At 49.4% G+C, this 106,405-nt stretch overlaps 2 protein-coding genes across 3 annotated transcripts; one reads left to right on the top strand and one right to left on the bottom strand.

Annotated features, from left to right (window-relative positions):
- The first annotated feature begins 20,038 nt into the window (after positions 1-20,038).
- SCYL1 (SCY1 like pseudokinase 1) lies at positions 20,039-40,731 on the top strand. Of its 2 annotated transcripts, XM_074957979.1 has the most exons (18): positions 20,039-20,235; positions 21,850-21,990; positions 23,295-23,417; positions 23,791-24,011; positions 24,927-25,017; positions 26,330-26,485; positions 27,273-27,431; positions 28,391-28,498; positions 29,106-29,219; positions 32,521-32,676; positions 33,203-33,391; positions 33,624-33,699; positions 33,797-33,979; positions 36,564-36,703; positions 37,275-37,376; positions 39,537-39,839; positions 40,187-40,253; positions 40,336-40,731. In XM_074957979.1, exons 1-18 carry the CDS (start codon positions 20,119-20,121, stop codon positions 40,458-40,460), a joined length of 2,571 nt encoding a protein of 856 aa, XP_074814080.1. In that variant the 5' UTR covers positions 20,039-20,118; the 3' UTR covers positions 40,461-40,731. The 2 variants fall into 2 exon arrangements, with proteins under 2 accessions (XP_074814080.1, XP_074814081.1); XM_074957980.1 differs by lacking the exons at positions 20,039-20,235; positions 23,791-24,011 and having other exon boundaries at positions 21,854-21,990; positions 40,336-40,730.
- Positions 40,732-42,210: 1,479 nt separating this feature from the next.
- On the bottom strand, positions 42,211-104,841 carry CDC42BPG (CDC42 binding protein kinase gamma). The gene is made up of 36 exons (XM_074957978.1): positions 104,674-104,841; positions 74,275-74,366; positions 73,738-73,821; positions 73,275-73,370; positions 72,657-72,805; positions 72,391-72,484; positions 71,877-72,077; positions 70,529-70,777; positions 70,152-70,231; positions 69,542-69,657; positions 68,690-68,811; positions 68,310-68,552; positions 66,454-66,564; positions 65,750-65,949; positions 64,455-64,548; positions 62,318-62,442; positions 61,689-61,803; positions 61,295-61,443; positions 60,797-60,885; positions 59,700-59,752; positions 59,059-59,163; positions 58,614-58,682; positions 56,923-57,028; positions 56,439-56,572; positions 55,987-56,126; positions 52,285-52,366; positions 51,513-51,729; positions 51,040-51,102; positions 49,161-49,748; positions 48,598-48,695; positions 48,072-48,156; positions 46,967-47,087; positions 46,048-46,165; positions 45,465-45,579; positions 44,899-44,984; positions 42,211-43,275 (listed from the first exon to the last, which is right to left on the bottom strand). The coding sequence occupies exons 1-36, from the start codon at positions 104,828-104,830 to the stop codon at positions 43,210-43,212; spliced, it is 4,812 nt and encodes a 1,603-aa protein (XP_074814079.1). The 5' UTR covers positions 104,831-104,841; the 3' UTR covers positions 42,211-43,209.
- Positions 104,842-106,405: the final 1,564 nt, after the last annotated feature.

Below are 106,405 nucleotides of genomic sequence, written 5' to 3'. Positions count from 1 at the left end.
CAAGCAACCCGTGCCTCCTCATGCTAGATATCCCTCCGCCACTCAGTCTCCCTCCCCCCCATGTCATTAGAGCGAGACTGAGTGTAAACACAGCGCACAGACCATAATCCCGAACTAAATGTCCACATTTCTGCGGCGGGGGGCTCAGGTCCAGGTCCCCATCAAATTTATATTAGGAATAGGCTCAGTATTAGAGCGGGGGGAGGATGTATTACCTCAGAAAAGACTCCTAAATTTCTCGTTGTTTGGTTCATTTTGAACTGATATAATTTTGTTGTGAAGAGGACTGAATTACCTTTAAGGGGCCTGGGCATTTAAAAATGGCAACTATCCTTATGGAAACCATGGAGTAAATTTTATCTCAAAACTAACTCTAAAACTCTAACTTTTCATTTATTTTTTGTGGGTGAGACTCCGGCTTATTGTCAGGCATGTTAAAAAGTTTGAGGAAAATTAACTCCTTAATTACTCAAAACCTCTGATTTTGAGGAGGTTTATTTTTGGCTGATGGAAGTTTTTTTGTGTGAAAGATTTTACAGAAAACAAATGTTTGCAGAGGGAGAAAATGCTTTTACTTAATGGGAATCAAGAATTTGAGGAACCTTGTCCTTTTTTTTAAGTGACAAATGAGATTCAAATTGGAGATTTTTCCTCAGAAATAAGTCTGAAACCATTAAATTTTGGAGTTGATTTTGAGGATTTTGTGAGAGTTGTAATAAATTGCTGTCTTAGGTGCCCTTGAATGTTGAAATGATCACCCACAAGCAACTGGAAAAGAATATTTTGCCCCGCAATGATTTTAAAACAATCCCATAAAGCCCTTGGATTTATTTTGTGATAATTACAAGCAACTTATCTAGAAATATATATATCTATTAGGGTCATTTCACTAATTTGTAAGTGCTTGAAAAAGATGTACAAACAGGATTCAAACCAGAGAGAGAATTCACACACACACAAAATTTGCTTTTTGCTCAGAGGAAATCAGCATCAGACATAAGGGTTTACGAACGTTTATACAAATGTTGAGTTTTCCATACCATATTGTTTTCCAGCTATTATAATGCTGATCAGCCTTAATTTAAATGTAATACATTTTCCAGAAAAAAATATTTAAAAAAGAACTCCGAATTTGAATGAATAGACCACACCTCATCCCTTTGAAAGTCTGACCAGAATTTAAAACAACTGGAATTTTTTTTTATTAAGCTGCAGAAATTATTTAAACTTTTTTTGTTTTGTTATTAACGAATTTGATGGGTTTTCAAGATTTTTACAAATGACATCTACAAGTCAGTATTTAAAAGTCTCTTTGGGTGTATTCCTTTTCCTCCATCAGCAGCCAAAATGTTTCTCGCTTAAAAATAGTAATGGAAAGACGGTATCACCGATATTAACAACAAATACGAAGAATTAGTTTCCTCACTTAACAAATTCCTTATAAACATAATCAAAGCTACTAAAGCTACATAGTAAGACTTTTAATTTACCTTTTAAGTTTTCAAAAGCATCAGTTTTTTCACAAAGCAACAAAAGAAGTTAATGAAATTTTTAAAATTGAACCAGTGAGGTTTTAAAAAAAAAATTTCTCCATTTGTTTGAGATGTATCTATTTTGAATAACGTGGACAAAAGTCCTTGCAACACACATACTTAGTAATTTAAATATTGTAAATCAGGCCTTATAGTGGATAGTACAGCAAAATGCTTTAGAACACAAACTTAATGGAGAACTTTTCTGCTTAAATATCAGTGGCATTGTAAGGACTCAGTGGGACTGTGAATTTTTATTAAAACTCATAGAACTTAGATTTATTTGACCAAATGCCAAAGTCTCATACTGGCTATTGCAAGCGGTAAACAAGGAGAACTATTCAGGCACACAAGTAGGTAGGCTGGAAGTAAAATTATTTTCAAATGTAAGCTACATAACATTAGTTGGAATCTGAAATATACACCTTTGATTGAAACCTTTATCTAAAGGATTGTATTTGGTATTGTAGATCTTGTTTTTTACAAGAAAAAATGTAAGCTCTCTATATAGGCCAAAATTTACTGTCATAGACACCATTTTGCTGCATAAGAAAGATATGTTCAGACTAAAGCTAGGTATGGTTTTATTTTTAAAAATGATAAAAATAACTGAGAAGCTATTTTTATGCCTGGCTTTGTACAGAGGATTTATTCCACTCACCTTAAAAAAGGATTCAGTAAAATGGTTTAGGATCTTGTTAAAAATTCATTAGGGTGGATCAGTCTAATAAACCCATTTACAGAGAAAAGAAACTAAATTTCTCCAGTGAACTAATTCCTTTCTTCCTTTCTAATTAAAAACGAATAAATCCACTATACTAGTTTCAGAGAATGGACATTGAAAAACTTTTTAGAATTTTCAGGGATTATTTTTTTGTGTTGATGTTCAGGCAGTGCTTTCCCCTCCCCCTTAGCAGAGGAGGGGCGGAAGGAGATTCTATGCTGCAGTTAGTGAGTCTGTCACCAGTCTATAAAATATCCTGCTGCGCACTTACTGTTAGAGTTGCAGGCAGGAGAGCTAGGGAGAAAGGGCAGGTGGAGAGGGAAATAAAACAGGGAAAGGGGAAACAGCCTGGGAATAGCTTTAAAAAAAAAAGAAAAAGTTAACTAGATTAATAATCTATTGGAAACTATAGCTAATATTTTTTAAAGTAAATCAGTAAAGAGGGTTTTACTCTTAAAATATTAATTATAGTTTGATAATTAAAAAGATATGGTTAACTAATGTGCCACTGGTTTTTAAACCACTTAATGCTCTTAAAAACAGGAAATACGAAGATTTTTAATATGAAAGGCAATTGGAAGAGGAGAGAAGAATCAAAGACTAAGAAGTATTCAATAAGTGCAGGAGGGTGATCAGAGGTTTGGGTAAATGGTTGAAAGAAAATGGGCATTTTAAATGCCTCCAAAATAAAATTATTAACCAAGAAAATCTTGAAGATAAATTTAAGAAAAAACAAGAAAAAAAATTGAAGATTTAAAAAAGAAAATGCTAAATTTTGAAATATAGATCTTGCATTTTAAAAAAAGGCAAAAGAAGAATTTAAAATTTGAAGATAATTGGGAAAGAAAAATTTAAAATTTGAAGATAAGAAAAAACAAGATTTTAAAAAAATGAAGATTAATTTAGAAGCAAAACAAGACCAAAATAAAATTGAAGATAAACTGAAACCCAAAACATGCTTTAAGCCAGTTTGGGGTGAAAAGAAAAATTAAAAATGCTGGCTGTTTTAAAAACGCCAGATTAAGTCTGCTTCAAGCAGAAGAAAATATGAAGAAACAAGGAGTTTTATTTAAAAAGACAAAGTGATTTTTAGAAAAGAAAATATTAGAAACACAAGGTTTGGGAAGATTTTCAAGACAGGAGACTGAGAAGAGAGACGGTTGTGGTTTGTTTGTTTTTTGGTAATATTAGAAGGCAGAAGGTACCTTAGAAGAGGACCCAGGAAAAGAGAAGAGAGAAGGGGAGTTGCATTTTAAAGATGAGCAAAAGATCTATCTATATAGTAGATTAGTTTGAAAATGTGAAGTCAGGAGGGTGAAAGACTTAAATTGATACTTGTAAAATCTAAGGCGTAATATTTGCTGAAGAATTTAATCTTTTAATGCAAACTAGCTCAGTTTTTGTCGTAAAATCAAACTTACAAATTCATAGCATACTATAACTATTAATTCAAAGGACTTGGTGTATGAAAATTATTTCAAGATCAAGAATAATCTTTAAAAGGTCTATTTTTGTGTGTGTTGGACTTAGAGGAAAAAATCTGTCTTGAGCTAAAACGTTTAAAAAAATTAGCTGATAAAGGACTAGAATAAAACCAACCATTTTACATCTGATGCATTGACCAAGGCGGAATGTGGCTTCAGTGAAGCTAGAAAGACAGGATTTCAAGGAGCCAGTGCAAATTGGTGAAGTTAGAGGGGAAAAAAGAGCCAGACCAAATTGGTGAAACTAGAGGAAAAAAGAATCATGGAAAACAAGATCAAGCAAGAAATTTTTGAAAGAATAGATTAGAGACTTCTAGATCAAGATACCTTTGCGAAAGGCCAGAAGGGGGAAAAATGAGTGAAGACAGCAATAATTTAATCTGTATAGTTGGTAACCTACTTTCTCCTTGATTTCTTTAAAACACTATTTTCTTTGCTATACTCTTTATTAATAGTAATTTGTAAAGGTACTTATTGTTATGAGAGGGGTTTGTTGGAGTGGGTCAAGTCGTGGTGTGTCGTAGGTTTTTCTCTTTGCAGGCTTATTTACTCATTGCATCTTGTCTGGAAACTAATGGGCAATCTGCCAAGGCCTGGAGAGTGTGGTCATCTTCCTGAGTGTTTAGAAAACTGCTGGAATTTTCCTTTCGGCTTTAGGAGTGGTAGCTAGCGTCTATATTGCTGTAACCCTACCCAAATTGGGGAAGTCGTGAGCCTGGTGGAGCGACAACCATCTATGGTGGCAGTGAAGTGTAAGCAAATCACATAATATTTTTTTAAAAGATTATTGCCCAACAGAACAACAAACTTGTTCGTTCAAATCTTAAAATATTGTAGGTAATGTATATTATCTCCCATGTGTCTTGCTTTTCCTAGCAAGAGAAAATAAATGTATTTTTCTCACCAATTCTAGTGGGAAGGGAAAAGGCTTTTTTTTTGTTAGTCTTGCTCAAAGTATTTTTTTTTTTCCTTGAAGGGAGGGGAAGGGGACCAGAAACTTCTTCAGTTTTTTTCCCCCCAGGTGTGTCTAGATCCTAGAGCGAGACGACTGGAGAGGTGACAATGTAAAGGATAAAAGAGAACCAGTAATCAGGATAAAACCTCTATTGTATTGATGATGGCAGTGGTTTAGAAATGTGATCCACCTGTATTGCAGCTATAGATATCAATTGAAGTGTGTGGAGAAACTGGCCAGACAGAGGGAAATGCAAGTTAATTATATTCTATTTTTATAAGTTTGGATTCTTCATAAAGTAATTTACTTTTTTTTTTATTATCAAAGTATAAAGGTACCATTTTTGGGGAGAGGGAAACATTTTTGTGTATGTTGAAAAGGGTGGTGGTGGGTAGGGATAAAACAAGCTTGTTTCTAGACTCTTTGCAGATACTATAGTTCCTATTGGCTTGGTTAGCAGTGTGGTTCTATCCACTGTGCTGTTGCGAGAACATTCCCCAGAGTTGGAGCAGCTTTTACCTTGGAAGAAAGGACAGTTTACCTAAAATGGAGTTGGAAAGTTGGATTGGAGCTTGTATTCAGGATTCATGGTCGTTCAGTCATCCTCTAAGGAGAATTTAAGAAGAGCTTGGCTAGTCCAGAACTTGAAAGTTAAGTTTTCTCTAGTAAACAAACAAAACAGACATACTTTGATACAGTATATTGTGCGTGTGTTGTGGGTGGAATTTTAGGTGCTGTTTTATATGGCTTGACCTATTCGTGGGGGTGGGGCAACATAATTGTCTGTATGTTCTTCAGATTCTCTTCCTAAACTACAGAAACATCCATAACTTTAGAACTGAAAAAAAGAATGTTCAGCTTCAATCCTGGCAAGTAATTCTCATAATGTAGCTTTAAATTGTTCTTGTGGCAGTGCCCCATTGAGTAACTGGGAATGTTCACACAGAGCCCATAGCCCACATATGTGTGTGTATATACTTAAAGCACAGGCAGTGCTAGAAAGAGAATAGACAAAGTTAAAACTGTAATCCAGACTAATACAGAGTAGCTTGTTTAATTTTTTTCCTGTAGCATAAAATTTACCAAAAATACTCTCTCAGAAGTGGAAAGCTTTCCACTAGTCCAAATTAACATGGACTACAGATAAAACAACACCCTCATATCCTTTTGTAACTATTAGGGTTGTGGTGTCTAGATGCATATTCTGGTGCATATCTGTAATTCTGGGAATCCGTTTGAAACCTTGGACGTGGTGGTGTGTGGCTTTCTTTTTTTTGGCATTTTTTTTCCAGGTGCTTAATGTAACTTAATGCTACTGTAGAGACTTCAGAGAGAAAGAAGTTGCTTAATGACCCTGGTGTGTGATTCCTTCTGATGGTAGCTTGTGTATTTATCAAGTAAGATTCTGCTTTCAGTTGTCTGTAACCTAGAAATGTGGGTTTGTTTGAGTGTAGGAATTATACGTCTTTATTTAGATTTTTTTTGTATTAAAAAATGCAACACAGTATGTTAAACCATACTTAAAATCCTGTAAAATGAGTGCACTTACTGTCAGGGTAAAAATAAATAAACCAAAAGACCCAAGAGCAGATCAGTTACCAATGTAAACACAGTAATTTTTAAATTAAAACACACTAATTAAAAAAAGTAAGAAACATAGTTGTAATGCGTTTAGTTTGAATGTGTCTTTCTTTTTGGGGGTGGGGCATGGTGTGGGGAACAACTTTTGTCTTGTAGACATTTTTCAGATCCGCCTTCAGAATCATAGCCCCAACGAGCCTGAGAAAATATGTCCTCATAAATGCAGAGGGAACAGCTTCTTGGCGAATGATAAGTAAAGGCAGAAAAGATTCTAATATTCCTTCCTACTTGATGAAAAAGGATCCCAGATGTTAACAAGTGAAAATCCAATGTGTCTACCGGGAGGAAAAAAAAAAGCTATAAGCAATGAAACTGACAAATTTGAAGTATAAGCATTGACTATCCATATCTTATCAGAATATTTGCTCTAAGAAATCTCAATTATATGCAGTAAAGAGCAAATGTCCTTGAAATACATAATTTCATTAAAGCAGTGAAAACTACTTCCACAGCATTGCAAATTGAAAGAAAATACGACAGAAAAAATGCATATGCAAATGCATATGGCTTCTACCAAACTATTTGGTATGAATATTACTACCTAAATCTTACGGATTTGAAGAAAGAATATGAATTTTATTTTGAAACCACAATCTAATTTGGGATCAACTTTCACTACTGTTGGATTTGAGAGGAGGCTTGTGCTGTGCTCCACTGTTTACATGAGACAGGTTTTCTGCACTGTTAATGAGGAGTTTTGCTTCATTTCATCTGGGAGCTGAAAAAACAAGCAGGCATCTATTACAGATAAGTTTATCAGTTATATCTGCAGATATTGCATGTTAGGGAAATGTACTTTTTAAATGCTCTGAAGCAGTAGACGCCGTAAACATCTGAACTGGCATTTCCCATTTCCAGCCTTTAGCAGTGTGCGGAATGGGTATGAGGGACTTAACCTACCCCTGTGCCTATTTGGGGCTGCACTTCCACTCTCTAAATTCCTTTCTCCTCTGTGCACAGACCACAGTTGGATTGTGCCCATCACCTAAAGGCAGACAAGCATAGCAGCTATGCTGTGGTGCTTATGAACAAACATGATGATGTATATCTTCCCTTGGAGGCTGAGCCTACTCAGGGCCTACCCTTTGAGAGCCTGAAATGCTATACCAAACAGCACATTATGCTGCTAAAAAACACACCTTAATTTTTCTGCTATTTTGTAGGATTAAAATATTTGCAGAAAACATGGGATATTAAAAAAAAAAAAAAAAAAGCTATAAAGGCACCTTTTAATAAAGTTACTGATGTGCTCTAAGAATAGACAGTTTGTCTTCATTTTTATTAATAAAAATGTGCTGTCAATGTTCTTTGTGTGTGGTTAGCTCTGGGGCAGTGTGTGTGTGGGGGATTCTTCTTTAATCTTTCAGAATCTTTCTCCAAGAACACCTGATCTTAATTGGACGGGAGCAGAAATTGAACAGAAGACCGAAATTCTTTTTTATTCAGGCAGGAAAGTCTTTGCAGAATCTTTTCCTTCCCTCCCTCTCCACCCTCTCTTCATCGAGACAAATGTAGATCAAGGTACTTGGCAATAGAGGTCCTGTAATTAAGGAAAGTATCTGCCCAAGGAATGATTTCTAAAATGCTTTAAACTAGACCAGTGGAGGCAAACTTACCAATCAGAGTAAGTTCATGACAAAGTAAAATTTTGGCAATAAGACTTGCTCTGTCTCCAGAGCTAAAGTCCTGTTAAAATTAAAACCGACTGACTTATTTATAGTTGGGGAAAACTTTTAACTGCACAATTATTTTTTAAATTTAACACTAGTCAGTTTGCATATTTAGAAATTTGCATGCTAACAATGCTTGCAACCATTTCCTTCAGTGCTAGTGACGTCTCATTTTCTAAGTCTCATTTTCTACTTCCAATTAACGTTAGGGGGGGAATGGGCAAATTTTTTTTTTTAAAGTATCTTTCTTTGTAGAAGCTTCATTTCATAATGTATAGACCCTGATGCATCCCTTCACGAAGCTGTTCAGGATGATTTTGCTTGACATGCCTTGGCACTTTCTTCTGTTCCTCACACCTTTTGTGTGTGTATGTGAAGGCCCCCTACAGTGAGTTAAACCTCCGTATCTTCAAACATTAACAGCATTATTATTATTATTATTATTTTATTTTTATTTTTTTAAAATATCTGGACTGTGGCTGGGGTAGGGTGGGAGGGGCTCACAACTTGTTCCAGCTTTTCTTTTTACAGACTTCGCAGAGAATGCAGTGTCTGAAGCAGGTCTGGTCTGTTGGCAAGTAATGTGCAGTATGCTTGATCTGCTTGGGTAGAGCATTTGAATCGACTGAAATATGTCCCAAAGCTTTTGTCCATGTATGGAGTAGTGATTGTTTGAAAGAAAAAAATACAGCTGAATGACAAAAGTGCCTGTTTATTGAAAGGAGCTCTTTACCCTTCGAGTAAAATCCCCACAGCTTTAAACAGTCGGTGTATGAGATCCAAGTTCCTTTGGCTGTGCTGCTTTATTTAGGTAACTGCTTTTTGTTGTTCCCTTTCTGAAGTGGGTGGGGGAGGGTGTACTGAAGCCTTTAGTCTCTTCCAGATACATCTAAAACATCTCATTGACAAGAAATAAAAGCTTCCAAACAAGCAACAATCTTCCAGGAAACTAACTGGCAAGTGACATTTTAAATTCCACCAGTTTAGTGACCATTTTCAGTACCTTGCTTTTGTATGGGTCTCTTCCTTTATTGGTTTTTTAACAGTTCTTTTCAAGAAAATACCAAAACAAGCCAGTTCCTCTTGATGGGCCACAGAAGCCAACCCAGTAAGAATAGTTCTTATTTACTTTAAAACAAAAAAATTAATTGATTTTTCATGGAGTTTACTGGGAATTTGGGAGGGAGGGGAGGGCGCAACCTAGTTTTAAGATTACTTTTCACAGACCTGTAGAAGGAGCAGCCAGACACACAGAATTGAAAATACCACAGTGGACAAAAAGCAAACAGGTGAATAAACTTTTCTGTATTTACCATAAAGATAAAAAGATTAAAAAAAAATTGGAATCTCCTCTGCTCCCCACCCCACCCACGATTAAAAAAAAATGGGGAAATTAACTTCTGTCCAGCTTCATGCTGCAATTTCACCAATTTAAAATGAGAGACTGTATCTTTGAATCTTTTTAGGGATGTGGGTGGGGGAAAATGGGTTGAGACCTCTTTTGCTTAAGACTTTTGCAGGTGTCCCCATTTAAAGACAGAAAAGGCTTTAAAAAGTAGGAGAACCATGGACCTTTACAGACATCTTGTGACAAAACTGACATGACGACAAAGCAGTTACATAAAGGTCACTCTTAAAATTACATGAATTTATTGAAGGCGGTGGGGTTGCACTTGTAATATAATCTTGCATATACTGAGGATATGTGCTTCAAAGGATGCTCAATATATAGTTAATGCAAAGAGCAAGTTAATACATTACTTTAAAAGTAATGTTGAGTACCTTCTGTGTACTTATAGCCATGTTATCAGTTCATGTAAACCCCTATTTAAAAACACTAACTTTCAGATCATGGCTTATACTTTTAAAATAAAATGATGTAAATACTTAAGGGAGGGGGAGGAGGGGATAAACCACAACCAGTTTTCGCTAGACTTTTTTCCAGAAACCTGCTATTCAGTACCTAGTTCAGACTACACACAGCGCTTTTCCTCTTGCTTCAGCTGGTAGCATGGATCCTTGTCACTGGTATGCGGTTTTCTCTTAAGGTAAAATTTTAAAATGTAAGTCTACAAAACATTGGGATAACGTACTTTGCCTGGAACTCTCCTAACTTTGGAAGCTAACGTCACATTTAAAAAATGTAATGATGCTTAATTATAAACTATTACTAAAATAGTTTTACCTTCAAATAACACTCAGAATAATATTGACAGGCAAAACTGTCCCAAAACTAAATAGTAAATCTAGACATAACAGATGGCAAAATACAATAAAAACAAAACCAATAACTTAATGGTGCTTAGGAGGAATGTTAGGGGGTGGGTGCCTGCCAATACTGGCTGTAAATAAACATTAGAAAGTAAATTTCAACTGTCTTCATTGTGAGGTGGCTTTTGGGAGGGCTCTTGCAACTCTCTGCTAAGACTTTTTCAGGTGTCCTAACAAACTCGAAATAAGTGATTTGTCAGAAGTAGAAGCTTAGATGAAGCAGATTTCTTCAGTGCTCTTTCAAGGTTTTTCTTTTCCTGAGAGAACAATCTGTTCTGTCAGGTTTTGCTTTTCACCTTTATTATATTAACTAAAAAAAAAAGCAAAAGATGCTGGTGGTTGGCACTCCTGGTTACCAGGATGGGGTTCAAATCCCTACAGTGTCTTTGCTTTTCTTGTACCATAGAGGTGTAAATGCAGACCACTTCACTTAAAATGTGGGGTTTTATAGGTGAGAGTAACTTCTTCATTGGGAAATAGAGCTGTTTGCCTGGACAGACTGTACTTGGGTAATATTTTGCACTTAACATTTTATCTGTAGGTCACAGAGCAGTTCACAATGGTGGGTGTAACTCTTCACATTTTACAAAAAGGGAAACAACTGATGCAGAGAGGGCAGTTAACAGCCAGTCAGTGACAGAGCTGTGACTTGAACTCAGGAATCCTAACTAACAATCCTCTGACTAGGGCAGTGTTTTTCAACCTTTTTCCATTTGCTGACCCCTAAAAAAAATTTCCCTTTTGGAATCTTGGACCACAGGTTGAAAACCAAAGATCTAATGGACATAGTATCCTGCTGTGAAAACTATCGTAGTCTTTTACTGTCCCTGGCCAGTCACCCTGAACAACAACTTGTTCATGCAGAAACCAGTTTCTTGGTGACAGCATTAAATAATTTGCCGTGCTTCTAAACCAGCTTCTTACTGACAGGTGTTTGGCAACCCAGGCATGGTAATGAACAACTGCAGAAACTCACTGAAATTTTAGCAAGTGTAGCAATAGATGTCTGCCTACCTTCTAAAAAGTTTTAATTTAACTACATCTATGGCTAACTATTCTAATCAGATTGCTTTCAACAGCTGTTACTTAACTTCATTGCAATGTGTTAGAAGTTATGAGAGTTTTAGCTTGTCATGGCGATGTACAGGCAGCAGGAGATTCCAACTTATTTGTACTTCAACCATTTCATTATATGGGGATTTAAAAAATAAATCCGGAATGCAAAATTATGTTGTCTGGTGTCTTTCTTGAGGTGCTTTGCTGATTTATTATTGCTCAACTCTTACATAACAATACAGATAATAAACCCCCTAGCTCATATGAGCTAGGGGTGTGTGTGTATATTAGTGCTTTTTCATCAGTGGCTCTCAAATGCTTTTATCAAGGAGGTAAGCATTATCCCCATTTTACATATAGGGAAACTGAAGCACAGGAAGATGAAGCAATTTGCCCAAGATGAACCATCAGGCCAGTGGCTGAGCTGGGAATAGAACCCAGATATCCCGAGTCTCAGTCCAGTTCTTTATCCATTGGCAACCCTGCCTCTCCTAAAGTGTATCTAGTTCTGTAGAAAATGAGTTTCAAATTAAGGTTATTCATAACAAAAGTCTCAAACCCTGAACTTCCAAAATGTGTTTTGCAGTGCAAAATGAGTGCAGCTTTCACTTGTGCCTTCTCCCCCCCCCGATTTTTTTTCTTTTTTCTTTTTTTTTTACTGTGTAGTGTAGTGTGCCTTTTATTTATGTGGTGTTCAAGAAACTTGCACGAAAAGTTCACTGCTGTGTTGAAGAGCATATGGTGTGAATTCAGTGCTGTACAGCTTGTATTACAGAGTTGGATGGTGATCAGTCATTTCTTTATTAGCATACATACCATCTCCCATTCAAAAATAAGTGCTTAAAAATATTAAGATGCTCTCTAATTTTTGAAATGTAGGGTAGTATTCTTCATTAGATTGGTAACTGAAGTAGACCAAGGTAGTGATTTGATTCCCTGTTGTAAGAGAGAGTTGGAACAGAGATTTTAGTCCTATGCTTTAAGACACAAGATTACTTCAGGTTTCAGAGTAGCAGCCGCGTTAGTCTGTATTCGCAAAAAGGAAAGGAGTACTTAATGGCACTTTAGAGACTAACAAATTTATTTGCGCATAAGCTTTCGTGAGTTCCAGCTCACTTCATCGGATGTATCACGAAAGCTTATGCTCAGATAAATTTGTTAGTCTCTAAGGTGCCACAAGTACTCCTTTTTCTTTTTAAGATTACTTCAGTTAGTCTTGGGGCTGATTGATTGGTAAATAAAAGCCTGCATCTAGGCAGACAAATATTGCATCGGTCAATAGGGAAATCTTAAACCAGTGCACTCTAGGTATCCTCAAATATGGCTCATAGCACACGATTGCCCATTGTTTAAAATTAATTAGCCATTGTAAATTTTACCAGCCCTCAGGGTGGTGAAGATGGGGTTCTCCTTCAGAACTGGGAGCCTTCATTGTATGCATTAACCAGTGTCAGATGGCTGCACCACAAATATCAAGCTCTGGTCATGAAAGGATTAAGGCACAAGACTAGAAAAGCCATTTTGGGGCCAAATCTTGCTCTAACTCATGAGAATAGTCCCCATGTCTGCAGTGGAACTACTTGGTGAGTAAGATGAAGTAGGATTTGGCCTCTCGGTAAGATGGATGCCTGGATCTGTTAATCAACGTTTACATAGTGTTCCTTGTTTTTAGATTTCCAAATACAGGGAGGAAAGCATTAAGTGGATGTCAGGGGTGGTGGAAACAGGTAAGTAGCAGTGAAAAAATAACAGAATTAGCCTCTGGTCTGCACTAGACTGCACTGCCTCAAAATGTACTCTCTTCTCCCTGTGGGTGCTTTAAGTACAAGACCTACTGGCATTGAAGAATCTTAAAAGCTTGAACAGACAGAACTTTTTAGAACAGCCGTGTGCTTTCCTTAAGGAAAAAATATTCACCCTCAGTACACGGTTTTAAAACTAATGTAACTCACTAAAATAGGGGAGGAGTTATTGGATGGTAAATTGTAAAGGAACATTGATGCTATGTGTTTATGCTTATTACATTTGTTAAAAAGCCAATGAGAGGCATTAGTGATCTCTCAAGAATTATGACAGACAAAATATGTAAAAGCTAGAGATCATGACTGATAATACCAAGTTGTTCAAAACAACGATCTTTTCAATGTTAAACACTTACGAAATTAGGCAAAAATGTGTCTGCTTTTGTCAATAATGAGGAAACCTGGTTCAGGAACATACAGTGGAGGATCTTGTAGTCTTGACACTACTTTAACTCCATTTAGTGTCATTTACCTGATCAACCAGTGCCCTAAACATTAGATGGGGCCCAAAATTGTCAAACTTGGGTGCTGAACGTTGAACACTTAAGTCAATCTTTAGACACCTACATATAACTGTTTGATTTTTCACAGATGGTGTGTTACTTCCCACATTAATTTGGATCTGTGGGTGCCTACCACCTCTGAAAATCAGGCCAATTTATTTAGGTGACTAACTTTAGACATTCATGTTTGAAAATATTGGCTTTTTCCCCTTTTGCTAATTTGCTAATTCTGTTATAGTTTATTTCCATACATGAGGAAGAATAAGCTATACTGTCATAACTGTTTGAATCAGTTAACTCTTTCAGTACAAAAGTCACACCCCTGAGAGCAGGTCTTACCTAGTGAGTCATTTCAGAAATAGGGTATATGAAAAGCCACTCAATGTCTCAGTGTAAACTAGATTGCACACACCACGGGTTCCTTACATTTCCACCATTTCACCCCCACAAGTTTCCTGTGTGCCATCCTTCCATCTACCTCTATTTCAGGGATTCCTTGCAACTTCCTCCTACCCCAATGCCTAGGGCTCTGTGTCCCTCATTCAGATGTATGCCAGGGTCCCCAAGTCTCCCCACACTAGGGATTCTGTGTGCCCGCTACCCCCCATTCCAGCCCTGTAATAAGGTCAGCAAATAATGAAGTAATGCATTTTGCAATTTACTATCGTACTTTAGGTTTCAGAGTAGTTTGCAATTTTTTGGCATCCGATGAAGTGAGCTGTAGCTCACGAAAGCTTATGCTCAAATAAATTTGTTAGTCTCTAAGGTGCCACAAATACTCCTTTTCTTCTATCATACTTTGTAATTCTTCCCTGCCTGATCTCAGGGTACTTCACACTCATGAACTTGGCGTCCTAACAGTTTACCTCTGATACTACTTTGAGATTTCAGTCCCATTGAGCTAGGTGTTGTGTACACATACATAATGAAAAGACAGTCTCTGTCCCAGACATTAAGAGGAGAGAAAGTAAATTGATACAACAAAGGTAAGAATGCAATGTCACAGGGAAACTATTATGATTAGAGGCTAATAAGCAATGGCTGCAGCACACCAACTACCTAAGCATTCTAATGTGATTTATAGAGAGCATGTCAGAGGTGAGAAGAAATTTGGAGGAGGATAATGTGTTGCCTTTGCAGGATTTTATGGGAAACTCTGCCTGTGCATAGGAGAAAGTGCAAAGATACATGCATACACAGCAGGCATGTGTGTTTTTTGTACACCTGTGCTTGTGTATATACTTGTGTGTTTGTGTACCTGTGTCTACTTTTATATGTTTGCATACCCTGTGTGTGTGAATATATGTGTGTTTGTGTGCCTTTGTGTGTGTGTGTGTGCATGCACATTTGTGGACACGTTACATACCTGTGTGCTTAGGTGCATGTGTATATTTACATTATATGTATGTGTGCATATGTGTTTGTGTGTCTACTTGTGTCCTTATGTGAGGCCTGGTTTATGCACAGATTTTATACTGTTGGGGAGAGGGGTTTTTTACCCAAATAATTATGCCAGTATAATACCTAGTTTGGATTCAGTTACACTGATATAAAGGTGCCTTAGGCCAAATCTACAACAGGAGCGCTCTGACTGTATAGCTATACTGGTATACTATACCAGCAAAACATTCCTAGTATGGACACAACTTATACCAGCAAAACGCTAGAGGCTTCTTCCTGCACAGCTGCATCAGTCAGAGATCAGGCCCCTGACTGGCATAGCTATGCCAGTAGAAGTTTGTAGTAGCTTAATCCCCTTCCGATATATGAACAGCTATATCATAATAAAGCACCTTTATACCAGTATAACTGCATCCACACTAGTTGTACAGCTCTAACTATACTGGCATAGTTAGAGGCATTTGTGTGTGTCAACAAGCTTTGAGAGAAGAGGAAATTGAGGCACAGAAAAGATCTTGCACCCTTTACTCGTGTGTGAAATAATCCCATTCCCTTTAGTGGGATTTTCTGTGTGAGTAAAGATTACTCAAGTAAACCATGCAGAATTAGCCCTCCAGGATCACACAGGAATTATGTGGCCATCTCCTGAGTACTCTGGCTCTGAGCGCCCTGTTTCAACCACAAGGTTATCTGGCCCCTTAGATGCAAGTGTGCAATTCCCCTGGCTTCCTTGCGTCTCAGAGTTAAATCAGCGAGAGAATGTCACTGTTCGGACCTTTGATACGGTCCACAAAGCTGCAGAGCCAGATGATACTTTAAAACATGGCTTCTGGCTATCGGAGGGGTAGCCGTGTTTGTCTGTATCCACAAAAACACCGAGGAGTCCGGTGGCAACTTGAAGACAAACAGATTTATTTGGGCATAAGCTTTGGTGGGTAAAAAACCCCACTTCTTCAGATGTATGGAGTGAAAATTACAGATACAGGCATAAATATACTGGCACATGAAGAGAAGGGAGTTACCTTACAAGTGGAGAACCAACATTGACAAGGGCAAATCAGTCAGGGTGGATGTGGTCAACTCCCAATAATTGATGAGGAGGTGTCAATACCAAGAGAGGGAAAATTGCTTTTGTAGTGAGCCAGCCACTCCCAGTCCCTATTCAAGCCCAAATTAACGGTGTTAAGTTTGCAAATGAATTGTAGCTCTACAGGTTTCAGAGTAGCAACGGAGTACTTGCGGCACCTTAGGGACGAACCAATTTATTTGAGCATAAGCTTTTGTGAGCTACAGCTCACTTCATCGGAGTTTCTCTTTGAAGTCTGTTTTTGAAGATTTTTTGTTGAAGGATGGCTACTTTTAAATCTGTTCTTGAATGTCCAGGGAGATTGAAATGTTCTCTTACTGGCTTTTGTATGTTACCATTCCTGATGTCTGATTTGTGTCCATTTATTCTTTTATGTAGAGACTGTTTAAAAGTGACATTCTAGAATAAAAAGTCATACAATCATTTTCTATTTTCATTACATTGGTATCTCCGGTTGAAACCAGAATTTTCTGGAATCATTGCTCTGTGTGTGAGATGCTTCCTCTTGCTTGGACAGCTCAGATTTAGGAAGGAATAGAAATCATCTGCATACCTTTAGCTCCTTCTAGCGATCAAAGTCAGAATTGCAATGCATGATTCAGAATGCTGCTTCCTCTCACTGTGCATGTAGTTCCCGTAGCTCAACACTTTTAGACCACAGTGTACAGTGAGGTTCCTGGGACTTCTGAAGAAGGAGGAGCAGTTGGGTGGGCTGTCAGAGAAATAGCCTGGGTTTCAATTAAATAAAGTTGGTAGTTAGAAAGCCTGGACACAAAACCAATTAGTTGTATTTATTGTGTATACTGCAATAGCACTTAGGAGCCTCAGTCATGGACCAGGACCCCATTTTGCTAGGCACAGTACAAACAAGACGGTCGCTGCCCCAAAGAGCTCGCAATCTAAGAATAAAACAAGGGCCAACAGGTGTACAAGGAAACAATGAGACAATATCAGACAATCTCAGTACCACAGGCACCGACTTTCCAAAATGCCGGGAGGTGTTTGACCCCTAGCTCTGCCCCAGGCCCTGCCCCCAATCACCCCTTCCCCCAAGGCCCCCCCCACCCCACCTCTTCCCACCCCTGCTCTGCCCCCACCCCACCTCTTCCCGCCCCGCTCTGTCTCTTCCCGACCAGTTTTGTCCCCCTCTTCTGAGCGTGCTGTGTCCTCACTCCTCCAGAGCCTCATCCCACATGCCATGAAACAACTGATTGTGGTGGATGGAAGGCAGGGAGGCGCTGGGGGAGGGTTAGTGGGAGCTGATAAGGAGGGCTGCTGGTGGGTGCTCCAGCCCCGGAGCACCCACAGTGTCGGCACCTATGCTCGATACCACCAATAACCTAACCATTGTAACGTTTTTTGTAGGCATCACAACAAAAGAGAGATTTGAAGGAGGAAGATGAAGTAGTTTTGTGGATGTTTACAGGAGAATACACTAAGGTGTTTACAAATTTAACAAGTGGGTAATGGAAGCACAAGCACCATGGAGGCAGGAATCAACCTCTTGATAGTGAATGAGAGATGATAGGTCAGGTGGGATAGGGCAGTAGTTCCCAAACTTTTTTGGTCACGCCACCCCTTTACCTGGTTTGTGGCCCGCTGGGGCTGGGACAAAAGCCATGGCTGGGGCTGGGGCTGGTGGCTGAGGCCAGGGCTGGAGAGGAGCTGGGGGCAGAGCGGGGCTGGGTGGCGCTCCCTCCCCGCCCCCTGTGGAGGCTGGCTCCAGGCCCCTTCGTACCCTGCCCGGACATTCTTTCATTCCCCCCTAGCGGAGACCTGCCCCACAGTTTGGGGTCTACTGGCATAAGACATGCAGGACTTGGAAAGTGAGGACAAATAGCTTATGTTTGATGCAATAAAGAAAGGGGAGCCAATGGAGAGAGGCAAGGAGGGGTGACCTGGTCAAAGTGAGAGGCTAGAAAATGATCTTTGCAGCAGCTTTTTGAATAGATATGAGTGGGGGAAAGATTACATTTGTCGAGAGACAACGTGGATGCAGACAGACAGATAGGGGAGCACAAGGAAACAATAGACTGTTGGGCAGCATGATAGATCTTAAAAGAGGCTGAAAGGAATTGATTAAATAAAAATATACAAGTGAAAGGTAAAGGGATTTAACTTTTGAAACTTTGATATCTTGGGGAAACTGAATAACACAGGATAATATTTATTATTTGTATTATGACAGTGCCTAGGTCCAGCTTTTAAAAAGTATTTAGGCATTGCTGCACTCAGTGTTTCAGCGCCTAACTCATTTAGGAGACATGGCCTAAATCTAATTTTCAAAAGAGATTTAGGTCCTTTGGAGCCTAAATCCATAGGCTTTTGGGACCTAAGTGCCTAAATCCCTTTTGAAAATTAGATTTAGGATACTAAATCAGTTAGGCATTGCAACCCTGAGTGTAGCAACACCTAAATACCTCAAAGTCGGGGGTCAAAATGCCAGCAGCCAAAGCCCTATTGCAGGGGTGGGGAACCTACAGCCCGTGGGCCGGATCCAGCCCGTTGCTTACTTTCATCTGGCCGGTGCATGGGCGGCGGGTACCATACATTGAAGGAGGCTGTGCCTCCCCAAACAGCCAGGCGTGGACCTGCCCACGCTTTGCCCTGCCCAGGTCTCCCCCCACTCCTATTTACCGCCATGCAGCATGCAGCTCCTCCAGTCCCCCTGTGCTCCAGCCGGGGCTGGGCAGGCTGTGGCAGTGCCGCCCACCCACCCTCCTAGCGTTCCGGGACTGGGGAAGCTGTGGTCGTGTGCTGCGAATCTTCCCATGCTCTGGGGCTGGGGCCACACGCTGCCCACCTTCCTGGCACGCTGGGGCTGGGGAGGCTGGGGCCACATGCCTCCCGGCACTCCTCTGGGGCTGGGGAGCTAGCCTGGGGTGGGGTGGGGGGCTTTGGATCAGACCCTTGCTTTTTACTTGTGTGTGGCCCGCAATTGATTTTTTTCTGTGAGTCAATGGCCCGGGATAAAAAAAAGGTTCCCCACCCCTGCCCTATTGTGTTAAGCATAGATTCATAGATTTTAAGACCAGGAGGGATCTTTATAGTCATCTAGTCTGACCTCCTGTATAACACAGGCCAGAAGAACCTCACACAGTAAGTAATTTCTGCATCAAGTTAATAATCTCTGTTTGCCCTTGAACAGATTGTTTAGAAAAACATCTAACCTTGATTAAAAAACTCCAAGTGATGGAAAATCCACCACAGCTCAAGGCCAACTATTCTAGTAGTTAATCATCTTCCCTGTTAAAAATTTGCACTGTATTTCTAGTCTAGTCAAGCTTCACAATAATACCTAGCTCTTAGCATCTCTAGATCTGAAAGTGCTTGACAAGGGAGGTTGGTATCATTATACCCATTTTACAGAGGGGAAAACTGATGCACAGAGAGGTGAAATGTCTTGTCCAAGGTCACCCAGCATAGCTAGGAATAGAACTCATCTAATTTCTCAGTTATACTAGAAAAATAAAAAACAGTCCCCCACAAAAAATGTTGGGGGGAGGTGGTGACTTCAGGGTTAGAACAGATACTGGGAGACAGAGTTTTATTCCTGACTCAGGGAGGAGAGTCTGGGTTAGTAGCTGGAGCAGAGACTGGGAGGCAGGACTCCTGGGTCCCATTCCCAGGCTGTCACTCACTTGCTGTGGGACGTTGTGGACAATCAGGTCACCTCTTTGTGCCTGGACAGCTCCACCGGCAAAGCTAAGGCGGCAGCTGGCAGGAGCGGTGGGGTCCGCCAGCGGCCGAGGAGGCCCTTCTGCACCCTACCAGAATCTGCGGCTGCTGGGGGGCGGCCGGGGCAGCCGCCGGGATTAGCTCTGCGCCAGGCCTCCCCACCCCCGCATCATTGCTCCCCTGCTCTGCCCCCAGCCCCGCCCAGCCTCCTCCCCCGCCCCCAGCGCCGTGCTCTCTGCTGCCCTCTGGCGGCCTGTCCGCTCCGCGCAGCCCGGAGGAGCCGGATCCCGGTCCCGGAGCGGCCCGGCCGGACGATGTGGTTCTTCTCCCGGGACCCGGTCCGGGATTTCCCTTATGAGTTCGGCGCGGAGGCGGGCGCGGAGCGGGGAGAGCCCGCGGGGCCCTGGCAGCTGCACCGGGGCAGGAGGAAGGTGAATCCCCCAGTTGGGCCCGGCCCGGCCTTTGCTCGCCTGACGTGGCGGGGCCTCCCTAGCCTGGAGCGGCCGCCACCGGGACCGCCAGCCCGGGGCACAGGGGGAGGTTTCCAGGCCTCCCCCTCCCCAGCTCGGGGTACGGGGGGGGTGGTTTGCAGGCTCCCCAGCCAGGGGTACGGGGGGGGGGAGGTAGGTTTCCAGGCCTCCCCCTCTCCAGCCCGGTCCCCAACCCAGGATACGGGGGGAGGTTTCCAGCCCCCCCACCCCCCCCGAAGTCCGGGGTTCGGGAGTGGGTTTCCAGGCCCTCATCCCTAGGCCGGGGTGTAGAGGGTATCCAGGCTTCTCTTCCCCAGCCTGAGCTAGAGGTGAGGTATGGCTGGGGGGGTTCAAGCCCTCCTCTGGGTGTAAAAGGGGAGTTTCAAAGAGCTTTTGGACGAAGGCAGGGTTTCCAGGACCCCCTAGAACAGAAGAGGTGTTTAATGATCCCCAGAGTTTTGCTTCTTCCCTGGTTTATGGGAGGGTGTGTCCAAGCCCCCACTCAGATACCGTTATCAAGGATAGAGGGGGTTCCGGGGCCCCCACTAAGATGGAAGGACGTTTCAGACGGCCCTCTAGGCTCTTCCTCCCCTGATAACAAGGATTTTCAGGGTCCCTCCAAGCTCTCCCCATTCCTGAGCATCCCCAAAAATAAAGGGCCCAGGGAACCCCAATTGAGGGCTTCTCTAGTTCTTCCTTAGTTTCAAGGGTCTCCCCCCCACCCCCACCCCACTTTCCAAAGCAGCTGGGGGACATCCAAGGATCTAGTACTACTTGTAGTCCCCTAGGGTCAGGGAACAAACAGCAGCATGAAAATGGGAGGGTTTGGCCCGCTTCCAAAGTGGCTGCTGTGTTCCACCCAGAGGCAGACACAGTTACCCTCATTATAGGGTCCATATAATAATAATAGTAATAATTATTTAATACCTAGCTCTGATATGGAGCTTTTCATCAGTAGATCACAAAACCCGTTTTCAAAGCAAGTTGGTATCATTATCCCCATTTTACATGTGGGGAAACTGAGGCACAGAGCGGGGATGGAACTTGCCAAATGTCATCTAGCAAGCCAGTAGCTGAGCCTGGAATAGAACCCAAGTCTTGTGAGTGCAATGCTCTGTCCACTAGACTACATTGCCTCCCCCAAACAGACTGTCCTTGACTCCCCATCCCCGGCCATCCCCACAAGGGAGGAAGGATGAGCCAGCAATTTGGATGCCAGCATGGGACACAGGAGACCTCGGTTCAATTCCACAGACTCCCCATGTGACCTTGGGCAAGTAAGAACATAAGAACGGCCATACTGGCTCAGACCAAAGGTCCAGCTAGCCCAGTATCCTATCATCTGACAGTGGCCAATGCCAGGTGCTTCAGAGGGAATAAACAGAACAGGGCAATCATCAAGTGATCCATCCATCCATCCCGTCACCCATTCCCAACTTCTTGCAAGCTTCACATCCTTTTACTGTGCCTCCGTTTCACCATCTGTACATTGGGGAAAATAGCTCTGCTCAGATACTATAGGATCATAGACACCCTTAAATAAATAGCACATAACACTTTTTTGTTTTTCTTCAGACCACAGGGGATCTGGTATCTGTTTTCGTCTATGAAGTTAAACCTAATTCGGATGAACAGACACAGGTCGCCAAGGCAGCTTTCAAACGCTTAAAAACCCTCCGGCACCCCAATATTCTGTCCTACATCGACGGATTGGAGGTACTGTTTATGATTTTTATTTGTGGCGGTACCTACCGTCCATTATATTTGTGATTTCATATTGTGGCTATGTCTGCAGTCTTTGAGGATTATGATTTTTTATTGCGGTGATGTCTGAGGCCCTGAACAGTTCAGGGCTGGATTTGTATCACATCTGACACAGAGTAAAGGGTGATCTGTGCCCCAGAATGGCACAGAGTAAAGGGCGCAGAGTAAAGAGTGATTTCTGCCCCAGAGTGTGTTTCCTAGCCTGAAAAACACCAATGCTTAGGATACTGGATTGATACTGTATGGAATTATGTTATTTATCCACTGCCTTTATGAAACTGCAGCAAATCCTGAATCTGGATAAAGGAGTGTCACCCGACATGTCCAGCTTGCAGTGGGACAGCCCAGTGTATTACACTTTTGTCTTCCTATAGTGGATGCATTTATTTATTATCTGTTTACTTGTATTATGGTAGGCCCCAGCAGCCCTGAACAAGATTGGAGATCCTCGCTAGGGCACCGCATGGATCCTGACAGAGATCTGGGCCTTTTGCTATGCCAGGGGCTGCATGCTGGACCCCCTAATGGGGATGGGGCAGTGGTGTCTGTGCAGTGGCTGGCACTAAGCGTCCCTTGATCTCATTTGTGGGGGGATCTGTGTGGAGCCTGGCACAATGGGGGTCCCTGATCTTGTTGGGAGGTGGTGTCTGTGCAGTGCCTGGGATGGAGGCAGTCCCCTATTTTGGTTGGGAGATTCTGCACAGTGACTGGCACTAAGGGGTCCTTGATCTCAATTAATGGGGGAAAGGAGAGCATTGTGCAGTGCCTGGGACAACAGGGGCCCCAGTCTCAGTTGGTGGGGTGAGTTGTGCAGTGCCTGGCACAATGGGGGCCCCAGTCTCAGTTGGAGGGGGTTTTGCAGTGCCTGGCACAAGAGGGGCCCCAATCTTAGTTAGAAGGGGGTTGTGCAGTGCCTGGTACAACAGAGCCCCAATCTCAGTTGGATGGGGATTGTGCAGTGCCTGATACAACAGGGGTCTCCAATCTCAGGTGGGGGTGGGCTGTTCAGTGCCTCTCTGATCTCAGTTGCGGGGGTCTCTGTGGCGTCCTACCCAACAGGACCCCAATCTCATTTGTGGGGGTGGTCTGTGCAACGCCAGGTCCAACAGGACCTTTCGATCTTGGTTGGGGCTACAGTGCTACCGTAATACTACTACTAATGTGCCCAGCACAAAGGGGCTCCGATCTCACTTGAAGCCTCTGGGTGCTTCTGTAACAAAAAGAAACATGGTGTTTTTTTTTGCGGGGGGGGATAGACAGAGAAATGTTTACACGTCGTGACAGAGCCTGTGACATCTCTGAGTACTTACCTGAAGGCGAAAGCAGACTCTGGAGGGTTAAATGAACAGGAGATATCCTGGGGCCTCCATCAGATTGTGGTAAGATACAGTGATCTCAAGCAGATGGGTTGTGCCTGTATAGAAAATCGTAAACCACCAACTCCTTTGCCCACAGCCCCTAGTCTTGGTTGCCCCTCAGTTTTAATTAAACGTGGCAGAATTAGATTTTTATTGTTTTTAATTTTGACAGATAATATTGATCTTTATTTTTAACCTGTTTTTCAATTTTTATTGATTTTAAATTTTCACAGTTGCTGGAAATTATGGGAGTGGGGTTAGACAATAGGGGTCTCAGGCTAATTATTTAATGGCAGTATCCCACCCCTCAACTAGACCATTCTGTCTCTAAGATTCCCCTCACAGGGCTCCCAGCTGACTGCTCCTCTCACTTGTCCTTCCCTTGCCTTTCCAGAAAGCGCTCAGCTTCCTGGTGAATGACTGCAACCTCATCCACAATAATGTGTGCATGGCTGCTGTTTTTGTTGACCGCGCTGGTGAATGGAAGCTGGGTGGCCTGGATTACATGTACTCGACCCAGGGTGACAACACCCCGCCTCGGAAAGGGATCCCTGAGCTGGAGAGATATGACCCACCAGAGAAAACAGATAACAGCAAAATCCCTGGGGAGAAATGGTGAGAGGGAGATGGGGCGGGGCCCTTTAATCTCCTCCCACCTTTTTATCTAGTTAGATTGTAAGCTCTTTGTGGGCGGAGACTCGCTCATTGTGTGACTGTGCAGTGCTGAGCACGATGGGCCCCCTGATCTCAGCTGAGTGAGGTCTGCAGCTCAGCCGGCACTACAGAGGCCTCCCAATCTCTGTCGGGGCCTCTCTAGACATGACCATAATACAGATAGATTTGTAGATGTTAAGACCAGAAGGGACCATTATGTCTGACCTCTTGTTTTAAACTGGCCAGAGAATTTCTCTCTGTGATTCCTGCACTGAGCCCAATAACTAACAAAGCCCAGGTTCTAGAAGGGAGAGGCTTTGAGCTCTGCTTATTGTTCTGTACATGCATTGCTGGGGTTTTATTGTTATGTCAGGGACCAGTTCCATATTACCCTCATTGTTAACTCACTCTGCGGTCTTTCTCCAGTCACCCTCCATGACCTGGTCTTTCTTTCTCCACAGTGTCCCGCTGTGTGCATGTGCAAGAACCTTCTCCTCTGCAGCCCCTTGCCCTCAGGAATCCTCCTCCCTGCATCTCTCTCTGCTCTCCTCTCAGTGCACCTGGCACCTGCCTCTTCTCTGTGTGTGCAAGACACCTGTCTCCGAACAGAATTGCTGTATCCCTCTCTACTCCCTGTTCTGCGTATCCAGTCCCTGCTATCTCTTGACAGTGTGTGTGCACACGCATGCAAGAGCCTCTGTCTCATTTCAAGCTCCTCTATTGTTTGTTTTCCTGCATAGCCCTTCTGCCTAACCCTAAAGTGTCTTGGGGGTGTAGTTTGTATGGATCATGTTATGCAAAATACAGCTGGGTTGCACTTTCCTTCCCCATGGGGAAATCGCTGGGAAAGTTACATTGGTTCTTCTGCTGTGCCAGGTCTGCGGACATGTGGCGTCTTGGCTGCCTCATCTGGGAGGTTTTCAATGGCATCCTGCCCCGTCCATCCTCCTTGCGATCCCTCGGCAAGGTAATGTGGTCAGTCCCCTTCCCACCCGCTCTGTTGATAGGGCCTGGCAAAGTAATTAATCAGCAGATCCGCCTGGCTCCAATCCCTCTACTTGTAATATTACACCTCTGGGTGTGTTGTTGGCAACAGGAATCAAACCCGGAATCAGGAGCCTCTGTGACGTGTGCTAAAAGAGCCAGGCTATAGCAGACTCATCAACCTCTGTCTGTGGCCCAGCCATGGCTAGAGGGGGACAGAGCACCACATGGAGTGGATCTGGGTTACACCCGGAAGGGCAGGGAAAGTTGATTGCTGGTGGGTTTCGCAATACGCTGTGGGGGGAGAATGTGTCTTTCAGGCCCCATTGACTTCAGTAATAATAGACCCTAGCTCTTATGTAGCACTTTTCATCAGTAGATCATAGAAGCTTTACAGAGGAGGTTAGACTCATTATTCCCATTTTACAGATGGGGAAACCGAGGCACAAAGGGGGCAAGATGTTACCCAGCAGGCCAATGGTAGAGCCAGGAATAGAACCGAAGTCTCCTTTGTCCCAGTTTGCTAGGCCACACGCCCCAGAGCTAACCATCAGCTTCACCCTGTTAATGTGAGGGTGAGTCAATGCAGTTTTCTATAGAGGTGCATTTTTGGGGAACTGGTAGCATATTGCCCTGTGTCTGTCCATCCTGTGGCTAAATAGTGGCCCTTCTGTTTTGTTTATTGGCCAAACTTATAGGAGCATGACAAGGATTGCAGATCACTCTCTGCTTTAGGCAGCCTCTGTGCAGCTACTATTCCTTAAGCAGTCCCTTACGGAGCTGTGCAATTTCAAATGGGTTGGTAAAGAGTTTTGTGGTTGTGCTGTAGAATAGCAGTAGGGTGCAATAGATAGGGCACAGGACTGGGAACTCTAGGGGGAGTGGGGTCTAGGGGTTAGAGCAGGAGGGGCTGGGAGTCAGGGCTCCTGGGTTCTACTCCCAGTTCTGGGAGGGAAAGGGTGGAAAGTCTAGTGATTAGTGTGGGGGAGGGGAAGCAGCCAGGATTCCTGGATTCTATCCCCAGCTTTGGGAGGGGTGGGAACATGAGTCAGGATTCCTGGGTTCTCTTCCCAGTTCTGCCATGGAGTTGCTGTGTCACCTTGGGCAGCTCAGCCTGTTTCCCTGTGCCCCAGTTTCCTCATTCCTAAAGCAGGGATAATGAGATCCATTGGCTGTTGTCAACTGTTTTGCTATCCAAGCTGAAAAGATCTCAAACTAATTAGTACCCATAGCGAATGCTTAACACACAAGGGACACCTCTTCCTGATTGTAGAATCTGTGTATCCTCTCTCCAGATCCCCAAGTCGCTGGTCCCCCACTACTGCGAACTGGTGGGGGCCAACCCCAAAATCCGCCCCAACCCTGCCAAGTTCCTCCAGAACTGCCGGGGCCCCAATGGCTTCATGAAGAACAGCTTTGTAGAGACCAACCTTTTCCTGGAAGAGATCCAGGTGAGAGCGATGCTGGTAGCCTTGTCGCCCCTATTCTGGAGGGGTGGAAAGTACAGTATTAGAACTCCCCTGTGTAGGCCAGAGGTGCCCAAGAGAGTGTCCAATCAATTGCTGGGGCTTGAGGACCCCCTGCATTGGTTTATGGACCCATTGAACTTGCCTTGGGCAGTACTGCCCTTTGTCTCGGCTCCGTTATATGCTCGTTTGGTGGGGAAAAGTGACTTCTGGAGCACAGTTAATTCTGGGGGGAGGTTGAGAGGGAACTGGCTGGGGTGGGGAATGGGATATGAGGCCCTTCCCCTCCAGAGGGCACCAGCTCTGAGGGGAAGACTGGCTGGATCAGGGAGGTGGGGAATGGGATTTGAGGCCTTTCCTCTCTAGGGAGTACCGGCATCAATCCTGCTGCAGGGTAGGAGGACTGGTTGGCGTAGGGGGCAGGGAAAGGGGTAAGGTGTCTTTTCATTCCACAAAGCATTAGCTCTGATGTGGCCCGAAGTTGTGGGAGGGACTGGCTGGTTCAGGGTGAAATAGGATAAAGACCACTTCAGCTTTAAGTCACTGGTTCAACTCCAGCCCATGTTAGCAGATCTGGAAATTCATGCCCCTGTATGGTAGAACAAGAACTTGCTGTATTTCCAACCATTTCCTAGTGAGAGAGGAGACTGCGCCATCCAAACCACCATTGCATTGGTTGTCTTGTTGGCAGCCCCAAAGGGCAGAATGGAGCCACAAGGAGCAGGCTAGTCTGACCCAGTGACCCCATTTCCCTTTCCTCCTGCCCCGGCAGATTAAGGAACCAGCAGCACGGCAGAAGTTCTTCCAGGAGCTGAGCAACAACCTAGACACCTTCCCCGAAGATTTCTGCCGGCACAAGATCCTCCCACAGCTGCTGACGGCCTTTGAGTTTGGTAGTGCTGGTGCCGTCATCCTAACCCCACTCTTCAAGGTGAGCTGATGTTCTAATGGTGGCATTCCGCTGTTTACATCTTGTGACGGGATGGGGCTACCGGCCTGTTTCCCGTCTCTGGGCATTCTGAGGATTGTAGTTCCCAGAGTGAGCAAGGACTGCTGGCAAGCGGACTTTGCTTGTGGGGAGGGGAGAGCAGTTGGCGCTGGAGATCTCCTGCGACTGAGCAGGACCTGTGGAAGGGACAGGGAGGAGACAGGCAAACACAAAGTAACCCTATGGGGCCAGTTCAAAGTGGGAACCGACTGTTGCTCTGTTGGCTAGAGCCCTAGAGGGACCAGTTTGAGCCTGTGACTCAGTGAAGTTGGTGTGCTTGGGGGAGAGAGGCATTTTAGGACTAAACTGCCCTATTAAGGGGTCGCGCGCTTCGTAGCTTCTGTAGGCTGCACACGTTGCATACACATGGGGTCCTTGCATCGCTCCATTTCCCCCACAAGTGCCCTGTGAACCACCCTCTCATTCGACTCTCTCCAACGCCCACCTCTCATGGCGGGCTGGATGTGCTACATTCACTTCACCTATATCAGAGTCCTTGATTCTCCCTCCATGCGAGGGCTCTGTGTGCTCTCTCATTCCCCCCCGCCTCCCCTACTTTACCGCACCTCATGTCAGGAAAAGGGAAACTGAGGCCAGAGAGGTGTGCCATTACTACACATTCCTCATCAACTGACACATGACCTTGCAGGGTGTGTGTGTGGAAATATGGGGACTCCATTCCCAAGATACATGGACCATGGAGGAGATGATGCCAAGAGCTGACATCAGTACTCCAGGAACATCTACAGATGAATTTCTTGGTGTGGCCCAGCTAGGAGTATCTTATCTCTGGAAGGCTCATGGGCCCACCTCACCACTTTCTGTCTCCACACTAAAGCTTTGCATGCCCCTCATCTCCTTCAGGATCAAAGCCTCCTCTTTAACTTCCAGTGTTGTTGCAGGTGGGGAAGTTCCTGAACACTGAAGAGTATCGGCAGAAGATCATTCCTGTCATCGTCAAAATGTTCTCCTCCACCGACCGAGCCATGAGGATACGGCTGCTGCAGCAGGTCAGTGATCAGCCTCGCTTCACATCTGTGCACTTGGGCGGATCCAGGGCTCAGACAGGTTAGCAGGAGCAGTATTTTTCTGTTCTTGTTAGAACAGGGAGGGGACGGGTTGTCTGAACTTTTGGGTTCTGTTCCTGGCTCTGGGAGGGGAATGGTGCCTGTCTAGTGGTTAGAACCAAGGAGAATGGAAGTTGGGACTCCTTGGTTCTACTCTCAGCTCTGAAAGGGGAGTGGTTTTGTGGCTAGATCAAAGAATTAGGAGACTGGATTTTTGGGTTCTGCTTTGGGAGAGAGTATCACTTCACTTAGTTGTTAGGACAAGGGGACTGAGAATTAGAACGCCTGGGTTCTGTGCCAAGCTGTGGGAAGAAGCGTGCTGCAGGGGTGGCTCGGAGCCAGGATTTCTCGATCTTTTCCTGGCTGTGGAAAGGTGTGATGTCAAGGGCTTAGAACAGGAGATTGGGAATCAGGACATCTGGGTTCTCCTCTTGACTCTCCCCAGATGGTGTGGAGCCCTGCTAATTTTGACTGTGCATTGATCTTGCTCAGCACTACACCAAACGTTAAGTCCTGACTGGCAGCACATGCGTGTGTGTGTGTGTTGCAGATGGAAAACTTCATCCAATACCTCAACGAACCCACCGTCAACACCCAGATCTTTCCCCATGTTGTGCATGGCTTCCTGGACACCAACCCGGCCATTCGTGAGCAGACCGTGAAGGTAGAACGACCGAGGGCTAATGTGATCTTGGATGTATAAATGTGGGATCTCGAGTAGGAAGGTTCTGTTACCTCAGTATCTGGCACTGGTGCAACCACTGCTGGAATATTGTGTCCAGTTCTGATGTCCATACTTCCAAGAAGGATGTGGATAAAGTAGAGAGGGTTCAGAGAAGAGCCAGGAGAATGATTAAAGGGTTGGAAAACCTGCCTGATAGTGAGAGACTGCAGGAGCTCAATCCATTTAGCTTATCAAAGAGAAGGTTAATGGGTGGCTTGGTCACAGTCTGTAAGTACATACATGGGCAACAAAATCTTTTTTAATGGGCTCTTCGGTCTAGCAGAGAAAGGTCTAACAAGATCTACAAAAAGAAAAGGAGTACCTGTGGCACCTTAGAGACTAACAAATTTATCTGAGCATAAGCTTATGCTCAAATAAATTTGTTAGTCTCTAAGATGCCACAAGTACTCCTTTTCTTTTTGCGGATACAGACTAACACGGCTGCTATTCTGAAACCTAACAAGATCTAGTGGCTGGAAGTTGAAGCTAGAAAAAGTTGAAGCCAGACTGGAAATAAGGTGCACATTTTTAACAGTGAGGATAAATAACCATTGGAACAACTTGCCAAGGGATGTGGTGGATTCTCCATCACTGATAATTTTTAAATCAAGCTGGGATGTTTTTCTAACCGGTCTGCTCTGGTTCAAATAGGAATTAACATAGAGAAGTCTGTGACCTGTGTTATACAGGTCACACTAGATGATCACAAAAAGAAAAGGAGTATTTGTGGCACCTTAGAGACTAACCAATTTAATAAATTGGTTAGTCTCTAAGGTGCCACAAGTACTCCTTTTCTTTTTGCGAATACAGACTAACACGGCTGTTACTCTGATAGATGATCACAGTGATCCCTTCTGACTTTATAATCTGGGAATCAATTTCAGGGTTGCTCTGTTCCTCCTTCTTGAAGGATGCTGATGGGGTGGAGTTAAGGGGGAGGATGATGCTACTCTGGACTATTGATCTTGTCTGACCCTGTTGCTAATTCTTACCTCTGCATGGGGAGGAGGTTTTATGTGATACTGGTTTGCATGATCCGGACAGTCTTTCCCATAAAGAACCTCAGACAAGTCTGTCCTGAGTCCTGTCAGTTTCAGAGGGTGCACTTTCTGCTGTGTACACTGGCTGGATAGATAGGCAATATGGTCTGTGGATAGTGCTTTGGACCAAGGATTCAGGAGACCTGGGCCAGGATTTGTCAAAAGTGACTAGTGATTTTGGTTGTCTGATTTGAGATGCCTTTTAGAAAGAGACCTGATTTGCAGAAAGTACTGAGCACCCACCCTCTGAAAACTAGACCCCTTTCCAATGTCTGTATTTGAGTCCTCTTTTCCCCCTCCCTCCCCCCTTGGGCCTGGATTCTGTTCCCAGCTTTGCCACTTACCTTGGGCAAGTCACCCACCTGTCTGTTTCCCCCATCCGAAAAATGCAGATAGTGATAGTGGTTCTCCTTTGTAAACTGCTCTGAGATATATGAATGTTAAGAGCTGGATGTTACCCCTTTTTGACCCAAGTGGTTAGCCAAAATTTGGGGTCCTGCAGGCTGTTTGGTTAGGAGGAGAAATTGATGATCGCATCAGGTTTTCTTTGATGCAATCCTGTTTATTTACAAAGAATGTACAAAGTGCTGTTTCTCTGAACACAGCAGGAATCAAACAACAGGACATCTCTTTGTTTGAAGTTTCTTTGCTCCCAGCTGCTTCAGCCAGCACTCTGCTCAAAAGCTCTTTCTTGGCATTTTCTCAAGGCCCTCTCTCAGTGCTTCTCTGTGTGGTGCTTCCTGTCTGTTTTCTCTTCTCACCCCTCTACTAAAACAATACCCAGGGTAGTCCCTCTACCCCCTGAATTCAAATGCCTGAGTGGCCTCACATGTGCCAAAACACACGTTTTGTTTGCAGGCCCCCTAATGTTTCAGCTCTGAGTCCATAAAGAAGCTTGAATAGCTTCTTACAACTACCTTTAATCAAGGTTTTAATGAGGTTTAACCCAACCCTTGCCACTATCCTAAGGGGTTCATTGACAGACAAAGGACAGTAGAAATGTCTGTCACTGCAGGACATAATGTCAGATCCAAACCCCAAGGGATGTCACTCTGTTGCCTGATTTTTGGGACAGATACTACCATTGTTCTCCGTTTGTACAGTACCTGAAACAATGGGGTCCAGACTCGTTGTTAAGCTCTCTGGGGGCAGGGAGTGCTTTGTGATTAGAGTTGGCTGGGAAATGGAATTTCTGTTCTGTGGCAAATTATGACATTTCAAAAATGATTTTTGTTCTCATTCCTAAATTTTCCACAGACTTGTTGTTAAGCTCTGAAAAATTTTGATTTGGAGCCATTGAAACGTTTTGTTTTGGTAATATCAAATTGTTTCATTTTAATAAGGTAAAAGCATTTAGTTTATGTCCAAACAATATATAAATTATACTATGAATTAAAAATTAATATAATATAAAAGTTAGCGAAATAAAATGAAACTGTGAATCATTTAGCCTCTCATTTTGTATCAATAATGCTGAAATAGTTTGGTTTGTCTAAACACTATAAAATATTAAATGTAAGTCAATACAATATATATAATCTAATATTAAAATTATATATATATATATATATATAATATAGAAGTAGAAACTAAATAAAATTAAAAGATACGATTGAAACAGTCTAAACAAATCGCTTTGACTTTCTTCCATTGAGAATTTTATCAAAAACCATGTTCCCTCACATTGTTTCAGTTTCCACCAGACTCTGTTTTTCTGTTTTGTCAAAAAGGTTTCGTCCAGCTATAATTATTCTGTTTGTACAGTGCCTGACACAATGGGGCCCAAATCCTCTAAGTTCTATTGCAATATAAATGTTGCATAATACTAGTGTCCTACAGAGTATAAAAGCCCTACAATAGCTGTACAACAAGGGGTGCTTCAGGAGTTACTCCCTGTTATTAGCCACACTATCAACATATCCTACAAGCTAGGGAGGCACCATGGCCTAATGGATTGGTATTAGACTGGGACTCAGGAGACCTGGGTTAAATTCCTGTCTCTCCCACTTGCCTGCTGGGTGACCTTGGGCAAATCACTTTAACAGCCCCGTGCCTCAGTTTCCCCATGTATACAATGGGGATAATGGTACCAACCTCCTTTGTAAGGCACTTTGAGAGCTACTGATGACAAGTGCTATGTAAGAGCTAGATATTATTAGACCTGAACTACCCCATGACCAGCCTTTTTCCTCCCTTCACAGTCGATGCTGCTGCTGGCCCCCAAGCTGAACGAGAACAATCTCAATATGGAGCTGATGAAGCACTTTGCCCGTCTGCAGGCCAAGGATGACCAGGGGCCCATTCGTTGCAACACCACCGTGTGCCTTGGAAAGATCGGTCCTTACCTCAATGCCAGCGTGAGTAGTGAGACCGTTTCCTGCACTCCAGAGGGACCCGATGCCTGGCAGGATGGGGAAAATAGGGATACAGACCCTGGTTTCTTTCCCAGGATGATTTCCCTTTAAAATGCCTATTTCCCACCAAGGCTTCATATGATGCAGAGGAAGATTGTGGCCATCTTTAAGTGAGGAATTGTGGATTGTAGATCCCAGTAATGCTCTAGCATTCAGGAGGAGGGGACAGGAGGGTTTTGTGGTTAAAGTACCAGGCCAGAGCCTGGAAGGCCTGGCTTTCATTCCTGGCTCTGTTACAAAGTCAGTGTAACCTTGGGCAAAACACTTCGTTGTTCTTTGGCTGTAAAACAGGGATAATCTTCCTTTCTACCACTCTGTGTCTGTCTAGTCTATTTACATTGAAAGCTCTTCAGGGCAGGGACTGTTTTTTTATGTGTTTGTGCATATGGCTAGCACAATGGATCTGTGACTGGGGCTCCCAGGTGCTACCATAATACACATAATAAGTTGCCCATTCTCTTATTTCCAGACTAGACAAAGAGTTTTGATCTCTGCCTTCAGCCGTGCCACAAAAGACCCATTTGCTCCCTCCCGAGCAGCGGGCATCTTGGGATTCGCTGCCACTCACAACTTCTACTCTATGAATGACTGCGCATTCAAAATCCTGCCGGTTCTCTGTGCGCTGACAGTTGACCCTGAAAAGACAGTCAGGGATCAGGTGAGTTGGATCTGCAGTGAAATTTGCAGAGCTGCCAACTCCAAGGCTCCAGTTCTGATGCCCAGCACAACGGGGGCCTCCAACCTTGGACGAGTCCATTCTAGCGTCTAGTGTGATGGTGGCACCCAATCTCAGTTGGGTGTCTGTGCAGTCACTGGTGCAACAAGGGCTCCCACTGTTTGGAGAGGGTGTCTCTACAGCGTATAATAATAAAATAACTTCAATCTCCTAGACTTTCAAGGCCATTCGAAGCTTCGTGACTAAGCTAGAAACCGTCTCTGAAGACCCATCTCAGCTCTCTGAACTGGGTGAGAGATCCTAATACTGTGCTGAAGTTTTCAGGCATTTAAACACCAAACAGAACTAATGGACGTTTTTCCCCTTTTCTTTCTGCTCCCTTTGCAGAGAAGGATGTTCACGCAGCATCAACGAGCCCTGGGATGGGAGCAGCTGCCAGCTGGGCAGGCTGGGCCGTGACAGGGGTCTCATCGCTTACGTCGAAGCTAATCCGAACAAATGCCGGGACCACGGTAGAACAAACAGCTGTGGAAACCCTTACTGGAGGTGCACTGGAGCCACCCAGTATCGGTCAGTCTTTGCACAGCTGTAATCGCAAAGCTTGCATTGGGCTTTATTCACCCTGGGGTGCTGGCATCAAAGAATTGAGTAGCCATATGGCAAATGGCACTGAAGCCAGCAGCACCATCTCAAGCGATAGAAGGAAATACGTGTTTGCGTGACACGCAGTTAACCTACAGAAGACTAGCCAGAGTGTAATAATAAGGATGGTTGCCCCTTTGGCTCAAGCAGTTGGTCAGTATTTGAGACTTTGCAGGGTAGTTTCCAGAAAAGGGGAAATCAGTGACGCAAGTCAGGTATATTTTTAGTTAGAGCTGAGCGAATATGTGATTTTTTTTTTTTTGACGGGGGTGAGGGTGGTGGTTGCTGAAATGAAAAAAACTTTGTTTCAGCTCAAAAAAACACCTGAAGCAAAATGACAAACACAAAACACTTTCTGTTTGTTTATTTTTTAATCAATCTAGCTACATTTGTAAATGAAACTTTTCTAAACAAAAAGTCGAAAGTGTCAAAACTCTTAGTTTTGACATTTTTGGGGGGGAAAGAAATCCATTTTTTTTAACTGAAACTATTTGCAAGCTAAGGTTGAATATGGCATATAATTTTAGTGCCCCTCAAAATACAGTTTTAGCTAATTTACCGTTTGCTGAATTTTTGTTTTGCCCAACTTTAATCTTGGTGTAATCTTGTTTGTTTATAACGAATGCACACAAAGTCCCGTTTCCCTGACCACAGGAGAACCCAACAACAGCAGGCCATTTTCCTGCTCAGAAATCCTCAAATCTGCCCTGCTAGCGAGCTTTTCACAGATGTTTGAGGCCAGAAAGGGACCTTGCGATCATCTGGTCTGACCTCTGCTGGAACACAGGCCATAGGATTTCTTTGTGTTAATTCCTATTTGAAATAGAGCAGGTCTTTTAGAAAAACATCCCATCTTGATTTAAAAATTGACTGATGGAAAATCACTACAATCCTTGGTAACTTGTTCTATTACCCTCACTGTCATGGTAGATAAAAATGAATGATTTAAATTAAAATAATCGAAGAAATCAGATTTTTTTAATTTAAATTAATTAAAAAGTAAACCTACTTAAAATTAAATTTGAAATCTTGATAAACTGTGTTAAGGCCTAAAAATACTAGAGTCAAGCATTTAAATTAAATGAGAAAAAGAATATTAAGCAGTATATACGTGGTGCCAAAGTTTTAAAGAAAATCAAGCCACTTAACTGGTGGAAATCACCGCCTAAGCACCTGGAGCCAGAGTTTGTTGAAGTACTGAGCCAGCTTTTGACAGCAGTAGCTCTTCTGGAGATGCAGAGAGAATATCTTCTTCTTTTCACTTTATTCAAGAAGTTCAGTTCAACGACTAGTTCATTTGAAGTTAAGAAACTGATTGGGAGTTGAAAAAGCAGGAAAGCTTGTTTTTCCTTTTCCAGTCTATGAATAATAAATCAATTAGTTTTAAATACAAAATAGGTTTTTAATAAACTTTCATTTTCCAGCACTTTTAATGTAGTTTTATTTAGCTAGTACAAAAATTAAAAAGCTGGTTTTGCTCATTTCTAATTGAATTTCATAGATCACAGTTAATTGCCTAATAAATAAGAAATTTGTTATTCGCCATTTCTAAAATAATAAAAAGTAAGAATTAAGAATCTGAATAAATGTATGTTAAGCTATATAATTGCTTAAATAAATGTGTAGTGCATCCACCTGGTTAGCAAAAAATAGCATCACATTTAATGTAAAGGCAATATTTAGTTGCAAATCAGCATGTTTTAATGATTACAATCAGTGAAAATAACTTTTGGTTAGGCAAATAATTTAAAAGTACAAATGTAAAACAAGTTTAACAACTGATGATTTAAATCCAAGTTTTCTGCTTGTTGATTTAACTCAATTCTCTCTGCACCCTCTTAAAAATGTGTGCTTTATATCCTGTCTGAATTTTTCTAGTTTCCACTTCCAGCCATTGGATCTTGTTAGGTCTTTGTGTGTTACACTGACAAATTTTTGTTCCCCATGTGGGGACTTAGACAGGGATCAGGTTACCTCCAAACCTTCTGTGTTACGCTAAATAGATGGAGCTCCTTGAGTCTATCACTCTGTGCCCAAGCAGCTCTGTCCCTCGCTTCCTCTCTCATCTACTTGGTGCTTCCCTGGGCTTCTTGCCTCCCAACACGCACAGGCTGCAACTGATCTCCTAGTCCCTGCGGTCTTGGCTCTGACCTGCTGTATGCATTGGTTGATCCCTCCAGTCTTTGTAGCTGTCTCTACTACATAAAGTGGCTTAATTGCTCCTTCCGTTGAGTCTGCTTGGTGCACCCATTGGCTGTAACTAGGGCTGATCCAAGACTCAGGTGATGGCAGCAATTAGCATCTTTCAACATAAAAGTACTAAATGAACAAGGGATTTGGAAAGGATGCCCTGGGGAAATTGGCCAGTATAGCCATAGCAGTCCCTGTGTTGACAAGCCCTAGCTGTAATAGGAGTTATGAGAAAACTTGGGCACAGTTCCTCTGAAGCGCTCAGTGCTGGCCACTGTCAGAAAAAGGACACCTTCTAATGCTGTGGACTTTTGTCTTTAAGGAGCCAGCAACATCCCTTCCCCGGCGACGTTGCCAGCAGCTCCCATTCCATCCAGCCGGTGGGATCTGGAGGGGGATGTGACCGAGGAAGAAGAGAACTCCACAGATAGATGGGACGATGAGGACTGGGGGAGCCTGGAGGTGAGCAGCACACTTCCGTCTGCAATAGAGTTTGTTTGAGGATGACAGGTGGGCTGCCTCAGTGATTGGAGTAAGGACTTGTAATCCCCTCTGCTGAGTTGAGCAGATTTGGGAGCTTCTAGTCTGGTGGGGAAATTAGTAGAGTGGGGGCAATTTTTTAGTGTAACTTATTTATTTACACTGCATGCGCAGTCCTGGGACAGGGGTGGTCACAAACAGCATGCAGGGCAATCCAATTTCAGATTTCTCAGCCTAGATGCCAGTGCCCCATGCCCAGTTTACCAGAAGCAATTCTGCCCCAAGAACCTGCTGTAGTTAAAAAGATTAAGGGCAGGCAGCAAATACCCCTGCGCTGCTTACAATAGCTCCCCTGAAAAGAATACATACATGCATCACCAAGCTAACAGCGTTGCATGTTTTCCAAGACTGGCCACTGCTCATATGCAGATAAGTATGCACCACAGCGCCATCCAGTGACTTCTGCGATATTAGCTGCAGGCTCTGTTGCTGCCTGGTTTGAGATTCTGCTTCCTCATGTGCTGTGCCTCATTTTCTGTGCTTTTGCTTGTAGCAAGAGGCTGAGCAATCCAAAGGGCAGGCGAGCCCAGATGACTGGAACACCCCGGAGTGGTCAGAACCAGCCTTGGCGTTGAAGAAGCCTGGGACCAGGATGGTAGGTGGCTTTCCGCACATGCTATCACTCTGATGCCACACCATATGCTGTCTTAAGTGCAGGTATCCCTTTCTGGTGCATTTGGTCTCCATGATCTCTGGGAGGGAGCAAGTAACCCTCAAGCTAATACCAACTGGGAAAGTTGTAGGGGCAATAGTGTGGCCTCGTGGATAGGGCACTAGACAGGGACTTAAGAGTCCTCGGTTCTATTCCTGGATCCCACAGTATTCTTGCCAGCAAGTTAAAGAATATGGGCTGGATGAATGGACTATAAAGTGGCTAGAAAGCTGGCTAGATCGTCTGGCTCAACGGGTAATGATCAGTGGCTCCATGTCTAGTTGGCAGCCGGTATCAAGTGGAGTGCCCCAAGGGTCGGTCCTGGGGCCGGTTTTGTTCAGTATCTTCATTAATGATCTGGAGGGTGGCGTGGACTGCACCTTCAGCATGTTTGCAAATGACACTAAACTGGGAGGAGTGGTAGATACGCTGGAGGGTAGGGATAGGATACAGAGGGACCTAGACAAATTCGAGGATTGGGCCAAAAGAAATCTGATGAAGTTCAACAAGGACAGGTGCAGCGTTCTGCACTTAGGACGGAAGAATCCAATGCACCGCTACAGACTAGGAACCAAATGGGTAGGCAGCAGTTCTGCAGAAAAGGACCTAGGGGTTACAGTGGATGAGAAGCTGGATATGAGTCAACAGTGTGGCCTTGTTGCCAAGAAGGCTAACGGCATTTTGGGATGTATAAGTAGGGGCATAGCGAGCAGATCGAGGGACGTGATCGTTCCCCTCTATTCGACATTTGGTGAGGTCTCATCTGGAGTACTGTGTCCAGTTTTGGGCCCCACACTACAAGAAGGATGTGGAAAAATTGGAAAGAGTCCAGCGGAGGGCAACAAAAATGATTAGGGGACTGGAACACATGACTTATGAGGAGAGGCTGAGGGAACTGGGGTTGTTTAGTCCGCAGAAGAGAAGAATGAGGGGGGATTTGATAGCTGCTTTCAACTACCTGAAAGGGGGTTCCAAAGAGGATGGATTTTGACTGTTCTCAGTGGTAGCAGATGGCAGAACAAGGAGCAATGGTCTCAAGTTGCAGTGGGGGAGGTTTAGGTTGGATATTAGGAAATACTTTTTCACTAGGAGGGTGGTGAAGCACTGGAATGCGTTAACCTAGGGAGGTGGTGGAATCTCCTTCCTTTGAGGTTTTCAAGGTCAAGCTTGACAAAGCCCTGGCTGGGATGATTTAGTTGGGGGTTGAACTAGATGACCTCCTGAGGTCCCTTCCAACCGTGATATTCTATGATTCTATCTGCCACAGCTTGCTCAGTGACCTTGGGCAAATATCTGTGCCTCAGTTTCCCCATCTGGCAAATGGGGATAATGACATCCTTTGTTAAATGCTTTGAAGTCTACTGATGAAAAGTGCTGTATAAGAACTAAGGATCATTACATCTAGGAACAAAAAATGTAGATCACTGTAATGGGGCAAGGGAACTGTATCCTGGACTACAGTGACACCAGAAAGAACTTGAACATCATGATAAATAACCAAGCGCTCCCAGGGCAATGCTAGAGCTGAAAGGGTGCAAACAATCTTGGACGTATAAGCAGGGGAATATCAAGTAGGAGTAAAGGAAGGGTCATCACCTCTGTTTATGGTAGTGGTGACAACATTACTAGATACTGTGTCTGGTTATGATGTCTACACTTCAAAAAGGATGTTGTCAAATTGGAAAAGCTCAGCAGAGAGCTATAAGAAGGATTTTGTGTCCGGAAAATCCCCCTTATAGGGAGAGACTTGAGAAGCTCAGCCTGTTTAGTTTATTCCAGAGAAGGTTAAAAGGCGATTTGATCGTGGTCTTTAAATTAAGACTGTCAGCCTTTCTTGCCTTAGTCACCGTACGGCCCTCAGATGGGAATAACCATTGTTCAAGTGCCTACTAGTACGAAAGACAGTGTGGCTAGGGTGATGGGCAGGTCTTTTCCCATTCCTGGCCTTTATCTGTTGAGCCTGGGCGCTCAAAGTCACCTCTTCTAAATCTTGCAGGTAGGATATGACTAGTCCAGAAGCCCCTTCAGTTCCTGTCTCGTAGCTCATTTGTCCTCTTCCGGTTGCTCTGATCAATCTGCCCCCATCCCCCTTATCATTAACAGATCAGCAGCTCCTCCAAGAAACAGGAATCAGACTGGACCAGCTCTGGTTGGGAGGTTGGATCTACTTGGAGTCACAAGAAGTGGGGCACTCAGGGACAAAGCTCCATGGCAGAGGACAGCTGGGAGGAGGATTTTGGTTCTGGGACAGTGCAGAAACTGACCCCCTCACAGCAAGCTCCCTTGGCCCAACCAGAAGGAACCAAACTGGCCAGCGAATATGACTGGGACAGCTCATCGAGTGTAGAGAAACCAGATCCTTTCTTCTCCATGATCCCTACTCAGAAGTCAACAACAGAGACCCAGGTAAGTTTCTCCATGTCTCATGATCAAGGGGTGTGTGTGTGTGTGTGTGGGTCAATTCCCAGCTCTGCCACTGACTCCCTGGGTGACATTGTATGTTTTGGTTTTTGTTGCGGGGGGGAAGGGTCTACAAATCCCGAAAAGGCCTGGGAAGGGCTAGTGTTATCACCCCGCTCTCTGTTTAACTGAAGCTCCAGGGGAAGGCAGGGTGGGGTACCCACTCAGTTTAGGGATTAGCTACTTCCCTTCTCTTCCTGTGTGGAAAGATAAATGTGTACTGAGTGCCTCCCCCAGTGTAGTGCATAACTGTGAAGAAGTCCCCTGAATTCAAATTCTGTGTCTAACTTCAGAGAAGCATGGATGCCATTGGCGACTGGGGTACAGAGGAAAACTGGGAATCTGTGGACTCTGACCAGGGTGAGTTGCCGAAGAAGCAAAGTTGCACATGATTGTTCCATCCAGCCGTTCGTACTAGCTGGGAATTATTGTGTCTCCGTAGGGCTCAGCAGGGCAGAATTAGCACGCAAGAAGCGAGAGGAGCGGAAGAAGGAGATGGAAGCTAAACGGGCGGACAGGAAGGTGGCAAAGGGACCTATGAAACTGGGTGCCAGGAAGCTGGACTGACAGGCAACAGAGCAGTGGAAGCTTCAGCTTTTGCTTGTACATATGCGCTTAGAATTTTAGTTTATACATACATCAGCAATAAGGACACCCCACCAACCAGGTACACTCGCAAGCAGAGATGCACAAACTTGTGGTTCTACTGTATTTATTCTGTACAGCTTCTCAGTAAAAAGCAGATGGGGGCCTGTGATTGTGTGGCTATTTGCATTCTTCCTGTATGTGCTGCAGTCTTTCTTTTTGTATATAAAGGGTGTAGGAATAAATTAATTTTAAATGATCTGTGTTTAAATCAGAAACAAAGAGTCTATTCTTTTTTAAGGAGACACAGAGACACTTTACAGACGAGTCTCTTAGAGAGAGAGACACACCCACACACAGAGTGGCTAGTCTCTTAGAGACGAGACATACACACACACCCCCAAGAGAGAGTCTAGTCTCTTAGCCACAAGCAAGCAAGAGATGCACACGCACAGAGAGCGAGCATGTCTAGGCTGTTAGCCATAGCAAGCCAGAAAGAGGTAGACAGTGTCTAGTCTCTTAGCTACAGTAACACACACAGAGTCTAGGCTCTTAGCCACAGCAGGACTGAAAGAGAGACACACAAATGAGAGTGTCGAGTTTCAGAGAGACAGCAAGACAGAAAGAGAGACAGAGTCTAGTCTCTTAGAGGGCCCCAGCTGGGAGGAGAGAAAGGCGAAGGCATCGGAGCTGGGCCCGGGACTCCCCAGCAGCAACAGCCCCTGTGTGCTCAGACCCGCCTGCTGCTCCAGCTCACTCGCCTCCTTTGCTCCAGATGCTGCGCAGCCGCCGCTCACTCGCACAGGGGCTACTTCCGGGTTTGTACCCAGCTCCTGCCTCCCCGTTGGCTACAGCCATGACCAATAGGAGACTCTCACTATGGTTAAAAGGTGCTTGGTCCCACGGCTCATGCGCTGGACAGCTTTTTCAGCTGCAGGTGTTACGGATGGAAGCACCACTAGGGGGGCATCTCCCCAGGGCCTGGCCTCAAACTAGCCCCTGCACAGAGGAGGCAGCTCTGCGACACACCCTGGCAGAGGGGGAATTTTCCCAACTTGCTTCCTGTACTGAGAGAGCACGCATCCCCTTGCCCCCCTTACCCAGGTCACTGCCAGCCAGGCACCCACTGATTCCCAGGCTGTTTTCCTGCTCAGGCACCATGGCCCTCTTTGCTGGAACTTGCACTTGGGTAACCTATTTAAAATAAAATCCCATCACGCCTACTGGCAAACACAGGGTCACTTACAGCAGCCCTGGGCCTGCAACGGATGCTTGGACCCCACATTTGCCTTCTGCAACTGCAGCAAACCCATAACTGACAACAGGGGGCCATGGGTTTTTCGTCTGTTCATAACACAGTTAATTCAAACCTTGCACTAATACAGCCGAGGCACGAGCAAGTTGTAATGTAGATGGGCAAAACGTAATCGTCACAGCGTTGAAAGCTAGAAGAGCCCACTAATGTCATCTCATCTGTCTTCCTGTCTGATGTAAAAACTGCCAGCAATGGAAAATCAGTCCACAATTCTTGGACAACTGTTCCAAAGCTTAATCACCCTATTATCACACCCCCTTAAATGCACCCACAAGCCATGATCCTTATATCAAAGAGTATCAGTTGCCTCTGTCCCTCTTTCAGCACATCCTCCCTTGCTGTATAGAACAGAGCAGACTACAGACCTTTGCACAGCATTTAATGGTGCAGTTGTCCAAGTATTTACACATTTGCTTCCTAAATAAATCCGGTCTTTGACCCACCCTGTACTTTTAAATAAGTGTCCCCCAGAATTTGAATTCCTGGAAGGATTCTCTCTCCCTCCTTTGCATGGAAATCGATCATCTTTGGTTTCAGCATCTTTTGGTTCTTGCAGAACTATGACAGGTTTAAGAAAATACAAGCAGGATTAAACAATGTCATGATGATTCAGCAAAGCAACCCAATCCCTGAGTAGTTCAAAAAGAACCCTGGATATACAATGGCACAAGACGATCCAGCTAGAGCCCTGTGAAACCAGATTTACTCCAATGGATCGATACAGATGATAATTGAGATCAGAGTCTGGCCCAAGCTGGACTCCTTTGTGTTAAACAGCAGTTTAAAAAAAGCAGCATCCGTCCCTGATTCAGATGGCTGCTAGGATTTGGGGATTTCTGGGAGAAGCAACACCCCCACCATGATCTTTGATGCTTTCTGCTCTAGTGGTTCCAGGTCCTGTGATAGTACTACCCATGGCCAGCAGGGTGTGCTCTTCAGGCGGTGCAGCTCTGACTCCCCAGGTAAGTTAGGGGGCACTTTCACCTGCTCCCTTTCACGCTTTTCACCACTTGGGGCATCATCCCACTGGGCTATCCAGAGGCAAAGAACGGAATGCAAGCAAGGAGGCGCTATTCTCCCTTGTGAAAGCATGCACGTGTGAGGGGGATCTATCGTCACTTTTAACCCTTAGCGGATTGCAACTTCCTCTCTCTACAGGGGTGTCTCAGAGACAGTAAGTGGTGTGTCTGGGTGATGCAGGGAGATAGGTGGAGATATTTTGGTACCAACATTTTATGTATTTCAAAACAGGATGGACAAATTCCCCGGTTGCAGAGCACAACCTCAGCGAGGGGAATGTTCTACTGACGGCAGCGACAGCAGCAACATTACAGCGCCTTGCGGTGGCATCTCCGGCTAAAATACACAGATTATCATGTGCAAGAGGGTCTGGTTTGTGGCATCGGTCCTGCCACCTTAAGAACTGGAGCTCCCGTGGCTGGAGCTGAAGGAGAGGTGGAGGTTGCGGGTCTGATCTGAGATCTGCAAGGAATGAGAGAAGAGTTAAAAGGGTAGGGTGGAGGGGGACCGCCAAAAGCAAGGAGCCGGCACGGCAGGGCAGCCTGTGATTATTACCATGTGGGTTACAGTAACACCCAGAGGTTACTGTACATTAATCAAAATCAGGGCCCCAAGACAGTTAGTTATTGTTTGCCTCATCATTAAAAATGTTCCTGGTGACCAGATACTCAACACAACTACTATTAACAGCAAGGGGAAAGGAACACAGGCCAAAATAGGGAAAGAACAGGTTAAAGAATATTTAGCTAAGTTCGATTTATTCAAGTCAGCAGGGCCTGATGAAATTCACCCTTGGATGCTTAAGGAACTAAGCGAAAGCAATCTTCGAACCGTTAGCAATTATCTTTGAGACTTCATGGAGGACTTTTAGCTCACAGAGAACTGGAGAAGGGCAAACAAAGTCCCTATTTTGAAAAAGAGGACACAGGGAGTTACAGACCAGTCGGGCTAATTTTGATACCTGGAAAGATATTGGAACAAATTAGTAAACAATCAATTTGTAAGCACCTAGAGGATTAGTCAAGAACAAATCATGCCAAACCAAACCAATTTCCTTCCCTGATAAGGTGACTGACGTAGCGGCTAGGGGGAAGCAGAAGATGGGATTTATCTTGATTTTTGACCCGGTCCCATAAGACGTTCTCAAAAGCAAACTAAGGAAATGGAGTCTAGATGGAATTACTGTAATACTGGATGAAAACCTGAACTCAAAGAGTAGTTAGCTACAGTTCACTGTTAAACTGGGGGGATGCATTTAGCGGGGTCCCATGCGGGTCTGCCTGGCTTGGGCATGGTACTATTCATTATTTTCATTAATGACTTGGATAATGGAATAGAGAGTTTGTTTATGACACCAAGCTGTAGGAGGTGCGAGCACTTTGGAGGACAGGATTAGAATTCAAAACAACCTTGATAAATTGGAGAACTGGGCTAAAATCAACAAGATGAAAATAAGACAAAAGTGTAAAGTATTACACTCAGGAAGAAAAATCAAACGCAGAACTATAAAATGGGGAATGACTGGCTAGACAGTCGAGCTGCTGGAAAGGATCGTGGGTGAGCATGGATCGCAACTTGAATGTGATTCAACTGTGAAAAAGGCTAATATTCTGGGGTGTATTAATGGGAGTGCCATATGTAAGACATAAGAGATAACTGTCTCGCTTTACTCAGCACTGGTCAGGCCTCAGCTGGTGTTTTTGAGAACGGGTTGGACAAACACCTGTCAGGGATGCTCTGCGTTTACTTGGTCCTGCTCAGTGGACCAGTGCTACAGTAGTAGCGCCTAGAGGCCCACAATGAGATTGGGGCCCCACCGTGCTGCACAGTCTGAGGTGACAAAGGGTGAGGGGAACCGAGGCACCGAGAAAGGAAGGAACTTGCCCAAACAGCAGGTCAGTGGCAGACCTAGGAGTCCTGACTTGCAGCCCAGGACCATCACCACCAAACCAGGCTGTCTCTTGAAAAATAGCTTGAAGTATTAGGGTGCTGCAGCCCCTCACCTCTCAGTGGGGTGACGCTGAGGGTTTTGGCAAGGGAGGCCTGTCCCTCCTCGGCCAGGTCTGGCTGCTTGGGGTCTCTTACCTCCGTCAGCATGTCAGTGCCTGTGAACAGGCCCTGCGGGGAGGTGAAGGAGTCATCAGAGATGGAGCTGCCCGATTTACGCTTCGCTGCAGGGGGACAGAGAGCTGTAGTCACTGGCTGGTGCGAACCTTCCTAGCTACTGCACAGGGAACCTGGGACCACCACCAGCTTGGGTCCTAAATCCTGAGCACAGCCAGGGATAGAACCGAGGAGTCCTGACTCCCAGCCCCCTACCCTGCTAGAACCACTAGACCCTACTCTCCTCCCAGAGCTGGGAATAGAACCCAGGAGTCCTAGTTCCCATGCCTCCCACCCTAACCACTAGGAATCCTTGTCCTGTTCTAACGGGCTCAGGGTCCCATTCGAATTCTGGGTCCTTTCATGTGGCCTCAGCGATTTGGGGTGCATGGGGAGGCAGCGATCCCCAGGGGTGAGAACAGAGAAGCACAGCTAATCTCACAGGACTGGCTGTCCCCTGGGGGAGTAATTCCACTCTGGGCCAGACAGGACCTGAGGGGTGTCTCCCTCCCTGATTCACTCCCCCTCCAGTCGTGGGATTCCTTTACCAGATGCAGAGTCCCCCAGGGCGGTGTCGCTGCCCGAGGACGATGGGGGCCGGGTCTTGGGGAAGCTGCGCCGACGTAGCTTGGCCTGTGACTCCCGTCTTTTCTCTTCCTGGGCCTGTGAGACACAATCAGCGTAGGGCTGGCAGCCCGGAAAGGGGAAGCACAGAGGCTGGGGGAGCTCAGCTCAGCGTGGGGACATCAGCAGGAGAGCACAGGCAGGGGGTGCTCACCAGGTAACCCCTCCCCCACTCTCACTGTTTGCTTATATCCCTTCAAAGGGTGACACCGCCAAGCCAAGGGTAGCTTGTTACATCGTGTCGCCAAAGGCCCACCAGAGACAGTCTGTCACTGTAGGGTCACCAAAGGCTCACTGCAGGGGCAAGTTTGTTATTGCAGGGTTGCTCCAGCTCACCCAGGCTGGCTTGTTATTGTAGGGTCTCTTGCGATCACGAGGGCTAGATTTTGGTAAACACCACCCTGGCAGAAGATCCTGCCCTCCCTGCAAACCCAGCACTGGTTGCAGGCCCCCCTCCCCCCCCGCCCTGGGCAGCATCTCACTGGTCAGGTCACCCCCTGTGCTCACTGTGGGCAGGTCCTGCAGCCGGTGCTGCCCGTCACCCGGCCCCACGTGCACGAGGTGGTTGAAGTTGGTTGGGCCGGAAATGAGTTTTGACCTCACACTGGGGTCTCGCATCATCTCCCTGCAGGGGGAACAGAGAGGACCAGTGAATAGCTGGAGCGTGCCCTGACCGTGGGCTCTGCAACACCAGCAGGGGGGCATGCTTAGACAGACAGACACGGGGGGATGGGAGCATGCTTAGACAGACAGACACAGTGGGGGAACACACACAGACACATGACCCAGTGCCCCAGATCGCAGCACCCAGCGTGAGGAGCTGGGCCCAGCCTGGCTGGACAGGAGCCACCACTGCAGGGCAAGTGTGGGGCAGGCTCTCCAGCCGTGTGAACATTCACATTGTACGTCTCCGTTTGTCACCTGCGTAAGGTGCTCGGAAAGGCACCACACATACACCTGATGGCAGTCACTCCCCCCGCCCCCCATTAGCTCTGCCACTGGACTTCAGGTGCTGGCCATGGGTTCAGAGGACCTCACTTCAGTTCCTGGCTCTGCCACAGACTTCCTGTGTGACCTTGCCCAAGTCACTTTTCCCTTCCTGTGCCTCAGTTTCCCCCACCCCGTAACATGGTGAGAACTATCTGCTTGTCTGCTCAGCCTGTGAGCCCTTCAGGGCAGGGACTGTCTGCATTGTGCCAGGTAGGATGAGTTGTAGGCCTGGAGGTACTACTGTAATAGTACTAACACCACAATGGGACCCTCACCTGGGCTGGGGGAGATCCGTACAGTATTCCCATGAATACAGAGAGCATGTACACCATGCTAGTTAGGACGGAATGACAAGTCTCTGTTGCCCTCCAGGCTTCCGGGTGAGGACAGGAGGGTAGTGCAGGACACACACACCTCCCCCCAGCCCTGGCCTCACCTCCTCTGCTGCTGCCGCTCCTCTGCTGATATACGGAAAGAGAATTTCCGCTTGTTCTTGGTCCTCACCAGCTGCCGCCGGGTGTTGTCTGTGGTCTCAGGAACACTGAATTCATCCTGGTCTGGAGCAGAGGGGCGGAATGAGGTTGCGAAGATGGGTCTACTTGCAGTTACACCATTCAGCCACTAGGTGCCTGTGTCTCCTGGGCTAGTGGCTTGGGGCACTGGAGCAGGAGTCCTGGGTTCTATTCCTGACTCTGCCATTGACCTGGGGCAAACCCCTTCCGCCCTGTGCGCCTCTGTTTCCCGTCCCAGCTATGTCCATTCAGACTGTGAGCTCTTCCGGACAGGGACTGTCTCTCACTGTGCAGCGCTTGGCACAATCTTGGTCACTCCCTAATCTTGGTCAGTGCCATGAGGCACTATTGTAATATTAGCAATGGGACCCCAGTCTCAGCTTGGACCACTAGGCTCTACCATAAAGCTGCTAATAATGGAGAGCACATAATGGGGCCCTGATCTCTCTTTGGTGCCTCTAGATCAGTGGTCCCCAAACTGTGGGGCGCACCCCGCTAGGAGAGCGCAGAGGAACATTTGGGAGGGTGTGCAGCAGGCCCGGGCCAGTGCGATGAGGGAGCGCCACCCAGCCCCACTCTGCCCTCAGCTCCCGTTCTTGCCTCAGTCCCTGACTGCGGTTCCCGGGAAGGTGGGGGAGATTAAGGGGGAGCACAACTTAAAAAGTTTGGCGACCACTGCTCTAGGTGCTACTGTAATACTTTTAATAATGTACACAGGACCCTAATGGGGCCTCTAGGAGCTGCCGTAATACTGCTACCATAATGTTACTAGTATTTGCTGTATGGAGTTCGAGCTGGCAGTAAGATTATTAGTCCAGGTGCACTGCCAGAACCAGAACTGACCCATGAGCCCACATCCCTGACAGCAGCCAGTGCCTGTAGCTGGTACGCTGGTATCAATCCAGGTAACTCCATTGACTTCAATGGCTCTAGTCCACACTGCGGTCAGTGTAAATGAGATCGGGGCTGAGCCCCCCCCGCCAGTGTTCTGACTGCGCGGCCTGGAGCAGCAGGGGGGTGGATGGTTACCTGCAGACTTGTTCCTGAGATAGGTCAGGCGCACCTTCTCGCTGCCGTAGGTGCAGAGGGAGCCCTCGCAGTTCAGGGACCGCACCTGAGTAAGAGAATAAGAGTCATTCCCAGAAGGCTGCTGTTCCCAAGGAGCTGCTGCAGGGGCAGGTCATCGCAACCCCCTACGCTGTGAGATCTCAAACAGTGAGATGGTGGCAGAGCCGAAAAGAGAACCCAGGTGTCCAGGCTCCCAGCACAACCCTTTTCCAATCACTAGACCCCATTCCTCTCACATCACTGGAAATATAAACCAGGAGCCCTGACTGCCAGGCCCTCACTGCTCTAACCATTAGAAGCTGCTCCTCTCCCAGAGCTGTGAATGGAACCCAGGAGTCCTGGCTCCCAGCCCCATTAAATGGACCACTAAAATAATTACAAACCAATAAAAGCTTTGCTGCGCTTTATTGGCCTACCCGCCCCACATTCACCCCCAGACTTGGCTAAATCCTGGGTCCCGGGGCTTGTTTCCCCACCAAAGCCTCACCTTCTTCAGAGGGACTGTCTGTATCCATTCAGCCTTCCGCACATCAAACACATCCAGGGCGTTCTCACTGAACACACTCAGGTAGGGGGCACTGTAGCCTAGGAGTTGAGAGACCAAGGGCATTTTAAACCCGTGTGCAAATCCCAGCCAGTACAGCTGTTGGTTCCCTTGGGTGCCCACTAGAGGGCAGCTGGTGTTGGCCTGTCAAAGACAGGATACTGAGCTAGAACGTAGGTCTGATTCGGGGCAGCAGAGAGGTCGTGGTGCGGTGATACTGGGCTAGATACGGGTGTGATCCAATGGGTCTGTGGCGATTCTAGTCTAGAGGGTCCCACAGGTGTGATCCAGGGTGGCAGGCGAGTGGAGGGGGAAGCTACCAGGCTAGATGGCCTTGGGTGTGATCTGGCGCAGCCGGTTCTGGTGATGGGGCATTTGCTGCCCCCTGCTGGAGAGAACAGAGCTCTCCTCTGCTCCATGCATGCAGCATCTCTGAGAGCAGGAACCGCCCCCATCTGCCCTTGCCTGCCCCCAACCTCCCTGGACCCCACAGACCCGCCACTCACAGCAGCTCAGGGGGGTCGCCGGCCACATCAGCTCCTGCTGCCGTGTCCTCCGGCCCTGCCCATCCACGTAGAGCCCCAGCCCACTGAAGCACAGGATCAGCTCACTGAGGCTGACCTCCACGGCCCGCAGGGCCTCCATCTGGGCCACGGCCACTCCACGGGGGTCCTCGGGGTGGGGCAGGTGGACAGGCGCCCCCTCATTCAGCAGGGGGTAGAGGGAGAAGCCCGAGGGGTAGCCTATGCAGAGCCGGTCGCCCATGATGTCCAAGCACTGCACGTAGCCCTGGGCCTGGATCTCCTTGATGCGCCGGGAGTGGGGCCGGGAGGGGGTGAGCTGGTAGCACAGCACCTGGCGCTTGGAGGCCACACACAGCACAGAGGTGGTTCCCCGGCAGATCAGCCCCGACACCATGGTCTGGCAGTTCTTGGTCTCGGCGATCTTGGTCCCCGGGGACTCTGGCGTCTCCAGCTCGACCCAGGAGAAGAGGCGCACGCTGTGGTTCTTGCCGCACAGGACCGAGAGCACCTGGGCCTTGGGGGAGATCAGGAGCAGCTGGACCCGCCGGCAGTCGCCCAGCTGGAGCACCTCTGCAAACCGAGACAGACAAAGGATGAGAGTCAGAGAGGTACAGTCACAGGGGGGCTGCATTGCCAGAGTGCTATGGAGACTGCACTGGGAAGGGAAATACTTAGCTCAGCTACTCACCTGGAGCAATCCCTGATTAAATCCAGAGTAGCTCAAGGAGTCACACTGGTTTGTAACCGATATTAGACTCTGGCTCGGAAGAGTTACAAACAGGTGTAAACCCAGAGTGACCCTGATTAACAAAATGAGCTACTACTCTGCCTTTGCAGTGGTTTGTAACCTAGATCAGAATCTGGCTCAGTGGACTTCTGTTGTTACAAACTGGTGTAAATCTGGAGTGACTCCATGAGCGACTCCAGATTTACACCAGTTTGTAACAGAGACCAGAACTTGGCTAGGTGGACTTGTATTGGATTTATGTATAATGTCAGGGTGTGACCCGATGGCCCCAAATGAAGTCAGCGTATGACTGACTTCTGTGGAATTAATCTTGATTTACACTAGCATTTAAGGTCAGACCAGCATCTGGCTTAATTACCTAGAATGAATTACTCCAGCTTTACTCCAGTGTGTTACTGAAATCAGAATACGCCCCAGTGATTTCAGTGGAGCTACTCCAGATTTACACCAGGTTTGTGACCAAGGCTGGAATATGGCTCAACAACTTGACTGCAGCTACTTCAGACAGCGTGTAACCGTGGCCAGAATGTAGTTCTGAGCCCAGTGAAGTCAATGGAGTCACTCCTGATTTATACCAATGTGTAACAGAGACCAGCTCTGTTTTAATTATCTCAAAATGAACTGCTCCAGACTTAAACCGTATGTCACTGAAATCAGAACATGGTCCCTAAACTCAATTCATTTAACGAAGTTACTCCAGATTTACACCAGATTTAACAGAATCTGTCTCATACCCAAGATGTACCCTCCTGTTCATAACAGATCAGAATGACTTAATGGACTTACTCCTGACTTACTCCAGTTTGTAACCAACAATAAAATGTGCTCCTAAGTCCACTGACCTAAGTGCAGCTACACCAGATTTATTAGCCATTTATATATAACAAGTAGTATAACTAAAATCCAGTCTGCCTCAAGGATTTCTCTGGGGCAGCTCCAGATTTACACCAAGGTGTAACCGAGATCAGAATCTGATCTAGAGTCTTAACTGGTGCCAAGTTAGGCCACCCAACTCTTCCCCGTGCTGGTCCATGGACCAGCCCAGCTGTAAGTGTGTGTCATTCCAACCCCCCTCCCCATATGCCTGCAAACTCATCCCGTGACAGCTCTTACCATTGGTGTGCAGGTGAATCACAAACAGCCCCTCTTCGGTTCCCAGCGCGATCCGCTCCCGGTCTGCAAGCAGGACAGTGGCAAGTGTCAGAGTGAGGCAGCCTGGATGTGGAATAGGTTAGGCTGCACAGACTGGCTGGCTCCTCCCTATGGGCCCTGACTGCTCTCAGACGCCGCTCCACGACACTCCTGGGAAGCTGGGGGATTTTATTATTCCCCATTTTACAAAGGGGGAAACTGAAGCAAAGGCAGGTGCAGGGACTTGCCGAAGTTATAGAAATCAGTGACACATCAGGAAATAGAATCCATGAGTCCTGACCCCCCGTCACCGCCTGCTCTAACCTACTAGACCCCACTTCCCCTCCCAGACCTGGGATAGAACCCAGGAGTCCTGGCTCCCGACCCCTCCCCTCACCCAGCAGACTCCACTATCCTCCCTGGGTGGTCTGTCCTTGCCTCCCATGCCAGCTCACCGATGATAGCGGCAGAGAGGGCCTGTGGTATGAGCGGCAGGCCGTTGTCATAGGCTTCCTTGAGGATATAGACGGAGCGGTCGTGGTGCCGGTTCTCTTGCAGGATCCGGTGCAGCTCCACCAGGACCTGCACCCACTGCTTCATCTCGGCCTCACTGTCAGCAAGGAGCAGCAGGGAGCTGGTGCTGGGGGGTGTGGCCAACTGGGAGGATGTAATCTATGGGGAGCAGGGAGGGCAGCTTAGCGTTATTCAGAAAGATGCAGATGTTTAGTGCTGGATTCGGAGCTCAGCTCACACGAGGTCAATCTGGAGTCACCCCCCTGACTGCAGTGGGTTCAGGGCCAGATTCGGACCTCAGCTCCCCCGGGTCAATCCAGGATCAAGCCCTGACTACAATGGGGCCAGAACCGGATTCGGATCTCAGATCCCCCTGGGCAATCTGGGATCAAGCCCTGACTACAATGGGGCCAGGGCCGGATTCGGATCTCAGCTCCCCCGAGTCAGTCCAGGATCAAGCCCTGACTGCAGTGACGTCAGGGCCGGAGTCTGATGTCAGTTACTCTTGGTGTAAATGCAATAATGCCAGCTCTGCACCAGTGATGTACCCGAGTAGCACTTGCCCATTGCAATAAGTATCTGACACACAAGACGGCTGAGATGGAACTTGCCAGACTTAGTCATGTGATCCGGGCTGGAGTGAATCGATTACGGCTGCTGCTCTGGCCCTGAGGCACACCCAATATTGTAAATGTCCCGACACCCAGGACTTACCCGGAATATGCAGGGCACATCCTTGTTGCTGGCGTGGATGACGTCTGAGGCCAGAACCGAAGTCACTGAGAACTGTTCGTCCCTTTAAATAGAAGATGAGAGGCATCAGCACCAACCAGCACAGCCTCCCCAGCTGCACCTTACAACACCCCAGTGTCAGCTACTGTGCCCCACAGAATAACTGTAAGCCTGGGAAAGGAGAGGGATGTAGATTTGCTCACTACAGTCACAGATTTTAAAGCCAGAAGGGAGCATTCAATCATCTAGTCTGACCTCCTGTACAGCACAAGCCAGAGAATGTCACCCAGTTACCCCTCTGTGGAGCCCAGTCGCTTGTGGATCTCTTCCACGAAGGCAGCCAGGCTTGATCTGAAGACATTCAGAGGGGGAGAATCCACCATCTCCCTTAGGAGTTTGTTCCAAAGGTTAGTTACCCACACTGTGAAAAAAATAGTAACTTATTTCTAATTCATTTGTCTTTAACTTTCAGCCATTGGTGGTTCTTTTGCCTTTCTCCGCCAAATTAAAGTAACTGGTAGCACTAGTAGGCTTTTATTCTCAGTGTGAACGAGGCACACGCTTTGCCACTGGGTACTGCTGCTATTTGCGGAAAGTGGAAGAATGTTGAGGAAGGAAGCATGCTCTGTTGATAATAAAACCTTCTGCCCAGGACCTCCCCACCCTCTCTGAATTTTCCTCTGCTCCTATTCCCCATTAACGGCAGAAGAGGGACATCAAGAACAAAAAAAGAGAGAGCAGGTGACTGATAGGGAGTGTGGGCGGGGGGGGGGGGGTCTAGAACCCACAGAAGCTGAGAACAGCACCTACAAATTAATTTCTCAAACACCTAAAACAACTCCACCTCTTTGTCTAAAAGATCATATGTGCCTCTATTACACGGCTGAGGAGCTGTATTAATAATAGAGCTGGACAGGACCTGGAATTTCTGTTCCCATCATTTCAAATTTTTTTCAATGCAAAACTGGGGGGAAAACAACAAACTATGAAGTTTTCCACAAAATAAAATTTTCAACAAAATACATAATCTTCAAAAAATGTAGTTTAAAGAACTCAAAATGTTTCAACTGGATTGTGACTTCTTGTATGATATATTTTTTAGAAAGTGATTTTTAAACAAAAAGTCATTTCAAAACTCAAGGTTGAAATGTTCGATTCCAAAAATGTCAAAATGGAACGTTCCCGCACCCCCTGCAATGAGACTGTGTCGAAATCAACATGCTCCCGGCCCTGGGAGGTGTCAGCGTTTTCAGTTGGACAAACATTCCACGGGGAAATTTTCAAGCGGATCCAATTTGTAATCCAGATAAATGATGCTTTCAGGTGAGCCGGCAGATGTCCTCCCCTGTTAGCGTCTGTGGGGGAGCCTCTCCTTAGCAGCACCATGCCCCTAAGAGCACTCCCTCCAACTGAACTCCGCTGGCCTTTTACCACAGCCAGGTGCTCATTAGTCAATGAGCTGCCAGCCAGCCACCTAGGCAGCTAATTGCTCACAAGTTGGCTGAGAGGGACTCATTCCCCTTAAAGAAGCCCTAAACAGGGCCAACACCCATTAAAGGGACCAGCCACCCTATGATAGTTACACACAGGAGGTCACTATCCTGCTCTGCTCAGCAAGGGCGAGGCCTCAGCTGGGGTGTTGTGTCCAGGCTGGGCCCTGCACTGTAGGAAAGAGTTGGACAAACTGGAGAGAGTCCGGAGGAGAGCAACAAAAACGATCCGAGGTTTAGAAAGCCTGACCCACTGGGCACGTTCAGTCTAGGGAAGAGAAGGCTGAGGGGGGACCTGATAACAACCTTCAATAGGGAGAAGGTTGTTACAAGAAGGACGGTGGATCAGTTGTTCTCGGTGTCCACTGAGGGTGGGACAAGAAGCATTCGTCTTGGTTTGCAGCAAGGGAGATTTAGGTGAGATATTAGGAAAAACTTCCGGGATGGTTAAGCACTGGAACAGATACCGGGGAGACGGCGGAATCCCCATCACTGGAGGGTTTTAAGAACAGGTTGAACAACATCCGTCAGGGATACTCTGGGTTTACTTGGTCCTGCCTCAGCGCAGGGGGGCTGGGCTTGATGATCTCTCGAGATCCATCCCAGCCTGACATTTCTATGTAACCCGTGCCAGGGGAAGAGATTGCTACCCCCATGATTTGGGCACACTGCCTTCATTGGCATCAGAGTGTAGCCTCAGCTTTAGCTTCAACCAGAACTGATCTGACCCTCCCAGTATCAGCCATTCAACCAGAATATACGTGTGTCAAGTGGCACCGGACCTGGTAAAGCCCAGTCACTTAGGGGCTGAGAGCTAAATAAGACTGCTGCTCTTCCCACGTACAAGGTGGTGCCTCTCCAGAATTGTTGGTTTATTTGAAACACCTAAAACAACTAGAAATCTTGACTTGGAATAGGGAGGTTCAGTTACATCTGTATTTGGCCCTGGTGCGACCACTGCTGGAGTACTGGGCCCAGGGTTAGGGCCCACAATTCAAGCAGGATGTGGATAAATTGGAGAGGGGTCAGAGAAGAGCCACAAGAAGGACTAAAGGGTTGGAAAACCTGCCTTGCAGTGAGAGACTCCAGGAGCTCAAGCTGTTTAGCTTAATGAAGAGAAGGCTGAGGGATGAGTTGATCACAGTCTGTATAACATGGGGCTCTTCAGTCTAGCAGACAAAGGTGGAACAAGAGCCACTGGCTAGAAGTTGAAGCGAGATAAATTCAGACTAGAAATGAGGTGCAAATGTTTACCAGTGAGGGGAATTAACTCTTGGGACACTTGATCTACAGATGGGGTGGATTCTCCATCCCGGAGAACGTTTAAATGAAGGTTGGGTGTGTTTCTAACAGGTCTGCTCTCGTTCAAACAGGAATTAATTCAGGGCCGGCCTATGGCCTGGGTGACACAGGAGGTCAGACTAGATGATCACATTGGTCTCTTCTGGCTTTATTTTCTATGCATATGGTTTAATTAATCTGATACGTCAGTTGATTTAGTATCAAGCCATTCATATGGATTATTTACGTCATGCTTTTTGCTTTGATATTTGGTTTAGTGAATAAAGCTCATACAATTGGAAACCTGGAGGGAGCGGAAGTTTCTTTCCCAGACACCAGGATCACAACCTACACAAGGTCTGGGGAGAAAACAGACAACTCGACGACTCACCCAGCAGTGATCCATATCTGGAGGGGTGGTAAACCCATTAGGGCACCAGTGTTGTTATGCTGCAGGAAGGGTGGTTCAGCAGGGGGCGCTCTTGCCTTGCACTCAGTCCTGTGGGCTCAATGGTCTGATCTGGGGCAGCAGAGGCTGGGGGGATACCAGGCTAGTTGGGCCCACTGGTCTGATCCAGGAAGGCAAAGAAGGAAGGGATACCGGGCGGGATGGCCCCAGGGTCTGAGCCAGGGTGGCAGGGTGGGGAATACCAGGTGGGATGGGCCCAGGGGTCTGACCCAGGATGACAGGAGGGGGAATACCAGGCTGGCTGGGCCCAGAGATCTGAGCCAGGGTGAAGACTACAGGGCGGGATGGCCCCAGGGGTCTGAGCCAGGGTGGCAGGAGTGGGGATACCGGGCTGCCTGGGCCCAGGGGCTGATCTGCAATGACAGACATGGATGCAAGGCTAGGTACGCTCAGGGGTCTGACCAATAAGGCACTTCATGGTCCCCTTTCCCTGCCCCTCCCTACCTCATATCCACGACCTGCATGACGTTAACGCCGCACAGGGAGCCCCGGCCTTCTGGCACGTCATAAAGGAAGAGCTTGAAGTCGCTGACTAAGGCGAATGCCCTCTGCCAGCCCTTCTTCACCCCCGCTGGCTTCGGCACCTACGTGGACAGGGAGGGGAGACGGTTACAGCCCCATTCGCCACAAAGTTACACAGCACATCAGTGGTATAGCTGGGGATAGAACCCAGGAGTCCCGGCTCCCAGCCCCCTTGTGCTAACCCACTAGAGCCCACTTCCTTCCTAGAGCCAGGGACAGAACCCAGGAGTCCTGACTTCTGTGACCCTGCTTTAACCATATTCACCACAGCCAAGAAGATCAGGAGAAGGGTGCTTGCAGAATCCTCTCTGCCATGCCACATCAGACCAAAGCCAGGCTGACACAGGGCACCCGCAGAGGGTGGGGGGACTTACCGACAGATATCCCTCAAATGCTGTGCCTGTCCCAGTAACCGGGTTGACCCCCATGGTTTTCCGCAGCTGTTCGGGAGGTGTGGGGCAGACGGCTGTGCCCTCAGCGCAGGACACATGGCAGACATAGTTACAAGCTGCAGGGAGAAGCCAGGATGCGGGGCATGAGTGAGGGGAAGGAGACAGACTCTGACAGGCATCTGATGCAGGGAGAGGGGCCAGAGACCCAGGCACCACCCCCAGGGCCCAGCATCCAACTCTGCCTGGCAGGAGATCCAGGTGCCGGTCCCCAGTGCCCTGCCTGGTAGAAGACGTGGGTACCAGCCCCACGGGCCCAGCACTCAATGCCCAGCCTGGCGGGGACCCAGGTTCTAGGCCCAGAGTCCCATGCTTAGCCCCATTCAGGAATTCACCTCAGGGAAGCAATTGCAAAGGGGCCCTAATCTGATCCCAGCACAGGGCAGAGCCAGCCCTGGCCCTCACTCACCCTCGCAGGCGTAGCCTTGGCGCAGCAGGCCCACCATGAGCGCGGTGCAGCGCATGCATTTGGTGGGCACGGTGAAGCTCCGCATCTTGAAGCTGTGAGACTTTGGCTGGAAAACGGGGGGGGAAACAACAAAAAGGGGTCTCAATCTGCGGCTGGGGAGGGATTTTGGGAAGCCAAAGATACAGGGGGATAAACCGGCACTTGTCCGATGTGTGTACACAGACCCACATAATGCACTACACACACACACTAACCACCCACATTCATCTCCACACAGCTCACCCCACACCCACAGCACAGCCCCATGCGCACCTAAATACACCCATAGATAGATATCTGCACACACAGCATACAAGAATACAGCACACATCAGGCGCACGTGCCACATCCCCATGCTCACAGCATACAACTGTACAACACACTGAACCATACAACTCCATGCTCATAACATACATATACAGAGAACCCCCCGTATGTACACAACACATCTGTAATAGTCCTACATACCCCCCCCACTCACAATGCATGTAGAAAAAAATACAATATCAGGGAAATTCCAGGGGATTTATGCCACGTGCACACAGACCCAAACACCCCCTGCCATGCAACAGGCAGACATACAAAGCGAATGCAACACACAATGTAGTAACGTGTGTGCAAAAAAATACCCACAGGACAGCTGACTAGATGGGGTTTATCTGACCTTGGCAAGTATATACACGCTCACCCACACCACAACACACAGGAAAAACACACCCACACAATCCATGGTATAAATCCTCTCCATCACACACACCCCACACCAAACATATGGACACCTGAACACCACACAACAAATCCTCTCTACATAAATGCTCTATTTTCACATGTATCTCATGCCATATGCCAGAGAGAAAACACAACCACATGCCTATATAAACAAAGATTCACACCACACATGCACTTACACAAATCCACTAGAAAAGGGCAAGAGAGGATTTCTCTGCCACGTGTGCAGACCCAAAGATGCCTAGATATGTGTACAGCACACCCCAACTATCACATACACTCAATCATAGACAAAGTCTGCCCTGAGCCATCAGGCTGATGTGGTTAACGACCATCAGTTTCCCCTAGCCAACAGTACACACGGGCTAGCACCACATCCAAATACACTTGGCTCCCCCAACCTGACGAATCAGGTACCCGGTTGGAGCTGGGTGGACCGGAGGTGGCTTGTCTGGGTGAGCTCGAGCGAGACTTGAACCCACAACTTCCCAGGCTGTAACCAAGCTCCTGAACCACTCAGCCACTGCGTCACCCCAGCTGCATGTTGAGAAATCATCTGGCTAAGTGTGGAAATGAAGAAGGCTCTGATCTGACGTAGCAGCACAAACAATCACATATCATGACCGCAAACATGCACCTGAAACACAGAGAGAACTTGAACACACAAAATCTTCTCCCATGAGCAGACAACAAACACACACAGTACCAACACACGCTGAAATGCCACAAACGCAACGCTTAGTCCTGGCTCCCAGCCCGACCCCACCCCCCTCCCAGAGCTGGGACAAGAACCCAGGAGTCCTGACTCCCAACCCCCTGTTCTAACACACACAACTAAAATACCCCCATATACACACATTCCACGCCCTCCCCCTCCACAACAGAGCAAACACACACATGCTCACACACAAACCCCAGGTTACCTTGAGTGCACCTGAGCTGCTTCCTTCTGCAGCAACTGCTACCTGTGCTGGGGGTTTGGACTGAGCCGGCTGTGAGGATGCAAGGAATGGGGCAGCAGGGAGAGAGAGGGCAGAGTCAGCACAGAGAGCTCGGAGGGAAACATTTCAAAAGGAGCTGCAAGTAAGTGACTTTTTCCAGATCAAATCTGGGGAAGAGCTGGGAATAGAACCCAGGCGTCCTGCCTCTGAACCCCACCCTGCTCTAACCCACCAGACTCCCTCCCGCTCCCAGAGGTAGGACAGAACCCAGGAGTCCTGGCTCCCCTCCCCTCCCAGAGCTGGGGACAGACTGCCCAGGGCTGGGGTGTGGTAGAATTGTGAGCCCTGGGGAGCCAAGAGCTACATCCTCCATCTGAGCCCCTCACAGGGGCATCACACAGCAAGGCTGCCAGCATTTACTACTCACGTTGGCTCGGAGGCTTCTCCTCCCTTCTGGGCGCAGCTGGGCCTCCTCGGCCGATCTCCGATTCTCCTGCGTGTCTGGGGGGCTCCCAAAACTGATCACATCCTTCTGCCAAAGAAAAAGCACCATGCAAACCCAATCCTGCAGCGGCATGTAAGGCAATGAGGCAGGGGATGCTCTCCCTTGGAGTCAGTGCTGGCCCCAGCATGGCACTAGGTGGCGCTCTCCCCTCTGAGCCAGTGCTGGCCTCAGTATGGCAGTAGAGGGTGCTGTGCTGGAGGGAATGGGGTGGTGGCTCAGTAGGGGGCGCTGTTTCCTTTCAGTCAGTGCTGATCCCGGAGTGGCACTCAAGGGCACCATATGAATCAAGGGGCTATTAATTCCCCCAGATGGGTGGGACCATCAGTGCATGCAGCTAAAGCACAAAGTCCCCTGGGTCAGTGTCTTGAGAGACCTGAGCCAGGAACAGAGCCCAGGAGTCCTGACTTCCTTCCCCCCCAACCTAACCAACAAACCCCATTCCCCGCCCAGAACTGTGGACAGACCCCAGGAGTCTTAACTCCCTCGACTCCCCGAGCCAGGATAGAACCCAGGGGCCCTGACTCGCAGCCTGCCCTGCTCCAGCCACAGCCTGACAGACGTACCTCTGCACTCCAGAACGATAGGAAGGGAATTAGTGGCCCCTGTTGTTTTGTGCCTAGAAAAAAGAGAAAAATTCACATGCAGCACTGTAACACCTCAGCAGCAACCTGTCTATGGTCCAGAGTGGACCCCAGGTCCACCCTCCCAAAAGTCCAGACCATACCTATTTGCGCTAAAGGAGAATCCCCCATTACCTGCTAGCAGTACAGGTGATTTGACACATGGTGGAGAAGTTCTCGTTGCATCCAGCAGAGGGCAATGGCACATAGACACACAGACACACACACAGTAGCCAGTTCACAGAACCACTGCATTTGTCAATGAGAACATGACGAGTGGTTAGGGCTGGGAACTAGGAGTTTTCACTTCTAAGTGTGTCCCACCAGCACTGAATTAGTACAATAGCATCTATAGACCCCAAATGAGATCGGGGTGGGGCCCTCCCCACTTGAGCCACCACAATGTCCCCCACCAGTTGTTGCACACACAGCGAGAGTCTCAGTCCCCCAGAGCTGACAGCCGGGACAGACAAAAGATGGCTTCTCCCCACTTTACAGGTGGGGAAGCTGAGGCCAGAGTGACTCTGTGACTTGCCCAAGGTCAAGCCATGGCCGAGCAGTGAGAGGAGCTAGTGAGGAGGGCGCAGGACACCTGGGTTCTATTCCTGGCTCTGCCAGTGACCTCAGGAGAATCCCTTCTCCTCTCTGCCCCTCTGCTGCCCCACTCACCCTTTGTTTAGGCCTGGAGCTCTTGGGGACAGGGACCATGGGTCTGTTCTGTGCCCGGCACGTCAGTGGCCCCCGACCTCGGTCACAGTCTGTGTAGCGCCTGGCACAACTGGGTCCCCCAGTCTTGGTCAGGGAGGCCCGTGCAGTGCCTGGCATAACGGGCGAGCCTCCAACCTCATTCAAGGGTGGGCCTGAGCAGCACCAAGGACAGCTCCCCAATCTCAATCGCCGGGGGGGGGGGGGGGATGCATGCAGCCCCTGGCATGGTGGGGTGTCCCTGATCTCGTTTGGGCAACCCAGGCTAGAGTGGTAACCACACAGCAGCCATCCTGCATGTGTACTCAGCCAGGCTGGACATTCTGGGGCCTTACCCTGCACAGACATGACCTTCAGCTCCTCCTTCAGCTTCTCCAGCTCCAGCTGCAGGGCCCGGTTCTGCACCTCGGCTTCTTGCAATTTCCTTGTCAAATATCCAAACAACAAGGGAAGCCCTTGTCTTTATTGCTCCAAAGGTGCCACGGGGCCAGGGCAAGGATAGCACAATGCTGCACCGACGCACCTGATGGCAGAGGCGCCAGTCCCTCCCCAAACAGATTCTACCCTGACGAACATCTCAGGGGGCGAAAACTGTTGAAGCAGCAGCATTGTCTAGCCATTGTATCAGGGGTCTGTGGGGTCCTCTGTCCTATCCCTACCTCCAGGAGGGAGTGGAATCTGGTGCTTAGAGCAGGGGGCCTGGGAGCCAGGACTCCTGGGTTCTAGTCCCATTTCAGCCACTGGCAGTCCCCCAGCTGTCTGGCAAGTGTCCCAAGGCATGGGGCTCCCACCCTTTCCCCAGCTAACAAGTATCAGCTCCCCACCCGCCTCACCGCTCGGTGGCCAGGTGTGCAGCCTTCATCTCAGTCAGCTCCTCCTGGACACCCTGCTTGGCCCGGATCTCAGCTTCCAGCGCTGACTGCAGCTCCAGCTTGGCCGAGGCCTCCATCTTCTGCAGGCGCCTGGCCTTCCAGTGATTGTCCTTCACATTCGGAGAGAGGAAGAGCTGAGCTAGGAGCAGGGAAACTCCCAGGCTGCCTGGATCACAGGGAATGGGACCCCCAGCCTTCCCCCTAGGGGGTGCCAGCTCCAATCTCAGCACCAGGGAAGGCACTGGCTGGCTCAGAGGGTTGGGGAATGGGATATGGGGCATTTCCCCTCTCAGGGGTGGGGGTGCTGGCTCCAATCCAGCCCCACCAGACACATGCAACCCCGCTGAGCTCGTACCGGGGTCCGGGCGCCTGACGTTTGTGTGCTGATGTGTTTCAGGGATTCCAGCTCCTCGGTCATGCGAGTGGCCAGAGCCTGGAGATAGCCCCTGGACTCCTTCTCATCACTGACCCTAGGGGAGGGAGAGAGAGTCAGGAGAAAGCCCTGCCAGGAGCCAGCTAAACCAGCCCAAGTGGGACCAAGGCAGCAGCATCTGCCCCTGCAATCTATTCCCCAGTCCCAGGGAAAGGAGACCCCAGCCTAGCATGTTCATGTCAACCAGGTGAGGGGGGTAAGTGATCTGGAGCAAGTCACACAGCCAGCAACACAGCTGTGTTCTGTTTCCCAACCCTCCCTGTTCAAACAACTAGACCTCACTCCTCTCCCAGAGCTTGGGATAGAACCCAGGAGTCCTGACTCCCATCCCGGCCCCCCTGCTCTAACCACTAGACCCCACTCTCCTCCCAGAGCCAGGAACAGAACCTAGAGTCCTGACTCCCAGGCTGTACCCTTGTTCCCTGGTAGGATCGGATGCTGTCTCATTCTAAGAGCAGGGTAACCCTTGTGTACTCTCACCCAACCCTACAGCGAACCCTGCTTGGGGCGCTAATCCCTGCACCATCTGGCTCAGCATGAGGGGCTCATACCACTTCAGGATGTCAGAGATCTGGGCCTCCCAGTTAGTGACTGTTTCTCTCCGGTCCTCCAGTGAGCGCAGCTCCTGCTCCAGCTGCCTGTTGGCCGTATTTAGCTTATCCACCTGGCCTAGGAGCTGCAAACAGGAGAGGAAGACAATGCCTCAGGGACCTTGGGAGGAACGACCCTGTAGCTAGACTGGGCGGAGAATGGGCTTTCATTCCCTTGCAGTTCCAAAATATCAGGAAAAAATTTGTATCAAGTCGACCCAAAACAAAGGTTTTTTGGAATTTTCGACGAATCAGAAAGTCCATAAAGTTTTTTTTTCAGGTCAATTGAAATGTGTCATTTTCGAGTCCGCCCCACCCTTTAAATGTTATTTTAAATAAAATTAAAGGTAATTTCAAATGAGAATTCAGTTCACATCAACAAGTCAACATGTTCCAAGTTTTGGAGCTTTTGATTTGTTCGATTTCAACAAAAACAATTTGCTGAAGTCGACCCAAATTTACAAAATGTTTCCATCTGCCCGAATCTGCATTTTTCACTGAAAAAAAGTTTTGATGGAAAAAGTTCGGCCAGCTCTACCTCCCCCGTCCCCTCAAATCCCTCCTATTCTTTTAACTCATGGTACCATGAGAGTGAGGTCTGTCCACATGTAACTATCGCCTCGTGTCCCGAGCGTGCTCTATTCACTGACCAAAAACTTGGCTAATGCAGAGTTACGGCTGATCTTGTGGTGTTTCAGAACGTCGAATTTAGCAAAACTCAAACCTCTGAATTAACACCCAGAATTAAGCTACATGCATCTTCCGAATTATCTGCTGTTCTCAGATTCCATTTCCCCCAAATAACCGCGGCCCGCTCCCCCTTCCTTGGATGGAGGCGGATTGGATCAACATGCTGGCAGATCTTTCTCTGACTTCTCCACAGAGCAGGTTTTAAATGCTCATTGCCTAGGTGTACGCTCAGGTTCAGTGCCCACAGCATGTCCCCTTGGGCCATCCAGGTCATGTGAATAGTGAATGACTCAAAATCCTCTTGGCCGCTCTGTCTGCACACGTACGTTGCAATGCATCCAGCGAATGCCTCTAGCCAGACAGCTTAACTCTTTTCTGAATAACATTTTCAATATTGCTTCCCCCAAAAAGCAGTGGGTGCCAATGCCATGCACTAGCAGGGATAAATGGCAAGTGTTTGAGACGATCAGACCCACAGTTCGAGCCCCAGACCTGCGCAATCAAAGTTGGTGGAAATGTGTCAGCGTTAAGAAATGCTGGAGGGTTGGGGGGCTGTATCTCAGGAACCTCTTGTTTGAATGCCCCCAAATTTGGATCACTAACCCCACCCTGTTCCCCCATGAGGCAAACCAAATTTCAAGGCAATCCAATTAAGCATGTGAATTTTACAGCAGCTGATAGAGTTGACCTTTAAACAGAAAGAGTGTCTCAACCTTAACTACAGCAGAGCTGGTGGTCGCCTGTAACACATGGGCGAGATCTGTATACAGCCAGCTAAGGAGCATCTCGAGAGCGTGCTGTACGTGGGAGAGCTCTGTATACATACAGCAGCTATTTAAAGTGCCAGTAGAGGGTGCTCCATGCAGAATCGTTCCTGGGCTTTTCAGGGCCAATTCAAGTTGTGGGGGACAATTGCAAACAGCTGCTCATGTACAGCTCTGAGAGCAGGGCAGAGCTTGCGGGGTTGCAATGAGATGAGACAGACCGGCCCTCAGGTACCAGCTAGGGACAGGGCTCTGTGCCTCCTCCCGCATGCTGCAGGGGCTCCAGAGACCCTGTTCTCTGCCTCTGGGGGCTAAGATCCAATAGCCCCACTGCAGCCTGCATTCCCTGCTCCAGGACCCCTCCCTCTGCTACCTGCAGCCCACATGCAATCCCTTTGGCGGGAGCCAGGCAGACCACAGCACTCTCCCATCAGGAGATGCCCCCTGTGGCAGCAGCCGGTACTGCAGCTTTCAGTGATGCAGCCCCTGCAGCTACCCAGGGACAGCAGCCGGGAGTACAGCCCGCAGCACATCAGCCACGCAACCCAGCAGCAACCAGATTGCAAGAGGCTGAGCCCCATGAACTCTGGAAGATCCAAATCAAGCCCACCTTGGAGAAATGGAGAGATTCATATTCCTCTTACCCTCTCCTGTTCCTGGGCGAATTTACTGTTCTCTTCCTGCAGCCAAGTCCTCTCCCGTTCATTCTGGTCCGTCAGCTCCTCTTGTTCCCTTAAACTAGAGCCCAGGGGTTGGAAAAGAACATTAGAGCCACGACTAACAGGAATAATAGTATTAATCCCTAGCTTTTATCCAATGCTTTCCACCTGTAGCTCTCAAGGTGCTTTACAACAGTGCTTCTCAACCAGCGGTACGCCGAGGTCTTCCAGGGGGTACATCAACTCATCGAGATAGTTACCTAGTTTTACAGCAGGCTCCACAAAAAGCACTAGCGAAGTCAGTACAAACTAAAATTTCATACAGAGAATGACTTGTTTATACTGCTCTATATACTATCCACTGAAAGGTAAGTACAATGTTTATATTCCACTGGATTTATTGTATAATTATATGGTACAAATGAGAGAGTGAGCAATTCCCAGTAACAGTGTGCTGGGGCACGTCTGTATTTTTACATCTGGTTTTGTAAGCAAGTAGTTTTTAAGTGAGGTGAAATTTGGGGGTATGCGAGACAAATCAGACTCCTGAAAGGGGTACAGGAGTCTGGAAAGGTTGAGAGCCACTGCTTTAAAAATCTGGGCCACAGCATTATCCCCATTTTACGGATGGGGAAACTGAGGCACAGAGAGAGGCACTGACTTGCTCCCGGTCACCCAACAGGCCAGTGGCAGAACAGAGAACAGAACCCAGTCTGGGGCTGTAACCACTTGGCCACACAACAGCAACTGTGTCTGAAGGATATTTCTTTCCCAACTCCTCCCCTGTTAAAAATGGCCATTTATCGGAGTTTAAAAACGTGGATTTTTTTTTTTGGAATTTTTTCTTCAAGTTAACAATTTTACCCTTTCCCTTCCTTTTAACCACTGAATGGAACTGAATAAATAGTTCTTCCCCCTCACTCTCACTATTGGAAACGTCCCAAATTTCTGAAATGTGACAGAGCAGGGAAAAGGAAAAAAATTCCTAGGGTGCAAAAATAAATCATTATTGGAAAAAACAGGGTGTCCAGGTCTGTGGCAGAAGTGGAGAAATGAAACGAAAGAGGGCAAGAGAAGAGGGAGGAAAAAGGAAATAGGAAAACAAAGAAAAACTCCAAAAAAAATTTTCCGGGAAAAATGTTTCCAAATAAAAAAAGAGAAATTTTCTCACAGGAAAAATCCACCTTCCATCTCCCTCTCTTCCCCCAGAAAAAAAATAACCAGTGGGGATGCTGAGCGCAGGAGAGGGCTCTGGGTTCAAATCACCCCTCCCCACTCACCTCTCCTTCCTGGCTTTCTCCAGTTTTCCCTGCAGCGGGGCAGGCTCAGCCTGCAGAGCCCACTGCTGGCTCTCTCTCTGCTGCAGTGGCTCATGCAGGCTCCTCTGCTCCACCGTGGGCTGCAGGTCCCCTCGTGGGAGCGTGGGGTCCTTGGTGTGGTTGGGGCCGGCAGGATCCAGAGAGGCTGTGCCATGCTTCGCCTGCAGGGGGCAGGAGAGTTCAGCCACAGGCACCCACTTCCCAATTACCATGGGGGGCGCTTATGCAGTATCAGTAACTGGTCAAAGAGGAGTGCTGATGCCTAATCCTGCAAGGGACCCTAATGCTCCCCGCAGGGACCCCCATTGACGGGGCAAATGCCCCCCCCCAGTGATCCCACTGACCAGGCAAGGAGCCCTCGTGCACCCACCAACTGCCCCCCCCAGGGGCCCCACTGACTGGGTAAGAGGCCGTCATGCACCCGCCAACCACCCCCACAGGGACTCCCACTGACCGGGCAAGGGGCTCTCATGTGCTCACCAATTGCCCCCGCAGGGTTCCCCACTGACCAGTCAAGGGGCCCGCGTGCGCTCACTGCCCGCTGCCCCCAGGCCCCTGCTGGGCAGGGGAGGGGAATGCTCTGGAGGCTGCACTCTCTGACTGCCTACCTGTGCAAGGGGCACTGGTGCATTACTCCCCACGTACCCAGCCCCCTTCCCCCTCACCTTCAGCCCCTCCAGCTCCTGCCTCATCTTCCTCGCCTGCAGCTCACTTCTCTCCTTCAGCTTCTGCTGCTTGGACACTTCGCTGGAGAGACCTTTGATCCGAGACTCCAGCTGTGGGGGTGGGAGGGCCATCAGCCTCGAGCACCCCTACAGCCGGGAGAACAGTGGGCCTGAGGTGAGGGTGCTGGAGGCCCTGGGCCCTTCCCCGGGAGTCAGACCCAGGGGAGGAGGAATGGCTGGTTCAGGGGGTTGGGAAACAAGACATGGGGCCATTCCCCTCTGGGGCCCCCTGGCTCTGACCCAGCTCCAGAGTGTGAGAGGCCTGGCTGAGGGTTGGGGTATGGATCCTAGCCCACTCCCAGGTCATCCCCCACACTGCCAGCCCCCAGTGATGTGGGTTTGCAGGGCCCAGCAGACCCAGGACTAACTACCCAGCATGAGGTGAGAGACAGGGGAGGACAGGGCCCAGAGACTGAGTCCCAGTAGAAGGGGCTCAACCCAGGACAAGGAGGGGAGGCCAAACACTCCCTGCTTGTGCCCCCGCCCCAGGCATGCACACAGGAGTCAGGCTCAAAGGCAGCAGGGACCCTATTCTAACCCTGTCACACCCCCTCTCTGTTTGGGGTCACCCCCAGGGGTGCCAGCCCCTCCTGACCTAAGGCAACTCACAAGGGGGCTGGATTCTGCTCCCCCATCCTCCACACCACCCAGAGAGCCTCAAAGACAGCACAGGGGAACCAGGATTACTGGGGGACACTCAGCAGCAAAGTCCTTCTGATGGGAGGGATTATTTTTATTTTTCAGGTGCACCCCTAACCGGGCACAGAGCAGCCCCAGTATCCTCCTACCCCAGCACAGCTCTGCCTTGCAGCTCCCTTCCCCCCCCTCGGCCTGTTCTTAAAGGCATCCAGTTTAACTATGCTTAGCTGTCACTGATTGTCAGATACCTAGATCTATCTGGCTTTAAGATTAAACTCGATAAGTTTATGGAGGAGATGGTATGATGGGATAACATGATTTTGGTAATTCATTGATCTTTAAATATTCATGGTAAATAGGCCTACTGGCCTGTGATGGGATGTTAGATGGGGTGGGATCTGAGTTACCCAGGAAAGAATTTTCTATAGTATCTGGCTGGTGAATCTTGCCCATATGCTCAGGGTTTAGCTGATTGCCATATTTGGGGTCGGGAAGGAATTTTCCTCCAGGGCAGATTGGAAGAGGCCCTGGAGGTTTTTCGCCTTCCTCTGTAGCATGGGGCACGGGTCACTTGCTGCAGGATTCTCTGCTCCTTGCAGTCTTTAAACCACAATTTGAGGACTTCAATAGCTCAGACATAGGTGAGAGGTTTGTCGCAGGAATGGGTGGGTGAGATTCTGTGGCCTGCGCTGTGCAGGCGGTCGGACTAGATGATCATAATGGTCCCTTCTGACCTTAATATCTATGAATCTATGAAACTGGGATTTAACCCCTGCGCGGTCCCCTAGCAGTCAGCTGGGGAACACAGTCAGTGCTGGCCAGCAGGGGGCACTGTGCATTCAGCACAAGAGGCATGTGGCTCAGCGTCATGCACAGATGACAGGCTGCCAGCAGAGGGTGTCTGGGGGGGGTGCGGGGGGGTGCAGTTGGTGCTGTATGATGCCTGGGTGCAAGGAGCCACCAGGTGAAGTCCCACTCGTGGCACAGGGAAGGTGAGGCTGGTGCGGCACAATGCAAAGCTGCAGGGCAACGACCAGAGGGCATCTCATGCACACAGCAGGGAGGGACATGGCCTGGTGATGCATGCGTGCAAGGTCCTCACTAGGAGGGGTCCCATGCTTGGTGCAGCCAGGAAGGGGTGGGCGCTGCCCAGTTACCTCCTTGCGCCCACTCTCCACCCGTGCCAGCTCCTTGCGCAGGCCGTCCACACGCCGGGCAGCTGCCTCGGTCTCCTCCTGCCGTTCCCGCAGCTGGCGCACATGCCGGAGTAGCTGGGCCTGCAGGTCCCCGCACTTGGCCTCAGCACAGCGCAGTTCCTCTGCCGTTTGCTTCTGCCTGGCCAGGAGCTCCTGCAGCTCCTGGCCCTGGGCCTTCAGCAGCTCCTGGGCCTCCGACAGTTCCTGTGGGGGTACAATCACCGTTAAACTGGCTGCTGTGCTCCATCACAGAGGTGGCTGCATCTCAGTGCCGGGTCAGGGATCCCAGTTATTCTGTATAGGTGGAAGGGGCAGTAGCAGGACTCCTGGGAGTGTCTCACCTTACGGGCCTCGTCCCTCTCCTGTCTGAGCGATTTCAGTTGCTTCTCCAGGATTTTCACCTGCCCAGACGCCTCCCCCTCCAGCCGCTGCTTTATCGTGTCTTCGGCTTCCGACTGGCTCTCTGAGCATTACAGACACCAGGGAATTTACTTACCTCTGATCAGACCCAGGGGCCCAACCAGTCCGGTGTCCTCTCCCACCACCCCACTACCCCAGATCAGATCCCAGATCAGATCAATGGTCCAGCTGATCCACACTCCCTATCCCTCAGGCATCAGTACCTGCCTGTCAACTTTCTACACATCTCTGTTTCTCTCTTCAAGCTCCCAATTTCTGAGTCCTTGGCTGGGGCTTTGGCAACGCGAGGCCGGGGGTGGGGGTGGGGGGGAATCTGGGCAGCGTGTCTGCATGGGGAAATGTTAGGTGGAACCAAATTGGGTCAGCCCCCAAAACTGGACGAAAGGGACTGAGCAGGAAGGAGAGGGATGGCCCCAAGCTCTCTCCTGGGGCATCCCTCGTAAACAGCTGCTGGGTTCTCTCCCCAACTCTGGGAGGGGAGAGGGGTGCAGTGGTTAGAGCAGAGGGCTGAGAGTCAGGACTCCTGAGGTCTATCCCTAGCTCTGGGAGGGTCTGTGGTCTAGTGGGTTAGGGCAGGAGGTTGGCAGGCAGGGCTCCACCCTGGTTCTGTTCCCAGACTCACTGTCACTTCCTCTGCCAGATGATGATGATGCAGATACATCCATGACCGGGTGTGCAGAGACTACAGGGATAAGGGTGCAAGAGGGGGGCATCTAAGCTGCTAGACAGGGCAGATCTTTGGGATTTAACCCTCCAAGCACCACCTGCCTCACCTTGAAGTTTCCGGGCCAGCTCCATCTTCTCCCGCTCCAGGTTCCGGATCTTCTTCTCCAGCCGGGCCACGGCAGGGGATGTGGAAGGGGATGGGGGCTTCTGCTCAGAGACGGGGCTGCAGGACACGGCGGGGGGGGAGCATGCATGAGCATCCCGCTTGGTCAGCTTAGCCCAGGATGTGGCTCTTTGTCGCCCCCTGGTGGCTGCAACAAGTGGCAGAAGCCTCGGCATCCCCAGACTGGGTGGTCCTTCAGCCTGACCCCTAGAGTCTCGTGTCTCTAGATCTCGAGGTGATGAGTTCAATCCTGGCCAGAGAGCACCGAGTTCACACGTGGCCCATGAGGGGATACCAGGCTGAATGGGCTCAGTGCAGCAGGGAGGGGGTCCCATGGGTCTGACCTGGGGCGGCCCAGAGGGGGCAAGCTGGGCTGGATGGGCCCATTGGTTTGATCCAGGGTGTCAGAGACAGGTGAGATGGGCCCATGGGTCTAAGCCAGGGCGGGGGGATCATGGATGCGCATTGAAGTGATAACAACGCTGGCCTCTCTGGCCCGCAGGGGAACAGCTGTGGAGAGGGACTGGGTGTCCCTGCCAGGGGCTCGTACTTACCAGCCAGAGGTGAAGGTGAACCCCACAAAGGGGAGATGGTGGCCAGTGAACGCACTGTGAGAAACAGGGGGCAGCGTCTCCTGGGAGATGAGAGAGGGACGACACACATCACAAAGAGATCATGGCAGCCAGCGCGAATACACCCCCACTCCTGGGGCGGGACACGCGGGGGCTGTTTACACAGCGTCTGAGGAACCTCAGTGACCCTGTGTGGCCAGGACCTCAGTTCTACAGCCTTAGAGGAAAGTAGGACCTGCCAGCAGCACAGCACCCCATAGCATAGCACTAGGGCCAGCACCAACTGTGAGAGCAAAGCACCCCCTACCGAGACCACCGCCCCCTCCCTGCAGCACAGCGCCCCCTAGCGCTGCACTCACCAACTCCTTGAGCGTGTCGTCGTCCACATCAAAGTTGGAGGTGTCTGCGGGGCTGTTGACCTCGGGCACGTAGGGGGGCGTGCTGGCTCGGATGTTGTCCCAGTCGATGCCTTCAAAGAAGGGGTGCCGCTTGAAGTCCTCAATGCCGTTCTGTCCCAGTCGCAGCTCCTGGTGGCACAGCAGCCCCCGGATCAGGTCCTTGGCTGGCTCCGACACGTCCGTGATGTCCGTGGGGAACTGCAGGTGGTCCTGTAGGGGGATACAAGCCAAAGGGGCTCAGTGCAGAGGGATTGATGGGGGGAGTCAGGCTGGAGTTCCTAGCTGGCTTCCTAGCTCGTTGTCCCTTTGCCCATCACGTTCTCTGCACCTCCGGACAGAGCTATCAGCACACATGCCAAATAATCCCAGTGTATGCAAATTAACCTGAATACACACAAAACTGATTGAAATGACCACACAAATCAGTCTCCTGTATGCACAATTTATTCAAATACATGTAGATGTATTCGTATTTATCCCCCTCTACCCACCCAGTTATCACCATACACCCCCTTTCATCCCCATGTACCCATCCTTCCTCCATTCCATTCAAGCAAACATCCCTCTCCTTCCCTCCACTCGATCTACTCACCCACCCTCATCTACCCATCCATTCCTCCCTTCCTCCAGCCGTCCCTTCCCATCTACCCATCCCCATCCAGACACGCATCCATTCACCCAGCCAGCCATGTTCATCTATCTATCCATCCACCCAGCCATCCCCAACTCCATCCCTATCCATCCACCTATCTGCCCATATTCATCTACTTATCTGTCCATCCCCATTCCCCATCCATCCATCCATCCATCCACTTACCTACCTATCCACCCATATTCATCTATCCATGCCCAATCGCATCCACCCATCCCCATCCACCCACCCATATTCATCTATCCATATTCATCCATCCATCCATCCACCCATCTACCTATCTACCCATATTCATCTATCCATCACTATGCCCCATCCATCCACCTTACCATATTAATCTATCCATCCATCCATCCACCTACCCATATTCATCTATCCATCTTCACCTACCCATCCATCCAACCATATTCTTTCATCCATCCATCCATCCAGATATCAACCCATATTAATCTACCCATCTATTCATCCCCACTCCTCATCCATCCCTCCCCATCTACACACGGATTCTCCAACTCCCCTCACCACCCTACCTCCTCTCAGACTCTCCCAAGCATCCACCCCTTTGCAGCAAAGCCTGCACCATACACCCCCTGTTTCAAGGCCCCCTCGGCAAGCTCAGGGAGGCCTGGCCGGGGCACCCTGCCCTGCCAGGCTCACCTCATGGTCCATGATCTTTCCATAGGTCTCCACCAGGGACTCAGCATAGAAGGGTGTCTCCCCGAAGAGCAGTTCATACATGCAGACGCCCAGGGACCACCAGTCGCACTCGGGGCCATACTTCCCCTTCCCGTCCTCCATGGCCTGCAGGATCTCAGGGGAGATGTAGTCAGGGGTCCCCACTGCCACTGCAGACTCCACCTGGCCAGGAGGGGAGACAGGGTGTCTATCTCCATGTGCGGCCATGGCAGCCCACATCCCATGGGATCCCCATCCCGGAGCACACAGGAGCTGGTCAATCCACCCCCAGTTCCACAAGGGAAGGGCCAGGAGCCCCATTGCCCAGGAACTGTAACCCTAGACTGATCGGAGTCCTGGGCAATAGGCAGTAGGGGCTGATCCCACTCCACAAGGGGGAAATAGGCTGTAGGGGCTGACCCAGGCCTGGGTCTGTGGAGGTTCCTGCTCTGCAGGCATCACACATTCAGTGCCTGCGGCAGCTTGTGCCTCTCACCGTCCCATCTGGTCGCAGTCGAAGACAGGAGCCAAAGTCGGCCAAGCGGATGTGTCCATTCATGTCGATCAGGACATTATCTGGCTTGATGTCCCTGTGGGGAGAGAGGGGAGAAGGCAGAGAGGGACCAGATACTGATAAAGTAAACAGGACTATATGATTACAGCAGGGGGCTGGGAGCCAGGACTCCTGGGTCCTATCCCAGCCCTAGGAGGGGAGTGGGGTCCGACGGGTTAGAGCAGGGGGGTCTGGGAGCCAGGCCGTACCTGTGCACGTATTGCAGCTGGTGGATGGAGTGAATGGCCAGGACCATCTCGGCCAGGTAGAAGCAGGCCATGTCCTCGGGCAGCCGGTCCTCGAACTTGCTCAGCAAGGTCAGCAGATCCCCACCCACGTAGTAATCCATCACTAGATACTGCAGACAGGGGGCAGCGTTAGTTGGGGAGATGTGTGTGTGTGTGGGGGGAATCCCCTCCCTGGAGGCTGTGCCAGTCACCTGTAATGAGCCTTGCAGGACCTGCAAAATAACTCACGGCAGCTGCAAACAATGCAGCCCTACAGTGCCATCTGCTGGGAATACCCAGCACCTGCAGCTCCTCCAGCAATGCCAGCCACCCACACAGCGCCATCTGCTGGCAATGCCCAGCCTGCCCCACACACACCCTGTTGGCAATGCCCAGCTCCTACAGCGCCACCTGCTGGCAACCAGATGCATACCGCCTAACATTTTCCTCTGGATGCAGCCAGAGCAGGATTTAACCCAGGCCTGTGCAGCCGCTTCCTCCAGGAAAGGGTCTCCTGGTCCATGGGAGCAAGGAGATGGTGCTTGAGGGACCAAGGATCCCCTTGCAATTCAGCGCCCCCCCCCGAGAGGAGAGTCTTACCAGGTACTGCTCATCCTGGAAGGCGTAGTGCAGGGCAGTGATCCACTGCCTGTCCCCTTTCACCAGTACGTCCCTCTCCTCCCGGAAGCAGGCTGTCTGCAAGGGGATTGCAGGGAGATGGTGAGGCCTCAGGGGATGCACCGCAGGGCAGGGAGGTTGCAGGGCTCTGTCATAGCAAGGCCACTGCAGAAAGTGCTGCAGCACTGGGGCAAAGGGCCCATCCAGTGCAGTCTCCCCTCACCCACTTCTGTTCTGGACAGACCCATGGGCCCATCCAGACCGGTATCCCTCCCCAATCCCCTACCATTCCAGATCAGACCCATGGGCCCATCCAGCCTGAAAATGGGATACCTGCCATTGTTCACTGCCACGAGGCAGGGAATCTGTGGGATGGGAGGGAGGGGACCATGGATAGTGAGCGTGCGGGGGGGGGGAATCTGGGGGCAGGATTAGGGTTAGGTACCTCCGCTCTCTTCAGCATCTCCCACTTGTGCAGTATCTTCATGGCATAAACCTTCTCGCTGTTCCGCAGCCTCACCACTGCCACCTGGTGGCCAGAGAGCGGGATCAAAGAGGGGACCTCCAGGAGCCAGTCTGAATTGGCCCCAAAATAGCTGCAGGGGCAGCAGGGAGGGACCATGGCTGCATGGAGCCCTACCCTCTCTCTCTGTGGGAATAACCTGCTACAGCCCCACTCCCTGGTCTTCCCTCTGCTACCTGCAGCCCACCTGCCCCAGGACCTCCCCAGCCTCCCAGTGGCAGTAGGCAGTACTGCACCCAGCAAGAGCTCCAGCACCACCTTGTGACAGCAGATAGAATTGCACCCTGCAGGTCTCCAATAGGTCAGCCACACCCAGTGACAAAAGGTGATACTGCATCTCGCAGGATACAGCAGGGGCAGCAGGTGGTACTGTGCCCGGCACTGCACCTGTGACTATGGCCAAAACTGAGGACCACTAGCCCCTCGTGAGTCCAAGCAGGGATGGCTGGCAGCGCTCACCTCACCAAAGGCCCCTCGCCCGATGACCTTCAGAATCTCAAAATCCTCCCGGCGCAGGCACATCTCCTTCACCTGGGTGACGAACGGGGTGGCTGGACAGGGAGACACAGAGAGAGACCTCAGTCTGGGCAGCAACTGCTGCCCCAGCGCTACCCGGGGGCTTTGCAAATGAGGGGAGCTGCCTGGAGACAGAGGGGTGGGCTCGTGGCTTGAACCCAGGAATAGGAATGGGAGTCAGGCCTACAGGGTTCTATCCCTGACTCTGGGAGGGGAGTGGGGTCTAGTGGGTTAGAGCGTGGGGGTGGGGGTGGGGGCGTCTGCAAGTCAGGCCTCTTGGGTATATCAACAATCTGAAAGAGGAAAGCTGGCATTGTGGTTAAGGCACTAGGCTGAGGCTAATTCCAGCTCCAGCATTGACTCCCCATGTGCCTTGGCAAGTCAATGAATTAGGCTGAGGCTAATTCCAGCTCCAGCATTGACTCCCCATGTGCCTTGGCAAGTCAATGAATCGCTCTGCACTGATCCTCAGCTGGTGTAAATGGTTGTGACTTCACTGACCAGTGGAGCTGTGTCCATCTCCATCAGTTGGAGATTTGGCTCTCTGGGACTCAGCTCCTGAACCTGTAAAATGGAGCAAACAAGACTTCCTTTGTCTAGTTAGACTGTGAGCTCTTTGGGCAGGGACTTTCTCTCATGTGTCTGTGCAGCGCCTGGCAGAGTGGGGGCCCTGATCTCAGTCAGGGTCTGTGCAGCAGCACCCAGAACAATGGGGTCAGAGTCTGTACAGCTTTCATCACAATGGGGGCCCAATCTCAGTTACAACCTGTGCAGCACCTGGCATGATGCAGGCCCTTGATCTCGGTCAGGGTCTGTGCAGTGCCCGGCACAATGGGACCCTGATCTCGGTCGGGGTCTGTGCAGCATCCAGCACAATGGGGCCCCATTGCGCCAGGTGCTGCACAGACCCAACAGTGCGGGACAGTCCCTGCCCCAAAGCTCTTACAGCCAAGACAGACATGGGTTGCAGTAGAAACAAAAGGCCCTGAGAGGGGAAGGGACTTGCCCAAGGTCATACAGCCCGTCTGTGGCAGAGCTGGGACCAGACTCTAGGGGTTTGCCTGCAGCCAGCAGCAACTGGGGGGACCAGCTGTCCCGATTTTATAGGGACAGTCCCACTATTTGGGGGTTTGTCCTATATCGGCACCTATTCCCCGCACCCCCAACCCAATTTTTCACACTTGCTGTCTGGTCACCCTAGCAGCAACCTGCAGCAGCACATCTCAGCCTGCCCGCCTCCATCGCTTCACAGCACCAGCATGGCCAGTTTTAGCGCCACGGTGCGAGCCCGAGTGAGCAGACCTGGGCTTTGAGACTCCCTGCCACGGGCTTCAGATTGCTGTGCAGGCGTACCCCGGGAGGCCTGACACCCATGCCCCCTGCTGTAACCCACTAGACCACACTCCCCTCCCAGAGCCAGGACTAGAACCCAGGAGTCCTGACTCCCTCTCCAGTGCCCTGTCCACTAGACGCCACAACTTTCCTAGCCATGGCCTCGATGGACTAGATACGATGATATAAACAAAGCAGGATAATCCCCAGGGAAGAGGCATTACATGGGCCCTGCTAACTGGCTTCTGGCAGGCGTTTTGAAGCCCCATTATTCCTTCCACGGAGCAAAGGCATTTTGCAAGACGTTGGGCAACGGGGGAGGCACCTAGATGGCCCAGCCGGGGACTGGATTGAAGCCGCAAGAGACTTGCTGAGTTCAGGATTCCGGCACCGGCTCATAAACCTGCCACCCACTCCTAGCAACTGCACAGAGCAGGCAAAGAAATTAACCGGCGAGTAGCAGCCTGGCCGGAGCCTCCGTGGACACGCTGGTCCGGTGCTGTTCCTGCATGGCCCAGGGAGGGGGTCTGCAGATGTGCATCAAACACTGGGCCTGCGGGCAGGGCTGTATAAATCACCCTCCCACCAGTCATCAGACCCTACTCCCCTCCCAGAGCCGGGAATAGAACCCAGGAGTCCTGACTCCCACCGCCCCCTGCTCTAACCCCCAGACCCACACCCCTTCCAGAGCCAGGCACAGAACCCAGGAGTCCAGGCTCCCTGCCTGCTCACAGCAGCAAGCACAACGCAAAAGCAATTTACGATGTTGCAACTTTTCAAGATTGTCTCCAATTAGGCACTTGTGGTTGCTACGCACCAACTTGTTCACCTGCCTCAGGTGCCCCTTCCCCCGCCTTTCTGCAGCATCCCGAGGCACGGTGTGATCAGGGCATGCCCCATCATGCCATGCCCCCTCGGCCCAGGACAGGGACTGGGATAGTTCGCCTGAAGTGGCAAGAGAGTGTCTGACTCTGAGGTCACTTCAGCCCCCGCTCTCGCCACGGAGACTGAGGGTGAGGAGAGAAGCGAGTGCCAGTTTCAGGAGAGCACCGGTGTCACGAGGAACACAGCTGAGACCCGCCAAACTCGTTGCAGACGTGGGACACCCAACAGTGGCCAGATGGGAAATCTCTGGGTGTGCACAGACCAGGCAACCCTACAACAACAAACCAAAACTCATGATCCTTGCTTTGACAGGAGAGTGGGGTCTTGTGATTGGATCAGGGGAGCTGGGAGCCAGGACTCGTGGGTTCTATACCAGCTGTGGGAGGGGGGAGTGGAGTCTAGTGGGTTAAAGCAGGTAGGCTGAGAGTCGGGCCCCCCGATGCCGTCCTCAGCTACTGCAGGAGCCGGAAGGAGTCTTGGGTCTTCACACTTTTCCTTCCCACCTGGGCACAGTGATGGCAACAACGTTTAGTTTAAGCAGCGTGGAGGGTGTGGTCTGGCCTGGATGTGCCTGGGAGAACCTGCATTGCTGCATTCCTCCCTCAGCGAGCCTGGCACAGGGACAGTGCTGGACACAGACAGGGGAGGCTGCCAGGCTGGCAGATCTGCCTCCCACAGCCCGGTCACAGGCCCCCACCCACCAGCTCCGAGGCTCCCAGCTACAGAGTGACAGACCTTACCAAACGGATGGGCCCTGGGTCTGATCCTGGGTAGCTGGGAGAGTGTGGGGGATACCAGGCTGGGCGGGCCCTGGGTCTGACCGTGGGTAGCAGGGAGGGTGTGGGGGATACCAGGCTGGGCGGGCCCTGGGTCTGACCGTGGGTAGCAGGGAGGGTGGGGGGGATACCAGGCTGGGCGGGCCCTGGGTCTGACCGTGGGTAGCAGGGAGGGTTGCGGGGGGATACCAGGCTGGGCAGGCCCTGGGTCTGATCGTGGGTAGCAGGGAGGGTGGGGGGGATACCAGGCTGGGCGGGCCCTGGGTCTGACCGTGGGTAGCAGGGAGGGTGGGGGGGGATACCAGGCTGGGCGGGCCCTGGGTCTGACCGTGGGTAGCAGGGAGGGTGTGGGGGATACCAGGCTGGGCGGGCCCTGGGTCTGACCGTGGGTAGCAGGGAGGGTGGGGGGGATACCAGGCTGGGCGGGCCCTGGGTCTGACCGTGGGTAGCAGGGAGGGTTGCGGGGGGATACCAGGCTGGGCGGGCCCTGGGTCTGACCGTGGGTAGCAGGGAGGGTGGGGGGGATACCAGGCTGGGCGGGCCCTGGGTCTGACCATGGGTAGCAGGGAGGGTTGGGGGGGGATACCAGGCTGGGCGGGCCCTGGGTCTGACCGTGGGTAGCAGGGAGGGTTGGGGGGGGATACCAGGCTGGGCGGGCCCTGGGTCTGACCGTGGGTAGCAGGGAGGGTGGGGGGGATAGCAGGCTGGGTGGGCCCTGGGTCTGACCGTGGGTAGCAGGGAGGGTTGCGGGGGGATACCAGGCTGGGTGGGCCCCTGCTGTGATTGGGGGTAGCAGGGAGGGTGGGGGGATACCGAGCTAGTTGGGCTCACAGGATCACAGTGTTCCAAGCTCAGCTGGGGCCTCCAGGCACTACCGTAATCCTAGCAATAACGTGCATGACGTAACGGGGGACAAACTCAGTTGGGGTCTGTAGGTGCTACTGTAATAGTACCAACAATGCACACCCCTGATGTGCTACAGTGGCCTTAATAGAAACACACATGCTGTAATAGGGCCCTGATCTCAGCTGGGCCCGTTAGTATCTACCGTAATACTCCAAATAACGCACACGAGATAATGGAGCCGTGCTCTTGGCTGGGGCCTGGGGGCAGTACCATAACCCCGGCCCAGCTCACGAAGGCCCTGACACTCGGTTGGCATTTCTGGGATGGTCTGTGGGCCAGGCTACAAGTTATGAGCACCGCAGCCGATCGCTTCCAGCGTTTCAGGGAATGATTGAGGCATCACGGGCCAGAATCCGATGGATTCTGGAGCAAATCGGGAAACCGGAAGGGGAAACGGGGGGACCCATTGAGCCTCTGCACAGCCACAGCGCCGAGCACCTCCGCAATTGTCTGCAGAGCAAAGCACTGGTCGAGGGCACCTATTAACGCTTCCAGCATAACACCAGCCCTGCTCAGCTCAGCCTCCCAATGGAGTGTAACCCGGCGACGCCCCGACACCCGAGTGACATCGCCCAGACAAATAATGGGTGTGGGGGGGGAATGTGGGCCTGCCCTCTGCCTCTGGCGTGGGGGGAGAATGCGGGATCGGAGTAAGGGAGGGAGCGGGACATGGGTGGCACACAGAACCCTGACAAGGATAATAGGGGATCCTGGAATGGGGGGATGGGACATACAGAGCCCATTGCATGGGGAGAAGGAGTAAGGGGGCACTCTGTGTGCCACTGAGGAGAATGGAGGGTATGGCTGGCGGGACTGGGGGTACACACAGAGCCGCTGGTGGGGGAGGGGAGGACTGGGGGCACATGCAGAGCCGCTGGCTGGGGAGAGTGGGAGGGGCACGCAGCACCCCTGGGGGGAGGGATGTCCCTGATCTAGCGGGGGGCTGGGAGGGTGGCCCGAGGCAGCTGCTGGGGGATGGAGGGAGGCAAGGAGCTCTGGGGGAGGCAAGGAGCTTGGCCGACACAAGCTACAACACGTGAGCCCCCATTGATAATACAGCCCCTAGTGGAATTCGTGCCCGTCCCACCAATGTCTAATAATAACGCTGCTTGGCATTGTGAGGCCACTCAGCACTTCGCAGCGGCAGCGAGGAGACAGCTCAGCTCCTCCTGCTGCCAAAATCCTGCATCTTTAGCTAATGGACAATTGCCACACGCCGCGAGCAATACGGGGCTGATGACACACAGCTGAGCAGGCCCGATGCCAGCCAGTAGAGAGCAGCAGTGACTCAGATCTACTGGCCAGCATACTGCAATCCAGCCCTCCCTGCGCCTACCACTGGACACCACCCCCGCACCCCTGAGCTGGCGATCGATCCCAGGAGTCCTGACCCCCATCCAGCCCCACACCCCCATTCCCACAGCGAGACCCTGCTCCAGAGTTCTAGCACCAGGACTGTGAAGGGCAGGGATGTAGGGGTTAGAACAGTGGGGAGCAGGGACTGGGAGCCAGGACTCCTGGGTTCTCTCCCCAGCTCGAGGCGGGCAGTAGGATCTAGTGGGTTAGAACAATGAGGAAGCTGGAAGTCAGGACACCTGGGTTCTATTCCCCCATGTTCTGCAGGAACACCTAGCACTGGGAGGAGTCCATCTCCCCAGTGGGGCGATAGGAGGGACGGCCAGTGCCCGGGCACGTTGGGACAGGTGCCAGCTGAGTCACGGAGGAACCGGCGCCAGCAGCGTAAAGAGAAAAGAAACCGCCTCTCTGCTTCAGCCACGCACACAAGGACGCTCCCTACAGAGTAGATCTGGGGGCTGCTGGGAGACTAGGGGGGATAGGAGCAGGAGGTGCTGGGGTGCAAAAGAAGGGACCAGAGACATAGAATTAGGAGGTGGGGGGCATGAGAGGGGGGCTGGGGCAGCATTAAGAGGCATGGAGGCAATGAGGAGGGAGCAGCATTAGATTCATAGGTTCCATGGGCAAATGGGACCATTGTGATCATCAGGTCCAACCTCCTGTCTAGCACAGACCATGGAGCATCCCTGCATTAATTCCCTGTTTGAACCAGAGCAGATCTGTCAGAAAAGCCTCCCATCTGGAGTTGCAATTGCCAGTGCTGGAGGATCCACCCCACCCTGGGTCAGGTGTCCCAAGAGGTAATTCCCCGCACAGTTATATGTTTGCACTTTATTTCCAGTCTGACTTTGTCTAGCCCCTGGATCTCGTTAGACCTTTGTCTGCCAAATTGTCTGCCAAATTGATCACATTTCTGTTCCCCACATCGGTTCCTATAGACTGTGATCCAGTCACCCCTTAACCTTCTCTTTGGTACATGTATCTCCCAATCGCTTAATCTCTCGTGGCTCCCTTCCGACCCTCTCGATTTACCACAATCTTCTCCAGGTGTGGGCCCCAGGACTGGACACTCTGTTCCAGCAGCAGTGGCACCAGAGCCAAATCCAAAGGCAACAGAACCTCCCCCCTCCTGCTCCAGATTCCCCATTTATACAGCCCAGGATCGTGTTACGCCCCTTTTGGCTAAGGTGTCGCACTGAGGGCTCATGTTCAGCTGATTATCCACCGTAACCCCAAGTCTTTTTCTCAGGTGCTGGGGGGGGGCAGCACTATGGAGGGCCCAGCAGCACTGGGAGGGGCAAGGGCGGGTGGCAGCGGGGAAGCACCAGGAGGGACAGAGCTAGTGGAGGGCTAGGCTGCTGGCATTCAGGGAACAACTCTGTTGGCCATGCAGGAGACAGATTAAACTTTGACTCTGGCTGCTCCAGTCACTGGGATGTCTCCTGCCCGAGCACTCGCTCCCTCTCTCAGAGCGAGACCCCAGAGGGGCCTGCAGAGATCCGTCCGTATTTTTGCATGCGCATTATTAGTAGTATTACCGTACCACCCAGAGGGGCCTGCCGAGATCCGTCTGTATTTTGGTGTGCGCATTATTGGTAGACAGTTACACCAGTTTAAGCTTAAAAGAGTGAATTTACAGCAGTGTAGTTAAACCCATTTCAAAGGACCATGTGGACGGTCTTATTTTGAATTCAACCCAGCTGTCTGGGGGGGAGTACAGGGGTGGCAGGGGCAGCATTAGGAGGCACAAGGGGGCAATGGGGAGGGGTCAACATTAGATTCATAGATCCAAAGGCCAGAAGGGGCCACTGCGATCATATTTCTGGTCTGACCTTCTGCATAATACATGCCAAAGAGCTTCCCTGAAATAATTCCTATTCAAACCAGAGCAGATCTGTTCGAAATACATCCCACCTTGATTTTAAAATGTGAAATAGTTATGGGTGAGGACAAAGTCAAAGTTCAGCCACCAGCTTTGCCGTGACATTATCAGGGATATTGTTCCTGATGGCTTGTAGTCCATCTCTGTGTGGAATGTTGGTGTAGAGGGCTTCTACATCCATAGTGGCCAGGATGGTGTTTTCAGGAAGATCACCGATGGATTGTAGTTTCCTCAGGAAGTCAGTGGTGTTTCGAAGATAGCTGGGAGTGCTGGTAGCGTAGGGCCTGAGGAGGGAGTCTACATAGCCAGACAATCCTGCTGTCAGGGTACCAATGCCTGAGATGATGGGGCGTCCAGGATTTCCAGGTTTATGGATCTTGAGTAGCAGATAGAATACCCCTGGTCGGGGTTCCAGGGGTATGGTCTGTGGAGATTTGTTCTTGTGCTTTTTCAGGGAGTTTCTTGAGCAAATGGTGTAGTTTCTTTTGGCAACCCTCAGTGGGATCAGAGGGGAAATTGGAATCATTTTATATTTGGGGACAATGTATACCTTCAAATCAGCGGCACTGCTATGGGTACCCGCATGGCCCCACAGTATGCCAACATTTTTATAGATGACTTAGAAGAACGCTTCCTTAGCTCTCATCTCATTGATGACATTGATGACATCTTCATCATCTGGACCCATGGAAAAGAAGTCCTTGAGGAATTCCACCATGATTTCAACAATTTCCATCCCACCATCAACCTCAGCCTGGACCAGTCCACACAAGAGATCCACTTCCTGGACACTACGGTGCTAATAAGCGATGGTCACATAAACACCACCCTATACCGGAAACCTACTGACCGCTATGCCTACCTACATGCCTCCAGCTTTCATCCAGACCACACTACACGATCCATTGTCTGCAGCCAAGCTCTACGATACAACCGCATTTGCTCCAACCCCTCAGACAGAGACAAACACCTACAAGATCTCTATCAAGTGTTCTTACAACTACAATATCCACCTGCTGAAGTGAAGAAACAGATTGACAGAGCCAGAAGAGTACCCAGAAGTTACCTACTACAGGACAGGCCCAACAAAGAAAATAACAGAACGCCACTAACCATCACCTTCAGCCCCCAACTAAAACCTCTCCAACGCATCATCAAGGATCTACAACCTATCCTGAAGGACGACCCATCACTCTCACAGATCTTGGGAGACAGGCCAGTCCTTGCTTACAGACAGCTGCCCAACCTGAAGCAAATACTCACCAGCAACCACACAACAGAACCACTAACCCAGGAACCTATCCTTGCAACAAAGCCTGTTGCCAATTGTGTCCACATATCTATTCAGGGGACACCATATTAGGGCCTAATCACATCAGCCACACTGTCAGAGGCTCGTTCACCTGCACATCTACCAGTGTGATATATGCCAGCAATGTGATATATGCCATCATGTGCCAGCAATGCCCCTCTGCCATGTACATTGGTCAAACTGGACAGTCTCCACGTAAAAGAATAAATGGACACAAATCAGACGTCAAGAATTGTAACATTCAAAAACCAGTTGGAGAACACTTCAATCTCTTTGGTCACTCGATTACAGACCTAAAGGCAAAAGTGGCAATTCTTCAACAAAAAAACTTCAAAAACAGACTCCAATGAGAGACTGCTGAATTGGAATTAATTTGCAAAACTGGATACAATTAATTTAGGCTTGAATAAAGATTGGGAGTGGATGTGTCATTACACGAAGTAAAACTATTTCCCTATGTTTATTCCCCCCTCCCCCCGGACTGTTCCTCAGACGTTCTTGTCAACTGCTGGAAATGGCCCACCTTGATTGTCACTACAAAAGGTCCCTCCCCCCCCCCCGCTCTCCTGCTGGTAATAGCTCACCTTACCTGATCACTCTCGTTACAGTGTGTATCGTAACACCCATTGTTTCATGTTGTCTGTGTATATAAATCTCCCCACTGTATTTTCCACTGAATGCATCTGATGAAGTGAGCTGTAGCTCATGAAAGCTTATGCTCAAATAAATTGGTTAGTCCCTAAGGTGCCACAAGTCCTCCTTTTCTTTTTTGGTTTAGTTTCAGTCTCCAGGGAAGGGATTTAAGCTAACCCCCAAAAAGCCATTCTTCTACCAACAGAAGACATGGTCTCCACCCAGCCTGTGTCCTGGTACATATAATTATGTCAGCTAGGGTGTGATTTGTTTAGTTGATATCATTGTACTGGTACAACCCCTAGCGGTTATGGCTGCCCGGATTGCGATGCTTTCTCTTTGCAGTTTGAAACTAAGCTGGTAGCTGTTTGAAAACAGCACTGGCTCATGAAAACCAGATGCATTGTGGGATAGCTGGAGAAGACTCATGGGAGATCCAAAGATCCACCATGTGAAAAACCCCAGAATGCAGAGAGCCCATCAGTGGAACATTGCACCCTGGGATAACTGCGTGCTTACTTACGTACACGTAGTTTTGTGGAGAGACAAGATTTACTAGTGTCCTTAGCTGACTCCATCTCTGTAATATCTAAGCACCTCACCCATTTTAATGCCTTCATCCTCACAACATCCCTGTGTGTAGCACAATGCTGTTATCCCTATTGTACAGGTGGGGGAAACTGAGGCACAGAGTGGCTAAGTGACTTGCCCTACATCTCATAAGAAGGCTGGGGCAGGGCAAGCCATTGAATGTGGGTCTCTTAAGTCCCAGGCCAGCATGCTAACCATCGGTACATCCACCCCCATGGGGTTATGCTGGAGTAACTAGAGCTGTATAACTGGTAACACTTTCCCTAAGTGAAGCTGCTGCAACTTTCCCATTTAGACAAGTCCTACATCTCCTTCACAGCCGAGTTACTAACTGCAGCCACAAGCCCTCTGATCAGTTCTCCTCCTCCAGCCAGGCCAGCAGGTGCCTCTCAGTCCCTGGTGTCTGTGCCAGGCTGTGGATTTGGGCAGCAGGCGCTGAGAAGATGACAGGACGCTTGGGCGTCGGGCACACCCAACACCCACCCCCCGGGCACCATGCAGCATGTTAATGAGTGGCTCTCTGAGGTCAGGAGGGGCGTGAAGCCGTCGGCCTGCTGGCAAATGCAGAGCAAACCACAGCCCTGCCTGTGCCTGGGGAGCATTGCTAAAATCTCCCACGTTGGCAGCTCCAGCAAAGGACAGCCACATGCTGATGCAGCTGAGTTGGGATGCAGGACATCTGCAGTTGGTTAGGGCACTAGTCTGCGACCTGGGTTCGATTCCCAGCTGTACCACTGACACCCTGCATGACCTTAAGGAAGTCATTTCTCCCCTCTGGGCTGCAGGTTCCCCCTCTGAATAGTGCACCCTTTGTCCATTCAGGCTGGGAGCTCTTCAGGGCAGGGACCGTGTCTCACTGTGTGTCTCTGCAGCCTGGCACAATGGGCCCCAATCACTGGCGGGGTCTGTGCAGGGCCCAACAAAATGGGGAAGCAGAGGCACAGAGAGGGGAAGGGACTTGCCCAAGGTCACAGAGAAAGTCGATAGCTGAGTTGGGAACTGGAGCCAGGTTTCTTGCATTTCAGGGCAGGGGCCTGGCCACTAGGCCACACTTCCCCTCCGCCTTCGTTCTCTCACTCACTCACTCCCTCACTCCGTGTTCTCTTCCACTTCTCTCACTGAAGCCCAGATCCTCCCCCAGGGGAGTCAGCTGCCTAAATAGCTCAGAGGCCCTGGGCCTGAGACACTGTTTGCATCACTGATGCTATATAAAAATAAGGTGTGTTAGTTTCCAGCTTGCTTTACCCCCATTACCTTGCGCACTGAAGGACAAACGTTGCTAACGAACACTTTGAACTCCTCCAGCACCTTTTTAGCGGAGAATCAGAGCCCTTTGCAGCCTAGCAGCATATCCATTAGAGGAAGGGAAATAGTCAGTGTAAACTGAGGCATGGGGCAGTGAAAACTGATATGCCCAAGGTCCATCCGTGGATGGTAAACCTCTCTAGAGTGATTGTTAATGGCAGCAGCATCTGTGTGTTGTAGCTGACAATGCAGAAGAGAGAACTGTAAATAAAACTCAGGAGTCCTCACTACCACTCTGCCTTCTGTAGACACCTCCCAGAGAACCCAAGAGTCCAGCCTCCCAGCATGCCCTGCTCTAACCACTAGACAGCACTTCCTGTCTCTTCACCACCTGCACCCTGTTCCTCAGGCCTTATCCGCGCAGGAAAGTTTTACCAGTTATAGTTTATCAGTCCAGTCACATCTGTAGAATCCCAATGGGGACACTCCACACAAGAGTGGCATTTTAGGTTTTAACTTAAACCCCTTCCCAAGTGACATTAACTAACCTGAAAAAAGTCCCTCTTATACTGGAACAAGTGTGTCTAGCTTCACAGCATTCAAGGGACCATAAGATCATCTCATCTAACCTGCATATCCCAGACCAGAGAGTTTCACCCACTTGTTCCCCATGTACTGAGCCCAATAACTCGTGTCTGGCTAAAGCATCTTCTACCGAGGCAGCCAGACCGGACTTGGAGACATCAGGAGACTGAGACTCCACCGCTTCCAGTGGTTAACTACCTTCACGGGGAAGCATTGCTGCCTTATTTCTAATTACAGCATGTCTGGCTTTAACTTCCAGCCATCGGGACTTGTTCTGCCTTTCTCCGCTGAAGAGCCCTTTAGTATCTGGGATTTTTCCCCCCTGTGAAGGCGCTTTACACTGGGAGCAAGTCACCTCTTGATTGTCTTTCTGCTCTCGCTGGCAGGCCTTTTCTGCAGCCCTTGGGTCATTTTTGTGGCTCTTCTCCACACCCTCTGATTTTTCAACATCCTTTTTAACCAGACAACACACGTGAGGCTAAACCAGCAGAACTGTATCGGTTAAAATTCACACCTTCACTTACATCCTTCTGGGTGTCAACAAAGCTGTCGATAAAACAGTTCCAGGTCTCCCACTTCCTACAGCTGCACAGCTTCCTTTAACAGTGATTCAGTTATTGAAAAGCTCTCCACCAGGTCGCCAACGCTCCTGCATCACGGTGCTGGAATGTCCGGCCGGACCAGCCAGTTCATTCCTGGCTTATCATTATTACTGGGAGGTAGAGTGCTGACATAACATGCTCCCCCATCAGTCACAAGGCTGAGGCAGCATGCGGGGGAGTGGGGTTTCCTGTACGATCAGTATTACGCTAGCCCATCGCAGCCCTGACCAAGATTGGTGATCCCCCATTGCACAGATTCCCATTCACTCACTGGGTGGCCCCCAGTGAAATTGGGGACCCTGTTACATAGACATTCTCCAACAAAGATTGCGCCCCCACATCATGCACCCCCCCCTCCCCAAGATCACGGCTTCTCAGTCATATCAAACCGTTCCTGCCCCCAAGACTTTACACTCTCCCTAGACAAAAGAAGGATGCTTCTCCACATTTCACCAATGGGGAAACAGATGCCGAGAGTAGGACTGAGTAGCCCCAGGCCATGTAAGAAGCCTGTGGCAGAGCAAGGAACTGAACACAGGCCTGTGTGACTTACCCACAAGACCACCCTTCTTCCTGCTGCTGTGCTTAGACCGCGATCCCAAAGATGGCAAGAGAACCCAGGAGTCCTGGCTCCCAATCCCCCTGCTCTGACCACTACACCTCACACCCCTGGTACCTAATCTCATGCTCTAACCACAAGTTGCTGCCACACGCACATCCCCTCCCAAGCTGGGAAGAGAACCCAGGATTCCCCATTCCCACTCCTCGCTCCCCTGGTGCCACTAGGAATGAACGTAGGAGCGCTGACTCCCCGGCCTGTATTTTAACCACAGCTCCATTTCCCTCTCCCTTCTCTGCACTTACTCTTCAAGCCACAATAACTTTCAGACTAACCGAACACATCCTAGGGCAGTGAGCCGCTACAGCTGCCATGTTGTTAGCGGGTAAGTTAGAGGCTTTGGCAGAGTCCTGACTCATAAGAGCAGCACTGACTCCTGAGGGAGCCCCGATGACCAAGCCCCTAGCCGCCAGGTTACAGTGTGACTCACATGTGCTCTGCTCTGTACAGTTGATCATTAACAACCCCCTTCAATAGACATTTAGCAGCTCGAGGCTTGATGCTGCCATCCTAGTGTGCATGCTCTGCACGGCTGTGAGATGGAGCCTTAACACAGGGCTTCCTGCAATGACGTGCATTGAGGAAAAGGATTCCATACCACAAACACCCCCATTACACACCCTTTACCTGCCCTGTCTGCTGTGGTGGGGAAAGTGAAGTACACACATGTGCATGCTCTCACACCAGCTGTGTATACACATATACATGCACATGGCCATGCTCCACTCATTACACAGGTATATCCACACACGCCAGCTATCCACACACGTACATACACACACCCCACCTATCCACACACGTGCTCACATCGGCTACGTACACACTCATCCCAGATATGTATTCTCACTAGCTCTATTCTCTCTCTCTCTCTCACACACACACACCCAACTACTTCAAACAGTGAACTTTGGACCCTAAGGAAAACAAAAACACCCTAACACCCGTCTGAGACATGCACCACGATTCAAAGGCCTCCACAGGGGAAGGTTGGCTCAGTGGTTAGGACACTAACCTGGGCCTTGTAGGATCAGGATTCAAGTCCCCACTCTGCTACAAACTCCCTGTGTAACCTGGGGCAAGTCCCTTCCTCCCTTTGTGCCCCAGGTTCCCCTCCCACCCTATATTCCAAGTGAGAGCACTGCCGGGCAGGGATGGTTTCGCTGGATGTGTGTACAGCACCTGGCCTGATGGGGATCCCATAACAGGCTCCCTTTTATTAACCTCCCTAAACGGGACATTAACATAGTGACAAACAGCTGTTCTCAGCAGGTCATGGGCATGAGCAGCGTGTGTTATAAACACCTTGCACAAGGGGTTAAAGACAGCGATAAGGAGCTGGAACAATCAATCAGCTATTCACTGAAACAGCTAGTGATTTATTAACCCTCCACCCGCCTGTTTTGAAATGGAACTTGAACATGAAGTGTTGGCAAAGGGCCCCCCCATTCCTTTCTCACTGCAAATCCAGGAGTGCTCCAGCAAATTCAGGGCAAGGCTGAGGCAAGCCAAACACTGGATGTAGCTAGAGCCGGACGGGCGATGGTTAAAAATTGGTAGTGTCCCTTTTTAACAGCTCAGAGTTTGCAGGAAGCCTCAGGTCTTTTACCAGTCAGTCAATCAATCACTCGACAGAGACAGAGCCCTCTGAAATCAACAGGCGTTGCTGGATCCAAAAATTACCTACCAACCAAGATTCCGGCTAGGTTACCCTGACGACAGGAACAACACAACACACACACACACAGTTGACACTTGTGCTAATTTCTTTTAAATTTATTAGCTATCATCCCCACTTAGCCCAGGCAGTTAGGTAGCAAAAAGTACAAGGAAATGTTTGTGTTGCAGCAGTGCCTAAGTGTCTGATCTGAGACTGGCTCCCCCACCATGCCAGGTGCTGCATAGACACTCCCTCCTGTCCCGCCACCAAGAGCTGGGGGCCCTAGTGGTGCCACGTGCTGCGCACACACCCCTAACCAAGATTTGGGGAAATCCGCGCCCCCCACCCTCAAGCTTTGCTGCACAGACACAATGGGTGACCAGCCTTGCCTTGAAGAGCTCACAATTCAAGCAGATGGGGTGAATAATCCGTCCCTATTTTACGGACAAGGGAAACAGAGACCCAGATGAAGTGACTTGGCTGAGGGTTCCCAAGAACTGTGCGGTAGAGCCAGCCCTTGAAGCCAGGTGTCGTGCAGGCTAGTGAAGTGCTTTCACCATGAGTCCTTCTGACCTCGGAGATGGTGTTAAAACAAAACAATCCAGGGATTTGGGGTCTGGGCAGTGCTCCCCAGGACAGGGGCCCTGATCTCCTCTGGGCCCTATTATAGTGCAGGCAATGATACAGATGCTGTAAATGGGGCCTCACCTGGCAGGGGGCAGCACCTGGCCCAATAGCAGGCCCCCCAGTCTGAGCTGGAGCAACAAGGCAGTACCATACCACTAATGCATACCGTATAATGGGCCCCTCCTCTCACTGGGACCCCCTAGGCATTACCATAGTACTATTAATAACATACACATGTCATAAAGGAACCCTGATCTTGGTTGGCATCTCTTGGCTGTACCTTACTACTACTGCTCATGCACCTGCCACAATGCACCCCCCCCCCCCAAATCTGGATCAGGGTCTGTGCAGTGCCTGGCCCAACAGGGGCCCCTGCCTTGTCTCATAGAGCTTCCAGCCCCTGCTGTCATACAAACCAAGGTGCAGCAAAAATGAGGGGATTTCAAAAGCTATTTTTAAACAGCCTATCACCTCTGAAATACAGCTCATGAGCTGAAATAAATCAAGTTTCCTGTCAAGTTAGTCTCTCAGGCATCTGCTGTGGTCCCAGGGAGAATATACCCTGCCCCCAAAATGATTACCTTATACTTCTTGTTAAAGTTAATTTCCTGCCAAGTACCAGGCATGGTTTTCTGAAGTTTTTGGATCCTACAGCAAGATCAAGTGCTTTACCTAACGCAGCCAGCGCCTAAACCTGAAAAACAAGACCTGTGTTGTTGGGGAGCGTGAGTAATCGTATTTCCACTGCCTCGCAAGAAGGAGCCAGAGAGGTAAGAGTTACATCATAGATGTTTTTTAAAAAGGCTGCTCCAACAGAGAGTTTCAGACAGGAGTGGCAGGTGGCATGTAGTGAGATGCTGCCTTGTATGACTGCAATTCTCAGATCCTTTTCTGGTGTATTACTGTGGTAGAAAAAAGCAAAAAAAGTCTTGTCTCCATTGGGCGATTCGATGGGCTGCTGGAGATCTTCAGAGGTCTGTCAAATAAGGAGCCAAGGAAGCAGTAGCTAGATTACTATACGCATCGCAATAGTACCAAGGAGCCCCACTCATGGACCTGGACCCCCTCGTGTCTGGGACCGTGCAATCACAGAACGAGAGGTGGTCCCTGCCTCAAAGAGATTTTCTTAGATAGATTTAAAAGTGCTGTTCTTCCAAACAAATTAAAAAAAAAAAACCACCCAAAAATCTCCTGAAGATTGAAGCAGACACACGCACGCACAGGAAACTCTATTGTGGCCAATTTAGTTTCTGCGCTAGGAGAGACAATACGTGGTTTTCCTGGTATTGGCCTACATCAAGCCAACACTGAACAAGAGCGTTCTCCATCCTATGTATTACAGGGAGTAGCAGAGGCAGGATTAGAACCCAGGTGTCTCAATTACTAGTCCAATGCCCTAGTCGCTAGCCGAGAGTGTGTGCCTTCTCTTTCAGCCAGGGGTAGTCTATTTTTTGTCAAGGTCCACATTTCTTGAGCAAGGTATCGTCATGGTCCAGACTCCAGAGAAAATAATAAAAACCCAGTAATGATCATAAGTAATTAAGATTTCAGTCCATTCAAAAGTATCTAGCAGTCTGGATGGGGCCTGCCTATTGACGACTCCCGCTTTAAGCCCTTGTCCACATACAGTAGTTGTATTGCTTTAACTCTGCTGCTGTAGTTAAAGTGGCACAATGCACCTGAAATAGCCAGAGTTTTACTGTGATCAATGTACATATACGAGGACAATTATTCCCATGGAGCAGTGGTTTTCAAACCGGGGCACACGTACCCCTAGGTACGAGTTCTCATCAGGGAGTAAGCACAAAAAAAAATCCTGTAATGGGGGACAATGCATTTTATTTACTAAGACTTGGCAATGGAATTGTAGGTATCTCAGCTGGGGGTATGCAGTAGACTACATTATTTGGCAAAGGGTACACAGCCTACAAAGTTTGAAAACCACTGCCATCCAGGAAGGGGAATAAGCTAGACCAGTCTAAGCCCTGGTCTACACTAGGACTTTAGGTCGAATTTAGCAGCATTAAATCGATGTAAACCTGCACCCATCCACACGATGAAGCCCTTTTTTTCGACTTAAAGGGCTCTTAAAATCGATTTCCTTACTCCACCCCTGACAAGTGGATTAGCGCTTAAATCGGCCTTGCTGGGTCAAATTTGGGGTACTGTGGACACAATTCGACGGTATTGGCCTCCGGGAGCTATCCCAGCGTGATCCATTGTGACCGCTCTGGACAGCACTCTCAACTCAGATGCACTGGCCAGGTAGACAGGAAAAGAACCGCGAACTTTTGAATCTCATTTCCTGTTTGGCCAGCGTGGCAAGCTGCAGGTGACCATGCAGAGCTCATCAGCAGAGGTGACCATGATGGAGTCCCAGAATCACAAAAGAGCTCCAGCATGGACCGAACAGGAGGTACGGGATCTGATCGCTGTATGGGGAGAGGAATCCGTGCTATCAGAACTCCGTTCCAGTTTTCGAAATGCCAAAACCTTTGTCAAAATCTCCCAGGGCACGAAGGACAGAGGCCATAACAGGGACCTGAAGAAGTGCCGCGTGAAACTTAAGGAGCTGAGGCAAGCCTACCAGAAAACCAGAGAGGCGAATGGCCGCTCCGGGTCAGAGCCCCAAACATGCCGCTTCTATGATGAGCTGCATGCCATTTTAGGGGGTTCAGCCACCACTACCCCAACCGTGTTGTTTGACTCCTTCAATGGAGATGGAGGCAACACGGAAGCAGGTTTTGGGGATGAAGATGATGATGATGAGGTTGTAGATAGCTCACAGCAAGCAAGCGGAGAAACTGGTTTTCCCGACAGCCAGGAACCGTTTCTCACCCTGGACCTGGAGCAAATACCCCCCGAACCCACCCATGGCTGCCTCCTGGACCCGGCAGGCGGAGAAGGGACCTCCGGTGGATGTACCTTTTAAAATACTATACATGGTTTAAAAGCAAGCATGTGAAAGGATTAATTTGCCCTGGCATTCGCGGCTCTCCTGGATGTACTCCCAAAGCCTTTGCAAAAGGTTTCTGGGGAGGGCAGCCTTATTCTGTCCACCATGGTAGGACACTTTACCGCTCCAGGCCAGTAGCACGTAGTTGGAAAGCATTGCAGTGTATGTTTGCTGGCGTTCAAACAACATCCGTTCTTTATCTCTCTGTGTTATCCTCAGGAGAGTGAGATATCATTCATGGTCACCTGGTTGAAATAGGGTGCTTTTCTTCAGGGGACACTCAGAGGTGCCTGTTCCTGCTGGGCTGTTTGCCTGTGGCTGAACAGAAATGTTCCCCGCTGTTAGCCACGGGGGGGGGGGGGGGGGGGCAAAATGCGACCTCGTAACGAAAGCACATGTGCTATGTATGTAATGTTAACAGCAAGGTTTACCCTGAAAGAGTGTAGACACTGTTTTATAAAATGTGTCTTTTTTAAATACCGCTGTCCCTTTTTTTTTCCCTCCACCAGCTGCATGTGTTTCAATGATCACAGGATCTTCTCCTTCCCAGAGGCTAGTGAAGATTAGAAAGAAAAAAAAAAAACACGCACTCGTGATGAAATGTTCTCTGAGCTCACGCTGTCCTCCCACACTGACAGAGCACAGACGAATGCGTGGAGGCAAATAATGTCAGAGTGCAGGAAAGCACAAAGTGACCGGGAGGAGAGGTGGCGGGCTGAAGAGAGTAAGTGGGGGGCTGAAGAGAGGGCTGAAGCTCAAATGTGGCGGCAGCGTGATGAGAGGAGGCAGGATTCAATGCTGAGGCTGCTGGAGGATCAAACCAGTATGCTCCAGTGTATGGTTGAGCTGCAGCAAAGGCAGCTGGAGCACAGACTGCCACTACAGCCCTGTGTAACCAACCGCCCTCCTCCCCAAGTTCCATAGCCTCCACACCCAGCCGCCCAAGAACGTGTGGGGGGGGGGGGCCTCCAGCCAACCAGCCACTCCACCACCGAGGATTGCCCAAAAAACAGAAGGCTGGCATTCAATAAATTTTAAAGTTGTGAACTTTTAAAGTGCTGTGTGGCATTTTCCTTCCCTCCTCCACCACCCCTCCTAGGCTACCTTGGTAGTCATCCCCCTATTTGTGTGATGAATGAATAAAGAATGCATGAATGTGAAGCAACAATGACTTTATTGCCTCTGCAAGCGGTGATCGAAGGGAGGAGGGGAGGGTGGTTAGCTTACAGGGAAGTAGAGTGAACCAAGGGACAGGGGGTTTCATCAAGGAGAAACAAACAGAACTTTCACACTGTAGCCCGGCCAGTCATGAAACTGGTTTTCAAAGCTTCTCTGATGCGTACCGCGCCCTCCTGTGCTCTTCTAACCGCCCTGGTGTCTGGCTGCGCGTAACCAGCAGCCAAGCGATTTGCCTCAACCTCCCACCCTGCCATAAATGTCTCCCCCTTACTCTCAGATATTGTGGAGCGCACAGCAAGCAGTAATAACAGTGGGAATATTGGTTTCGCTGAGGTCTAAGTGAGTCAGTAAACTGCGCCAGCGCACCTTTAAACATCCAAATGCACATTCTACCACCATTCTGCACTTGCTCAGCCTGTAGTTGAACAGCTCCTGACTACTGTCCAGGCTGCCTGTGTATGGCTTCATGAGCCATGGCATTAAGGGGTAGGCTGGGTTCCCAAGGATAACTATAGGCATTTCAACATCCCCAACAGTTATTTTCTGGTCTGGGAATAAAGTCCCTTCCTGCAGCTTTTGAAACAGACCAGAGTTCCTGAAGATGCGAGCTTCATGTACCTTTCCCAGCCATCCCACGTTGATGTTGGTGAAATGTCCCTTGTGATCCACCAGAGCTTGCAGCACTATTGAAAAGTGCCCCTTGCGGTTTATGTACTCACCGGCTTGGTGCTCCGGTGCCAAGATAGGGATATGGGTTCCGTCTATGGCCCCACCACAGTTAGGGAATCCCATTGCAGCAAAGCCATCCACTATGACCTGCACATTTCCCAGGGTCACTACCCTTGACATCAGCAGATCTTTGATTGCATGGGCTACTTGCATCACAGCAGCCCCCACAGTAGATTTGCCCAATCCAAATTGATTCCCGACTGACCGGTAGCTGTCTGGCGTTGCAAGCTTCCACAGGGCTATCGCTACTCGCTTCTCAACTGTGAGGGCTGCTCTCATCTTGGTATTCATGCGCTTCAGGGCAGGGGAAAGCAAGTCACAAAGTTCCATGAAAGAGCCCTTACACATGCGAAAGTTTCGCAGCCACTGGGAATCGTCCCAGACCTGCAACACTATGCGGGTCCCACCAGCCTGTGCTTGTTTCCCGAGCCCAGAATCGGCATTCCACCGCATGAACCTGCCCCATTAGCACCATGATGCATGCATTGGCAGGGCCCATGCTTTCAGAGAAATCTGAGTCCATGTCCTGATCACTCACGTGACCGTGCTGACGTTGCCTCCTCGCCCAGTATCGCCCTGCCAGGTTCTGGTGCTGCATATACTGCTGGATAATGCGTGTGGTGTTTAATGTGCTCCTAATTGCCAAAGTGAGCTGAGCGGCCTCCATGCTTGCCTTGGTATGGCGTCTGCACAGAAAAAAGGTACGGAACGATTGTCTGCCGTTGCTCTGACGGAGGGAGGGGCGATTGACGACATGGCTTACAGGGTTGGCTTACAGGGAATTAAAATCAACAAAGGGGGTGGCTTTACATCAATGAGTATTTCAGGCAGGACTTCACAGAGGGTTCCAATAAGAAATGGTGCACCTAAGTAATTGTTCTTATTGGAACAAGCAGGTTGGTCTGGCCTCTGATTGATACATGGCTAGATTTACCTCGCTGCACCTTCTCTGTGAGTGACTGCAGTGTGACCTAGAGGAATGAGTCCCCTAGATGGGGGAGGGGGGGAAGCAAATGAGTACAAAACAAATCTGGTCTATTTCTTGTTTTGATCCACTCCATCTATCTTTTACATCTTTGGCTGGCAGCAGACGGTGCAGAAGGACTGCAAGCCATCCACATCTCATGGCTGCTCGGCAGAAGATGGTACAATAGGACAGCTAGCAATCCGTATCGCCTGCCTGCTCACCATAAGATGGTTCAATAGGACTGACTGCAGGACTAAAGAGAATGACCTGGTCAAGTCACTCCAAATTTAGTCCCTGCACCCATGTCTGCCCAGGCGCTCCTGGCCGACGTGGCCAGGAGCACCTCGGACATGACGATGACGGCTACCAGTCGTACTGTACCATCTGCTGTCACAAGGCAATGGGTTGATGCTGCTGTGTAGCAACGCAGTACCACGTCTGCCAGCACCCAGGAGACATACGGTGACGGTTACCTGAGTGGGCTCCATGCTTGCCGTGGTATGGCGTCTGCACAGGTAACTCAAGAAAAAAGGCGCGAAACAATTGTCTGCTGCTGCTTTCACGGAGGGAGGGAACGGGGGCCTGACGATATGTACCCAGAACCACCCACGACAATGTTTTAGCCCCATCAGGCATTGGGATCTCAACTCAGAATTCCAATGTGCAGCGGAGACTACGGGAACTGTGGGATAGCTACCCACAGTGCAACACTCCGGAAGTCCACGCTTGCCTTGGTACTGTGGAAGCACTCCGCCGAATTAACGTACTTAATGCACTTAGAGCATTTTCTGTGGGGACACACACACTCGAATATATAAAAAGGATTTCTAAAAAACCGACTTCTATAAATTCGACCTAATTTCGTAGTGTAGACATACCCTAAGGCACAGGGCACCTGTAGAACAGAGAAGGAAATTTTTTCTCCAGTGCACAACTGGCCAAACGTAGCTGGGATTTTCTCACCTTCCTCTGACAGATCAAAGATCAGCTACAGCTGGAGACGAGTCAAACTAGGGCTCTGAGGTGGTCCAGAGAATTCACTGGCTTTGAGGCTTGGTGGTGGATCTTGCTCCTGTGCTCAGGTTCTAACCAATCAGCAGATTTTGGGTTGGGAAGGAATTTCTCCCACATCAGATTGGCAGGGACACGGTGGGCAGGGTTTGTCTTTCTCTGCAGCATAGGGTGGGGGGTCACCTGCTGGGATCATCTGGGCATGTCTCACCTCATTGATTCCCCTGCCATAACAGGGGCCTGAGACATTGGTGGTCTCTCCTGTTCTGGGCCCAGGGCTCACAAGAGGTCAGGTGCCCAAGTACTGAAATGAGTTCGTCTAACTAAAGTCATTGAGCTAAGTACAGAGGTAGCTGTGTGAAGTTAAAAGGGCCTGAGATACACCCAAGATCAAACTCTATGACCTCATTGTCCCTTCTGGCCTTAAACTCTGTGAAAGAGCATCCACGCTAGGCGATGTCATGGTATGTTTCTCTCTCACACATACCCCCCCAGCACGAAATCTGTGGGTAGGCCAGGCCTGAGCAATATGATTGTACAACTAAGTCTTTCTTTAGCCAATTGAAGCTTCCAGTCCTGTATGTGTTTAACGTAAAGCACAAGCCTCATCCCCTTGCTCCCCCTGTGACGACACCCCTCTTTCAGGGACCAGGCCTTCGATCCACAATGGCTTGGTAAACTAAGGGTACCATTCTCGACTAGGAGGGCAAATGGGCCCCAGTTCAACCCCCTCCCCTGGGGTTAAAGAACCAGCAGCTGGAGTGGAATTAAAATTCACACTGGGAATGCAGAAGCAAATTCTGTCTGTTGGATACCCAGGGAGAGGGGGGATTCCCCGGTCACCTGCAGAGCTTTTAAAATCAAGCCTCAAGGTTTTGTCCCTAACTTGATAGATCTGGGCCCCTCGCCAGCTTGTTGGCTCAACACAGGAAGTATCAGGTATTCCAGCCAGGGTGATACATGAGGCCCAATTAGATTATAACAACCCCTTTCTGGACTGGAAGTTAATTAATTGTGAACTCTGCTTGGATTGGCAGCTCTCTGGGACAGGAAGTGCTTCTCGGGAGGAGGCTGCACAGAACTTAGCCCCACGGGGACATACCTCTGTTGGCAGGCAGGTCTGGGCAGCGTGTAGCACAACAGGGACAGCCCCATGCTCTTAGTCAGCTGGAACAGGCCATCTCTCCCAATCTCAGTGCAAGGGTCTAGGCAGCAACTGGCCCACCCCTGCTGTCTGCCCCCACCCCCCCAATCTTCTGGGGCCTGAGGTAGTACTGGCCTACTCAGAAGAACAGCTGGTATCTAATGAGGTTGCTGTAGCTCAAAGCTGGGGTTGTAAAAGCTGTGAAGAATGTTTGGAAAATGTCAGCCATTTGCAGGGGAGAATTTAAGATGCCTGAGGAAGGAGGCAACTGGCCTGAAGCTTTCGGAAGACCTTGCTTTTGAGTAACCTGAGGTTTTCCAAAAACACAGTCGCACTCCTTTTAAAATAACTAAAAACGTGCTAGGTTAGACTAGACTAAACATGTCGCTAGGCCAGAACCAGACTAGTGTGAGCTCTTTGGGGCAGGGACCATCTTTTGTTCGGTTTGTACAGCACCTAGCGCAATGGGTCTTGGTCCATGGCTAGGGCTGCTAGGTCTGACTGCAGTATGCATCAAGACAGAGCCTTTATGGATAGAAATAGTTTTACAACTGGAGGTGTTTTCACCGCTTATCACACATCCCTTAAAGCTCCGGTGCTCATGCTGCTTTGCTTACAAAAAGGAAGGTGAAGGTGTGACTTGATCCCAGTCTAGCAGTACTGACATGAGGAATCCAAAATTTGAAAATGTGCTCCTCAGTCTAGCAGACGAAGGTCGAACACAACCCAATGGCTGGAAGTGGAAGTGAGACAAATTCAGAATGAAACCAGGTGCCCATTTTAACAGACAGGATAATTAACCAAGGGCTGTGGTGGATTTACCATCACTGGCAATGTTTAAATCAAGACAAGATGTATTTCTAACAGAGCAGTCCTAGTTCAACCAGGAGTTACTTCAGAGACATCCTAGGGCCTGGGGTACACAGAAATCAGACTAGAAAACCACAATGGGCTCTTCTGGCCTTAAAAATCAGTCAGAAGTTATGCTTTTATTTTTGAATGGCATTATTTTGACCCAAAAAGTCAATAGCTTGATTATCTGCCTGCTTCTCATTTCCTCCAAGTGAGGAATTTTAGATATCTGTTACAATTAAAGGACCCAGATCTATTGTTAGTTATAATTGTGTAATGTTGCAGCAACAGCAATGTTCGTCTGTGGATCTCAAACCACTTCACAAAAGAATAACAGGTTGCCCCATTTTACAGAGGATGAAACAGCAGCAGAGAAAGGGGCAACAGATTCACCCGAGAACACCCAGCAGGCCATGGACTAGAACCCAGGTCTTTGAGTCCCAGTCCAGTGCTTTATCCACTAGGCAACACTGCCTCTGGAAGCATAAAGCTGTTGCAACTCTATTAGGCTAGGCACCACACAAACAGAAGATGGCACCTTCCCCAAAGAACTTACAGTCCAAGTACTAACCTTCACGGTATTAAAGGGGTTTATTGTTTCTGAGGTGCTGAATTCTTAGAAACCCCATTGAAGGGATTCCAGAAATCAGGATATCTGAATGTTGCCAACACTAAGCATTCAAAACTGGGAGTCAGCCTGGCCTGAAACCATGACATTACCTTAAAGAATCATGCAATTTAAAAAAAAAAAAAAAAAAAAAGTAATGAATGTTGGGTTCTTTTTGAATTTCTCCTGTGGGTTTTGAGCTTTAAAAAAGGGGCACACTCTCCCTCTTCTCCCCCCCCCCCCCCGTCTCCTCACCCACAATCTGCAAAAATTAAGGTGAGTCTCACACGAGCTGGGGCTTTAAGGAACACATTAAATTCCACCAAAATCATAAGAGCTGTCCCTGCTGTAATTCACACCTGTAGTATAACAGCGCCTAGACCCCTTGACCAAAAACCAGCCCACCATCACACCTGGCAGTGGGCAGACATGTAGCAAGAGACAGGCCCTGCCCCAAAGAGCTCACAGTTTAAATAGACAGAGGGTGGGATGGGAAACAGACACCAAGAGGGGAAGGGACTTGCCCAGGGTCACACAGCAGGCCAGTGCAGAATTAGGAATGGAACTCACATGTCCTGTCCCTTGGCCACATTTCTTATCAGGGTTCCCCTTTGGAGTGAGTAGAGGAAAGAATAATTCTCTGCACCACAGGAGCCACTGGCTGAAATTTTATGGTCTGCGTTATCCAGCAGGCCAGATTCCCTAAGAGCCACCTCCTCCTCCTCCCCATATCTCATATGTTTTGAACAGCAGTGAGATTGTTAACAATGCTGACCTCTGAAGTACCATTGCTGGCCAACCGAGCTAGCAGGCAGTATCCAGAGCTATCGTTTCAGGCTCTCTGCCAACTCAGACTGCACCAGATCATATTTTCAAGGTTTTCTGTGCAACTGTAACTAGAGTAGCAAGAGGACACCATAGACAATAACCAGATCTGTCCACTCCCCCCACACCTAGGCCTAGCGCACCCCTATGGGCATAATGTCTCCTTTAGGACACATCTGACTCAAGTCACAAAGCACTCCCCCAACCTACATAAATCCATTAAAAATCCTCAACAAGCCCTGTCCTAGCAAGAGCTGAATGGAAATTTTCCAAGTTGTGTGTTAAAACAAAAAACCATGAACGTGAAGTGTTTTGCAAACTCACCCCAGGTTTGACTGTTTGTCACATTGCAGGCAGGGTCTCTGCCAGATCACCCAGCAGGCTGCTGGGGAGCCAGGTTTCCAGGCTCTGAAGTTCTGGGGCAGCCCCACCATCTGGACTGCCCCAGACTGGGGATACCTGGGCTTCCAAGCAATGGAGGGGGAAGCCTGAGGACCCCAATTCTAACTGGGGCTCAGCTCCCAGCAGGGAGCCTGGAAGCCCTTGCTCTAGCCAGGGCTTTCAGGCTCCCTCCTACTAGCCAGTGTCCTGGGGGCAGCTGGCTCCCCAGACAGCCCATGGAACCAGCTGGCCTGGGAAGTCCTGGGGCCCCAGAACCATAGAAGATACACCTGGGAGTGGCAATCCCCAGGGTCCTCAGCAGCTGCTCACATGATTCAGGTCAGCTTCACCCAGGTCATTCAGTGGTGGAGAGTGAAACTGACAAGAATCACATCAGTTTCCCCTTAGCACCTGCTGGGATAGGTATTACCTTTTGGAAACACAGTGTTTTGGTATTTCTGAAATTAATGTTTTCAGCAAGTCTGACATGTCCTGCAAACCAGAAATCCCAAATGTCAGCTGGCTCTAGTGCTAGGGCAATGGTATTGCAAATGGGGTAGACACACTGTCACAGCCAGACATTAGGGCCTGATGTGGATCTCACTTTCACACAGGAGGAGGGCACATAGTCAAGCCTTCTCACTTTGAATCTCTCCCACATTTTTCCTTGTGAAGAAAGGACTTAACACAAAAACAAAGAACACGGAAGCAGGATCATTCCCCCCACCTCCAATCTTCATTCCTGCAGCATAAATCACTCCCAGCATGGAGAATACACGTAAGCAGTGGGAGTGGATGCAAACTCACACAGCACAGAGATTCCTGGTTTCCTGCAAAGCAGCTCTCAAGGGAGTGGAAGGAGAGAACACAGCACTTTACAATTAGCTAATGAAATGTCATCACCCACCCTTTACAGCTGCTGAATGATCAGCCTTAGTTTTACAGGGGAGGGGCAGACCCAGGGGTTAGACCTGGGAAGATAGGTATTGCCAGACAGGATCAGAGCAGAGGGCTGTCTAACCCAGAACTTAGATCATCATAATTTGGGGACAGGAAGAGAGTTGTTGTTTAGTGCTTGTACTGTGCCTAGCATAGCGGAGCCCTTGCCCATGACTGGGACTTATAGGCACTATAGCAATACAAACAACCAGCCGCTAACGTTTCAGAGGAAGATGCAGAAATGCTGGAGTGAGCCAATGTAGGATAATATAATCCTAATGAAGGTCTCCTCCTGATCGTGAATAAACTAGAAGATGAGCTTAAACCCTGAAGTTTAATATCCTTGCCAAAGTTTGTTAACATTAGCTATAACTAGATATTTTTGTTATCCATAGAACCTGTCCAATCCCTTTTTGAAGTTTGGTAAATTCTTGGCCTCAGTGACTTCCTGTGGTAGCAAGTACTCTATCCTTTGATCCATTGTGAGTTTCATAAAATCATAGAAATGTCAGGTTGGAAGGGACTTTGAGGGGTCATCAAGTCCAGCCCCCACACTAAGACAGGATCAAGCAAACCTAGACCATGCCTGACAGGTGTTTGTCACAACCAGTTCTTAACCTCCAGTGACGTGGATTCCACAACCTCCCCTTGAAGCCTGTTCCAGAGCTTAACTCATCTAAGAGTTAGAACATTTTTTCTATTTGACCTAAAATCTCCCTTGCTGCAGATTAAGCCTGTTCTCCATGTCCATGAAAGGTAGGACAAGAAATAATACATTAAGGGCTGTTTTAAAGAGGATGGTGAAGACTTACCAGGTCCCCACTAAGTCTCTTCTCAAGACTAAACACCCCAAGGTGTTTTTATTAAGCCTTTTCTCACAGGTCAGGTTTTCTAAAGACTTTTACCATTTTTGTTTCTCTCCTCTGGACTCTTGCCAGTTTATCCACATCTTTCCTGAAGCCTGGAACCCCAAACTGGACACAGCACACCAGCTGAGGAGACCTCTCCAGTGCCAAGCAGAGCAGGATAATGACCCCCCATGTCTTACATACAAGACTCCTGTTAATACATCCCAGAATTATATATTAAAAAAACTGATTAACACACAACTGCACCACTGTTGGCTCATTCAATTTGTGATCCACTATGACCCCCAGATTCTTTTCCTGCAGTACCACTGTCTAGCCAGCTATTTCCCATTTTATAGCTGTGCAATTGATTTTTTTCCTTCTCAAAGTGTAGTGCTTTGCACTTGTCTTACTGCTACCTTCAGATTTCACTGTGGGCCCTTGTTCTTGTGCTATGAGGCCGGGAGATCCTGATCTCCCATCTCCCGCCATTTATTCGTTGACAGACTTATCTCAGGAGGCTTGGTCTGTAGTGCAAGAGCAGCCATCCTCGGCTGGAGTGAGCGTGGAACTACAACGCACCCTTTTTACTAGGACCTACAGGCTGCAGCCAGCCTTGGGGCCAGATCCACAGCTGGTGCAAATGAATGTACCCCTGGGGGCTTCAGAGATTGGCAGCAGGTGGCAGGACACAAAGAGACCCCAAGCAATAGTGATACTGCGGCCAACCCATTACAGTAGATGTACAAATGACTGCAGCACTTTGGTTCTGAGACTTGGCAGCATCCCTCCCCTGTCCTATTTCCCACTGTATTTAGACCAAGCGTTGGGGCAGGGACCTTCCTTTGGTCAACAAAACAGCTTGAAATAGTTAGTTATTTGGGGCTGCCCAACTGGACGCACCTTAAATGGACCCCTTCCAGCAGGCTCCTTTAAGGAATGTCTGTTTGTGCACCCTGAAATCCTTATGCACTTCAGAAAATTTGAGCCCTCCCATCATTTGATCTGTATCTGGAGCATGAGAGGGACCAGTCTGCTGGGAGCCAATAGACTGGTGGTGATGGGCCAAGCAGGAAATTTACAAGCTTTTTACAGGCTCTGGTATCAAATGTGTAGGTTTCCTTCTGTGAGAGGTGGCCAGATGCTACAGCAAAGGGTCCATGAGAACACAGCTGGATGATTAGAAGGCAGGAATTCTGTATTTTTAAATAAAGGCAGCAGGTGGATTTTTGAGCCCTTAGAAAAACTGGCTGTTAAACAGCAAGAATGTCTCAGCCTGAACTAAAATGGAGTTCCTGCCACACTATGACAAGGATATTCATAGATTTAGGCCAGAAGGGACCATTGAGTCTGACCACCTGTATAATATAGGCCAGGGAATACCACAGCAGTTAACCCTGTACCAAGCCCCATCACTTGTGTTTTTCTTAGAGATCTACTCTAGGAATGATTTTGGGGCTGTTCTCTGGCCTGTGCTATCTATACAGGAGGCTAGACCAGATGACCACAACGGTCCCTTTAGGCCATGGAATCAATGGACCTACATTTGATTGAAGCATCTTCTAGCTGGGCAGCCAGTCTGGAGTTGGCGACATCAAGAATCCCTCCCCCACCCTTTGCTTTCAGAGTTTGGTCCCTGAGAAACATTGGAGCCTTATTTCTAACTTGAATGTTTCTGACTAATTTCCAGCTGTTGGTTCTTATTCTACCATTCTCCACTAGCTTAAAGAGCCTTTTAGTACCTGCCGATTCCTCTCTCTGAAGATACTGGTACACTGATCAAACCACCTCTCAATCCATCACCATCCTCCAAAACAGCGCCACAAATCTGGTGCTGACGGTCGTGCGGTTAAGGTACCGGAGACCCAAGTTCTATCCCCAGCTCTGCCACTGACTCTTGGTCTCACCATGAGCAACACACTACAGCCTCTCTGCCTCCATTTGCCCTGTTTGTAAGTGGTTCGCTAGCCAATAGATGTTTTGAGGATAAACCAGCCAGATCGAGAGGCTCCGATACTGTAGTGACAAGGGCCCTGTCAGGCTGGGGTGGCACAGGGCAACTGACCAGAACTGCTAGTTCAGAGTAAGAGTCAACTATTCCACAGTAACTATTGTGCTTTAAATTCACACCCTACCTTACTCCAGAATAGCTTCCTTGGATTGACAAGCCCCAAGCACCTAGTAGTGATCCAGACTCAAGCCAACTGCTTGCGGGGGCCTGCGTGACATGAGTTTTCCAAGTCTCAGGCTAGTCCCTAGTGGGTCATTTCATGTCCCCCTCCCCAAATAAAATAAAAATAAATGCAGCTACTTTTACAATCAGCACAGGCCAGAGGGAGGAAGCATTGCAGGGAGTGGTGTGTGTTTGTTGCTCACACCTCTGTTTCCTCCTCCTGCCCCTTAGTGAACAGGGGTAGGGGGCACTCAGATGAGCACATTGCACTCCCGCTGCACACAAAGTAAGGGGGCACTCAAGTACAGCCACTCCTGCCTTGCCCCCATCCACCACAGGGATACCCATTACACAAGGTGGGGGCACCCCTAGCCATCACATATGGTGGGGGGAAGTCCTCTCCCCTTTCTGACTTTCCAGTATCCCACCCTGCATTGCAGAGTGCTGGAGGCAGTATATCCTGCAGTTGCACCCCAGGGTCAGCTCTCCCCTTGCACAGGGTTGGGGGCCCTTTGTCCCATTGCACCCTGGGGGCAGCCCCCCCTTCCTACAGCTCCCCTCTAATTGCACAGGGCCGGGGGTGGGGCTTACAGGGCAGGCTTCTTTCCTTCACTGCAAGGAGCTAAAGGGGCAGCCTCCCCTATCACCTGGGACTCTAGGGGCAGGAGGCCCCCCTCCTTTCCCAGCCCCCACTGCACTGCGCTCTGGGGGCAGGAGACTCACCCCACTCCAGGAACTGCTGCACGCTGCGCTCCCGCCGCAGGGGGGCGCCGCTGCACTCCCGGTACAGGCACAGCAGCACGTCCAGCAGCGACTCGAGCCCGGGGCCCTGCAGCAGTTCCCGCAGGCCGGCCAGGCGCCGCTCCACCGGGCTGCACATGCTGCCCCACTCCGGCCGCTCCAGCCTCGCTGCCTGCCTGCCCTTCCCCACTCCCCGCAGCCCGGGCCCGGGCCCCGCCCCTGCCGGCCGGCCCCCAATGGGGAGGGAGCTACCGACACCTGGGCCAGGTGGGGAAGGGGCGGGGCCAGCTGTGCCAGATGTGCTCTGACAGCTCCACGCCCCCCCGAGGCTGGGGGAAGACAGGAGAAGGAATGGAGAGAGACAGACGGATGTGTAGGGAGGCGGACGGACAGACAGGAGCCGGGGGGGCGGGGGGAGAGGAGAGAAAGGTGTGCATGGGGAGGAACGGACAGATGGATGGCAGGAGAGACGGGCGCACGTGCAGAGGGATGGATAGATGGAAGAGGGCAATGGAAACTAGAGGGGGCGGGCAGGGGGATGGCCGGAGAGCCAAAGCTGCGAACAGGGAGAGGCTCAGGGAAGCCTGGCTCAAGAGAGGGATGAAGAGGTGAGTGGGAGCGACAGCCAGCCAGGGCTAGGGGTGGATGGACAGACAGGAGAGCCCCTGGAGGGAGAACGGAAGAGACAGGAGGAGAGAGATTAAGATTAGAATGAAAAAGAGGAAGATGGCAGGAGCGAGGTATGGCATATCCTTGTTCTCCCCACCTCTGCTCTGCCATGGAGGAGCCAGGCCACCCCCATCAGGGCCAGGCTGAGACAGACCCCTGCCTCCTGGGGAACCCAAATGAGACCCAGCAAATTCATCTCACACCAGGTCAGGAAGCACTGAAAGAAACTGATGTTGGACTGTGACCAGTCTGGGGCTGGGGGCAAAGCGGAGGGTCTCAGGCCGACCCCTCTCAGCTCCCCACCTGGGCAAGGGGCAGACAGCTGTTCAGCTATTAAGGCCAATGCAGCCCTCTCTAGCCCCTATCCTGCTACTGCTAGAGCCCACAGTGTGTTCTCAACCCACAACGGGCTGCTTGTGACCCCATCAGCACACATTTGTGGCCCATGTGACATCCTCAGGGCCATACAGATTAAAACAGAGACCTGTATATGTGGCTCACAATGGTAAATAAGCAGAGAAACACTGGCCTAGAGGCACCAACTGGCACTTAGTGCTCCACCGTGGCATGTACATTATTAGTATCAAGGCAGCATCTAAAGAACCCTAACTCGGATCAGTGCCCCAAGCATGCCATTCGAGCTCGCAGTCTGAACAGACAAAAGGGGGGGAGGAGAAACAGCCATTGTATGGCGGGGGAAGGGAAGGAGAGAGGGACTCATCTGACTTCTCTCAGGGCATCTGGGGCAGAGCCAGGAATAGAACCCAGGTGTCCTAGGTTCCAATCCCTTGCACTAGCCCCCTAGGCTCCCTTTTATATTGTGAAAGCACCTAGAAGCCACAACAGAGACTGGGGTCCCTCAGGGTAACAAGTGCTGCATATAGTCTGCTCTCCCCAACCTGACTGGGGTCCCCCATCACACCAAGCTGCATAGGCCCAAGAGCAGTGAGATTTCCTTACACAGTTTAACCAGAGGCCATGGCAGGGATATGGGGTGGGGAGGTGGAGAAGCTTACATGAAGCAGCACTACCCCCTGCTGGATGA

The sequence above is a fragment of the Natator depressus genome, chromosome 7 (assembly GCF_965152275.1).
Source record: "Natator depressus isolate rNatDep1 chromosome 7, rNatDep2.hap1, whole genome shotgun sequence".
Lineage (NCBI taxonomy): Eukaryota > Metazoa > Chordata > Testudines > Cheloniidae > Natator > Natator depressus.
This window is presented reverse-complemented; position numbering and strand designations above follow the sequence as displayed.

Bases quoted from the DNA above. Each gene is read 5' to 3' on its own strand.
- SCYL1 (XM_074957979.1), top strand. From the start codon at position 20,119: ATGTGGTTCTTCTCCCGGGACCCGGTCCGGGATTTCCCTTATGAGTTC. The intron at 33,980-36,563 runs GTCAGTCTTTGC...TTTGTCTTTAAG, and splicing joins ACTGGAGCCACCCAGTATCG to GAGCCAGCAACATCCCTTCC. The intron at 40,254-40,335 runs GTGAGTTGCCGA...GTGTCTCCGTAG, and splicing joins ATCTGTGGACTCTGACCAGG to GGCTCAGCAGGGCAGAATTA.
- CDC42BPG (XM_074957978.1), bottom strand. From the start codon at position 104,830: ATGTGCAGCCCGGTGGAGCGGCGCCTGGCCGGCCTGCGGGAACTGCTG. The intron at 73,371-73,737 runs GTACCTAACCCT...ATCCCCTTGCAG, and splicing joins AGATGCTGAAGAGAGCGGAG to ACAGCCTGCTTCCGGGAGGA. The intron at 65,950-66,453 runs GTGAGGGGGAAG...TGCCCCCTGCAG, and splicing joins AGGAGCTGGAGGGGCTGAAG to GCGAAGCATGGCACAGCCTC.